Source organism: Triturus cristatus, chromosome 4_1 (genome assembly GCF_964204655.1).
Source record: "Triturus cristatus chromosome 4_1, aTriCri1.1, whole genome shotgun sequence".
Classification (NCBI taxonomy): domain Eukaryota; kingdom Metazoa; phylum Chordata; class Amphibia; order Caudata; family Salamandridae; genus Triturus; species Triturus cristatus.
Genome location: NC_140585.1, coordinates 863,163,123 through 863,307,301, shown reverse-complemented (window position 1 = coordinate 863,307,301; position 144,179 = coordinate 863,163,123). Strand labels below are relative to the sequence as shown.

The 144,179-nt window shown below is 45.2% G+C and overlaps 1 protein-coding gene across 1 annotated transcript; it reads right to left on the bottom strand.

Annotated features, from left to right (window-relative positions):
- Positions 1–47,886: 47,886 nt before the first annotated feature.
- LOC146855684 (tubulin alpha-1C chain-like) lies at positions 47,887–113,650 on the bottom strand. Its single transcript, XM_085653583.1, has 4 exons — positions 113,275–113,650; positions 73,874–74,096; positions 68,417–68,565; positions 47,887–49,105 (listed from the first exon to the last, which is right to left on the bottom strand). The coding sequence occupies exons 1-4, from the start codon at positions 113,461–113,463 to the stop codon at positions 48,128–48,130; spliced, it is 1,539 nt and encodes a 512-aa protein (XP_085509709.1). The 5' UTR covers positions 113,464–113,650; the 3' UTR covers positions 47,887–48,127.
- Between the last annotated feature and the right edge of the window lie 30,529 nt (positions 113,651–144,179).

Genomic DNA, 144,179 nt, shown 5'->3' with positions numbered 1-144,179 from the left:
GGAAGGGGGCCCGTTATGGGCCTCAATGTCCCTTTGCAACAGTCTTTTCATGGTGGGTTACCTGCCATGAAACGGCTGGTACAAAGGAGCATCGTAATCCCTACGGCGGTGCCTGATAGACATCGCCAGCATTGTAGGGACTACGAGCCCCTCTGCCCCACCGGCAGGCTGAAGGAGTCTGTCAGATGCGTGGCAGTCGGTCTTTATGACCGCCACACATCCACCCGCCATCATATTATGGCGGGCGGTAAAGTTGGTTACGAATGCGGGGAGCAAGGCACCGACAACCTGTCGGTGGCGGTCTCCCCACCATTGTAATTAGATTCTAAGATCTATTTACAAGGAACAGGAACTGTTCCAACTCCACTTGACGGACTCTCTGGCAAATGCAGCCATTGTGGATATTAGCTAAATAACTACTCTTTTGTAGTGCAGCTTACCTTGGTTTCTGTCTGGGCCGGACTGAAAACCCAAAGCAGTTCTGGCAAATGTTGTCAGACCAGCCCCCATATAGTGCATAGCGAGCAAGCCTGACCACTACAAGGGGGCTTCGGGGGGTTCTTCCCCCAAGAAAATGTGGGTAAAAATGGTGCATTTTACAACACATTTTTCATTACATATTCAATTGTTTTATTTTTTTAAAGCATAGTAAATGATGACCTGACAGGATAAGGCAATCAATGATCCCTTCACTATTACCCTCCAACAGTGACTCATCTCTCCATAGCTCCTCTCTCACAAGTTACAACTACGTGTTGATTGGGAAACTGTTGTGGGGCTGACGCAGTTCTGCTCCTGTGCATGTAGTGGATTGCACCCTTGACAAAAGGTGATCCAATTGGTGTGTGATGGTCTGCACATCAAGCAAAGATTTCATGCAGCAAATTATCCCCAGCAGGTTTAGTTGAGAAGTGGTGCTCTCAAGCTAGAACTGGCTAAGACTGGCTAAGACTAAGGAAAGTACTGGGTTGTAACGGCCAGATGCATTACCCCGTGCTCTATTGTCCACCAGAATGACAGCCCATTCTAGAACTGGATTATCACCATATGAGGTGGTCTTTGGCTGTACCGCAAATGTGTGGGGCGTTCCTAGACCGAAAAAGTTTTCTGAAATTGATTATCCTCTGTTAGTCGATTATTTACATGATCTTACTAAAGGTTTACGTTCTATTCATCAACAGATACATAAAGCTTTGCCTCCAGCACCAGAGGGACCTGGGCACACAATACAGCCTGGAGACTTCGTTCTCATTAAGAATTACCAGAGGCGAGACAGGTTAGAACCCAGATGGAAAGGACCATATTGGGTCCTCATCATGGCAAGGACAGCAGTGAGAGTGGACGGCTGGAAGCATTGGATCCATACCTCTCATTGTCGGCGAGTGCCGCTTCCCGTCCCGTATGATGGATGGGTTTGCGAGAGGATAGGGGACCACGAGACGGAGAAGGTTACACGTTTTGTTTCCTTTTCTGACACCCAACTGACTTGGGCGCAGACGGAGGAAGAGAGTGAGGCAGTTCTGAAAGCGGTAGTTCCCCCAGAAATTAGGGCTGCCCAGGCTTCTTCATCTGATCCGCAGGAGTCTGAGTCTCGGTCTCTGACACCCCCTTAATTTCAGATTCTTCTCCGTGATGAGACAGTGCCTGGAGTAGCAAGGTACAATTTGCAGCCTCGACAGAAGGATAGTGCACCAAAAGAGAAGTGAGTGTAGCAGCGATGGACTTCGTGGATAAGATTAGTAAAATGCCCCCTTGTTTCTACTTTTTCTTATTAGACTAGGGATCAGAAAGATTGGTGCACTGCTTGTGATGCAGGACAGGATAAGTTGAGGGTATTTTCCAAGGAGGGAGAGTGCCCTATCCTGAGAACAGTGCTGCTGATGGGCTGCAACAGTGTGGCTCCACTGTGAAGTGCTCAATAGCACCACCGAGGACTGAACAATAGAAGCCTGCCAGGGAGGCTTGTAATGCACCCTGATCTCAACGTTTTTATATTTTCCCTTTTTTTTGTGTGTCCTGTCCATCATTGGTTCCATTACATGACGTCTCTTTCTCTGGTGATTCTATTTGTAAGTCTATGGTGAAAATGTATCTGTTTGGTAGTCCCATTGTAGAGGAAGAACAGCCTTTTGTTGCCCTGCTACCAGGGCAGCTCTGTTTCCTTTGGTTGCTCAAAAAGGTGTTCTGTATTGTTTTCATATTACTGTTTTTATTGGTGGGAGGGGGCATGTTTTGGGTCCTGGAGTGTTCTGGTGATACCCCATCTTGTGCTTTATATCGGATTATCTCTTCAGAATGTAGTATAAGAGCTATGCAAAGTAATGTTTTCTTAGATAAGCTCAGGAAGTTTTTCGGAGAGAACACAGCTTGCTATCCCACTGACTCTGTTACAGGTTATGGACTGCTTACCCATTATCGTTGGTGAATTATACATATGTTCGTCCTCCCCATTTTGTGGTGGCAAAGGATGAATTTGGTATGGGATTTCCTGGCCCTTGTTTGTATTATAGAAAACTCAGAGGGACAGGGTACCCAGGTTGCATGCCTGAAATATATTGTGATAATATGTATATTGATAAATTAAATTTCACTCTGACAGGTTGGCATTATCAAGATCTGACAGTCACTCAAGAGGCAGGTTTTTATCCAGCGTGTTGCCCAATAATAAATAGTATGGATGCTTAATTGTATCTAACTTGTTCTGGATCAATAGTGTACAAAAATATATTGAGTTTAGGAAAAAAGGATAGCCCTAGTATGAAGGGCATGAATACTATATATGTTCCATTGGATTATCAGGGTCTGCTTTATTCACACACGCAGGTTTCTATTTTTTATCAAATGGTACCTATTCTAATATGTACAACAGCACAGAGGATGTGGCCTTGGGAATGGGTTTACCTTTTGGGGTACCTTGCAAGTATAGTAAACCAAATACAAGATGGGTAAAAGAACAAGAACAAGGAATGTTTTGAGGGAGTTACCGATTTAGAAGTCAACAATTACAGTAATGGCATCACTTTTGGATATATACTCTCCTCTATTATCACATTTGGTGGCACTGCCATGGCCAGGGGGGAACGAGCTAGAGAGTATTTTGAGTGCAAATTGCAAATTCTGTCCAATTCTACAGTGGCAGCTTAACGTGACATCACCACCCAGTTAGAAAGTATGCGCAAATACTCTGAGCAAACAAGATAAGCGGTCGATTTTATTTTAGCTAAGAGCGGTGGTGCATGCGCAATAATAGGGGACTAGTGTGTGGTCAGTATCACGAATATGGAAAGGAATATTACTCAACATATTTTAGACATGTTGGAAAATGTTTGAGGAATGGAGAGCGGAAACTGGAGCTGGCCTTTATTTGGTGATTGGGGTTCGATTCTAGAAAAGGCGATATATTTAATTGCCCTTTTAATTTGTTGCTGTGTTTTGATTCAGTGTCTTCCCTTATGCTACTCATACTGTGCTACTTATCTCTCTCCCAAAAGGATTTCAGTTCATGATACTAATGCAACCATAATGCTTCAAAAGGAGCTTGATACTATTATGCAGATTGATGAGGGTGTTTTTGGTTCAACTACTTCTCTTGCAGGTTCTGTTTACTAATGTTTAATGACATTTTCCTTCCATATGTTTTGTTATGCATATATATGTATATACATTCGGACCTGACATGTTATTACCTGTATTCCTATATTTTCTCTACTTTTAGAATTGTAAAGACCTTTACCTGATAGCAAGAATAAAGGTGTCTGTATTAGCTTATGAATGCTAAAAGGAGGGTCTGTTAGAATTGAAATGTATTATTGCCATATTACTCGTATTTTACCTGATGTTATGTTGTTCGCATTTATGTAGTTAATTCATTATATATTCTTGCTGTATGCATAGGCAACTAGAAAGTGCAGATGTTATGTTAGTTAGGTTGACATCTGTGCCACCATTTACTCTCTCGAAGATGCCATTTTGTATTATATTCGAAACTGTTACTTGATCATTTACGAGAAATGGTCCTTGGTAAGTTGTGTTTCTCCAATGTTGAATCTTGCTCATTAATGCATGCCTTTTCTATTACATAGAGGCCTTCACCCAACTGTCCAGTGGGGAGGATAAGCCAGACGACCTTGGGCAATAGATAGCTTGTGCCAGGCTGCAGAATTGAAACTTATGCTCTGTACCCCCATTGTATTACGACAGCTACCAGTGTTTTTCCATAGTAGGCGGGTCTTTGTGGGCTCCGTAACTTAAGTAATGTATCCTTATGTTTGTTAGAGTCAGTCCCTTGTCAGCCATCATAGGAGGCTGGTCAGATTGGACTCCACTGCAGTGTACTTTGTGAATAAACTAGTTTGCTTGTATTCTCTACTGCGTCATCGACTCTTCATTAAGTGGAAGGCTAGAAGAGGTTTAAAATTACCGGGGTGGCCCTAATTGGGTTAATTCCTTCAAAGCCTACATTAATATCGCTATACAGTAAAATATGCCAGCTACCATATCAATAACCTAGATCATCACTGCCATGAGCTATGATAGTGACATGCTGAAGTTGAAAGATACAATTACACATCAGTCACGGAACTGACGCGCTCGACATCTCATCGGTGAATACCAAAAGTACAAAAACGTTAAAGATGAACTGTCTATAACTCAGGAAAGAGTTATTCTTAGAGGGTCAAAATTCCTAATTTCGGAGAATTTGAGACAGAAAATTATTGATGTGGCTCACAAAGAAAAACATGGTATTGTTGCCACCAAGAGCCCTCTCTTAGATTGAGTTTGGTTTCCATATTTATATGAGAGGGTTGAAAAAGAACTCACGGCCTGTCATGTATGTAGCTGCCTTTCTACAAACCCTACTCAACATACTCTTACCATGTCAGAACTCCCTAAGCATGCATGGAAGAGAATAGCCATTGATTTATTTGGTCCAGTCGATAATGGACATCATCTGATGGTAATTGTGGATGAAGACTCCCGTTTTCCGTTAATAGAGGATCTCTCATCCACAACTCATGAGCAAGTCATTGAGAGACTCAACAGCATGTTTGAAACATGTGGCGATTAAATCATTTTGAAGTCTGATAATGGCCCGCCATTCAACAGTTGAGAATTCAAGGAATTCCTGTGGCATCTGAACATAAAGCATAGGAAGAGTACAACTTTGTGGCCATAGGCCAACGGACTCGTTGAGCGTTTTACGAGTACGCTAAAGAAATCAGTACAGCTTGCAACTCTCGAGAGTCTCAGTTTAAAAACTGTTTTGAATTCCACCCTACAAGCCTATCGTTCAACACATCACTCGACCACAGGAGAAAGTCCTGCAACTTTGATATTTGGGAGAGCAATGACAACCAAGTTACCTAAATGAACCAACAAAAGAGAAGGAAGCGAAAATACAACTCAGATGAAGGACTTGGCAAATAGGGAAAAGACAAATGCCTATGCCGACAAGAGGAAACATGAAAAGAACATTGAGTTTAGACAGGAGAGCTAGTGATTGCCCAACAACTGCGAAGGAGAAAATCTGATGCTGCACCTTTCTACATTGTGTCCACCAAGGGACATATGGTGACTGCCCAGCATCCTGGGAAGTCTGTTACCAAAGACACTTCGCATTTTTGACATTTGATTTATGGGCCTTCTGATCAAGATGGTGAAAGAAGACTGAACCTGACAAATCAGTGTTAGACCTGGCATACTTGGTGTGGTTTCCCCTGCCTTTTTGCCTCTACCTCCTGTATTTTTGACTGTGTATTGGATTTCATTTTTGCTGGTTTAGGTACTGTGGGCACTTTGCCACAGATGATCAGTGCCAAAGTGCAAGTGCTCCCTATGTAAATTGTGATTATGATTGGTTATCCATGATTGGCATATTTGATTTACTGGTAAGTCCCTAGTAAAGTGCACTGTGGGTGCCCAGGGTCTGCAAATTATATGCTACTTGTGGGCATGCAGCACTGATTGTGCTACCCACACAAGTAGCCTTTCAAATGTGTCTCAGACCATGGGGGTGCCTATTCCATTTCTGAGCCCCTGGAGGTTGTTCCTTCTACAGAAAGCTGTGAAGCACTAAAGAAATCTACAAATTCAACACTTTGCTCTTTTTGCAGCTGAATTTTCCGACACAGCACCGCTGTGCAGGAAAATTTCCCAATACAGAGCTCCGTGCGGCTGAAGAAATCGACGCAGCGCCTGCCTGTGGCCCGAGAAACCACCGCACACCGACTCCAACGCAGGCCCCTCTGTGCTAAAAGAACCAACACAAAACTGGTCAGCGGCTACAGAAATCCACGCAGCGCTTGTAACACCTGAATTGCACCTGTTGGGCATGTTTTTCTGACGTAACCCCCGCATACCAGTATCGGCTGAAAAATCGACGCATGACTTCACCCTACAGTCCGGATTTGATGCATCAGTTCTCCTGCTTGCAGCATGGACTCAGGAACGGATGCATTATTGTGTTTGACACTGTTTTGCCTTGTGGGTTTTGATGCATTTGATGTACTCTGTGTAATAATCACACATCCATAGATTTCTATTAGACAGAATTGCTTGAAACCTTTTAAAAGTCATATTTTGAGTTGTGTATGTTGGATCTGTGTCATTTTGGTCTTGTTTTGCTTAGATAAAGAAACTTTATTTTTTTTTAACTAGTGTGGTATCCATGTGTAGTGTTTTCACTGTGATATTGTGTGTGATACATATTGCCCCTGTGAGCAAGGGCTATCTTAGGTGTGTAATCCCCTCATCCTTACTTGGACAGGGTGCAAGCCACTGCCAACTAGCGACCCCCATTTCTAACAATCAGTGAATACTGTTGCTTCTTCAATATCTTCGAAAATCTCTGACAGTAAAGATGTCAGCTCCCAGAAACCATATCAGGTTGAATAATTAAAGTGCCAAAAAGTTTGATTGAAGAAATCTAATTGCAAATATGTGGGTTGGTAAAAAATGTTAACTTTTTATTTAACCGAGGGGAGATGTAGCATCTTGCGATATTTTGTGATGGAACCCTTTTGGCTCCTAACGGACTCCATAGAGCTATGACGTAGGTGTCAGAGTGCATTGCCAGGAAAGTTTGTTTTAAAATGATGGGTTTGCTGTTACATGCAGCAGAATAAAGACGTGTAATACTAAGCTCCGTGTGTGGCGTAGTCTTTGGAGGGTACTCAGGCTGGGGAAGATGCTACAGAGGTTATTTTAAGAGTGAAAGTGAAAAAATTGTTAATAAAGAACTGGGCAATGTTTTCCTTCCACTAAACATTGCAGAGTAGAAGAATACATTTATTGTGTCAATTAATAAAAATTGTTACAAAAGGCTGTGCATGGTGTGTGCTTCCACGCAGCTTCTTTAGTCATTAATAAAAACATCATATCATTTCATTTAGTACTTTTCGAACAGTTACACAAGGCGAAAATAGTAATCCGGAAAATGTAATACATGCTCGCATAATTGGGCCTGTTGTGTTGCTTTAGACCAAGGCTCGATCTTTGCTCATAAGTTCTTTAAGTTGACGTGCAAATTTTGCTAATCTGTTCAGCTCCATGGGAATCTTTAAGTTAAAAAGAAGTTTGATTACGTCTAGGCAGGTACGGGTGCCGTATTTTAAAAACAAAGGTTTTAATAAAGTGCAGAGTGCGTGGCCCATTTAGGGGCAAATACAAACTGGGTGGGCCAGAGACACCTCGTAGCAATGACACAGTCTGCAAGAGGTGACCGCCTCTAGGGATTTCCAGCAAGTGTTTATGCACTAAACATTAGAGTATTTTTTCCAAATAAGTTACCACTTTGGCTAAGAAAGGAAAATACATCTCAAACAGTATCTTGTTTGTCTGCCAGGCTCAGCAAATTCTTCACAGCGGTGTCAGGTGATCTCATGCAGCTCTGCATGACAGAACCTGCCAGTCAACCACTCTGTTCTCCTACCTTTGCAGAGTTCATGCTGCACAGGCATGCAACCACATTCCACTTGCCCACTGGCCCTAGCTATCCACATCCAACTAATTAGCGGCCTGTTGTCTCAGGTGAGATATGCCAATAGGCATTCATTGGCGCATTCAGCACCTGTCCAAGTAGGAACAGGATAGAGTTGGAGAGCAGGAAAACTTGGGAGACTTTTCCTGCGGAGCAGCTATGTTGGCACATCATTTATTTTCAAATTAGAATAGTACCATCTGCCATGGCACACCTGTTATTACATGATGCAGCACCTACTACACCATGTGAGACTCCCGGAAAACAGTCAGAACACTGCAGCCTCAGCCACATGTGTTCTGACTACGCAAGCCCTATCATGCTTGCCTTAACCACACATATGCGTGCTTAAGGCAGTGCGTGATCTAGCTGCTGGCTGGTGCAAGCAGGAAGGATCAGGAGAGGATGCAACGCAGTGAAGTAAGTGGGGCTGGGCCCATGGTTTTGGGGGTAGTTTGTATGGTTTTGGGGGGGGGGGTCTGGGTAGTTTCCAGGGCTGGGGGGTTTGGGGTAGTGTTCAGGGTTGGGAGGGGTCGGATAGTTTTCAGGGCTGGAGGGTAGGGTTGTTTTTCAGGGCTGGGGGGTGGTTTACAGGGCTGAGGGTCGTTTTCAGGGTTGGGTGGAGGGGGTGTTTTTTAGGAGGGAGGGGTAGTGTTAGGTGTCAGGGAAGGGGCTTTAGTCCGTTTTAGAGCTTAGGGCATGGGGGCAGGGATTGTAATACGTTTTAGTGCTTAGGGGGCAGGGTAGTGTTTAAGGCTCGAGGGATCAGGCTAGTTTTTAGGGATTAGAGGCGGGGGGTCGTTTTTAGGGTTGAGGGGGGGTCGGGTCGTTTTTAGGGCTTAGGGAAGGGTGGGGTAGTTTTTAGGACTGGGGGCAGGGAAGTTTTTAGGGTCTGGGGAGGGGGGTTGGTTTAGGACTCAGGGCGGGGGCAGGGGTTGGGGGTTAAGACTTACCTGTCAAGCAGTGGCTCTCAAACTTTTTCGACCCGTGGCTCCTTTGACCCATTGGCTATTGCCCGTGGCTCCACAAGGTTACTTTTTCTGGAGGGTGGGGGGGATGTAAGCCCGGCCTCTGAAGTACTTGCATTTTGCTTCCTGAAAATAATTGGGATGAAGCTGATGAAGGTATTATCATCATATACGCAGGGAGTTTCGTATTACTAAGGCAGCGCCTCTAATAAAATATTTCTAGTTCCACCTCTTTGCCCATGCCTTTTTTTTATTTTATTTTTTAGAGTACCCTCTCAAACTTTTTCATCCCACTTACAGTGCTAGATAGCACCCCTATGCATGTATGCCCCATTGCCAAAGTGTTTCTGCGCTTGAAGAATATTTGCATGCACTTTCATTTCTACCCATTTCATATGTGCCAACACCCCAGTCTCAGCAGGGCAACCCACGATTTTTTAAACCACATACAGCTTTATTTTTGCTGTCTCCTCCCTAAAATTGCCTCTAAATCAATGTAAGTAAAATAAATTCCTCCGATTTTTTTTTTTTTTAAACGTCCCTCTTTCTTGCTTCCAAATGTTGGCATTATGACGTATATGGTGTTTTACTTCCATGTGCTCAAAGAGAGAGTAGGACTGTCTGGGAATGTGTGTGTACTGGAAAAAATGTGTACTGGAAGTACCTATGATTCAAGTACAAATGTCAATACTTAATAATACTTAGTGTGTTTCATAGGCATGACAACTGTACTGGTGTAAAATGCATTTGGAAAACAACAAAACTATTAGAGTCTAACAAAATAAATCAGGCAATTTCCGCTTACTGTGGGAGTAATGGAATGAGCGGATCCAGTAAAATGGAGGTCATCTCCCTCAACATGCCATCAATTAAGCACTACGTTTACAGCTTTAGGCAGTTCACTTACAAATCATCAACATCATGCATTTAAGTCTAATTAGTTTAACTGAAGCCAACAACCCCTTCAACATTAAATGCATTAAAGTGTTTGGTGCGTGGCTCCCCAGGCTAGGTTTGATAGCTCCCCAGGAAGTCACAGTGCACACTTTGGGAACCACTGCTGTCCAGTCTTAACCACGGATATGTCTTTACCATACATACCTTAACAATGCACAATTTCATTGTAAAGGCATGCGCGGTAAAGGCATATTCGTGGTTAAGACTTGCGTTGTTGAGACTGCGTGGACCGGCATGAGTGGTAAACAAATGCACCACACATGTGTGGTTCCATCACACAGCCGAGACACCCATCCCGCAGTGCTCTGTGCACCAGTGCAAACTACTGCTGCCAGTTACTGCTTCCTAGTCATTAAATACAGATATTCACAACACAAGCCATACAGCCTTAAAACAGGCTCACTACAGCACAAAACCAGCCGATACACCGACCTGTCAGAATGGCCCATATGGCACTCCAAGATCGCTCTATAGGCCAGTCCAACCCTGCCACAGAGACATCTATCTTGCTCTTTGCATAGGTATTAAAATCAGAAGGATGGGTAAGCACACCTATTGTTAATCCCCCTAAATGGCTTTTAAAGATGTCCTCCTCCTAAAATATTACCTCAGAGTTTGCTTCAACTGAGAGAATATCAATTCCTACTGCTTTCCTAGGTTCACTTCTTTCTTTGCCTTGCTTAGTCACTGTTGTAACACAACGGGGAGAGAGAAAAGTCATGAAGGGAGGAGGACGCCTCATCCACAGGTTTAGAGTTAAGTTGCACATTGTGACTCTGGTGGGCTCCTCTATGGCTACATACTCAGAGTCCCTGAACTCCGGGCTTTGACTGTCGTCTATCTCACTCAATGCATCTCCTGCCAGAGTGAAACTAGCTCCAGCACGAGAAGCAGCTTAGTGGGCGTGGCACGCAAGGCATGCAAAGCCAAAATCGTAGGCAACCATTTTTTTCTACAGGTAAGGGCAGGATTTAGAAATATTTCAAGGTACCCAAAAGTGTTAAAGTTGTGCCATTCCAGGGCACCCGATCAGCTGACAACTCCACGTGGCCGCAGTCTAGGCTGTTTTCAGTTTCTGCATTTAAAATTAAAGTCCTGATGTACAAAAGCTTTTTACAGCTGCAAGGCCAGTGAGTCCTAAAATCAAAGATTTTTCCCCTTAGCAAACGTTGCGCACTGTCTTCAGTGGGGTAGATAGTGGCCCAAGGTGCCATTGCTTGCTCCACCCAATGTCTGCGCCTTATATCATTTTAAGCAGCTTCAGCTGTCTTTTAAGGGGACACAGCCTGCCTTTACGAAACTGTAGACATTCAAAGAATGGAAATGTAGGCACGTCGGTCTGCTATCCTTTGCTGGTTTCCATTCCTATGTTTGCACCCATTCCCATGGGTTTGCAAAATAGCGTCTGCATCTGTAATGTTAATGGGGCAGTAGGTTTTACCACCTCCTGAGAATGTACATTGTATGATGTGACTGATTTGTACATCAGTGACCTCACAAAATGCAGGGCAGCTCACAACCATTTGGGAAAAAACATTATAGTAGTTTCTGACCTGTCCTATGGTACATCAGGCCCTTCACACTTTTTTGCAGGGTTTGGAACAGGAAACTCAATAAACCACAGAAACAGTTTTTGCAGCACTATGCCAGGAAAACAAACAAGCATTTACAATGCAACGGTCTCTGCATTGTTAAAGTTAGAGCTATTGGCATTGCTCATGACATTATTTTTGTTTTTGTTTTTAAAACATTTAACCCCTTCAGTGCCCATGACGAGCTGGACTCGTCATGGGCCGCGGTGGCGCTGTGCCCATGACGAGTCCAGCTCGTCATAGACCCCGCCCGCTAATGCAACGGCCGGCACTGGGCGGGGAAAGGGGCGGGCACTGAAGGGGTTAAAGAAACGGCATTGTTATTTACAATGTCAATAGCTTAATCACTCTCAAATGCGAGACCTATTGCATTTGCACCCACACACACAAAGCCACCCACACACACAGAGCCACTCACATAGAGCAACCCACACACAAATAGAGCCACCTACACACACACACACACACACACACAGTTGCCCACTGACCAATTTACATTAGGTGCACTTTGTGATCTGCATGGTACATGTTCTTTGCTGCAGGCACATTAACCCTGTGTGCTACCTTTCCAGGAGTCAAAACTTTCACTAGACAAAACTCCGATCTCTCTCTCTAGGAAGAACATTAAACATCAATCATAAGTATACAGTTTTAGAAAAATACACTTAGTGATCCTCCTAGGTAATCAAGGCCACGCGAAAACAACTGAAACATTGTGCACAAGTCTGTTGTGAGAGACACTGCAATGTTTATTCTGCCAGAGGCAAAACATGCCTCTTGGATTTTACAAAAATATAGTAATATCGGAATGCGGACCACGAAGAATAAAGCCATACTCTCATCTCCTGAGACTACAGGGTTTGTAACTGGCAAGAGAGAGACATATCGATAACAAATTTCAGCAGCACTATTTATGAGATGACAGCTTAGCCGGCTCCAGCCTCAGCAGGGCGTGGACCAGTACACGTAAAATAGTTGGCTTTTAACCCAGCCGCTCACCCGTGTAATGGTATGCGGGTGACCCCAGGAGCTACGTTCCCTTTAAGCCGCGCGCGCGCACCTTCCCCGACGTCACCGCGCACTCCCGGATGTGGAGCGCGCACAACGATTCCAGGACGTCCTGGCGGAGGCGCCGGCCGCGCCGCCGCTTTAAGAAGCGAGCGGTGCGAAAACCAGGCACTTTTTTCTGCGGTGCCGGCGAGGAGACGTGGAGAGTGCAGGTAAGGGGGCTTGTGGGGGCTTGAGGGCTTGTGGACTTCTGGTGGCTGGGGGGGCTTGTGGCGGCTTGGGACGGCTAGTCACGGCTTTTGGGGGGGGGGGGGCGTGTGGCTGCGTGAGGCTGATTGTGGCCTTTTGTTTATGTATTGATGGTAATCACAGCCCGTGAAGGGGCTCTGATTACCATCAATACTTAAACAAAAGGCCACAATCGTCCCCGCGCTTTACTAACAAAACAGTAGTCGGTTTAAAATCAGTGTGTACCAAAGTACACGCTGTGTTTTTAAACTAGCTCTACTCTTCGGTTAGTAAAGCGCAGTGCGGGGACGATTGTGGCCTCTTGTTTAAGTATTGATGGTAATCGGAGCCCCTTCACGGGCTGTGATTACCATCAATACTTAAACAAGAGGCCACAATCGTACTTGGTTGTATTTCAGCTTTTAAGAACTGTATCTGATATCAATAGAGGAGTCTAAAAATAACAACCCCGATGCAGCAGGACAAAGATCTCTCTCACCTTCTCTTGTGCTAACTCTGCGAACTGCATACTCCCTGGCGGACAGAACTGTGCTAACATCAAACTTTGCCTGATAATGTTGTGCTTCCAGTCGTTCATCTTGCCACACGCGTGTACCCGAACAAGCCCCGTACAGAAACAAACTAGCTATTACACAGTGCTTGTAATCTGCGGATTTTATGTGTCTGGGCTATTAGCATGGTCGAGGTTCCCAAAATTATTTTAATTAGGATAGTGTGAATCGCTACTCAGTTGATAGTAAACAAATAGGAATTGTTGTTATTTGTGAAACTAAATGTCACTTCCCTCACTTGGAGACGTTTACTGCGATACATCAGGGAAGATGAATGTGCTTCATCGTGTGTTCTACTCGTTATCGTAGAGTATAAAATAGGAAACTGTTAATATTCTTAAGACAACATTTACTTTTCCCACTAAATGTAATTCTTCCTTCTCATCCATCCCACAGTTTGACTCTGTGTAGTTGTACTACTTCCGGTTTCAATGTAAAGCGACCTGGTTTGTTTATGATGCCAACAATGTGTTTTTCTTGCAAAAATGTTAGTTGTAAAAAGGGTCTTAACTAGCATGCACGATTCAATTAGCTGGGCCTCGTTGTTGCTCTCAAGGTCAGACAGATAATTTACTTTCAGAGCAGTGTAGCTTCAGACATTGCAGCAGGGCACAGTAACGAGGATTCTCTGGCTTCTAGGCTTGTAAGTTCTCTCTAGAGGAAAAGCATCATAAAAAACTGGTGAGATCTATCGCCTAACTGATGCTGTAGAGCTTCCCCTGAAGTACAGCTGAATATATTATATAAGCTGTAGAGGGTCAGTATTTGCGGCAAGCTCTATCGAACTGTTAGAAAATCTGGGCCAGTCATGGGGATGGGGGTAAGAGTAACAATTTTTTTCATTAAGAGAGAAACACATTGCTGCAAAAATCAAATGACACAATGAAGCATGCAAAGAAGAGTGCCAAAAACCAAAAAGTGCACATCAGAAATAACCCGTCAAATTAATGCAGTGATGTTAATTCTAGCTATTAATATCACAAAATATCAGCTAAAACAAAAATGATGTTCACTCAGTAAAAAAATACACTTTTTTTTCTGACGATACATTTTCCCACAGATTCCTTGCTTAACAAATTATCTCTCAAGGTGTCGAACTGATACTGAAATCTCCCCCCAAAAACCAATGGCTCCCCAGAGCCTTGAAGTGGCACGTTGCAGCTACAGCCCCAACTCAGGCTCTGGTCATGATGATCAGTATATTAAATGCCAACCGGTGCACTAGCATCAGTTCATGTTTTTCCACACCTTATTAACACACGCCGGGAGATCATTCTGTCATTGACGTGTCATATTTTACACATGGGAGTCAACGAAGGGACAGCAGTGATGCAGCAGGAAAAAAAAAAAGCAGTGGGACAGTAGTAAGTGGGGGCGGAGGGGTAGACGGACAAATGGGGAGGTATAGGGCAGGTTTCAATTATCTCATGTAGCACAGAGGGTTAATATACCTGCTGCAAAGAACGCATACCATGTATTTTATGTGCATAGGTCAGTTGGTTACTGCTTTTGTCACAGACTCTTTTGTTACTCTGCAGCTCATAAGAGACAATCATAATCTAGCACAGTTACCTATAAAGTGTCAAAGATCTGCTTACACATTGCATGGTACAAATTAGTAACTTATGTTTTTCCCTGTCTTTCATTATCCTGATGCTGCTAAAGGGGTTTATTTGGGTGGAAATAAATTGTTATTGTTAAAGTCAATGCTAACCACTGTGTTATGTTCCACATCCTGAATTTGTGCTTTTCCAGACAAGCACTCTTTAAAAATGCCTACCAGTATGAATGACATGCGACTCCTACACCTTGTAGTCCCCTTTGTATTTAGCATTTTTCTCTACACTGATTTACACACATGCTTCATTGTCTCTGTGTGTGTGATGTAAAGTGCTCTGACATCCTACAATAGTATGAGACACTGGTTCCCAAACTGGGGTCCACGGACCCCCAGGGGTCCGTGATACATTCTCAGGGGGGTCCGCAGGCAGCAGTTTTAAAAGCAATGCAAAGTTCCTTGTATAAACAGCAGTTTTTGGGCAGCAATAAAAGGGTCAAGATAACTCCAGTGATTAATATACCTGCTGCAGAGAGATAGGGGGTTTGTCCAGAGGCAGCTTTGGGTCATCTCAGGAAGCCCAGATGGTTAATATGCCTGCTGCAAAAAATGTCTACCACGCATTTAAAAAAAAAAAAAAAACAGTATTTTTTTTTGTGCATAGCTCAGTCAGTTCCTGCTTTTGCTACAGAGACTCTTTTCTTATTATGCAGTTCACAAGTTCCAATCGCATTTAGCACAGTGAGCTATGAACTGACATCAAAGAGCAGCAAGCAAATTGCATGGTACAAGTTAGTAAGTTATGCTTTTTCCCAGTCTTTCATTAACCCGATGCTGCTAAAAAGGTTTGTTTGGGTAGAAATAAATCCTTATCATTAAAGTCAATGCTAACCCCTGTGTTATGTTCTGAATCCTGAGTTTGTGCTCTCCAAACTAGTATGGATGACTTGTGAATCCTACACCTTGTAGTCCCCTTTGCCTTATGTAACATTTTCTAGGCACTGATTTACAGACGTATGATTCATTGTCTCTGTATGTGTGTGATGTAAAGTGCTCTGACACCCTACAGTGGTATGAAAGGTGCTATAAAACAAATTAAATACATGTGACAGTGGGGCTTTGGAGAGATGAGAGGCACTGTTGGAGGGTAGTAGTGAGGGAATCAATGAAGATTGACAAAAGATTGTTGTATGCTGGTGCATAGTAAGGTCATTATTTCAATTCAATATATAATGACAAATGTCTTGTAAAATGCACAATTTCCCCCCAAATTTTCTTGGGGGAGAGGCCTCCAATGCCCCCTTTGTATTGGTCAGACTCACTTGGTGCGCACTGTATAGGGACTAGTCGGCCAACATTTGCCAGAGCAGCTTTAAGTTTCCAGTCCAGCCTTGGCAGGAGCAGGAGCCCCAGGCTGTGAAATAAAACCAAAAATGGAAAGTTGCGCGATGCAGCACCAACCTTCCCATTAGGATTTTTCTAGTTTTGCAAATATTTTAATATAAAAATACTAAAATCTTTAGTAATTTAAGTCTAGTCTTTGTTTGATGCACACACGTGTGTGGTTTTTTTTTTCTTCTTCGAATTAGTTTTAAGGTTTGACATTTAAATCAAACAAATTGCCTGGGGGTCCCCGGCTGCCAGTAGTGACTCAATGGGGGTCCTCAGGAGTAAAAAGTTTGGGAACCTCTGGTATGGGAGATGCTATAAAACAAATGAAATACATATGACAGAGGAATGAGAGGCACCATTGAAGGGTGATATTAAGGGAATCCCCAATTTGGAAACTGCCCTTAAGACACTTATTGTGGCACTGTATGTGTGAAAATGCACCATCTTTTCACTTTTTAAAAGTAAACGTTCTGAGTGACATTTGGCGCGGTCTGGTTCCTGGCGCACATAGCCATTGTTGCAGCCCACAGAGACCCTCCACTGCCGCACACAGAGGAAAGAAATTAGAGGGAACATTGCCCAGGAGGTTGGGTGCATGTACAGGACCACAGGCACCCTCTCACCACCCCCCTGAAACCCGGCTCTGGCGCACACTGAACAAGCAAGCAATACCTTCCGCCATGATGGGTTCGGGCTGATCTCGCGAGAGCTGTGCAGGCAGCCTACAGCGCTCAGCGACAGGAAGAGCGGTTCTCGCGAGATTTGTGGACGGGTTGCAGTGCAAACTCGCATCCGGACCAGGGCTGCTATAGGTGGCACGAGTGCAACAACAGCTCCACGACACAAGCTAGTGAGTGCTCTTCGATTCAGGATTAAATATTTTGCAAACTGGAACATGAAATGTGCCAGACTCACAAATGTGTGTATTGCACCACCCGGCGGCCAAGCAGAAATTAGCATCTTATTTCCCACCTTATTAAGTAATGCTGACAGCATCTCATTCAGCCAATATGTTATTCGCGGGTGGACGTTTGCATGTTATTTGGCGAGCATCTTTTTCACATTCAACATTCTAGAACAGATTTCATGATCTAAATATTAATTAAATACAACTGCAGTTAACTGGACTTTGAATCGGGCAAGATGGCGCACTATTATAACGGTAAAAGGCCGCGTTAATAGAATAGGCATGGAAAAACCCAAAACATCACAAATTCCCCAAGCTAAGCCATGAACAAAGCCGCCTTTCTCAGAGGTCAAGCAGAAATGCCTCTGAGAAACAGCTGCGTTTTCGGATTCGGGGCATGTTTTTCTTTCTCTTCTCTTGCCATTGGCTGGAATGTTTACATTGCAGAGGACCGAAAGAATCGAAAAAACACCCCCCCGAATCCGAAAAAGACTGGTCTTGTTTGGAGAGACAAAGCTCTTCTCCAATGGCTGACCAGCATTTAAGAGGCCAGCCAATGGAGAAGAGGGGAAAAAAAGGGGCGGGTTAAAGCCCCACTCCCAAAACGTTAAATCTCGCGAGCGAGACTGCGCAAGTGCAGCCTTCGCTAGCCGAGACCTAAAAACTGAAAATTTGTGATTGTTTTGTGTGTTTTTACCACTTTTCTGTATCTACCCCTTTACCCATCATTTCTCTGATCGTTGCATAAGCACAACAGTTTCTGGGAGTCATTTGTAAGTCTGGCTTAGAGACGTTTCACCAGCCTGATGCAATAAAATGCTTTTTTTTAAATTAAAAAATCATGAAAGATACATACATATATAGCACTAAAACACCCACAAGAGATTCGGGTCAGCCATCTTCATCCATTTGTCTGTTCATTTATCATGCACATTTTAGTTCCGTCTTGCACACCATACATGTAGTGCTGGAGAGGGGTCCCCTGTATGGCTCTGGAAAGTGTATGCCCCCGCCTTGAGTTCATCATAAGCTTTAAATTTGTGACCTCCACTTTAGCAAACACAATCGTGTGTATGCAGGAGGCATGTCTGTGACATGGATTGAAACACAGAACAGGGCTCTGTGGCCAGGAGGAGCACATCATGTGCACCCTTTTTTCAAGCTTCATAGGCTATTGGGGAGTGGACTTGGAAGCGGCTATTAAGATTTTAGTGACAGTGCAGACCTTTTTACTTGTCCATGGCCTTTCCCACCTTCTTAAATTTACTTACCAGTCCCTGCAACCAGGCTCTTTGCCCATCCTTGTGGGGCACTGATGTTTTAGGTGGGCATCTTTCTGTGTGTACCATGGATGCTTGTGTGGAGAGTACATAATCCATGTGGCCAGAGTCACTAAGATACATTTTGTGTTTGAAAAATCCTCTGCATAGTAAAAATGTGTAGTGCTGCCCTGAGTGCCCAACTATACTGTTGTCTGGATCCCTAATGCTGATTTCTTGGTCACATTTGTGCCCGATTGCGGTCTTGTTGGACCGAGAACGGCAGCCAAAGTGCTACCCATCTAGTGGTGGGAGGGAACCACCTTCACCAGGAGTTAAGCAGCACGATGGTGGCAGCATACCATATAGAGATCAGTAGTAATGAACACAACCTTTTTATTTTGGCTGAGTCACTGAAGTGAGTTCTACAGCCTCACTCGCCTTTTTTTAAATTTCCATACTGTGTGCTTAACTCACCCTGTGCCTACATCAGGTAAGTTGTGATGTGCTGTGTAGCTCAGGAGTTGTGACTCTGCGTTAGCTGTATGTGAGACTGGGAAGAGTACAGTATAAGGATGGAGCAGTACTGTGCAGTATATGTGTAGTTAGTGTATATGTACTGGGTGTATGAATACAGCGGAATACATTACATGAGGGATGTAGTGTCGTGCAGTAAAGCATGTGCTGAGTGTGTGTGCTTATGTGAAGTACAATACATGAAGGGAGAATAGTTGGGCTTTGCATACATAGTGAGTGTGTGTGCGCTCAGTGACTCTTTTACAATTAACACACCCTGCTTGAATATAGGAAAGCTTCAGTACTGAACAGTGTGAGCAGACTGAGTTTGTTTACTGAATGCATGTGTACATGTGAGGGCATAGAGGTTTTAGTGCCAAACAGAAAGTCTGCTATGAATGTACATTGAGTGAGTGGGCCTGCAATGCTACAGTTTATGAAGGTCCCTAGGTTCCATTTTTGGAAGCCCAGGCCTGCCTGGTGAAGACATGAGAAGCTAGAGGAGTTGGGGAATGAAGCATTTACTATTATGGAATAGGGAATTTCTAGACCAAATCTTCTGGATGCCCATGATCTACCAGAATGTGGGGCCTGTGTACTCACTGGAATATTATAGTACAAAGAATGGCTAACAAGGTTTTCCCATACAAGTAGCCAAAGGTACCTCCCTTAATCTCTAAAGTGAACTAGTAGCGTTCAATTTAACTTGCTTGCTTCTGGAATCATTGAGTGCAGTTTTACGTTGTATGTGCTGTACATAAAGTACTTATTTTTCAAAGACTAAGCACTGATTAGAAATTGAGTTATTTGGTTGTGAAAGTTGATGTACTGAGCTCTGCGTGTGTGAACCCACATCACCTTCCTGAGTAAGTCTCGGCCTGCTAGAATTCTCTACCCTGAGGGTCAATGGTTAAAGTTGTGTACTTGGGGCTCAGTTTAAGGTCCAATTGTAAGGTTAAGCCCGAGTACTCCAATTGTAAGGAGCTCTGATTGACACAATTTTAAACCCTGGTTGCCAAAGATAGCACAAAAGCGCTTATATTGACAGGTCAGCCACTACTGTAAAATACAGCCTTTTGTCTGATCACATATTCATCCCAGTCTACAAAGAAGTGGATTTCAATGCCATGCTTAGTGGGCCAATACTTGACTTTGTCAATGCTTTTTTCCCTTCCTTTCTTTATGCGGTTTGCTTGTTTTTTTTTTTTTTTTTTTTTTAACTACTCGTGTGGTTAAGCTAGGTTTTCTGGTTACAATAACTAAAAGCCAAAAGTACATTTTTCTTTGAACCAATAAGAATGTGTATTAAAGTTAAAAAAGGTTTCTACCACTGTTCCATATACCCCTGCTTGCTGCTGCTTTTTAGGTCTCGCTTAGGCAGCGCTTGTGCTGTCTGTTCGAGACATGATGCATTCAGGTGTAGCCTTGAAACTTCGCCCATTTTCCACCCATCTTTTCAATTGGCTCCTCTTACTGTCTTTTCCAAATGGTTGCTTTTGATTTGTGAATAGTCTCAGTAGTCCCTCCTTAGTATCGCCTTTTCTACTTCTGTAACCGCTCATGAGGACTGGCACTTACACTTGCGTTGTTACTTGGTATGTTTTATTTACAGTCTGTGAGCACTATTTTATCTTAGATGATTTTGTCCTATTGCACGCACGACATGCCTACTTTTCCACTCTGCTCCTCATCGACACCCGGACATTTTCACAGACCTTGCTTTTATATTTCATTACCAATGGCAGCCATGCAAGATATTTTCAAAATGCGCAGCTAGCCAACTTTCACCTTTTCATCTACATTATTTGTTTATTTTGGCAGCGCGGCATACTTTAACTATAGCGGCCACGCACCTTCCTTTCTTTTTTGGCAGCGTGGCACACTAACTATAGAAGCCGCATTCCTTTCTTTTCATCGAAATCCAGCCAATGGCGGCTGTACACCTTTATTTACAAAATGGCACCTCGCCCCACTTCAGCACTTAATTTTTTCTACTATCCCCTTAATGCTTCATTGAGCGTTACAGCGATAGGCACTTTGTAACAGCTAGGAGGAGAGGCACAGAGTTTGTTCATGCAACATGAACTGAAGGCACATGTATTTTGTACATCCAGTAGCAAATTGACCGTGGGCTCTTTGGTAACCCCTAGTGGTTCTGGCAAAAGTAGTTGCTGCAGCTTCGCCTGTCACACCAGAGCTCCCGTAGCCGTCAGAATTTGCGTAAAAAGGAAGGCAACGTGCAGCGCCCTCTTTGAAATAAATCAGTGTCACTTTCTCTTGTACACAACTGCCTGCCTCACTGTCTGCACACCCTCCGTCGGGCATTAAAAACTCATTATTTATTTGAGTTTTACCTTTGTAATTGGTTACGGGCACAGTACACCCTGTAGGAAGAAGGTTTGTTTTATCGTAACATATGCTTAACCCTGTTAATCCCGGTCGCTTCAAAGCTTTGCCGCACATGGATTGCAGTTACCCTCGTAATTTGTAACCCCAATGTCTTTCTTGCTGCTCTCAGGAACGTAGGCGAGGCCGCGTTATACATATAAGCAGAAAAAGTGGCATAGTCACAAAGCAGAAAGACAGTGTGAAAACCACCCACAATTAGGCTTTGAAGGATGACAGAAGCCAATGTACCTTGCGAGTTCAAAGTGTGGCTTTAACGAGGGTCACACACAAATGTTCAATACACCTTCCTCTTCAATTCGTGTGAATGCTCCTTTCTGCAATCTTAAAATGAACCATGACGTTTGAGCTCCCAGTGATCTTGTTTTCAGTTTTGAAAATAATTGTTGCTAATGCTGTTTTGGCAGATTACGTTATTACACTTTATGCCGACAGTAAACACCTTAAATATTCACCTCTCGCCTTATTCCTCTGGTCCGATGTAGGAATGGCCAGTTACTTGAGCTCTTCCCAGATTTAAGAGACAGTTCAAGCCCCAGAGTCTCAACAGGCCCCAGTATCTCATTTACTTGGGACGAGTGGACCCTACCCTACCCATTTACTTGATGCAGCTTGTCAACACTCAAGAAATCAGTGTACAGCCGCTAAAGCAAGATTATGGAGCTAAGCTTGTTGAAGAGGAATGATTTCATCATTTTCAATTTGCAGAACATGAATTAAAAAGTTACCAAAAAAAAGTTTACTGTTTCTTTTCTGACACTCTACTTTGGCACATCTGTTTCAAATGTTGGCAAATGGAATTTAAATAGTTAACTGCATTTTATAATTCTGTTGTGATGGAAATCTAGATATAGTCCCTCTTTGCCCGTATTACAGAAAATCTGCATTGGTGGAAAAAACAGGATAAATCCATTTGCACCTGTTGCTGCTTGTGAAAGAGGAAATCAACTAAACCATGTGTAGTGTTCTTAATTAATGGTGCTGAGCATCCATGCCAAGATGATGATGTCACCGAATAGTGTAGATTCCCTCGACTATAGCCTCAATCTCTGACCGCAACAATTGGATCAATAAGTTCCCACATGTTTTTCATAAAAAACTTGGTTGTCTAAAAAAGTACCAACACCTTATTAAGTTAAAGGACAATTCTGTCCCTGTAGTGGCCAAAGTCAGAAATGTTCCCATGTTGGTCAGAGACAAAATGAAAGAAGAATTGAACAAGCTACTGGCTAATGGTGTCATCAAAGAGGTAGAAGCTACGGAGTGGGTCTCTCCGGTTGTGATGGCTCGAAAATCCAATGGTGAGGCCAGGCTCTGCATTGACTTGAGGGAATTGAACAAGGCAGTGGTAGTGGATCACTATCCTCTCCCAAACATAACAGAGATGTTATCCTCGTTAGGTAGTGCCACGCATTTCTCTACATTAGACTTGTCTTCTGCCTAACACCAGGTTAGACTACACCCCTCCTGCCAAGAATTGACCACTTTTATAACACCTTTTGGAACATACAAATTTCTAAGGATGCCGTTTGGTCTGATATCTGCTGCATCCGTATTCCAAAGGGTCATGGAAAACATATTAAACAGGATAGGTGGGGTCAAAGTCTACCAAGATGACGTTCTTGTGTACGGTTGTAGCTTGCAAGAACATGATGAGAGGATGGGTCTTATACTTTCTAGGTTGCAAGATCATGGCCTTACTCTTAGATTGGATAAGTGTAAATTTGATGTTAAGGAGATTGAGTATCTGGGCCATTCAATCTCTGGCTCTGGGATCAAACCCAAGCCTGCCTTGGTTGAAGCCATTTCCAACCTCAATTACCCGGCAAGCAAAGATGAACTTACTAAATTTTTGGGCATGGCAGAATTCTACAATAAGTTCGCTCCTGGTTTCGCTAGTAAAACTGAAAATGTAAGATCTTTATTAAAAAAAGGGAGTGAGTTTGTTTGGAATGAATCGTGTAGTAAGGAATTTGATTTAATTAAGGTCTGTCTAAATAAAGCACCCAATCTCTCTAGTTTTGATCCCAAGAAGAAATCCTTTGTCATGACAGATGCTAGTGGTAAAGGATTAGGTGCTGTATTGTTGCAACCAGGGGAACATGTAGACAACACGGTTTTGTTCATCTCAAGACCACTTAGGGGAGCTGAGTGCAACTACTCAGTAGTAGAAAAGGAAGCTTTGGCCGTCTATTGGGCAGTTCGCAAGCTCAAGAAATTCTTGTGGGGTAAAGCTTTCTCTGTGATTTCTGATCACAAACCCTTAAAGGAAGTATTTGGGAATAAAGGGATTGATCGAGTATCACATAGAATAAGGAGATGGGTGGTTGCTTTGCAAGATTTTGAATTCTCGGTCTCTTACTTGCCAGGGGCTAGCAACATTCTGGCAGACTGCTTGTCAAGACTTGTTAATTCTTCTGGCTCAGATGATGATGATGACTCTTTTCTTGGGGAAGACTTTGGGGAAGACATACAGGTGTGTTTAGTCACTCAAGGTGTGATCACTGAAGAGGAATGGAGTGTGGCCTTAGGCAATGATTCTGCTTTGCAACAGGTTGTTTCTTATATTCGTGACGGTTGGTGTGAAAAACGGTTGTGTGATGAGGAGGTTAAAGGGTTCTGGTCTATCAAGGAGGAGTTATCGATTTCCAGTGGTCTTCTTTTTAGAGGAAGCAGATTGATTGTTCCTTTGGTGTTGCGCAAAAAACTGGTTGATAGTGCACATGCTAGTCACATGGGCATTGCCAAAACCAAAGAGAGGCTTAGGGAAAACTATTGGTGGCCCGCGATGGATACTTTTGTAGAAAGATTGGTGCGTGATTGTCCTCTGTGTGCTAGTAGTGATAAAGTTTTAGGATGTAGAACTCAGCCGATGCTGGTGAGGAAGCAGGCTACTGGTCCATGGATTGACATTGCTGTTGATATTTTAGGTCCTGTAAAGGTAAAGTCACAAGATCGGTATGTCCTAGTTTGTTTGGACATGTTTTCCAGGTGGCCATCCATCAAAATAGTGATTAGTGTAGATTCCTCATCGGTTATCAATTTTTTGGATGAATTGTTTGCAAATGAAGGGTTGCCTAATTCGGTGTTGACTGATAATGGGGTACAATTTGTCTCCAGGGTGGTTGAAGAGTTTTTGAGTGAGAGAGGTATCATGCATAAGCGTGCGGCTCTTTATCATCCTGAATGCAATGGAGTTGTTGAGAGATTTGTGAGGGTTTTGAAGGAGGCTATGCAATTAGCCGTGACTTCTAGCTATAACTGGGAGGAAGCTATCAAGAAGAAGGTGTTTGAGTATAGGTTCACTCCACATTCTTCTACGGGTGTTACTCCTTTTACTTTATTTAAAGGAAGGGTTGCAAGCACTCAAGTAAGTCCTCTCTGGGTTTCCTCTAAAAGGTTGGAAGTGGGTGGTGTAACTGATAAAAAAGCGGATTGGAAAGACCAGGAGTTCAAGAAAATGTTGAGGAGAAAAGAGATTTTTGACAAGAGAAAAGCTGTCAAAAGAACTGTCATTCAAGTGGGTGACATGGTCAGGGTAAAACTTCCTGAAAGAAGGTGGGGTGAATCCAAGTTTAGTCAACCAATCAGAGTTAACAAGCTTCTGGGCAATGCAGTGAGGACACAGGATCACAGAGTCTGGAACCTCAATAGGATTGTGAAGTGTCCCTCTATGTGTGGTCAGAGTACTGTCTCTGAGAATTCTAATAACCTTTCACACTCTCTAGGTACGAGACCAATCAGAGTAAAGAGTGTTCCTCTTCGTTTGCAAGATTGATGTGATGGTGCATATACTTGTTTTTATTTGTTTTAGTTTGATTGATGAAAAGGGGAAGGTAATGTAGTGTTCTTAATTAATGGTGCTGAGCATCCATGCCAAGATGATGATGTCACCTGCTGTGGGTGTTCTGTTAAAGAATGTTTGGTGATAAGAATGTTATGGGTTGAAGCTATTGTCAGTTGTACTGGCTTGGCTGGAGGATGAGGTCTCAAGATTACTCTCTTCATTAAAGAGTTCTCAACCCACCTATTGCTTCCTGCCTATTCAATTCATCTTCCACACCTCACCATGTTTGCACAAGTACAAACCTGGTGCACATACATTTGTTCCACACAAATAGCAAAGACAGTTTGCTGTACTCTTTTTTTTAAAGAAATGGATATTCATTGACTATGCTCCGTGTACAAGACATTGACACACGCAGATTCATTTATATGCAAATGTGTATAGCCTATTTGTTTATAGGATAGACGCCACATTCTATTTTGTTTTTTTTGGACCACTGACAAAACTGGTTTGCAATATGGGCTTGGCAGAATTTGCACTCGATCTTTAGATAGAAGCAGCAGAATGACTTTGTACTGGTATTTATTTTTCTGCAGAGTTTGTGAAACGATCACTTTTTTTTTTTTTTTTTTAAGGATTCCATCTAATTGGTCCACTAGCTGCTTCTCATCTGTAATTCCTCTAGGCAGTGATGCAGCTGCATCTTTGGTCCTGTCAGTAATTCCTCATTCTAAGTCCTCTAGACGGTGCTTCAGCAGCTTCTCTGGTAATTCTTCATTCTTAGTCCTCTAGACCATGCTGCTGCTGTGCCTCTGTTCATACATCCACTAAACTCCAAACCAAAACACAGATAAAAGACCGTCATTTACAACTCCAATAGCTCTATCTTTGACAAATGCGAGACCTATTGCATTGAAAATGCTTTTTTATTATGTGTCCTGGTTAATTTATATTTAAACTTACATTTTATACAGCATAAGGCCAACAAGTGTATCTGGTGGAATGTTTTTTAGTGTATACTTGAAATAAAATAAAAAAATTACCTTTGCACCAGCGTGTCAATGCCAGCTATTTTGGCTTTACCAATGCTTCTTTTCCTGTGGCAGGTAGACATTTTAAACACTTTCTTTAAAAAAAAATTATAATAATAAATTACAAGCCTGGTTTTCCATCATTAGATTTTTCAACTCTTTCACATTTGTCAATGATCTTGCCCGCTCACTCTTCTTTTAGTGGCGTAGCAATGGTGCCATGGGCCCAGGTTCAAGAAAGGCAAAAGGGGCCCTCTTATTGCTGGACAGCTAGTGACATAAAATAATCAAACGGAATCAGGATGCCCAAGGCCTCCAGGTCCCTAAACTGAGCAGCATTTTATTGCTATGAAGTTCCCCTTGAGACTGGACATTGGGGTCTGACTGAACAAGACACGAGGCCTCAAATCCGTTCATGGCACGCGTTTAAGAAAATCATAATACAATGTGTCCCATCCCCAACATCCGTGTGACATTGCTCCACTGGAATGGGCCTATTCCGGTTGACAACCGTACACAGCTTCCGCCGTTGCCTGTGCTCACACACTCTCCAGCCATACTTTCTGCCTGTCCATGTTCATCCCCTGACAGCTGCTCAGACAACAGGAGGCAGAAGAATGTTTGTTCACCCAGCTGACCTCGCTGCCCTCCGTAAAACTTTAAAACCCCACAACTGCTGAGGGGATATGAGGGGGGGGAGGGGTGCCTGCGTTACAGGAGGGAGGCATGCGTAATCAAGGCCTACCCTCATCTTGCACATTCCGGCTCGACCACAGCTCCCCATCAGCAAAAATTCCAAACTGGTTCGAACTAGCAACATAAGAAAGCATCAAAAGTCCCTTGTACTCTGATAAAAGGGCATGCTTTGTCTGGGGACACACCGAGCCATTGGATGCTTCCGCGCTGGACATGAGCTCTGGCAAGCGGTGATTGGTTCGCCACTGTACTAGTCATAGCAGCAATAGAGGGAGATGGACGAAACAGCAAAATATGAGAACCGAGGAGGCCAAGGACGGCCCTGGCTCGAAGAGCCCTGCAAGAGCAGAGTCCTGAAAATATTCAGGATGCAAATCATGCAACATATGTTGATGTGGAAGCTGTCTCCAAATGCAAGAAAGTGTATTTCTTTAATATTCAGACGTTTTATCCAATTAAAACATGAGATTTGAAAAGTGTTTCTTAAAATTGGAAGTTTTTAAAACTAACATTCCTGCCCCCACCCGGAGGACAATGCGGTTAGTGACCTGAGGCGCAAAGCCCATTGTCCTGTGCACCCTATATGCTGCCGAGAATCTTATTATAGATAGAGTAACTTTACAGGCTATAAAATCAAACACGAGGTTTTTTTTTTGTACAGCTCACATCCAGAACTAAAGTATTTGAAGACCCCCTCATATGTAATAATTAACAAAAATAGTACTCGGTAATATAAAGTATTTTCCAAGGATCACAGAAGTTGATCAAGGAGGGAAACTGGGATTGACCCCAGATTTTCAATTTCCACATAGTGCAATTCAGCCACTAGATGGGTATCTTTCTGGAATCAAAGGTTTCAGGGTTTGTGCTCAATTCTTGGAGGATGAGATTCGAGTGTGGGAGATTGGCAGAAACCACAGTTCATTTTGGGCAGTTTTACATAGCACAAGCCTTGCCTCATGACAAAAGAGCGGCCTCAAAACAGATACACACTTCTTTACACATTATACTTTTTCGACACACAGATTTGTAAGGATTCATAAGATCCTGCATGCAGACAGGATTCAAACCGGGCTCCCGATAATACGTGGTGGGTAGCTGTAGCCACTAGGCCACAGCGCCTGCCAAGAAAGCTCTACTCGTTTCGGCTCAAGGTTCCCAGGCGACCGTGAGCTGACACAGAGCCAGGAGTTTGCCGCTGACCGCGGCCCCCGCAGGGGGCCACTCGGCGGTCGGCGCCTTAGTGGCCCCAGGGCCCCGGTCACCCCTCCCCACTCCCTCCTTCGGGGGGGGCTGGGACACAGACTGGTGCCCCCCTCCGTGTCAGGGCCGGAAGTGACGCGCAATGCGCGTCACTTCCGGGCCCAGGTGTGAGGGGGAGGCTATTTAGCCTTCCCCCACCCTCACTGGCGACCTCTTTTGTCGCCCACCTCGCCTTTGATCGGTCGCTGTCTCGGGATCGTTGCCGTCGTCATCGCCTCGCGGGCCCCATCGCCATCATGCGTTTGCACTACGGTGAGTCTTGCTTTACCCTTCCCGCCCCGGCCCCGTCTCTGGGCAGTACCAGGTTGACGGGGCCCTGTGGCCCGGATGGCCACGGGCGGGGAGGGCGCAAGTTGGGCCAAGAGGGCGCAGGGCCTCGTTAGGGATGCGGTGTGAGTGGCAAGTCCGGTTGCGTGCGCGTAACTCCCTCCCCGCCCCCCCCCCCCCCTCGCACGATGCGCTGTGGACGGGATGGCTGCACTGCCCATTGTGGGATCTGGGAGGCTGTCGGCTAACGCGCGGTTTCGCACGGACACCCTGCCTCACCTGGTGCTCACGGCTGGGGGGTGGGGGGGGGGGGGGATCTGCGCCCGTCCTTGGAGCTTCGGGAACCGGGTTCGAACCTCGGATACGGGTTGGCGTTCTGGGGGTACCCTGCCTCATAAAACAAGCTCCCCCCTCCCTCCACGGCCATAATTCGGCTGCTCGCCGGAGGTCCACGGGGGCTGAGCGTGCTGGGCGTGATTGTGGTGCACGACAGGACCGGGAGGCAGGCAGCGCTTACCGGGTATGCGTGCAGAGGTATGCTAGAGGGAGCCAGCCTAGTTCGGCCTGTTTGTCCAGGTCCTCTGATACCGGGCGGCCGCAGTGACAGGGGGCTTTACCTTGTGCTCTCCTGACGTTCATATTGCATATTGTAGGCAAAGAAGTACCATAATGAACACTGCTTTGTAGATCCTTTAAACCCTAATCTCTAAACGGTGTCTTTTTCACCAATATCAGCGTGAGAAAAGAGGTTGTGGCGTAACGGCCAGAGCTGCCGACATTGGAAATAGGAACCAGGTTCGAGCCTCGGCGTCGGCAAAACATCCCGTGATTCGGGGCAATTCACTTAATCCCCCCGTGCCCAACAAGAAACAGGCAACCTCGGAGCGGGGGACCAGGGTGTGAGAGTCGGTATTGTCTTTTATATTGAATGCGGAGACGATTCATAAAATATGCATAAAAGCGTAATCTAGACATGAACCACGTCTCATGGCCTATGTAATGTGTAATGTGACGCGCCTGGTTTGATCCCTGGTTCGGCAGACACCTTCATCCCCAGCGAACGGATATGGCCCAAGGGAGAGTGGGGAGCAGTGCCGGTTTCTGAGGCCGGGCGTATGGACGGGAGCGGTGGGAGCATCCCTGTCCCATGGTGTGTCCTCCTGTGCGGGACCTTGTCCGCCTGTCGTGGCATCTCCTCACCCCCGCCGCACTGACTCAGGGGGTGCGAGGTCTTAGAGCTTCGGAGCCGCGTCCGCATCGCGAGTCGATAGGCCACCCTGATTACACTCGTAGGGAGCAAATGCGTCTGTCGGCTTTTACATCGGTGCTCGGGTACAGCGCTTTCAGACCTTCGCGATGTACAACTATAGTTGGGTTGTGATTTGAATAGCGAATGGCCCTGACAACGATACAGGGTACTTAACCAGGGGCGAGCCGCGAGGTCGCGTCCACATTCTGTGATTCGGGGCAAATCACTTAATCACTCCGTGCCTCAATGTGTATGTAAATACGGTGCTACGGGATATATGCATAAAGAGCGAAACGTATACAAGGACCGAGGCTCAGGTCCTCAATCTCAATCTGGTTGGTGTTTCGAGTCTCGGGGCCGCATTCTGTGATTCGGGGCACATCACTTAATCTTAATCCCCCCGTGCCTAAATATGTATGTAAATGCGGTGCTACACGCTCCAATACCTTCGGGTCGAGTCGCGCTAGATAAAGAAGATATGCAGAGATTTCCAACTTAGGTGCAGGGAACCAAGGTTCGAGCCTCGGGGTCGACGCCACATCCTGTGATTCTGGGCGAATCACTTAATCTCCCCGTGCCTGAATGTAAGCGGTGCTCATGTAAAGCGCTCTAATACCTTCGCGCTATATAAATCTACATTATAAATAACACTTGAATGGTGCTTGGCCCTGACAATGATACAAGTGACCCCAAGATGCGGGGGCAAAGTACAAACTCTTCTCTCAAGTAGCCATTGTCGTACAAGGCGTATTAGGTCCCCGGGACATTACGTCACCTGCCTTCTGCCTCAGGACCCTGACGGCGCTACAATACGTGGGCAGGCTTGGGGGGGTACTGAGAGTACGTTTGCACGGCCATCGGGACATGCTTGACAGAACCAGGTCGAGCGCCTCCTATACCTTGTTTCAATAGCGCTCACCTCTCCATTCTCTCTCCTAGATCGTGCTTGGTGTCCGGTTGACCGACGGAACCCGCTCGTGACAGGACAAGGGTGTAAGTGGCGCAGGGGGCAAATTACCGATACCTTTGCGCTGTTGAAACATGCACAATTGGGACACTAGGTGGGCTCTCCCCACGTTGCCTGTGATATGTGTTTATCCCCGGTTTTGAATGAGGGAATGGGACTCTTGCTAGCCGGGGCCATCCCTTAAGTCCCATAGATTCTTGAAAGCTCCATTAAGGTCCTGGGGTGGATTGCTTGCTGGCGGTGGACCCTGTGCACGGTGGGAGCGGGCATGAGTGTGCGTGGGTCCTCTGCCTTGGGACGCTTGCTCGCAAAGTCACAGGTTTCAAGTTACATTGATTCTTTATCGGTTGGCGTACCTTTCGTTTGGTCCGGTAGAGCACACAGGTTAGTGATCGCCCGCGGGGCATACTTCACAATGGCGGTCGCCCTCGCGAGCGAAGTAAATTAACGGGGGTGCGGCCGGCTTGAAGCCGCATACCCTGTGCCGTGGGAGCCGGTAGGAGACTAGCGTGGGTTCACAGCCCCAATGCACCAGCACTGCAAGGCTGGGAGCTGCCTGGGTCCCCGCTGAGCGCGGAAAGTGCAACCCCTGTGGCGCTCCCTGGTTAAGGTTATCGCCCCCCCTCCCGTCGGCTACGCTGCCGTTGAGGGTGGGGGGGGGCATGCAGTGGGCTGCGTGCGGCAGGCGCAATGGACCTGGCACGGGGATCGTTTAGTACGACACGAATCTTGTAAGCTCCCCGTGCTTGAATGTGTAATGTAAATAAGGTGCTCAGGTAAAGCGCTCCAACACCTTCAGGTCGAGTTCGCGCTATATAATTCTGCAACATGTATTGCTGACTTCCTATAGGGCAGTTAAATGACACAAGTGCGTGCATTGTTCACATACGCGATTAGGGGCATTAATAAACCCCCCGCACCTCAATGAAAAATCTGGTGCGGTGCTCGCGTGATCCGGTTGGGGAGCGGGTAATATGGTACGAATTTCTTAAGCACCCCTTGCGTGAAGATGTACTGTAAATACGGTGCTCATGTAAAGTGCTCCAAATGCCTTCCGGTCGAGTTCGCACTATATAAATATGCACCATGTAATTGCAGGCTTCCGATAAGGCAGATACATGATACCAGTACATGCACTGTTCACATCATGCGACTACGGGTATTACTAATCCCCCCACGCACCGCAAGGGTTAATCGGGTGCGGTGCTCGCGTGACCTGGAATGGGGTTTCGTGTTCTGTGGTACGAATTTCTCACGCTCCCCGTGCCTGTACGTGTAACGTAAATACAGTGCTCATGTGAAGCGGTGCAATACCTTTGGCGGCGAGTTCACGCTATACAATATGCAACAGGTATGTGCTGGCTTGCTATAAGGCAGATACTTGATACAAGTGCAGGCATCGTTCACAAGTCTTTGCTCTGATACCTTCGGGTCGAGTTCACGCTAGATAAATATGCAGCATGTATTGCTGGTTTCCTATAATGCAGACACATGATACAAGTGCACGTATTATTCACAAGAATTGCTTGTGCCCACATTCGCGCGCATTAGATGATTACGGGCATTACGACACCCCCTGCACCCGAATGGGTTATTCGGTCGGTGCCTGTGTCCGGCGCTAGAATAACTTTGCGCACATTACGGTTTGAGCTAATCACTAATTGACCGTGCCCGAATAGGTAGGTAAATACCTATGGCTCATGTACCGCACTCCCAACACCTTCGGGCGGGTCACGCTGGGACTCTGGGCAGATAATTTAATATCCACGTGCCCGATGATGCATGTATATACAGTGCTCAGGAACGGCGCGCCATTACCTTCGGATCGAGTTCACGCTGGGTTGCGACGCTGGGTAAATCAATGAATATCGCTGTGCCCGAATATGTATGCGAGATGCTGGACCTGGTATGCCTGGGTTCCCGAGGGTCGCGGACCTGGCGGCTCATGATCTCACTCCCGTGCCCGAATACGCGTGCAAATATGTGGATCATGCACAGCGCTGCCATACCATTCGGGTTGCGTTCGCGCAATATGAGAGTGTTAATTATTGCGAGGTTCGCGCAGTACGATCCTGACCCACGTGACCACGGGTAGCTCGTCTCCAATCTTTTGCTGAAAGGGGGCTTGGGTCGTTTGTCATTGTTGTTGTTGTCTCGACACCCACCCCCATTGCCTACGGCCTCGCGCTCCCAAGTGCATCAGTCCTTGGGTAGGTTGGACCAGAGTCGGGATAGTCCTAACGTAGAACGGTCATTGCCATATTAGTAACAGTTAAACACGGGTCGCTGCCGACAGTCTATACGAGGTATGCTTATGTCCGCAACTCTGCCCCGCCAACATGCTTATGTGGGCCGCCTTCAACTGTCACTCATAGTGGCACTGACATGGGGGAACCACACATAACTAACTGTAACCTAGACACCCAGGTGGGAGCCTAGTCGGGCAGGGCAACGCAACCGAGATGGAATGGTAGTTATTATCTAATACTAAAGGAAGTCTGGTTTGAGCCTCTAGATGGGTGTAGATATGGGTGTAGCTCAGTGCCCCATTCGCATTGAATTCGGGGACGCACTGACTCAGCACCACATAGGTTACCGGCGTGATTGACCAAGTGGGTGCGGGTACGCCGCTCGCGAGCAGATTTTAACCCGTGGTTATTTCGGTGTCGTGGAGTGTACCTCTGTTTCAAATCCACCGATAGTTCATTGTTAAGCCGATTAGCCTGCAGCACTCTGAGCTGGGCACCATAACCAGGAGTTAGGCCTGCAGGAGAAGTAGCGGAAAGAACCATATAGGAATAGGTCCAGGTGTACTTTGGGGGGCATTCCACTGCTACCAAAGACAGGGAGCACCATGCCCTGGGAGCACGCGCGTGCACGCGGTGCTCATGTAAAGCGGTGCAATACCTTTGGCGGCGAGTTCGCGCCATACAAATATGCAACATGTATGTGCTGGCTTCCTATATGGCATATAAATGACACAAGTGCGTGCATTGTTCACATACGCGATTACGGGCATTAATAAACATCCCGCACCTCAATGGAAAATCTGGTGCGGTGCTCGCGTGATCCGGTTTGGGGAGCGGGTAATATGGTACGAATTTCTTAAGCACCCCCGTGTGAAGATGTAATGTAAATACGGTGCTGATGTAAAGTGCTCCAATGCCTTCCGGTCGAGTTCGCACTATATAAATATGCATCATGTAATTGCAGGCTTCCTATAGGCAGATACATGATACCAGTACATGCACTGTTCACATCATGCGATTACGGGTATTACTAATCCCCCCCCCCCCCCCCCCCCCCCCCGCACCTCAAGGGTTAATCTGGTGCGGTGCTCGCGCGACCTGGAACGGGGTTCGTGTTCTATGGTACGAATCTCACGCCCCCCGTGCCTGTATGTGTAACGTAAATACAGTGCTCATGTAAAGCGGTGCAATACCTTTGGCGTAGAGTTCGCGCTATACAATATGCAACATGTATGTGCCGGCTTGCTATAATGCAGACACATGATACAAGTGCACGTATTATTCACAAGAATTGCTTGTGCCCACATTCGCCCGCATTAGATGATTCCGGGCATAACGACACCCCCTGCACCCGAATGGGTTATTCGGTCGGTGCTTGTGTCCGGCGCTCGAATAATTTCACGCACATTACGGTTTGAGCTAATCACTAATCGACCGTGCCCGAATAGGTATGTGAATACGGGGCTCATGTACTGCACTCCAACACCTTCGGGCAGGTCACGCTGTGACTCTGGGCAGATAATTTAATATCCACGTGCCCGATGATGCATGTATATACGGTACTCATGAACGGCGCGCCATTACCTTCGGATCGAGTTCGCGCTGGGTTGCGACGCTGGGTAAATCAATGAATATCGCTGCGCCCGAATATGTATGCGAGCTGCTGGACCTGGTATGCCTGGGTTCCCGAGGGTCACGGACCTGGCGGCTCATGATCTCACTCCCGTGCCCGAATATGTGTGTAAATATGTTGCTCATGCACAGCGCTGCCATACCATTCGGGTCGAGTTCGCGCAATATGAGAGTGCTAATTACAGCAAGGGTCGCGCGGTACGATCCTGACCACACGGCGCGCAATGTTAAGCCAGACAGATTCCCTAAGCTGGTATACCTAGGGGGTTACATCACTGAGGGATCTGTAGGGGCATAATTCCCATAAGGAATAGGGGATGGTGAGCAGGGGCAGGAGTCACCCCTGGCCCACGGTCACGCGCTGGCAGCTAGGAGCACTCCTGTGCTCCAGGTTTAGCAATCAGAGGGGGCTGGCCAAAGGTTAAGTGAACCCCCTCTCGCCTTCATAGCCTAAGAGGGCAGGCCCAGAATTGTGAAGAGGGTAACCTGCCCGCATGGGGGGCGAATAGTTCTTGGCACATCTCCCCAGGCCCAACGGGTCCTTTATTTCAGCAGACCCTATTCCGCTTAGGATAGCGTCTCGGGCCTTGGGGGCTTAGATGGGGCCATCTACAACACCAGGAGCTATAGCTCAATGGTAAGTCTTGGGTTCGAGTCCCGCAAACGCTGTCAAAGTGTCATAAGTTGGCAAAATTTCAAACTCTTCTTTAACCAGGAGCCATAGCTCAATAAGTCTTGTGCCTACGGTTGTAATGGACTCACAGGACAAGGGTTCGAGTCCCGCGAGCACTGTCAAACTGTCATGAGGTGGCAGAATGTCAAACTCTTCTGTCTGCAGGGATGGTTCCCTTCCAGCTAGTTGCAGGAAGCCCTAGATAGGAGAGGTGCAGGTAATACTATAGCGGGTTGGTGGGGGGCCCTGGCTGCGACGGTTAGCCGCCTCCAGGGCTGTGGCGGAGTTACAGGGCGATCTGGAAGCAGGCCGGTACAAAGGGTACCTCTGCGCGGCACCACGTGGTGCCTGAGCCAAAACGAGGAGCCTCCAGAGAGGTCCCGGAAGCCGGTCGGCGCCCCGCTAGGCCTGCGGGCGGTTGTGGGCCTGAACAACCGGGGGCTTGCTATGCGACGCTCCGCCCCGAGAGGGGGGGTGTGAGTAGAATTTCAACGGCACGTGATCGTGAAAAAGAATCACTTGGGGGGCAGCACTTGCGGGTCGTTCCCGTGCTGCCCGGCTCATCAGGCGGGCAGGTGAAGTAGATGGCCACCTGCCCTTGGATCGCCCGTAAGATAACCCACCGATTACATATACTGGAATTATGTAATAAACCTGCAGCATTTGTTACCCACTTACAACTGTTTCTTGTGTTTTCATTGGGTAACCTAATTTGGGGGAGGGGGGAAAGCGGGGTGCCCCTGGGGGTACTATGCCGCTGACCGCGGCCCCCGCAGGGGGCCACTCGGCGGTCGGCGCCTTAGTGGCCCCGGGGCCCCGGTCACCCCTCCCCACTCCCTCCTTCGGGGGGGGCTGGGACACAGACTGGTGCCCCCCTCCGTGTCAGGGCCGGAAGTGACGCGCAATGCGCGCCACTTCCGGGCCCAGGTGTGAGGGGGAGGCTATTTAGCCTTCCCCCACCCTCACTGGCGACCTCTTTTGTCGCCCACCTCGCCTTTTCCCTCCCTACCGCTTACCCGGCGTAGGCGTGGTTGGGGGGGGTTTTTCTGAGCGTTGTAATGTTTTCCTTTTCGTTGCAGGCGGAGTTACAGGGCGATCTGGAAGCAGGCCGGTACAAAGGGTACCTCTGCGCGGCACCACGTGGTGCCTGAGCCAAAACGAGGAGCCTCCAGAGAGGTCCCGGAAGCCGGTCGGCGCCCCGCTAGGCCTGCGGGCGGTTGTGGGCCTGAACAACCGGGGGCTTGCTATGCGACGCTCCGCCCCGAGAGGGGGGGTGTGAGTAGAATTTCAACGGCACGTGATCGTGAAAAAGAATCACTTGGGGGGCAGCACTTGCGGGTCGTTCCCGTGCTGCCCGGCTCATCAGGCGGGCAGGTGAAGTAGATGGCCACCTGCCCTTGGATCGCCCGTAAGATAACCCACCGATTACATATACTGGAATTATGTAATAAACCTGCAGCATTTGTTACCCACTTACAACTGTTTCTTGTGTTTTCATTGGGTAACCTAATTTGGGGGAGGGGGGAAAGCGGGGTGCCCCTGGGGGTACTATGCCTCGAGCCTGGCTTGAGCTTTTAGTGGGTCGTCCACCTCAAAGTAGCAGGGCTTGGTAACTACATTACTGCATCTCACTAGGACGTTATCCCTACAGTGTTCAATAGTATACATGTAACCAGTGGTCGAAGTGGGAGAAAAAAAGTAGGGGCACTGTGGGCAGGGATTCAGAGGGCGGGAATAACCCATGGATTGGGTCAGTGGGCGGAGTCAGAGGTGTGCCAAAAATTGTTGGAGGCCAGGAAGGAGGCAGCAAGTGGTTTTAAAACCATATTATTTTTGCAAACACAACGCCCCCAACTGAAGTCAGCGCCAGCCGCGATCCACGCAGGTATTCACGTTGGGGCGGTGGGGCTGATTAAGGGGGGATTTTGAAGTATTTATTTAATTTTCCCTCTGCATCGTCCCTCGTAATCCTCCCTTACCCGGCCCCTCTGCCCACCGCTGTTACCTGCACGGAGCGCGGCTGGTCAGCTCCTGGTGCGGTCGCACTGCCCAAGAGCCACCCTGCTCAAGGGTCCTGTGACCTCAGTGACTCAGTAACTGTCACTCTATGGTGTGTTGCTTCATAGGCTTGCCTGCAAGACTGGAGGTGAACTTCAGTATGAATTGTGGCAGACAGGCCTTCAAGGTTAACCCACACTTGTCACTGCTAGGGTCCACGTGCTGGTGCTAAGACACCAGGGCTTTTAAGATCTTGCGGGGCCTTCTAAGGTCTAGCATGGGAATGTGCTCCCTCAGGGGGAGTGGTCTGGTGGACTGGTCATGAAGGCTGAACCTAGTTCCCCAGTTCCAAATTCAGCAGCTCTGACCATAGTGCCACAACCCCCCCCCCCACCACTGAACACCATACTGCCCCACTGAGAGAAACTTGCACTGCGCTGACCCGCTATAAACACCTGGATGTGACTCAATTCATATTACGCACTAGACAAGAGCAATATGCTGCCTAAAAAAAATTAACATCCTAGAAAAAGCAAACACTCATAGGGAATGCAAGATTAAGTAAAGCATGTGATATGAAAGCAGGAACAACATGGTTGCCTTTTTCTTTTTACACTCATTATTCAGAAATTAGTGAGTGCTTTTGCCTGAGAAGTTAAGGCCACGACTACAGAGCCCAGAAGGGACCCACTTCAATGCCCATTGCTTATATCCTTAAGCAGTATGGTTTAAAAAGACCACACTTGTGAATACAGAGTCGCAGTATGTATTTTGTTTTCCAATTCACCCATCAACCAGGTATTTCAGTACCTCCAGGAATAGTGCCCTTTCCCGCCCAGGGAAGACAATGTTGTTCAAAGAGCAACGAGAAAACAAAAGTAGCGCGTCACTGGCAAACCCTGTAAAGTGGCACTAATGAGTTTAGGTGTGAATAAATCAATCTGGCCACCTTGCAACCACTCGGTCTTGCTTTAGTTAGTTATTTTTCATATTTTTAATGTTTTATTTCTCTCCACCCCGAGGCTACACTTAGACATTGAATAATATCAGAAAAAGACAACGTTTCCAGCAAAAGTGTTTTTCGGTTTTTGGATCCATTTCACAGGGGAGCAAATAAACGAAAGGAGGAAAGAGAAGGTAATACCCGTTTCTTGAAGTCTCGGTTTTCACTAAATGAGGAGGAGCGAGACAGAAAGAGTGGGAAGAGGGGAAACAAAGGGGGGGGGGCAGCTGCCAGCAGTAGGAGAACTGGACACTGTCCTGGTGTTCTCTGCCCAAGGAAAAGACGGTCCTTTTCCTTCCCTACCTGTTCCGCCCGTCCCCAAAAGCCAAACTTTAACTATCCGCCGTGGCAACTTCTGCCCTCCGGGAGGCATGTTTAAAATAAGAAAGTAGGGGAACGGACTCTATGTAATTAAAAGAAGTAGGGGCACGCCGTGCCCGGTCAATCCCGCCCACTGCATGCAACTCTGTTCTAATAAAGTAGCAGTATGGGTGTTTCATGGGTAAGTTTCCTGGAGAGCTGGTTGGTTATTGGATGTAGAGGGTCTCAGACCGCATGGTTGCACATCACCTACTCTCCATTTAAATATGTGTTTCTACAAGGCAGCACCAACATGTACTTTATCATAACTGTAGTGTGTACCAATAATGAAGGGGGCGCCATCACACGCTGCAGACTGGTACATTTAATATGAAACCAGAGTTTTACTGGACTCGGGTTGTCTTGGACTTTATGAGTAATGGCACACCAGTGTCTGCAGGACTTGGGATATTAAAGGGATTTTTACGTCGAACCTACCAGATAGTGCGAGCTGTCCAGTTGCAAGAAACCAATTTAGAATTTACAGTCTGTTAACAGCCAATCCACTGCTTACAATTTTCCAGTTCTCACCCTTGCAAACTTTTCGTTCCCCTGCTAAACACCTTGCAGATCTCTCCCTCGGTTGGCTTTCTTACCTTGAAAAACAACCTCTCCTGCCCCCCGGCGTCTGTGCTCCATGTTGTGCACTCGGTCCTGTGCTTCCCCCCCCCTGCCAACCCTCAGCTGTGCGTTCCTCACTCCTTCATTGCTTAATTTGGGCTGGTGGTTTTTGGTGCTGGCCCCAGCACATAATTGTCAACACTGGCACTGTGACAGGCTGACACATGGTGGTGCCGTCTGTCTAATTTAGAGATGAGAAAAACAGATGTTTATTAAATCAAAATATATTAAAAATGACTAATGCCTGCCGCTCAAGCCATTGTCATAAGTTTGAGGGGCCTGGAATAGTCTGGATTGTTGCATGTGTAGGAGCGTGATGGTAAGTAGTTGTATTCGTGCGATCATTGGCAGGGCCGTGGTTCCTTTTTTTTTTTCGTTCTTACAAATTAAGCTCTGCGTTTCCTTCCCGTTTCCGCCGTCAAATATCTCCTTCCACGTGTTAGTACTCAAGCAAGCTGCCTCGGGTCCCCAGCTCTTGTGCTCTGCCATCACTCCTGCAAAAAACAGTGTGTTGCTTCTGCCATTACATGAAAGCTCACGTTTCGTGGGAATAACTGCGTAACATGTGCTCATGAGCAATGCTACTTTGTATTGCGCAAAAGACAAAACCATGCTGCGAACCTTAGTGAGGCAGACGACAGCAGTAAAAGATAAACATACCATGGCGACCACCGAGACGTTCTATAGAAGTGTAATTCTTTGAGCAATTGTTTCGCAAACTGAGAACAAATGCACTGGAATCATTTCACCAACATCAGCTCTCAATAGGCAAGCTTAAAGTTCACTTTTTCAATGCATTTTATTCCATTTTTATGAACCACGTTCAAAATGCGAAATAATTGCCATTTAATTTACATAGCACACGCTAAAAATTAAAGTGCGTCAAGGCGCCCACCAACAGTGGATGTTCCATTTCAACTGTTGAAGGAAGGAAGGAAGGTGCTTTGACTGCTGTTATGCAAACCATAGATTTGAGACACCTCCATGGGTGCTCAGCTCACAAAAGTTTTTCAGATTTTTATTACAGCTTGTGATTTTGGTCAGAAATTGAGGGGGTGCGAGGTTCAGATTTTCCAGCAATCACACTGGCATATCATATTGAAATGCATAATAGGACACAGGGTGCATGAGAGGGGCTAAAGAGGAAGTGGAAAGAGACGAATGGGGATTGATAGGTTATGAAGTGAGAACATATTTTCTAAAATAAGCAACATTTTTGAAGACTTTTATAGCAGAGAAGGAAAAAATATGTGCATTTGTATCTTTTGTGGGTAGGAAAAATTCCTGGTTAAATCCGAGACCTCACCATACCCCACTGAAAGCACCTGAACCCAATTATTTCCAAGAATATATATATATATTTTTTATAACACCCCAAATACACCCCCCCCCCCCGCAGCTACGCTCCTGAAAACATCCATATTATCGACTGCACCCCACCCTCCCCTCATATTAAAACATTGCAAATTACAGTTTAAAACCTGTCGCCCCACATAAGTGCCGGAGTATCTCCTACCCCTTGAAAAGTGAACAGTTTTTCAACACTGAACAGAAAAGCCAGAGTAGATGGGGGCTCAAACAAAACCCGACAAATTACTTTAACTGTGTAAGAAATTGGGTTATTGGTATCCATCACTTATAGAAGGCGGTTGACCAGTAGTTTTGCCAAGATCTTAGTTTCCAAGTTTAACAGTGATACTGGACAGTAGGAGGCACACTTCTCTTAGCTTTCCTGGCTTCTGGATTATAACAATTGTCGCCTGCCTGAGGTCCCTTGGCAGGGTGCCCTCCTTCCTTGCCCGACTGAACATTGCTCAGGGCAGGCCCACTATACTCAACCTCGCGCACTTAAAGGACTCCAGGAAAAAACATTTGGAACTAGGGATTTCACAATTTTCTTCTAGCCCAGTGCATTGGAGATCTCTCTCTAACAAATCTGCAGCTAGGGATCTGCTCCCCCTCTCCTGGAGTTTGGGGGCCAGGATCTCATTAATGAGGTCCTCGATTTTGCGCATGCACCTCTCCCTTTGCCTGATAAAATGCTCAACAAGGGCTTGAGTTATTGCAGCATGGGTGTTGAAGGGCTTGCCCACTCCTGTGGCAATGGCAGAAATCCAGCTTTGTTCTTCCTCCTTCCTGGCTAGCCGCACCAGTTTACTCGCTGTGTTGCCCACCTTTTTTTTTTTTACCTTGCCCTGTTTTGCCCTATGCAACAGCCTTGCCAGGTCTTCTCTCATTACTTCAATCTGGAGAGCCAGGTTGGGGGAAGGAAACATTCTGCCTCCATTTGTGATAACTTTGCTTCTAACTCCCCGGCCTCTGTCCCTCGAACACGTATGATAAGTTGTCCCTGAATTACCCTCTTATAGGCCTTCCAAAGATGGATCTCTGCATCCACTGTACCCATGCTCTCTTTTAATCAAAGATCCGTGGACTCTTTGATAATGTTTCTGGGATTGCAATCAGCTATCTCCTAGGGGGTCTATCTTCCATCCCCCCTTCTTGTCACTAGGGTGTCTGTAAGTGTGTCATCAGGGGCGAGTGATCAGAGAAGCCCCCTGGAAGGATGGTAGTATGTCTGAACTTGCCCTGTAGGGTTAGACTGAGGTCTCCTTCCATAAGTAGTAGGGATTCAGGCATCTCTGCTATCCATTTCATCCAGCCCTTCTGTCTGCGACCCAGGGGAGAGGACTAAGAGACAAATACCATGTTGTCCCCATGCAGCTCGGCAATCCCAGCTTGTTTGCCCATATTTGGTACAATCTCAACGAAAGGGAATTAAAGACCAATATCCCCCCCACTTCACTGGATCCCAATGAGAATCTGTGTGCACTAGCATACAGCATCTGCTGTGATTCCATGCCCCATATTTGTTGCCTGCAAGCTGCGTTTCTTGCCGGAGGATTAGATCAGGGTTGCGCTGTGTTAAATATTCCCACATAACCCCTTCCTTCAACTTGCTACCTAGGCCATTTATTTTCCAAGAGAAAACCTTTAGTGCTAGTCTGAGGGATTGGTGTGTGCTGCAGCCACCTCCATATAAGTGTGCCTGCATGCTGTCATCCTATGGGAGGACTCTGATGCCTCCAACTCTACCCCTAACCCGTTAGACCCGCTCCCCATCTCTTCCACCTGGTGGTCTACATCCTCCCACAACCCCAATGCCCAAGGGGACTGTCGTCCCCAAATCCATTAGCACCATCATTATAGTAAACAAACAGTGATAATTGCCTTTGACAAAAGTGGAGGGGCCCGGTGCGGCCCATATTGTAATTAGTGCAAATCATAGTCAGTGCCACCCTAGGCAGAACACCAGGTCCATGTTAGACGTGATTGCTGTGTCAGCTCCCTACACTAGTGTCAGCCATCATTGAGGTGACCACCATCAGGGTGGCTCATCCAATTCTACCCTGGAGTTCTCAGATCTGCTAACTGCTTCATCTGCATCCCTCACCAAGGTTGCCCATTTGTTTCTAATGTTCTAGGAGCGGTATTGTGGAATATCCACCACTACCTTGACTCTTGCAGTTTCTGCCAGGACTCTAGTTGTGGCGTTGGTTGGGCATCTGCACAGCCTGTCAGTCGCTGTGGTGCGATAGAACCACACATTCATTTACTACACCTGCTGGTTCAACGTGGTCTCAACCACGCAAGTCTTAACCATGCATATGCCTTTACCACGCATGCCTTTGCCAAGCATGCTCAACAATGCCTATTTCATTGTTAAGACATATCCATGGTTAAGACTTGACAGGCAAGTCTTACCCCCTGCCCTCGCCCTGAGTTCTAAAACTACCCCCTCCCTCCTAAAAACAAACCCCCTATCCCAGCCCCAAAATCTTCCCTGCCCCCAGCCCTAAAAACAACCCGACCTCCCCCAGCCCTAAAAACTAGCCAACCTCCCCCAGCCCTAAAAACTAGCCAACCTCCCCCAGCCCTAAAAACTAGCCAACCTCCCCCAGCCCTAAAAACTAGCCAACCTCCCCCAGCCCTAAAAACTAGCCAACCTCCCCCAGCCCTAAAAACTAGCCAACCTCCCCCAGCCCTAAAAACTAGCCAACCTCCCCCAGCCCTAAAAACTAGCCAACCTCCGCCAGCCCTAAAAACTAGCCAACCTCCCCCAGCCCTAAAAACTAGCCAACCTCCCCCAGCCCTAAAAACTAGCCAACCTCCCCCAGCCCTAAAAACTAGCCAACCTCCCCCAGCCCTAAAAACTAGCCAACCTCCCCCAGCCCTAAAAACTAGCCAACCTCCCCCAGCCCTAAAAACTAGCCAACCTCCCCCCAGCCCTAAAAACTAGCCAACCTCCCCCCAGCCCTAAAAACTAGCCAACCTCCCCCCAGCCCTAAAAACTAGCCAACCTCCCCCCAGCCCTAAAAACTAGCCAACCTCCCCCCAGCCCTAAAAACTAGCCAACCTCCCCCCAGCCCTAAAAACTACCCAGACCTCCCCCACCAGCCCTGAAAACGTCCCCAGACCTCCCCCACCAGCCCTGAAAACGTCCCAGCCCACCAGCCCTGAAAACGTCCCAGCCCACCAGCCCTGAAAACGTCCCCGCCCACCAGCCCTGAAAACGTCCCCGCCCACCAGCCCTGAAAACGACCTCCCCCACCAGCCCTGAAAACGTCCCCGACCTCCCCCACCAGCCCTGAAAACGTCCCTGACCTCCCCCACCAGCCCTGAAAACGTCCCCGACCTCCCCCACCAGCCCTGAAAACGTCCCCGACCTCCCCCACCAGCCCTGAAAACGTCCCCGACCTCCCCCACCAGCCCTGAAAACGTCCCCACCCACCAGCCCTGAAAACGTCCCCACCCACCAGCCCTGAAAACGTCCCCACCCACCAGCCCTGAAAACATCCCCACCCACCAGCCCTGAAAACGTCCCCACCCACCAGCCCTGAAAACGTCCCCACCCACCAGCCCTGAAAACGTCCCCAAACCTCGCCCACCAGCCCTGAAAACGTCCCCAAACCTCGCCCACCAGCCCTGAAAACGTCCCCAAACCTCGCCCACCAGCCCTGAAAACGTCCCCGACCTCGCCCACCAGCCCTGAAAACGTCCCCGCCCACCAGCCCTGAAAACATACTCGCCCACCAGCCCTGAAAACGTCCCCGCCCACCAGCCCTGAAAACGTCCCCGCCCACCAGCCCTGAAAACGTCCCCGCCCACCAGCCCTGAAAACGTCCCCGCCCACCAGCCCTGAAAATGTCCCCAAACCTCGCCCACCAGCCCTGAAAACTTCCCCGACCTCTCCCACCAGCCCTGAAAACGTCCCGACCTCTCCCACCAGCCCTGAAAACGTCCCCGACCTCGCCCACCAGCCCTGAAAAAGTCCCCGTCCTCCCCTACCAGCCCTGAAAACCTTCCCAGACCTCCCCCACCAGCCCTGAAAACCTTCCCAGACCTCCCCTGCCAGCCCTGAAAACCTTCCCAGATCTCCCCCACCAGCCCTGAAAGTGTACCCAGACCTCCCCCGCCAGCCCTGAAAATTCCCTCCGACCCCCACCCCTGAAAACATACCCCGATCCAGAAATCTATCCCCCAACCCATACAAACTATTCCCCCATCCCCTAAAACACTGCCTGAGCACCACTTACCTCACCACATCCTCTGGCTCTCCCAATTTTTCCTGCTTCCACCCAGCAGCAGCGCTCGGCCTTAATCACAATGTGTGGCTAAGACAAGCGTAGTAGCGCTTGCTTTGTCAGAACACACACAGCTGAGCCTGCGTTGGACCAACTATTTCACCTCAGCCACTGCCATTCCAGGCACCAGGTGGTTTCCTGCGAGTAGATCCTCACAGGTTTCATAGGCCATAGATGCATGCCACTTGCAAGAGGTGGTCCCCTCGCAAAAGTTGAGCAGCCGAACCACTATTGATGTGGGAGGCACAGGTAGCTTACCCAGCATCCTATATGCCCTCACAACTGCAAACAGTCAATGCCTTGCTCTCTAACACCTTCAAGAAGAGCCAGTCCTCCAAGAACAGCTCCATACTCAGGCCTCAAGTTTTCTACAGACACCCACCAGCTGCACATTATGCTTTGAGCATCCCTGTGTCTTTCACCCTATCTTGTAGCTGCTCAATGGTCTTCTGGTGGGCATGAATTGTCTTATTGCTTTCTCCAACTATAGCTTCCAGCTGGGCCAGCGAGCTTTAGGATCCCCTCACACTCTCCACCCATTTCTTATGGTCTGGATGCAGGAGTCCTAGATCCAGGGCTACGTCAATCTTTTGCTCTAAGGGGATTTGTGTGTCCTTGACGGCAGCTAGGATCGTTGCTGTATGTGCTTCCAGTCCTTGATCCAGTCCCGGTTGTCCCGGGCTGGATGTGTAGTCATTCTGCAGGGCCAGGGGTGGGGGTACGTAGTCACTCCCATCTTAGGTCACACTATTCTGCCATAGGTAGGACAACAGATCCACCACCCCATGGAACCCTCAACCATCTGCGAGGGTGTTGCTGGGGAGGTGGATGCTGTCGCCGGAGGGTGATCAAGCAGGCTTCGATCATCTACTGGTCACCCGGCTACCAAACATATGTGGGGGGGGGGGGGGGGCACTGGGCATTCCAATTCAAGCCAGCAACACCCTCCTCCGGGACCGGTCAGCTACCCAGCCCGCACCAGCCTGGGCAAGTGGTGTGGCCTGCCAGACCCATCCAAAGCAGTCAACCCAGCCGCCCCCACACACGAGCACTTTTCACCTACCTCTGGATCTCAGCATGGAGGAGCCCACTCTGTTGTGGTGCCCCCCCCCCCCAGGGCATCGCCTGGATGCAGATATCACTGGAGGAACCTCCTCCAACCAACCATCCGCTGTTTCAGCTCTGGAAGACTGTATCCTTCACCTCAGCATCTCTCTCCCCCTGTGGTGCAGTGGAGTTTCATGTGGACCACTATCTGTGGTCCACTTTGGGCCCAGACTAAGGCACCTTGCCCCTCTCAGCTCCAGGAGGGAGAGTGAGGTACCTCCAACAGCTTCACTGGATGTATGGCACTCCACAGAGAGCCTGCCACGCTTCCATCATATGCAGCAAGGCCTGATGCAACTTTTCTGTGGCCTGCTCCACCAAGCCTTTGTCCGGCTTTGCTCTCTGGGCCTTCGGGGTGGAAGCGGCCTTCTCAGGGCTGCAGCATCACCGTGGTCAGCCCTCAGGAGCCCAGCCTTCTTCAGTTTGAAGCTGTATCAACCCTCATCTTGCTGGCCCTGTGCAAACTTCTATGTTGCTTTGCCTACTCCTAGGCCATCCACAGCACTCATGACCAGCTCCTTTGTTTGCCCTAGGGAGGCCCAGTCTCTGGCTGGCGGACAATCCAAGGCCTAAAGGTTAACTAACACTGGCCTGATGCACCAGAGCTGTTGGCTCACACGGCCATCTTGGTTGTTGATAAGCCACGCCCCCCCCCCACCACCCCCGACCAGCAGTGTTAGTCTAGTTTAACACTGCTCTCTGCAAGAACCACTTTTTAGTTGGATAGGAGTGAAATAAGGAGCGAAAATTAGGCCAATGCCAAATATTTCAATATTAGATGGTTATCCCTGGTCATTGTTGGCTATCCCTGGTCATTGTTGGCTATCCCTCGTCATTGTTGGCGACCTAGTGAATAGTCAGCTGAGGTAAGTTGGTCATTGGCCGTTCTTGGATCACCTCCAAGTTAAATCATTACCTTGCTGGTGAGGTTTCAGTTATTTGCATCGAGTTCCTTATTTTCTTAAGTGCAAGTATAGCTGAAGACCTGGCAATGTAGCAGAAGAAAATACCATATGTAAGGGAGTGCTCTTCAAGACCTACATAAATCAGTGAAGCCCGAACTGCTACGTAAACTGCGTGTGGCACAGCCAACATACCACCACCACCACCCCCCCCCCCCCCCCACATGCCCCTGCCTCATTGGGTATCAGTGAGGTAAAACCCAAGTAAAAAGACATGGTGAGTAAGGGTATACATCTGGATCCTTCTGAGTCTTCATCGCTCCCAGGCAATTAACTGTGCGCCCCCCCCCCCCCCCAAAAAAAAAAACCTCAACATGGTGCTTTCTTAAACACCAGATAAATCCAATGTTGGTAGTGCCAGGTGGTATGGAAATAAAAAAAATTCCACTATTCCATTCATAAATTGGTAGTTCATGACCCACAGCATGGACCATTTAGTTTATGCAGCCCCGGATGTGTCATTCCATAGGGTCCAGGGCTGTAGACCTTCGTAAGAGGTCAAAAACTAGAAGATCTTGGTGCTAAAGCTCGGTCTAACCAAGCACACATCATGCTCCCTTTGAGAGGCTCTAGTCCAGATGTGCAAACTGTGGGCTACAACAGGGGTAACATTAGATTTTTAAAGGTAAAAAGCACCGATTAGGATCTAGTCAACTGAATCCTTCTGAAGAATCCAGCACTTGTAGAATTGGCTAGAAGGCAGGAGCTCCCATCTCTCCACTGCAGGGCTTCCGGGGTTCGGCTGCATCCCTGTTATTTACTACATATTCACACAAGTAGAACAACACTTAAAGCTGTGGAAACGCAGACCTCCTCCGACATGGACTCACAAATTCAGCCATTTTCTGCTTATAAGTTCCCAACATCTGGAATATTAAATCCAGTGTTACAGTCGAAAAAGAAAGTTAAAGTAAAACAGAACCTCAAACCAGAGTTTGACATTAATGCCTGATGCCCACACATCACTGAAACCGCATTTTATGCAAATAACCCCTGAAGGGAGTTAGTGCATTAAAAATTCAAAAAAAACAAAAATTGTAGTTAAAGTTTTATTTAACAAACCTTATAAATTCATATTTTAGCACTTTTTTATGCAGCATGTACAAAAGTTAAGTGATTTAGACTCGATGGGCATTCACCCTCTATTAAACAATTTAACACTGGATATTGACAGGACTGAAATAGTCTGTTTCTAAAACAACTATAGACATAAATAGCACAGAGAACATCCCAAACATACATTGGCAGATTGTTTCAGCTAGTCTCGGTGTTAAACTCAGTACTCATCCTCCTCACTATCCACATTAGCAGAAGAATCTGCTCCCACTTCTTCATAATCTCGCTCAAGGGCAGCCATGTCTTCCCGGGCTTCAGAAAACTCCCCCTCTTCCATTCCCTCACCAACGTACCAGTGCACAAAAGCCCTCTTTGCAAACATCAAGTCAAACTTGTGGTCAAGCCGGGCCCAGGCTTCAGCAATAGCTGTAGTGTTACTTAACATACAGACTGCCCGGTAAACTTTAGCCAAGTCTCCCCCTGGGACTACCGTTGGAGGTTGGTAATTAATTCCCACCTTGAACCCAGTGGGACACCAGTCTACAAACTGGATGGATCTCCTGGTCTTAATTGAAGCTATGGATGCATTGACATCTTTGGACACCACATCCCCACGGTACAGCAAGCAGCAGGCCATATACTTGCCACGGCGAGGATCACACTTTACCATTTGGTTTGAGCACTCAAAGCAAGAGTTGGTTATTTCTGGCACTGAGAGCTGCTCATGGTAAGCCCTTTCTGCTGATATAATGGGCGCATAGGTGACCAGTGGGAAATGGATTCTAGGGTATGGCACCAAGTTTGTTTGAAACTCAACAAGGTCAACATTCAGTACTCCATCAAATCGGAGGGACGCTGTAATGGAAGACACCACCTGCCCAATCAATCGGTTTAAGTTGCAGTAGGATGGATGCTCCACATTTAGGCTGTTCTTGCAGATTTCAAAGATGGCCTCATTGTCCATCATGAATGAGCAGTTGGAATGTTCCAGCGTGGTGTGGGTGGTTAGAATAGAGTTATAGGGTTCCACCACCGCAGTAGACACCCTTGGAGATGGGTAGATGGAAAATTCCAGAACAGCTTTCTTGCTGTAATCCACGGAAAGCCTCTCCATCAGCAAGGAAGTAAATCCAGAACCGGTCCCTCCTCCAAAGCTGTGGAAGACCAGAAATCCCAGAAGACCGCCACACTGGTCAGCCTGCAGAAGACACAAACCATCTGAATGAAACATCAACCAGCCTGCAGACAAAAAACAGTAGGAATAAGTCTAGCTCTTTACACATTACCCACTCAAAACCTTTGACAGGGGGTTTAAACTCGAAACAAATCTACTATTTCCATGTATGAATTTCTATTTTTTCCATTATGTCAAAGAACTCCCATGCACAGTACCCTCATTTGAGAGGAGAGATTAGATCGATTTTTCAACAGACCTACAAATATGGAAAAGCGATTAGCTTCAAATTATGTAGACGTGAATGTAGCGCACACAATATTTTTGAAGTGCACAAAAGCACTTTCTAGCAGAACCACACCTGAGACTGAGGGCTGACTTACAAGTCAATTAGTCTACCAATCCAGAATAAACACCAAGTTTTATATTAGTACCATGCACGAGAGGAAAAAGCTTAATTATTAAAGATCTACGAATCTTTGCAGTATTATAACACTCGACCTGTTGGACTTTCGTCAGCTCATTTCTTGCAATAGGACATTACAATGATACAGTAGGAACAGAGCAAGTCAGAAAAATGTACACCTTTATTTTGGTATTACCCTTTGAAGTTATGTGAGCGAAGTGTGAGAATTAGCCAAACGCCTTCCATCCAGTTCTCGAATTACTCCATTATTTTATAACTGCAAGATATAGTCACTTGGCTCCCTCCATGCTGTTGGTGCAACAAGACTTCGGCTTTTATAATTTGTGGTTTTATCTGCTGTACACATACTACATGGTTGAAGGATGAGGTCAGGTGCTCCTATTAATTTATTATGGCATGGTAGAATTTCGAGCTGCGGGTTGTAACAGAACCCAGATTCATTTCTCTGCCCGATGGAATGCCCAGCTAAGCGCAGGTTTGAGGGGCCCAGTTTCAAACACAGCTCAGTGCAATGTGCCCTGGAAAGTCAGAAGGCCCACAGCGGCTCATTGATATGAAAGAATTCAAAGCCGGTGATGGAGCCTTACAGAGGTGAGCATTGAAGAGCTTCCCGTAATAGGGAGACCACTGTTTGGGTACAGATGTGGCAAGAGGGAGAAAGTTCGTACAATTGGCCACCCCGCTCCTATATGGTCTTTGTTATGGAAGCTTTGCCACAAGAGTGAAGTGGGAGGTTTCCACTGGGCATTTTTGCTTTAAAAGATACCCCTCCATGTTAAAGTTTATTCCTGGTCCATGGAGGGAAACTTGGACAAGTACATGATGGTGCCTACTTCTCACTCCAGCACTCCAAAAATGTTACCAGTTTAAGTGGGATACCTTCAATGAACTTCAGATAAGCTGAAGTGCTCACCACCTAGCCAATAGTTCTGTGCCTGTAGGGGTAGCGCAGGTGCCACATTCATAGACTATGAGCAGGTCAATCCTGAAGGAAGTCCTTTTTCTTTCCTGAGTTGACAACCTGTCTGGAACATTTGCACACCATCTGAAATTTGGGATTTTATGCAGATTTCCAACTCCATCCAAAGAGGAAACGTCAGTGCACTTGGAAAGTGCACCACTACTTTCTTGGCCTCTATCGACAGATCCGAAGAGTTGACACCTTGCTCCCCATGCACGTTCAGTTTTCCTGGATGAGTGACCAACATAATACCCTGGAGGAAATAATCTTAACAGGTAGTGGTGTGCAAACACTCCTACACCATGACAAGTAGTAAGTGGAGAAAGAAATACTAGAAGTCCACAAAATACTGTTCATATAGTGCAACATTGGCACGAAAAACTGAGCCATTGCTCTTGCACAGGCAGGGATAAAGTGCAAACATAAATTTTTTAGAAGGATCAACACACTGCAGACTTGGCTGACATTGGAGCTTCCAAAACCAGTCACAAGGGACCATATACCTACTCCTTCACTGACCTGGGTGCATCAAGAATACATTCAAACATAGGATTCTTCATCTGGCTTCAAGCAAGATCTCTCGGTACCAGGTGCATCTGTGACAAGCCCAACTCTGACTGTTGCAAGGGACTGGTGACAACCATTAATCTTGCTGTACACAAATATTGAATTGCAAATACTCTTTTGGGGGAATCGTGTATTCGAGGGTAAGATATGTTAGGAGGTTTTGAATTATTCTGGTTAGGTTTAAACACCTTTGTGGGCAGAACTGGATTTGTGTTCTTTGCCAAATTGTTCTGCACCTTTCCTGGGACTGAACAGATTGGTGCACTCCACGGAGCAAAACTTTGCTCCGTGGGTACTACAATAGAAGAGCTACCAGCATTAGTGTGGACAAGGTGTTGTGGCAGAGAGTTTAGGACTGTCAGTTTAGGTGTGCCTGGACGTATGCCAAGCACAACATTAGCCATTGGTGAAAGTCCTAACATCACATGAGGCAATTACGCTGTAGCCCAAGATTAGCAAAATGAGCCCCAAACTCATCTCTTCCCCCTCCCAGGAGATTCCACTTTCACAGAAATACAGAGGACATCCAGATTCTCCTACAGTCAAGCATTGATCTGGAGTGTATTAGTGTTTAAATGCAAGCCACACGTGATGGAGGTACAGGATTGTCGAGGCAAAGACGGGCTCGATCTGTATTGATGAAACACCTTCAAGGATGGCAAATGGTGACACTGTAGACCTTTGGGGACATCTTTATGGCCTGTGGAGCAAGTCAAATACTCGAGCCACACAAGCATTAAGGAATAAGAGTTTGTTTTGAAACTGAACTTTTCTTTGGTCTTCATATTGCTGCAGTATGCTTACCTAATGGGTATGGTTAGTGCGATTGCTAGCATGGTGTACAAAAATAAAAAATAAATTAAAAACAAAAAGTAAACAAAGTGGTCTCTTATTAGATTGTCCGAAAAGGGCATTTTGGTTTTCCATGAACTTCTGGTTATGCGTCCCATTGGCAATTCAGCATCTTCACGTTGTACTAGGGATATTTTACTTTCTGCATCAAGGGCAGCACTAATAGCAAGCAACATGCAGTCCTAAAGGCATTAACAAAAGTCCAAAACTGCAGAGCAAGTGTAAACGGCCAAACTCATTACAAACTGTTCCATCACATAGCTCTTCGTGTCTGGAAGTCCAGTAATGCACACTATGCAGTTGCCCATTAAAGACTCTGCTGGCAGGGAGCCATACTACTGTCTTCAAAATAGTGAATTCATACTACACACATGGCAGTGTGGATAGACGGGTCACAGTAAAACCCTCACTGAATTGTGGGGAACACACCTCAGTTATTAGGTGGTGCTTTAGACTGAAGTCTGAGAGACCATTAATAAGCCCCCCCCCCCCCCCCCCAATCTTCATAGGTGGTATCTCAGGGGTACCTTCCCTTGGAGCGAGCAGCAGCGAGCCAGTGTTCTGGTCCACTGAATGGCTTGGCTTCCCTAGAGCCCCTCACTAGGACATCTGTGGGTAGGACTTTGAGGGCCAGCTGTGCAGGTGGTCTCGCATCTGTACAGAACAGGACTCATATGTACTCTTCCACACTCAAGGGTTGGCAGTCCCATTATTACTGCCACTATTACCCCAGGGGCCATAATTTGCTCACGCCAACCCAGTGGGCCAGAGGGGAAGTGGTGAGGATTTCTAGCCCCATCTATGGGCCCGGATGTGCAAATTAATAAAAAAGGACAGACAGGAAAGTGGAGAGAAAGAAGGGGGGTGGTGGGGGGGAAAGAAGAGGAAAGCGAAGAAAAACAAGGTGAGCCAGACACTGCCCCCGTTCACCCAGTCTCCAGTAGCCCTCCTCCCCTCCCCCCCCCCCCCCCCCCCCCCTATTACAGAACTTGCCACTATATTGTGTATCACCATCTCACAGCTGGTGGCGCTATGTTTTATTGATCTCACCAACATATAGGTCAAACATACTAGAATAAGCGATCTCTGCTCATTCTTTGATTTACATTATTACAGCCCATGTGCTGTGCTACGCCTATATGCTGTGTGTTCACTGTACCGCAACATGGCTGCTCATGCACAGACTGCTGCGCAAGTCTGCAAACCCCATCCCCCCACTTTCCTCCTTATACAAGATTATGTAACCGTGACTATTTTATACAACTGCTTATATTTAGCATGTCACTTGTATAACTAGCACTGACTATGGTATATTTCCTTGTATGCTGTTGCTATGCATTTGCTTCTACTTCATGCAATTGTAAATCACCCATCTGTAACTCGGGTAAATTACTGTTAAGCGCTCACATACCTTCGGGTCAAGTATACGCAATACAAAACTCCCTAAATTAATTAAATCAATAAATAATGCATTTGGGGAAGACTCAAACAACATGTGGCAACTTGACAAGTGTCTCAGTCTTACTCACTAACGCCATTTCTGGCCACCCAGAAAAATGATCAATTGCCCTTATGATATTTATAGCAACATTGTTAAAAATCGGCCCAATTAGTCCATGCCCAACTCTTCCCATGGCGCGTTAGGACCTTTGATGGGACAAAGTAGGAGTCTGAATCTAAAGTGTTGCACCTTATATGAAATGCCACACTCCACACACACTCGAAATATTCTTTCAAGGTCTATTTCTGGCCACCAATATCCATTTTGTTTGTTTTAATAATACTAAGAAGTCCTGCATGGCAAGTGTTAAGCAATTTATTCCCCAACACTTTCGGAGTAATGATCTCATCTTCGAACACGTGTCTTCTACAGATAATTTACTTCTCACTTCCCACTATTGTAGCAATCACGTATCAGTATTCTTCTTCGATACGTTTGGCAACCTTATTCAAAATCTCATCGTTTCCTTGGGCACCCATCAACTTCTCAACAGTGTATACCATCAACTTTTCTCCCATAATGTAGCCACACTCAATTCAATTTTATTTACTTGTGTAACAGGCAAATATAATAGGCTAAACCAATCTGCAACCTTATCCTTTACCCTGGTAGATATTGCACACTGCAATTATAATCTAAAGGTATAATAGACGTGTGCTATCCATTATGATGCTTTGTATAAAACTTTGTTGGTAAGAATTTTTTGCAAGGGGTTTCTGATCACAATGCAACACGACTCGAGAACCCCAAATGTACTGCTGGAAGTATTCTAAACCCCATACATAGGCTAAGGTCTCACTTGATCACTACATTTTCTTCAGGTGGTGTAAGTGAACAGGATTCAAATGCAATTAAGTCATGGCCATTCTCATCAATTTTGGATAATACAGGCCATAGTCCCCTACAACTGGCATCAGCAGTGACTGCACCATCATCCAACCGGTCGAAACCATGCAACAGTGAAGCTAGGCATATAGGTTCTTTGATAGCCATAAAACCTTTTACGCTCTGTGGCCCACTCAAACTTGTATTAGTTATTGAGGAGTAGTCAAATGGGAAAGGTTTTGCTTGAAAAGTGGCATACAAATTAAAAAAAAAGACCAGAGAAAGCCCCAATATGCTCTCTTATCAGGTTTACTCTTGGTTGTGCTTGCATTTTGTATGACATCTAAGAGTTCCTTGCTAGGTTTAATACCATCACAACTAACCGCTTGACGTAGATAGTTAGCACAGTTCTTGGTGAACTTGCATTTGCTGTACTGTGTAAGGAGTCTTTTTATCCAAGATATCCAAAACTATTTTCAAAGGGGTGATGTGTGTATAATGCGTTTTTGTACGTCTCTTATCACTGCACTTATCTTTAGAGTTTATTTGAATAGTCTCCGTCCTCCTGCCTGAGAATGGACTGTAGAATGTGGCCAGGAGACTGCTTGGACTTAGTGGCAGGCAGTACAGAGTGATTGTACAATAAATCTGAAGTTCAACTTATTTTATGCCTCTGGGACTTCCTTACTGCTGTACCCCAATTTTACATTGGAGGAGGATGGGATCCCCTATGAGTGCAGACATTTTTTGGAGAAGATTTCATGTTTGTGAAGGAAAGATCTTCAGAGAAGGAACTTCAACACTGAGCCTACTCTGCAGATTCATTTGTTATTTTCACCCGAGGCCTTTTCAGGGATTTGACTTCTGGAGAGTTTCAGCCATGAACTGTGGGTTTAGGTGCTCCTTCTCGACCCATCTAGACTTTTGGAATGTTTGATTACCAGCACAAGCTTTGTGGCGCCGCATGCACTGTTTCCACATATCTGCCGCTACCAGCACTGGGATGCCTCTGGGTAGCCATGTGCTATACAAATGTATTTTTCATTTCATGGAGAAAGTGGTTGGAATGTGCATCGTTCAAGAGCCTACCTGACCCAGCTGTCAGCACGTTACTGCTGCAGATCATGACGTGCGTTACCGACCGGTCATGAATTCTGCTGTGTGTGGCTCCCTGCAGGTACAGGATTTTGAAACTTTTGGCGTCAGCCAGGTGCTATTGACACTCACGTCGGAGGGTGTCCTACAGAGTTCACGATTCACAACATTGTGCTAGAGTTGCCTAGCAACGCAGGATTTATATGGAAAAGTCTTATGTTCCAATCTGATCTTTCCCTTCACAACGATGTCGACCTTTGGACCATGACTGCGGCAGATGCTAGCCAAACAGTACTCTAACAAATTGAAAACAACTGTATGGTGCAATGAACGCTCTGGGCATTTTGCTATCGGGATGCAAGCATACCTGGTGATAGGCAGCTGTAATATCTAGAGATGTAAACAAATTGATGCCTTCAAAAAACAAATGAGTTATCAGCAGAATACCATTAAAGTTTTTACCATCAAAGACGACATTTCTGGCTCCACCATTGCATAAAGAGGCAACAATATAGGCAGTTAGAATGGAGCTGGGTTCTCCATTAGTGCAGACGTCTGAGTAGTTCGTGAGCAACCACTAACTCTCCAGCTACCTGCGAGTAGCTCTCCTGTGTGCCTTTCCTGCTAATCTAGAAGCTTTTACTTGTTTGAAGTATTATTAATATACACCAACTTTAAAAAGTATGTATTTTAGATAAAAGTGTGGATAAGCTGATGTTTGGAGAAAAATAGTTGAATTTTCAAAATGTATCTAAAGCTATTATTTGAATTGGAGAGATGTATTACTTGATGCCACGGAGATTGCAGCTATTGCTGTTATGCATTACCCATGTAGAGACATTTCAAATAGAGAACGCTTTTACAACTTAATGCTGGCAACCCTGCCTAAGGTAAATCACTATTACATCAATAATAGGAGTAGCTCAGGATGATTTTTATTGAATAAAAGTATCTCATATTACAGAAGGAACCTGCATTGGAGTATTTAACTGAAAGCAGAATAAATAGGTCTTCAGTGCAAGATGTGTGATATGCTGGAATAACTAAGGGAAACTGGGATTGGTGTATCAAGGAAACTTCCAGCAGAAGTGTGGTTTAGAAAGCAGGAATTACAAATTAAAGCACATCAAGGAAAATAGAAAAAGTAAATACAAGTAACTATGTGCTGTTTTTGTCAAAGAAAATCATCTATAGCAAGAACTGACTGGACACCTTCAGTTACCTATGTTTTTGGAGTAAGTTCCAGATCTGAATGAAGTTTGAGCCTTTAAAATCCATAACATGATTTAGAAGTGGATAGGATGGCTTAAATCTAAAAGAGAGTTAAGGAAAATATTTCAGTGGTTATGTAGTAGTGTTAAAATATATAGTTTAACTTATGCTCACTCTGCTACGTCTTTGCTAAAATGACAATTACAGCCATTGTACATCAGTATTTTTGTTCTCACAATGAAAATATGTTTTTATGTAATGGTGTGGGCTTAAGAAATTGATTGGGCATTAGGAAAGTATTTTCAAATACCTTCTTGTGTACGGATGAATTTGGATTATAGTCTAAAAACCATTTTTTATTTTAAATGGAAATCTGTGCTTTAGATCTCAATTCTGGAGTTCTGATTTATGGTCCTTCAGTCATACTTTTGGATACATTCACTGAAAGAAAAAATAAAACCGGTTTCAGGGACGTTATAGTTAGTAATTAGCATTTTAAAATACCATAGAAATTCACAGAAAAGAAAAGACAAAGGTTAAAGGGACCTTATAGTTAGGTGGAAAATTCACTCGGACAAAACCAGAGAAATTCAGCTGTTACAGTTAGCTGAGCTAACTATAAGTTGCGCGCCGCAATGCACTGCTGATGATTGACTGGGGGTCAGTGTTTGATTTGCTCAAATGCTCCGTTCATCATTCCCTTTGGTACTGCGGATGACACATTTTACATTACTCAGGTCATCAGTGATGTCACTGACCATGTCATCAGCCAGGGAGTGCAAGTGTTTATAAACAAAAGTTTAAGAATCAGTATACAGATGCCAAGGTGTATTGACGAATGAGTGGGTGTAAGAAGGTCTATAAGGATTATTCAGTGGGTGCATGACTGACTGCGAGAGGTCATAAGTTTCTCGGTGAGTGACTAATCTGTGTGAATGTCCATCATAGTCAGTTGGTGTGATAAGTGGCTGCACGAGTTGGTGTGCAGCTACAGGACTGTCTATATGGGAAATTTATCGAGTATCTGTCTGAGTGGGGGTGTGTGTGACTCCCTGAATGGATGTGTGAGTGGGTGGGTGATTCACTAGCTGTATGGGTTCATGACTGCATCTGCGAGGGGCTGTATGGGAGAGTGAGTGTATGGCTCTCATTGAGTGAATGTCTCAGTGGTATATGGGCGAGTAACTGCATGTGTGAGCCAGTATGTGAGTGTTGGAGTATATAAGAGACTGTATGCGAGAGGGATTGAGAGGGGATGTATGGACGAGTGTGCTTTTTTACAGTCATTGTATAAGAGATTAAGTATGTTACCATCTGTATGACTAAGCAAGGTGGTGTGTGTATAACTGTATAGGTAAGTAAATGGCAGTGTGATTGACTCTTTGGGTGACTGACTAGGTGTGCGAGTAATTATGGGCGAATAGCGGTGTGCGAGTGTCTATGAGTGCATATATCAGTGTCTGTATGGGTGAGTGACTGCGCGTATTTGTGGCTGTATGGGTGTGTGTGTGTAGACCTATGATTCATTGAGTGAGTATGTACTAACTGGTATTGGTCTGTCTATGGGCGAGAATGGTATCTGAATTTTGGAGTGGTTGTATAAAAGGTTAAATTAGGGTGTGAGTAGGTGCATCAGAGACTGTGGCCGATGTCATGAGTGATGTCACTGACCAGGTCATGAGTGATACAATGCGACGTCATCAGCAGTGCATTGCGGTGGGTGCAAGTTCTAGTTAGCTCAGCTAACGAACGGCTGAATTTCTAAGGTTTTGTACAAGTGAAAAGCCAGCCTAACTATAACATCCCTAAAACCTGTGTGCTTTAGCGAATTTCTACGGTTTTTTTAAATGCAAATTTCCCAACTTAAACATCCCTTAAACGTGTTTTTTTCAGTGAATGTTAGTATTTTTTTTTTTTTAATTAGTAGTCGCATTTGCAGAGTGGTAGAGAAAGGGTGTTGGGTGTTCGACGAGCTCTCAGGAATTCAGTTACATAGGACTTACAGGAGGTACCAGGAGGGCTTCTTGGCCCCAGAGGTCCCTTAGAGGTAAAGTGGACTTCATCCCCCAACCAGTAGTATGCCAGTAGGCATGTTTGTAGAGTGGTGGAGAAAGGAGGGGGGAGCGCATGGCCTCAGAAGATCTTAGCACTCCCGCTGTGTGGGACCTAATGGAGGTAACAAGAGAAGCTGTTGGTGCACCCCCCTACCCCCCCCCCCCCCCCCCCAAGGATGTCCCACACAGCAGGATTGCTGAGTTCTGATGGCAGGCCACGCCTCCTTTCTCCACCAGCTTGCAAATGCGCTTCCTGGCACACTTTTGGTTGGGGGATGGAGTCCCCTTGCCTCTTGAGGGTCCCTGGGGGCCAACTAGCCCTACTGTTACCTTTAGTAAGCCCCACAGCTGGATTGCTGAGAAGTGGCCACAGGCCACACCCCCTTTCATCACCAGTCTATAAACACTCCTCCTGATGCACTGCTGCTTGGGGGATGTAGTCTTTATTCCCAAGGCCCTCAGGACGCAATTGGACCTCATCACCTGACCAGCAGTGAGCAGAAAGGCTCGTTTGTAGAGGTGGGAAAAGGGGTGTGGCCTCAGACCACCTCAGCAAGCCACTGTGTGGGGCTTATTGGAGGTAACCGGTGGGCTAGTTGGCTCCCAAGGACCCTCGGCAATGAAGGAGACTTCATCCCCCCCAACCAAGAGCATGCCAGGAGGCACCTTTGCAAAGTAGTGGAGAAGGGGGGCAGGCCTCCGCGAGTTCCAGGATTCATTTTTTTTTCTTTACTTCTTGAAGGAGGAGGGGGGGGGGGGGGGGGGGGTTGAACTGCGTGCCCCCCCCCCCCCTTTCCCTAGATGCTTTTGGGCACCGAGGACCCCATCTCTTGGGGCCGGATCAATTTTTTTGTAATAAAACAGGAGGGGGCAGATACTGCCCTAGGGACCAGATCCCTCGGGGCACGGCCACATTCTTTTATTTATAAAATAAAGGGAGTCTGAAATGGTCTAGTGTGGGCATACAGACGTTTCATAACTTTCAAGCCACCTCCTCTTCTCTGCCCAAGATAGGTAATGATCCTGTAGCAATGCCCAGAGATGTTTCTACGACTAATCTGGAAAGCAGATCAAAACACTAAAACACACCCTTTTTTTCCTTTCACCAAACCAACTTTGTTATAGTTGAACAACACTGTTTTTGCCACTCCAATCACTTTATTGCTGCACCTTTTGATGCCCGCGAGCCTGAAATAGAAGTGTGCAAACACATACAATGATGTTTTAAAGCAAGGCTTCCTGTTTTTAGTCTGCAGGCTTCCAGGCACGTGAGCAGATAACATTGCAAGTCATCCATTTAACCACAATTGCTTACTAAATCGACAAAGGACTGGTGTTATGCCAGGCCATTCACCCAACTCATCTGGTATGCAACAATTCCAGTTCTGAGCACCATTTGACCAGTGTAGGGCCTTGCCAAAGGCAGTGCACCTTTGGTAATGCACAGGGTGGGTTGAATGCAGTACGCGGCCTTTGGTGAAACACTGTTCAACTGAAAATGTCCTGCAGTTGTGTCAAACTGTGCCAAAGTTAAAAGGGAAGGAAGAGGTATTTTCAACTTAACCATAACTACGCCATCCCTATTTAAGGTTGTGCAATTACATTAATGCTAATTTTTAAAGTAATTTTACCGTCTACGTATATTTATTGTGCTATTGAATTAGAAATATATATTTAGTCTAAATTTTGTTTTACTTTTGTGCCGTTCGCTACAATGTGAAATTTGGTCAGAGGTTAGGTGGAAAGAAGGTTTTTGTTAAATGTTTTTGAAAAGAATCACGTTATGCAAAAAAGAAAAAAAAAAAACCACAAAAATCCCACAAAATTCATATCCAAATTGGGCAATCTTCCACATTGTTTCACATAACTGCACACCTGCAGGTGTCAAATCCAAGTCAGTCCAGACAAATCAGAGGACTCATTCCTCTCCTGAGAACAGGGAATAATGTTCCTCTCAACTTTCTAGACTAACCAATTGTAGCTGACCAAAAAGGTGCAAAGGTAAGACCTAGCCTTTAGTCTGATCGGGAAAGGGGACCTATTCCGACAGCTTGAGTCCGCCCATCAGGCTTTGAATATCGGGCCACTGGTGGGGACTAACAGTTTTGATCACTATAATACATTAATAGGACACAATGCAGGTATGACAAAGCCAGCCCTAACTTTAGAATTACACGAGGCACTGCAGCATCCCTGAAGGACTATACAAACAGCCCTTACTTCCAATACAGAAGACTTGCTCAACCACCCCGACCAAGTGCTGCTCAAGGACGGCTCCTTCCCTGGCTTTGCAGCGTTAATACACCACTGGGGCGGTCCTGCAACATGCTTGTACCCTGGACGACTGCAGACCAAAATGTCAGGAGCCATGCTGAAGCGCAGCCATAGATGGCAAAGACTCATACCCAAGGCTTCAGTCTGGGTATTCTGAAGATGGGAGCACTGCCGCCAGCTCCTAAAGCAATCTGGTCAAGGCCCTGCTGGGCACTCACTTCTTGGCGATTAAATTGAGATCTAGATGTCTACCCCCTGGTCCTATCCTATAAATTAACCACACTTAATACCAGCCGCCACTGGTTACAGTACAGATTAAGGGGCATAGGGGGTGTTGCCCAACCTACCAGCATTGGGGAAAAGGGAGATAATGAACACCATGGAGCAGTTTTAAAAGAAGTGCTCACTGCTTGGTGCTTCCCCCATGAAATTATGTAAAATCTTTGTGTGCTCAAAGTCTTCCTGCGCATGTGCAAAATACTCCTCGCCCTCGAGGCACAAGCGAGGAGGCGGGTGACATCAGCCTTGTGCGAGTGGCCGCATAAAGTGGCAGTGCATAGATTTCAAATGGGGCGCTAAGGAAATGGCCCAGGAGCACCATTCACGATAATGGGAAGGGGCAGGGCTGGCGCACAGTGCAGGGGGTGGTAACAATTGCAGCACTCCTTTGGCCTTCGTGAATTAGGCTTTCTAATTGGGTAGGGCGAACTTAGGGGAGTGGGCTATGCATGAGTTTGGCAGCTCCTATTTCCGGGAGACAGTTGCTGGAAAAAAAAGCATTTGCAATGCAATAGGTCTCGCATTTGTAAGAGTTTGAGCTATTGGCATTGTAAAATTACAATGCCTTTTATTTATGTTTTAAAACAAATAAAAAGGCACTCTCATTTACGTCAGTAGCATAAACTCGCATAAAAGCAGTGTGTGGAGTGCAGTGGTGTGCAGCATTGAGTAATGCAGTGGTGTGCAGCATTGAGTAATGCAGCGGCGTGCCGCAGTGTGCGGCGTGCAGCAGTGCGCGGCGTGGTTAGTAAACAAGAAAAGCAGAGATCAAAGGAAGGGTGGGAGGGAACGAGCATATGGGGTGTGAGTTATAACGAAAGTTATTTGTTGTAAGAGGGGATGTAGGAAGTGAGGCAGAGCGCGCGCGGGCGAAAGCAGTCTGCTGCTTTCAAGTCCGATGCCAGATGCCAGCTTCGCGCTTGAATGCCTCACATGCACTGGCCAGAAACCGCATTCCTAAGGTCTTGTGCCCCTTACTAAATCTCTCTGAATGCGTGAGGCGGCGCACGCGCAGGAAGTTGCTGGTGGCAAATGGAATGCACGTGGTTGTGCGCGTAACCGCCACCCGAGCCGCCTGGGAAGCCTTTGGGAGCATTTTCTGAAGCCCCTACATAAGTCTTGGTGGGCGATCGCTTACGCGATAGCCAGGCGAGACTTAATACAGGCGCATGCAGCCTCGGTGTCAAACGAGCGCCCAGCAGTTTTGTTTTATCAAGTTGCTGAATTGGGGCTCAGGGGTTGCCATTAAAGCAAATTTACGGAGTCTTCCTGCTTAATGATTTGTGATAACAGTGTTTGCCTGTAGTATTACATCTTGTCAGGCCTCTCTGCCATGGAAGTACGCCACTCCCTGCCTTGTTTATTGCTTACATGTGGTTTGGTATTCAGGTCAAAGGCCGGCTCTTCAAGAGTTTTCGGTCTGTTTAAGTACTTTCACTTGCTGTTAGGCTATTCTGCGTTCTTGAGGATCCGAGAGTATGGTCACTGACGCACACAGTACCGGCACATCTGTGGGGATGGAAGTACACGCTGCACCTGCTTTGGTGTGCACCGACTTGCACTTCTGATGTCAGTATACAAGATTCATTTCTAAGAGTTCCTGTCTCACCTCTGTCTATATTGATGCTTACATTTTAGAGCTGCAGAACATGCTCTATGGCAAGCAGTGCTGTAACGCAAAGACTGACTGTCCGTTTATGCATTTCTGTTTTTACAAACTTTGTCCCTACTGAGAAATTTAAACAGCAAAGCTGTTCTGGCTTGTTCACAGACAGATTGCTTTATAAAATATTTTATGGGGTAATGCACCAGCTGAAGAGAATATTTTACACCTTAGAAGTCCCAGGGTATAATGGCAGTGAATGGATGTTGGTTTGTGCACTTGCTAGGGTGATGTGTGTACCGTGCAGCATGATCACAGGTTTAACTCAGCAAGCACAGAGGGTCAATGCCCTTGATGCAAAGCATAGCACATAACATGCATGCAATAGACTTGTCCTCAAGCACGGATGTGTCAAACTATATTCTTGCTTACTGGTTTATAGACAGTCTGAAGTTGCCATATTCTCGGTGTACTTATAAACCAACCATGGCCCATTTAGGCGACAGAGCACTATGCAGGCACACAAAAAAAAAAAAAATTGAGCCTGTGATGCCTGGGGCAGGTTACGTTTGGGGCAAATCAAACATGACAGCAGCACGCAGGGTATTATTGCTGTCCCACCATGTTAATGCAGAGGTAGTTTGAATGCGGGTGTGTAACTTTACATTTACGCCTCACCACTTTCAAAAGTCACTGCCCGCCACGGTCTGTAACAAACTACAGACACTCTGCGATCCATGAACAAAACGGGAACATTTCAAACCTTTTTTTGCTTTGAAGCGGAGCAACAATCTGAGGGACATCATGGTCTACACAAGGCCACGAGTTGGACATGGACAAATAGCCCAACAATCACTTCTTAGTGGCCTTCATGTAATTGGGCATTTTTCTTGCAGATCTTGCTCCGCATGTGCTTTTACACAAACAGGTTGAAGTAGGGCTGAAGACACCTTGGCTCCTGACAAATCATACCAATTGTAATTCATTTGGTGTGATTTGCTTGATCAAACGACCCTGTGCCCTGATGTATGTGGGGAGGACTAACCGTAAAGTGAGAAATAGGATTGTTGAACATCGCAGCTCTATTAGGTGTAAAAAACACAAAATTGACTAGGCATTTCTTAGAGCGAGGCCACACAGAGAATGAGTTAATTTGGGTGGTTCTAGACAAACCTAACAATGATATACAAATGGGCCTCTTGAACAAGATTCTTTTTGAGAGAGAACTCGTTGGGTTTTTAGGAAAGGTAGCCATGACAAGGTACTCAATGATGAGATAAGATACCACGCACACCAAGTTTTAATTGAATACACCAAATTTAAAAAGGATAATGGCGTGCTGAAGAGGAGTCGTCCCCTAAACCAAGGCGGAAAGATAATGTCGATAGTTGCACTGCCCAGAAATGAGTAGTGTCCCTCTTGTAGCACAGCAATAGTTGGGCGACGATGTCGCAAAAGAGCCAAGAGATGTTCAACAGGGTAAATCTTGAATGTTTTATTGAACAAAAGTATCAATTTTTAACATGGATATCGCAAATAAACTGCTGGACAACTTCCAAAGCATTTTTAGAGGAAACCAAAAGGAAAGTTCCCGATGCATTTCGGGTAAATGACCCTTCGTCAGGAGGAATCCTTGGTTAGTCAGAAGCGAACGTCATGCGACGCATCGCATGACGTTCGCTTCTGGTACTCAATGATGACATCCCTTGGTGTTCCCTATAGGCTTGTGCACTATTATGTGATAATATGCACTATACTTTGACATCAGACTTACTTGCAGCCTTCTCCAGAAACCATTGTGACTTGTACAATTGTCCATAATGAACTATTTTGATTACACTTTTTACACAGTCTTCTGATGCCACATTATACATTCTAAATAAGTTTAGCCATTGGTCTTTGTGGCTGGATACAACTAGAATTATATGAATGTTGAGAGCGTTATATCAAACACTTAATTTTAATCAGAATTTGTTTTTAATGACTGAATTCAGATAAAATAGTATTTCCTTGCTCACAGTCGATCTTTCCGCTCTTTTTTACTTGGACTTGAGGCAGTGCTGGTTAAACTGTTAGTGTAAGATATGGTACTACAACTCCCATGATCCCCAGGTCATGACCGTGGACATTTGTACATCATTTCCTATCATGGACGCTAGAAGAGCAGCGTCTCCTGGAACCTCATCCCTGCCAGTCCTCCTGTATGCAGCGGTCAAGGACATTTCGGGTAAGACGTTGCAACAGGTGTTTGCTACTAGATCTATTGGACCGTGAAGGTGACATCCACGAAGTCTTGGTTGTTTAACTCTGATATTGTGAAACAATGCTTTGAGCGCATCCTGATCCGACACATTGAACCACATGAGTATAGAAAGAAGTTGTGGCACTTGAGGAACACAACTTGCGGATATTGAGTTCATATATTGGCCATGGTATTGCGGTACTTGGAATAATATTGTCATGTTCTGCTAGTCGGTTTTACATTAGGGTACACATACATTACATTTAACCTCCTCGGTTTCTTTTCGCAATATTTTAGTTTTATAGGAGCCTATTGTACTTCTCTTGGTTTTCTTTTTTTACGTTTCAAGCTTTTAAAAGGAGGTGAAATATCATATTGATCTATCTATTAGGCATAAAACATGTCTTGGGCTCTTTGAGATTATACATTATATCACAAAAAGGGACATTTAAGATCCTCATTATGTCCATATAACTAGAGACCCTTGTATTCACAGTGTGCAAGGGAGATAAGACATTTGAGATTATAATGGATACAACTTGAATCTAATCACAGTTGAATTAATCCAGATACCATGCTTATATATAATTTTCAGCTCTGACCCACCTTGGAGAGACGGATAAAGGTGGGCTTAGTATATAGGGCATAAATGGTAAGCACACAGTTGATTATGACAACCTATCACACTTGGGTTGCAATGTCGGTGATGGCCACTATTGGTTGATACAATGGAGACACTATTAGTTTTAATCTGCCTTTCTATCCTTTTTCTAGCACCTTGTGGACCCTTCTAGATTTCGGTACCACAGAATAGCCACCAGATGATTGAAAGTATAATTTTTCACTTTATCATAAGCATAGTGGCTCATCATTTTGGTCCTGACGAATGCCATGAACCGGTCGGTCAATTTAGGCAGAAACATGTTGACCATAATATGAAGTAGGAGAACATCCATTCCCCTATTTCACATTGCTTGTTTTTAATCCTATCTACTAGGGGTACCAGAATAAAAGTTCCCTTTACCCACCAAGAGATCCTTTTAAGTCACATTTTGTTTGCACTCTGCCCCTCCCTCCCCCATTAACTTGATAATAGGGATGACATACAAAAAAAAAAAAATCCCTCCGTTCCTCTTCTACGGGAGAGTTGTAGCCCGCACTGGGTAGCTTGTGGTACCAGTGTGAAGAGGGAACCCAATGATTAAGCAGGTCACACTAGGGCGAGTGAGTGTTCTTGCCTTTAAACAGCAGTGCTTCCAAGCTCCTTAGTGTCACTACTTCAGGTTGCCGTCACCTGCCCCAAACATTTTGAGAGCTAGTAAATTAGGAGTAGTAGTGTGGGTGGTGTTAAATACTCCAACTGGACGTTTCTTGTGAATTTCACCATTTCAGCAGTCCCAGTTGACTTTTCTACTTACCAACTTCCCCAACCCTCCCCGCTCCCCCACAAACAGTGACGCATCAAGTCCTAACAGTCAGAAAAGACCGTGAGAAGTGTTAAAGTGAGAGACAGTGTGCCAGGCCTTTTAATTATCCTGTGTGGTCATTGAAAGGTCACCCTGGTTGCACTCCTCTGGTTACCCCACCAAGAAAAGGTGTGCAAGTATCCGAACCCACGATTGGGTTGCAAATTAAGTATTTACTATTGCCTAACAGGCTGGAAACTAATTGCACACTTGATGCGAATAGCTGGGTTCAAGATCAGTAACAGAGTTTCGATGCCTCCAGAGTAGAGGGGAAGCCATCGCTCAGCGAAGAGAGCATACCATCTTCTGTGATCATTGACAATCATTTACTCTGTCTGCATGCAGTCATCTTGGACACCATTTGTGCCGGAAAGGACTAACAAAACGAGGATGAGGGAGAATCAGAAAAGGCGCTTCGAGCCAGCCAACTTCTGGTACAGAATCTGTTGCCTTCCTTTCTTGTTATGGCACTCCACATTCATTTAAGCCTTGTTCCATTATTTTCCACTCTGAACAGCACAAGCAGTTTCCATGGGCTATTCTTGATTGATCACAGAATAGCAGCATATTTATGTTTGGTATCCTTTTATTAGAACTACCTGTATTGAAGGGTTTCAGTTTTCGAACTAGCCGAGTGTAATCAGGAAACTGCAGGATATTAGCACTTCCTAACTTATGGGGTTCAGTCTCCTGCTGGTCTGCTAATGACATTACTATCCATTCACGTGAGAAGTTTGAAAATCACCACTCTTGGGGTAGCCCTCAAAAGGGGTGGACTAACATGAGTGCTATGTCTGCTCCTGGTTCACAGTAATACACCAATGCCACTGGTTGTAACATTTCAAATAGCCCACCAGAGGCTTCCTCTGGAGTTAAAAGAGCATGTATAAACTGCAGCAGTCTACAGTGCTGGTGTGTGTGTCTCACCCAAAGAGAATGGAGCGTGCATCGTTAGGTAGTGATCCTCCATACATCTCTGGGGAGTCACCGGTTTCTCTACATATGCGATGTGCCAGAAAGGACTCTTGCCAACTGGTGCCCTTGAATTATTTACAAGCAATTCACTAGCCAGTATCACAGTGCGCCCCTGCATAAGATCAGAGCTCTGGGTTCACCTCAGGCCATTTGCAATGCCTTGCAGTAGAGCCATACACCTACACATCCCTGCCACTTACAGGGCACTGAACCATGGTCCTGAATCCAGCCACATTGGTTCTCGCCGCCACAGATCACCCCAGTGGATGGCGCAGAGATCTCTGGCCCACTGGCAGCAGCTAGTCCCTGGGCAAATCATCAGGACCAAGTAGTCGCAGGGCAAATCAGGACCAAGCCCTCAACTTGGTAGCAACAGTAGACCTTCCTCAATTAGCAGTCCCAGTGTCCAGTAGGTAGAGGGTACCACGGTGACTTGCATCTTAGATAAGGCAATGGTCCTATTTCCTCCCCCAACCCCTGCATGTACCAGCCACAAAATGTCCTCTTCAAGGTACAAGTGTAACAGCAGCTTCCTAGATCATTCTTGGCATCGGGTAGCTCAGTCCAGGTTCTGCAATCCCCTGGGTTTGATGCAAATAAAGTAAGGAGGTCTTTTCACTGCGCTTAGGAGAAACTACTTGCTGCTGGAATTCAGAATTGAGCCGGTCCCAATTTGGTTTAAAACTAATGAAGGCTTGGGGTCCCCAGGCTTGTGTTAAGTAACCCAGTCCTTAGCTTACTTAAAACATCATCTCGTTCTTAACAGAAAAGTGCAATTCATGGTCTGCTGAAAAATATAAGAGTGGTAATTAAATGCATGCAAGAACAGGACAGTGTACAAAACAAACTTCATATATACAAGTGCCAAGCTAAATAATCAATGTTTGGCAAATGGCTGAGTGGACGGTGTCAACATATACACATACACCTTGCACCCACTGACGTACACTTTGGATGCAGCAACCTTGAGCCTGGTTACTTATAAGGAAGAAGCAGACTTGCCATTTTGCGGATTCGGTCAACCACGGAATCAATGAGCTCCTTCCCGATGGTGTAGTGGCCTCGCGCATAGTTATTGGCAGCGTCTTCCTTGCCACTTATGAGCTGCTCTGGATGAAACAGTGAGCGGTAAATCCCGGTTTTAATCTCATCTGTGGAGGAGCAAATGCAAGGAATGTTTTAACTTACCGAGTTTGGCTTAAACTACATAAATTAATGGTCTCTGCAAATCACACATACAAATAAGTCACCTACAGAAAGTAGGTAACGCAGAAAGCGAGCAAAACTACTTACTACCAGCAGCATTTGAAGGTTGTAGCCTTAGTTGGTGCAACATCCCACCATACAGTACACAAAGGTAAAGAAGTTTCCCTAATGGTTCAATTACTCAGTTTTGGTAACCAGAGTAACAAGGCAAGCTCCCGAGAAAATGTGTCAGTTATAATGAGTACCAGTACAACCAAATGATACGTTTAATAAAGAACCATCATCCGCGTAAGTTACAAGATAACTTCGAGAAAATGTCAGAATATAAAAAAAAAACATATAAAAATAAATATTAGATTATATGAATGAGATGGCCAGGAGAAGCTGCCAGTGCAGAGTATACCATCTGTGCCAATGACAGTTACCTTGATGACCAGCAGTTAGATTCCTGAAGCCAGCGCGGGGTGGGGTCAGGAAAGTAACAAGAAGCCTCTTCCAAAGGAACCCATATGGCATCAAGTAGTACTGAGTCGCATGTGCTAGTTTACCTGAGCATTAATAGATGCGCCATGTCTTCAGTGTGCTTACAACCATTGCATCCAGTGATTAGAACTACACCTTCTGCCCTAGAGTTGTTGTTACTATACCTCGGATCCACGAGCTAAAGCTAAAATGTATTGTCCTAGACTCCTTGGTAGGACAATGAGAGTCTCCTGAAGAATTCGGCCCTCAATTTTTCCATAGATCTAGACTAGCATATTTGATAGCATCAAGTTCTTCCTTTCCAAATCGTGTTGTCTAGAGCATAGAGTTACAAATGTTTGGTGCAGAATGATGCTACATGGAATGGATGTATTCCTCCATCACCATCTTTGGCTTGCCCTGGAACCAAAATATGTGGTTTTACTTTCCTAGTTTATGGGTGATTTTGAACTATTACAGATGTTGTATACACCCTCTGTCACTTAAGGGAGGTTTTGTGGCCATGGGATTTCCATATATCAGGTGTTGGGCTTCATGATCCATCACTATGGTCACAGAAGTGTTTGCTGCACAGTAATATGCAAGGTCTTCATAGGCCCACGTTACTGGCAAGCTTTCATTGGTGGTAAATAACTGCACTCCATTGCCCTTTCATACGTCTGTTGGCATAGGTCACAGCATGGCTGGTAAAGGGTCTAGTTGGACTTTGCTACAGAGCAATGGCTCATAGTTTCCCTGGATACAATCTACAGTGAGTTTGTGGTATAGGGTTTGGTTGAATTACAGCTGGTGCAATTTTCCTTGATTCTTTGAAATGCATGCCAAGGACCATTAGAACATGGGCAAACAGTGAGTGGAGGGTCATCATGGATCCACTTGTTAGAGTGGAGTGCAGTTGAAACCCTCTGGAGTCTAGCCTAAGAAGTGCAGCGCTTTGCCATGCACCTCAGTTGACTTGCCAAACACAAGGAACCGTCTATGTTGTGGAGATAGTGGTGTACTAGACAAGTTACTCTGAAGTATTTTCTGCAAAACTCTGGCGACTGGGATGACACGGCTCAGCTGCTTGTATTGAGATACAGCCACGCCTGCTATATAGTGGAGATATCTTGTGAACAAGGTGCAAGTTCTAATAATGGATTTATAAAACCCCGTTTGGAGAACATGCTTTATTCATATCCATGTGCAGCCTGGCACCTTCATATGGACTGGCTCTCTTGGGCAGACTAATCCCTACATAAAAGGACTCGCCCTCTTGCATGCGATGTAAATTCACGGGCACATTTCTACACATAAGGGACTGCACCCACATCCAAATGCTTTGTAGTTACGTGCAGCACAATTTATCAGCTAAAAGTGGAGGCCCCATAGTTCTAATACCCGAGATAGCTGGTCTTGGAAAATAGGAGGCGCTAACGGCGCCTAGATGCACTTGCTTCGTGATTAGACCCCAGCCCAATTAGTGTCCAAGACATTGCACGGTGATGGCAGGATGAGGCTGCCCCTCATACTACGACTTGATGAAGATGATGGATCATTACACTGTCCTGGAGAGGGATGTATACAGGGCCCAGGGTTGCTCAAAATAAATCTCAGATCTGGGGCTTCAAGGGTGCAGGCAAATGCTTTCAACCTGTTATTACCCAATTTTCATGTTTAACCACAAGAACCCTAGGTAAGACCCAGGGAAGGGAACCAGAGGCATGGGGCACCAGGGGCAGGTAGCATCCCAATTCTCAACCTGGTGTCAGCATTTCCCGTTTTATCCATTGGGGACAGGCCCAGGAGTAACACTTAACCACCATAAACTAGTTGCATGACCCCAGTACAACCGAGAGTGGGCGGGGGTACTTGCCATTGATAAGTCTGTTAATTTACATATGTATATAATTTTTTTAATAAACATGCTTTTATCCATCTCTTGACAATTTGATTGAGTGGCCCGGATGTTGATCACCGCCTTCTGCTCTGATGTGCAACAATATTCCATCTAAAAAAAAAAAGTTTTAAAAAACGTACAAGTAATAGGCAGATTATTTCCCATGGGAGGACCTCTCTGAAGTGCTGCATACACTGCTGGGCTATGTTGGTACCTTCCAGGAGGACACCAATACACAGGGGTTTGCTGAATGGGGAATTGCCAGCAGTGCTACCTCATCTTGCAAGGCCATTTTGGAAGGAATAGGTTTCAGCTTGGTGCACTAATTTAATGAGGTCAACTTAGTGAGCCACAACGGTGGCCTGACGGTGGACACCTGCACTTTAAACGTTTAGATACATCTCTCTGCCAACAGCAGCAAGCCACTCAGCCCTAGCTCGCTTCTAGGGCCTACGAAGGGACATGCCCTTGTGGCCATCCGCACCTTCGATCAATGCAGCAGGTGTGTATGCAAGGACAGAGACTGGTAAATATGTCAATGAAGGAGTTAATAAAAAAGAACACTAAACAATAAGTACGTGCAAAGATCCTACCTGCAGACCCAATATATAAAATTAACAAAAAACACGAAGATCTTACATAAGGAGTCTGAAGAGAAGGCCTAGTAGAACATTCCTCAGGATATGCCTTCCTAAACATGCAGTAATATGAAGGAGTGCAATGTGTGCAGTTTATTGCATAATGCCATGATATTTTAAAGTCAACATTTTAGCAATTTAAGACAATGTTTACATTTTTCCTAAACAAGTGAATAAGTTTTAAATGACGATCAGTCACATTTGGCAGGATTTGCATCGACTCCAGGTTCGGAGTTGACTTTAGGGCAATCAGGCAGTGCTGGGCGTTTGTGGGGTGTTTTATTAGCTGTTTTTCAGCGTTAGTTTGCCTGCAGCAAGCTCACATCCATGCAGGTTTCTATCACTTGCAAAGCACTTATACAGTAGGTCTATACAAGTTCAAAACTGCCGCAATTTGTAAACAAATTACTCTGAAGTATTTCCTGCCAAACATCGGTGACTGGGATGACAGAGTTCAGCTGCTTTTTATTGAGATACAGCTACACTGGATATATAGTTGTGATATATCGTGAACAAGGTGCAAACAAGTATTTAAAAAGGAGGCTCATCATGTGTACACTTAATAGAGGGCATCTACTTGAAAACATAGTTCACATTTTTTGCACACTGCCAAATGAGGTGCACCACTGATGTGCGTTGTAATCATAATATAAATGTAATTTATCTGTATATCCGAGGGCCTTGACCAGATTAAGGCTGCAGGTTTCCGATAGGGCTGAACACAAGCAACTTTACTCCAAAACTCCAACTTTACTCGGAGCTTCTTGCTGTAGGACTTATGTGGCCTTATGCATTGTGTGAGATCAGAGGCTACTACCAACAGCAATATCAAGGCAGCATAGCATGTTTCACGACCACTCTTGCAGGGGACTAGGCAAGACACAAGCCCTCCCTTCAATCCAGAGGGACACAGTTATATTAGTTCAGATCCGGGTATAAGAGCTTTGGATATTGGAGACCCCTCAACCACATGTTCACAGACTGCGGTGTACGTAATCTCCCCTTAGTGGGATTCGATTGATAGAGTCATCGGGTCTCGTCACTGGAGAGTCCTGTTCTACAAGTGACAACAAAACCTCCACCAGGAGGAAGTGTGTCTGGATGTTGACAGTGGTAAGTAGATTAAATTATCTCCGATCTTTTGGGTGAATCATTATTGGGGTAAATGATTAAGATAGTGACAAGTCTAAAAACAAAGCGGTGTTTAGTTGATGAGTCACTGGTCCATGACACCTAGTGACCGGGTTGACATGTTTCGGCCTGAACAGCCCCTGTGGGTGGATGGCCTTTGTCAGGACCAAAGGAATATATATGGAGGCTTAATACTTCAGGGCTGCTCGGGTAGTGTTCTAAGCAAGTGGAAGCACTCGCCCATCATAGGGAGCCAACCGAATGTTGGGGAGAGATGCATGCAGAAGCACTGTGCAGTGACAAGACCCGATGACGCTATCCAGCAAACCACAGTAAGCACAGATCATGTACACCGCAGTCTGAACGAGTGGTTGAGTGTCTACAAGATAAAAAGCTCTGAGACTCTGGTACTGAGACTTGTGGTTCATCCACCCCCCTTCTGATAGATAACCAGTACCTCTTGGAAGCTGAATGAACCTCTGCTTCTTCCTCCCTCCACTTTTTTGATCTGTACTATTAGTTCAGACCCAACAGTGCTTCTCTTTACAGACTAGCAGGTGTACAACCTCTCCAACTCGCATCAGTCAGAGAGCAACCAGCCAATGGCAACCCCCCTTCTTGCTGGGCTGAACGACCATCCAACTCACAAGGCATTCATACAGCAGGCATGCACTCACCAGTTTGGCATTGTGTGCACCAGAAGCACACTTAAGGCTCTGCACCATATAGAAACAGCTGCACAGATCAGTGTGGGAGGAGGACCACTGAAGGCCAACACGCAGGAGGTGGGTGGTAGGAAGGATGTTGGAGACATTACACCGATAAGAGTGAAAGATAAGATCTTATTTCTAACTAGGTATGCTGCTGGTGAGAACTACACACTGATGCCCACCAGTAGAGCAACTCACTGGCTCCCATCTAGTTCGCTTTGGAAATAGCATTTATTCTAAAGATCAGCAAGACCTTTTGTACAGCTCACTCACACAGAAAGGACAACTTCAAAACAGCATCAAAACTCTGAAATTCAAAATGGGTTGGATAATTGGAATCTGGTATTTATTACATGCAAGAGAACACCATAAATGCGAATAGACAACATGTGAGGGTTCAAACATACATTACCAATGACTGTTGGTTCGAGGTCTATGAAGAGTGCTCTTGGCACATGCTTCCCTGTGCCGGTGTCACTGAAAAAGGTCTGAAACGAGCTATCGCCTTGGTCCGTCCCTTTGTCAGAATCAATAACTCCAGAAGGACTGATTCCGTGCTCCAAACAGTACAGCTCCCAGCAGGCATTTCCCATCTGCACTCCAGCTTGGCCAACATGGATAGATATGCATTCTCTCTGGAACACAAAACAATAGAAAAAGTGAAAAGTATTGCAAATTTTGATCATCCGTTCAGTTCAATGAGCAGATCAAAATACTGTAAAGATTGTTCAGAACAGTAACCAAGTCAATACAGAGTTGATGTGGTTTGATGTTCAAGTTAGTGACTTGAACTAGAAGACCAGAGAATCTCTAAACATCTTCACATACTTGACCACACTTCATGATCGAGCAAATATTTACTATTTTCTATCATCCTGTGGACAGATTGCTTAACTGACGCAATTGTGAGAGCTGGGATGTTATACGAGTCAACACATTACTAGCATAACAGGAGGGGAAAAACTAACATGGTCACTTTTTCCAACCTTGAAATTGTTAGGTTTGTTGGCAATTGAAAATTATCCAGTGTAAAGGAGCAATTATGCACAGTCACCCTAGAGAAAAGTTAGGCATGGAGGTACAGCAGTGGTCAAGGGCGGTGGAGAACTTCTTCAAAAGAAACAGTAGTTAAGCGGTGAAGTATTGTTTGAATATACACTTCTAACATTAGTCTATCAATTTCGAAATAATTCAAAATACCTCATCACTTGACCCAAGTCCAGCCAAATGCCCATTTCCAAAATAATAAACAAATTAGAATATGAGCACTTACCATTCAAAGGGAAGGCTAAGGAAATTCAATCTTTGGACGTTATAATCAAACATATGGAAAACGTTACCTCTTTACAACTATCTAGACTCCGTGCCTCAGTAAAAGTGGGGCAGAGCGAGATTTCTGGGGCTGTGGGCAAAAATGAGAACACACCCAGTACTACCAAATGTATTACTAGCAAGAGGAAAATAACCCTGGAAAAAAGCCCAGAATCAGAAACTTCAGACAAAGGCACCTGGTATTTCTGTGAGTGACTAATTTCCCCATTCTGCGGCCAACACGTGTGATGCCGTGTAACTATGGAAGGAGGGAAGAGATAGTGGCCCAAATTGCTAACTGGTACCCGAATCTTCAAAGTGTCTCCCCCTCTCGGCATGAGGACTCACGCGCCAAGCTGCATTTACACCACAAGAAACCCAAGTCATGGACTACTTCTATGTGACATTATTTCTAAGATTGGAGAAAATTTTGCCATAGTCTACAATACTGCCAACAACATATGTCCAATTATAAACTGCACCAGAATGAGGCTCTTTACTTGTGCAACTCTCATCGTCACATTTCTCAAAATATACAGACCACCATAAAGCCTGCCATTTTCTGAACCATTCCTAGATTTTGTTTTGGAGATTAACTCAGTCTCTACTTATTGGGAGACATCAATTCCAGGTTTGACAAGCAAACAATACCAATCAAAATTCCCACTTGCTATAGAGTTGATCAACTTTCTTCAGCTGAGCTATGGGCCTACTGTAACTTCCGGTAAAAATGTGCCCCTTATATTATCTGGGTGAGAGCCACCCTGTCACTTGGACTGGTCATGTGATTGAACTCTCCATTCCGTCCTCTAAGAGCACAGTGACATCTAAAGATAGCCATCCTTGACAGACAATATTCTTCTAGTCACTTTTTCCATCGATGCCCCAAAAGGAAAGCCAACACCTGAACTAAAAGCTCTTAAAATATATTAATTAATAAATATTTATCATAGAAGATTCAAATTAAACCATACAATAATATATAGTAGTCCAGGCACATCTGACGTAACCTTCCAAAAAGAGAACTAAACTTTAATGAACTGCAGAATCCTGAATGAAGGGACACAAAAGTGATTTCCTTTCAGGAGCTAAGTGACTAATTGCACAGCACTTAGGCCTGTTAAAATAATTTGCGATAAAACTCCGAAGAGGGAAAACCAAACCTTCGAAGAACAAAAAAAAAAAAAAAAAAAAAAAAAAAAAATTAAAAAAAAAAAAAAAAAACCTGGATAACTGCTAGGCTACACTTGGTGAGTGTTAGAGGTTAGTGGATTCACAAACACTACAAAAGGTTGTGGCTCAGCAAGATCACATGCAAACCTTAAAGGCTGTGTAGCTTCTCTTGCCAGAGCAATCATTAACCACTCCAAAGTAACAAACTTTCACAAATAAACTCAATCTTTTCAAAGGGGACAAAAATTGTCACCCACACCGTACCCATGAGCATATGGACCAACTTTCGGTGATTAGCCAACAGCTTTTTCTTGGTCAACATATTGAAAAATATTATTTATAGCAGATAAGAAATTCGCCTAATGCAGTACCACTAAACTGTATTCCGTCCTGGCCACTGCACTGAAGCACCACACCTTGAGAAGTATATTAAAACTGCGATTGACTTCAATAGTAGAACGCCATTTGCTTTCCTCAACTTCACCTCTGGTATCAATCAATACTCACCCTAGGTTGCTCGAGCCTTCACAACATGGAAATTAAGGAACTGTCTTGATCTGTATTGCCTCTTTCCTCCCTGGCTGATCCATAATTTCACTCTCGCCTCTGTATATTTAAACTCCATAGTCTTTTCCAATCAAAGCTCAACCATTGTCAAATTCCTGTTCAGTGTTAGCTATGCCCTCCTTTTCTTCAAATTGTATAAAAATGTTACTATGTTGGTTACTTGCACATCAAACTGGAGTTCAGTTTAAATAACATTTACAATGCCAATATCTCAAACCTCGCGTACCTGCGAGACCTATTGCATTGCAAATGCAAGGCATCACAGACAACGTGCCGGGGGGGGGGGGGGGGGGGGGGGGGGGGGGGTAGGGGGGTAAAAAGGTACCAAAGCACATGGTGCCTGTAGTAAAATAAAGTGAATAAAGAAAATAGTGCTCACAGCCGTGTAACAACCCAAGTAAAGGGGCCATAGCCATAAAGAGAAGGCTGTATTAAGGAGGGACTAACAAGCCTATTTTCGAATCAGAAGCCAGCATTTAGGACTGACAAGGACACAAGCCAATGGCAAAAATAGGCAGAGTGGGTGGGGCTTCTACTTGCTACTCCACCACAACTCTCGCAGAGCAGCGCATGTGCGCTGGATCTAGGCTCCACCTAGAAAGGCACACATGTATAAAATATTTTGACTGAAATTTGTACATTCCACGCCAAGACTCCTCATTTCAAGTTTTCTAACATTACGCAGAAGAAATGAGGTGCAACAGAAAATGTGCGTTTTTTTATTTAAAATTAGGACTTGCTTTGTGGATTATGTAAATACGAGGTCTGAAGGCTCCCAACGAAAAGTAAACAGGCTAGCACAGAATGACTTGCCTGATGAAAGTGGCTGTGCAGTGTGCAAACAATTTAACAATTTTAGGACAGCTAATTATTTTAAGAGAAATAAAGTACAGTGAACAAGGTCACACGAGTACATTGCACGAATAGGTCTGCAACTTTTTCAGCATTTCTTTCCCCGAATGTACCTGGTTCCACTAGGAGAAGCTTCATACAGACAAACTCTAGCAATAAATGGAAAAGTAATGGTGCATGACGTGACCGAATGGCAGCAGCTGACAAAGTGGTAACAAAGTAATGCAATGAATACAGTAATGGGTTTGTGGGACCAGTGTGCACAAGCTAGAAGAGCGTTAATATTGATACTCTGCATCGCCTCCCTTGGTTACAGGGAAATTCATAGTAACTCGCTTATTGTAGGCAATTTCACAATTCCCTTACTTGGTTAACACTGGCATTTTTGCGGGCAGAAACAACTCTGGAATCTCAGTGCTGTGATGCAGTCTTGGTTAAGGGTGGGTTGTTAGAAATGGGATTTCTGGTTGGCTAGGGCATGCACCTAAGCCAGGCAGAAACCACCACTCTAGTCAGGGCAAGGGAGTTCTACACTGAAGATAACCCCTGCTCACCCCCTTGGTAGCTTGGCACGAGCAGCCAGGCTTATCCCAGAGGTAATGTGTAAAGCGTTTGCGCAACACACTAGACACACCACAAAAGAAACTCCACCCAAGGTTATATCAAAAATAGCCTTTGTATCATCATAAACACATTAGAATCATAATCACAAAAATATACACTGTGCAACTGGCACCAGGTAGAAATTCACAGGGGATTATATACACATGACAGGGCCAATCGGGCCACTGTCAGAACCATCACAAAGCACAAGTAGCACATAAAAAAAAACACAACCAGTCACCACTGGTACAATACTGTACTTAGTCTTATCACCTGCAACATAAAAACGCATTATGTTTGCATTGCTTTGGCATAGAACACATTATGAATAAATCAGCACTATAGTATAACATTAGGCATCAACACATGGTGCATAAATCACCAGCATAAACACATTATGCCATTGGCATCACATTAGGGCCTTGTGCCCTACCAACACTGACCCCTGACCAACTGGCCTCCCTGGGGCTAAAACTGTCCTCTGTCCAAAATGTCAAGGCTCGCAATTGTAGGGCCTCCAAATCAGCCCTCTGGCTGCCAAAAGAAGCAAAAACACTGTGCGCAATGCGCTGGGGGTGTGGTGTGCTTCTCACCCCTTCCTTAGAACAAAAACACACATGCCCCAGTCGTTGCAGCTGTTGGCTCTCTCGCAGTGCAGCTGATGCAAAATGAGTACTGGCACCAACAGCCTTTGAAGCCCCACTCGGGGACTTGGGGATCCCAAAACTGGCCCAAGAAATCTGCACTGGCACTCTTTGTGCATGGGGAAACCCACTCTGGGGCTACTGAACAAACATTGCCCCCAACAATATAGCTGCCCACTCTCCTGTGGGGCAGCTAAAGGAAATCTGCACCCAATGGCACTGGCACCAGCTATGCAAATCAGAGCCCCACTCACTTCTTGACTTCTACCATCTCCCTTTCTCATCGGAAGAAAGGCACAGACAATGTGCCTCGGCTGGCCCCTCACCTGGGGCCTCTCAGGAACCGCCTCTCTTCCACAAAATGGAGGGGGCAGAGATGGAGCCTGCAAGGCTTCAGACTCTTCTGGGTACACAAGGGGGCTCCCACCGGCACACGGGGGCCCGCCTTCCTTCAGGCAGCTTTCCTGACTTCCCCTCAGGGCGCGCCTGTGATTAGCTGCCTAGTCAGCTTGCTCTTCCCGTCCCGCGTCTATTGGGCCGCTAAATAGCCCTGCCCACAACCGGGCACAGGCTTCTGTCGGTCTTCCAGGCTGACTATCTTGGCGGCGGCTTTGCTTCTCAGCTACCAAGTGCAGGGTAGGCTCTCGCTGGTAAATATACAAATGCGTGGTAGGCTCCAGCCAACGGGAGCACAAACGTGGGGTGGGCTCCCGCTCAGCAGGCCTAAACGCCAGGTGGGCTCCTGCTATCTCTGGTAATGCAGGGGGGGGGGGGGGGGGGGGAGAATCCCACTTTGGGATTACCTTGAAATAAGATGCAGCACGATCGTCAGGCACACAACCACGGGGTGGACTCCTGCTTCTCCTGCAGGCACAGGGGAATTCTCCCCACGCAGCCTCACGCTGCAGGCCACCAGCACTCCTCCTGGAGTAAAAATAGAGCTCTCAAGGCACCAAGCCCAAAGTCTGAGGGGCACAAGGCTAGGCCTAGGCAGGCAAGCTCACAGGGTCCTCCAGCAGGGAGGCAGTCTTTCGTGGCGGGTTCCTCCTGGGGCCCAGCAGCAGCAAATCCACCCCCCCTCCCCCCCAAGTCACAAGCACACTGAAAAGAAGAGACCATCAACTTCTAAAGTAAACAAAAGCGCACAGACAAAGGAAACCTTTATTTTGAACATTTCTAATCCCATCCTCGTCGCCATGAAAAGAAGAGCCTTCACAGGTTTCTTTAAGGTTTTCTTGTAGATTTATTAATGGTACAGCATCCCAGCAGAGAGCAACTTTTCATACATCCAATGGCTCTCTTCAACTGTCCCCACTTAGAATCTTCCCCATGTCATTCTACAAGTAACTAGGTAACAGTCCATGACATCTCCTGGCTGGAGATCTCTACATACACTTTCATGGGGTCACAGCCCCAGTATATATACACCACAATTCTTTGTCTGCCCTGGCACAGGGCTTGGGGGAACCAGTCCCAACTGGTTCTGGGGGGGTATTGGAACACTTTGTTTACCAGGCTCCTCTTACCCTTGTCAGGTGGGGGCTTGGTCATCAGACACACAGGGGGTGGAGCCCGCATTCACCTAGGCAGGCACAGACCTATTCAGGGGTCAGGCGACTAATCCTCCCACTACTCCCACTACTCCAAATGCAGATCCCTATTCAGCCTGGCGCTGACTCACCATACCCTCCCTGTAGCCACACACACCTCCGTCACTCCAGAGCCGGACATGCAATCCACATCAGGCTGGCAGAGACATAGCACACAGAAATGCCAACTTCTAAAAGTGGCATTTCTAAAAAAATAGTGATAATAACTCTGCGCACACCATTGCGTAGCATTTATTATTACTATTCCAAACATACCAAACTTGACCACGCTGCTCCTCTTATATCAGGAATTACCACTGAAACATTTATCAGGGATTCCTCAATGCATTCCTATGGGAGGGCAGCTTCACAGCAGTGAGTTTGTCACTACCAGGACATGTCACGCACTTAAGGTACATGTCCTACCTTTTACCTACAATGCACCCTGCCTACAGGGCTAGCTAGGGCCTACCTTAGGGGTGACTGACATGCAGTAAAAGGGGGGGGGGGGGGGAAATCACAGACGTGGCACATACTTTAAGTGCCACGTCACGGAGGCAGTAACAGTGCGCGTACAGGTCCTGCAATGGCAGAGGCCTGAGACGGGTTTGACAGGCTACTTCGGTGGGTGGCGCAGTGAGCGCTGCAAGCCCATCAGTAGCATTTAACTTACCGGCCCAGGTATCTGGGATACAAGGGACTGACAGAGTAATTAAATTGGCCAAACAGGTGTAGACTTACCATGTTTACCACAGAGACCATACTCACTTTACACTGGACAGCAGGGCTAAAGTGCCCAGAGTCCTAGAACCAGCAACACCATGTCAGAACAATCATTTGCAATGCAATAGGTCTTGCAGTTGTGAGAGTCTGAGCTATTTGCATTGTAAATGGCAATGCCTTTCATTTACGTGTTGGTTTTCAAAACATAAATAAAAAGGAATTGTCATTTACAATGCCAATAGCTTAAACTCACGCAAATGCGAGACCCATTGCATTTCAAATGCTTGTTCTGTTACAATTATGGACTTACAATTCCCAGCATGCTTAGTTCCGTTTACTTAAACAATGAAAATACAACAAAACAGGACTGGACGGAAATTTACCCCGTGGCTTTGAGAGCCACTGGGCAATTGTATAAGCACATACATCAGAACACCGCCCTTCAGGAGGACGATCCCCTCCCGCATCGACAAATTGCACCAATGCCAACCGTTTACACACCAACGCCGGTTGCACCCAGACTAGTGGGCAGAGCGCTCCTTTTAGCTTGGATGAAAATTGGTTTAATTGAAGAAAACAAACTACAATTCCCACAATGCATTAAATTGTTAAAGGGAAGCCAGATACTGTCACAGCATCCTGTTGACACGGAGCGATCTGCAACCAGAATGCCAAGTACCAAGCTCGCACTCAACAGCGACGGTCAAGAACACACTCAAATGCTATTTGAAAACCACCAGCTGCTGCACTGCAACAGACCGCAGACACAGCCTTGTGTGTACTTGAGCACAGCACGCCCAGCATTTCTGCACTCTGCAAAGGGCGTCCAGCCGATAGTGATGCACAGGGCTTTGATGTACACTCGTTTCAAGGCCCCTCCAGCACCTACCACTGGACCCCACCTTCGGCAGGCCTGGGCAGGCAGGGAGGCTGGGAGCTCAGGCATGCTAGAGCCCGGGCCAGCAGCTGCCACTCTGGAGGAGCGTGAGAGGAGCCTCCCCAGGACAGGCATCTGTGCGAGGAGCCTGGGCTCCGCAGACCTCAGCCCCCGGAGCCCTCAGTCACCCTGACCCAGGCCCCCCGCGGCCCCCTGGCGCTCGCTGCTGCTTCCGGGAAGTGTCCGCGGCACTGCGCCGCCCAGGGAAGGTGGAAATAACTTCAACAATCGGGTCTGAGCGAACTCGGGACGCAAGAGACTTCTGGGAGGAGACCAGGGAGGAAGAAGAAAGGGCAGAGAGTTGTGTATGGAAAGGCTGGTGGAAGGAGGAGGAAAGGGGAGTAGCATGGGAGAGGGAGGGAGGCAGTGCAGGGCTCACGAAGCGGAGTACCCTGTCAGTCCTCGCAGACACACTGCAGCCCTCCCCGGTACAGCTGCCCCCGGGCCAGATACCGAAAAAGTGAGGACAGGAAACACCGCGGACTTAAAGACTGATCGAAACACACTTCAATGGTGAATATACGTGTTTCTGGTGCTTTGCTGTGTGGAAGGGGGTCTGGCTGTGTGATGTTAGCGTAGGATTGATTGGTCTTGTGTGTGGCTTAGCTGCTAAGCTTCCACACACCACGGCTTCAGACAGCCAAAGCTTTTTAAACTAACAGCATCATGCATTCTGGGGATTGTAGTTAAACTTATGTCAAAATACGTCTGAGCATCAATTACGGCCTGTCAAGTGTTGTTGCATGAACAGCTGCAGGTGTCACGAGCGAGACCGACCATGTAACTTCGGTCTTCCAGGCTGATCTTGGTGGCGAAATTCCTTGAAAACCGTTTCCACTGACACGTTATCCCTGTCCAGAAGACCGTCTCTCAGAGAGTTAGCTCAGTCTAAAAATTGGGTGGTCTACAGTTTAGAAGGTGCATGCTGCAGTGAGGATATCAGACCACTTGGATTTGTTCATGAAAGGTGTTGGCAACATAAGCCACCGACCACTCTCCACACCTGCCATTGCACGCCTGTGGCTGCCCCCAAATCATGTTACGAGGTTTAAACTATTTTTAAATGACACAACTGACTTCTTATGCATGAGTGTTCGTATGCACGGTACTCGTTCCCACCCGATAGGTTTTTTTTTCCTGTGCATATCTTAAATCTAAAAAGACAAAGCTTTGAAGCTGAATCATGGGAGTTTCTCACCCCACTGAGATACCTTAAGGGGCTAAATGCTGTGCCTTCTACTACTTCAAAATTGGAAGGAATCCTCTGTTAGCCATACGGCTGTTTATATGTTGAGTTGCACTCCCACAATGTGTCATGTTATCAAGGCTGGCAATTAATTTGTTATTTTAGCAGTGATTATTCATTTTTTGCCTTCTAGTACTTCCAGGCTGCCTTGGAGTATTTTTAAATCAGAATAGCTCAGATGCACCCTGGCAGGAGCAGCTAATGAAAGCATAAAATATACAATCGGCGAAAATACTGAAGTGTTGGTTTCATTTTCTACCAGGCTCGGTATTTTATCGTTCTTTCCTCGCCAATGTAGGTATATGCTTGAATGATGGTACTTTCAGATACTGGTCTAAATCTTTTTTTTCACTAAAGTGCTTAGTTAATTTAGTTAGAGGTTCATGGTCGGGAACTAGTAATGTACTGCTTGCCTTCAATTCTGTGACACTGCTGCACCAGGGACAGAGCAGAGGGGCTGCTTTTAAAAGGGCAGGAAGGGCAGCACTAGATCTTGGGCATGCATTACTCACAGGACTGGAACACTTGCTCGTATCACGCTTTCTGTGCCCGGTCCCTCTGCTTCAGTTCCATGGTGATGTGCTCCTTCCAGCAGGGCAGCAATCGGGTTGTGAGGGGTGACAAGCCAGCAAGAAAGTGTACTAGCGCCGGCTTCCTTCAACTCTGGGTCCGTCGCGCACGTGCACGGTTTAAAGTGAAAGCACACCGGAGCCAGAGTTGAAGGAGGCCGGCGTGAACAAGATGGAGGCGGACTGTCAACTGTCCCACAGACATGCGCATGCTGTCTGCTTTGGACAGATGGCGAGAGCAGCCATCTTTGTCCATGCAGGCATGAGGCCACGGGGAGAATAGATTCCAAAAGGTCCTCTCCGACGAGAGCAGCACATGCGTTGCTTTCGCAAGGCAAGACCTAAAAAGTAACCCAGTGTGCTGCTACCACGAAAGTATGCGACCATTATTTAAAATCAGTCGTATCCCAGCCTTTACCTAATAATCTCACCGTGCTGCCAAGTTTACGTCACAAGCAGTAGGTAGTTATACTAGAAGTATTCACCCATGTTAAAGCTACAGCAGGGCTCACAGTATGAGCAACAGCAAGAGGAGGGGTTGGTGACGGAGAGGGGAAAAACATGCAACAGACAAGTAGGCTTGCATTAAATAAAAAAAAATAAAAAAAACAAAAAAGTTCCACACAAAAGTGGATGCCCACAGTACTTTAACGACAGGAAGTGGCAAGTGCCCTTTTTACGATATATTAAACAGTGGATTTCACAAGCACAGCACAAGTGGTGTGCAGGCGAAATCCTAAAAACAGACCAATAAACTCTAGGTGGACCCATCTTTTGGCCATCCATGCCGCTATTTTTTGCCGAACTGTCAGATGCTCATGCTCTATTCAGGTGACTAATCTCTGGGACTGGACATCTGCAAGAAGAATTGATAAAATCCTGGAGAACACTACTATCTATTCTTACACTCACTGCAACACCCAATTCTCAAATTCATCTATATATTCACCACAGCATGCTTGAAGCATATTTTTGGAACTCAAGCACCTCACCCAAAGCCTCCCAAGTAAGCCAAACTTTAACCCATAACTTACTAATCATACGTTTGGAAAAAAAAAAAGTGTTCAATTCAAGGCTTATTAATGAGCACATAGCTACCAGAGACGGGCTTCCCAGCACTAACAGTCCATGCTTGAGTAGTGAGCTATTGATGTGTTTGGAGTTGCTTTCTGAAAGATTGTCGTTTTGTTATGTGCCCGGGTTAGGGCCATGCAGCGAAGCTGCACATTTTCTTGCATTATCCTCTATTGCACAATAACATTTCTGCTGTGACCTTTTGCACACATTTGCATGCGTGACAACGTTAGATAAATTTCTCTGAAAGGAGTTTGGTTTACACATCTTGCTTCGCACATTATCAAAATGCTTTGAACACCAAGTACTATGCCTTTACGCACAAATGTACAATGGTTTCATCCACAGGGCTATTTACATATATATAACATTGCTAATCTATACGTAAATTGCAAGTATGCCTTTTATGATAAATCATCAGCTCATAGGATTAGCAGAGGAGGCACTCAGAGCTAGCTGGACTCTAGGCCAACATACTCTGTGGGGGTGCCCAGGATCAGTCTAGGCATCTCGCTCTGTTCAGTTATTTATCTCCAATATGCATTTTATGCAGAAAGAAATCCTCATCTTGTTTGCTACCCTTTCCAGTGTTGCCAAAGTCCGATGGGCACAGCGCAACCATGACCAAAGTTTCCTCTATGGTGTGTGCCAAATCTAAGAGTCTCTTGAATTTTGTTTCTACATTCTTTAAGATAACCACTCTTGAACATCGGAACAAGTTTCTCTCCACTGGGTTTGTAAGGGTGGCCATATACTGCTATCAGGCGCCTTTTCATCGTAGTAATTGTTTTCATGTGGGAAAGGCTTGTGGTTCAGGCTGCTTCCTTGAATCAAGGCTTGGTCCCCTAAGAAGACTCCCGCTGATGTGCAAAATAATCAAGTTCGTTTATCTCAAGGGACTGAAGAAAGCAGGTACGAGCACACCGGTGTAATGGTCTTAAAACTAAACTGCGTTGAGGAAAAAAATATATACATTATATAATAGGAGCTGGTAGTCTTCGAGGCACTGCAGCTTCTCCTTGTGCTCTCGTGGGTTTGCAGATGCCGTTCTGTTGGTGGAGTTCCCGTTCCCCTCCCCCCCCCCCCCCGCCCGAGTTACTGGAGATATCTTTGGCTTGGTTATACACTCATTACCACACAATGCACAGGACATTCTGATAAGTTTGAAGCAGGTCGAGTTCTAGCTGCCCCGACAGGATTCCAAAGCAGCATGCAAGTGGTGCACTCTCGCGTGCCACAGCGACACATCTGTTTTGCATTATCGCGCCTGCATCTGTGCATGATAATGGAAAACAGATGTGGCCCATGCGGGTAACCGCGAGCAATAGGCCGTGGGCGGAGCAAAGGCGGGACATGCACCCACCCAATTGTGTGCTGTCTTTCTTAGAAAGACGTACGCAAAACCCAATAGCCTATGAAAAACAAAAACACACGCACAAGCATGTGGTGAGCTTTCTAAAGCCCCTTACAAGAAGTCTCGCCAGAGCAGCGCATGTGCGCTGCTACAGGCTCTACCTAAAAAGCACACACACACACACACACACACAGAATACGGACTATTTGCTTGCCCTTGGGATTGGCTCCTCCGTTGGAAAATGATGCCTCTTGGGGTACAGTCTTTGCTGCCATTTACAACATGTTAGAAAGCCTGACGGGTATCAGGCTACTGATACTGTTCCTCTCCTTCCTTTCAGGATTCATCAGATACACATTTGGAGAAAGGTGGACAATCAGAGCTTATATCAGAAGAGTGCGTGAAACCAAAGGAGGAATGGATATAGATATATAGAGTATATATCTCCCCAACACCGCCTCCAAAGTAGGAATAAGCACAGTACACTCAGGGGTTGAAGGTATGGGCTTTATTAAAATTCAATGCGCTTAGCGTTTCGAGGGACTGCAAGCACTAAGGCAGACGCATTTCAAGCCTCCCAATGGCTTTCATCATTGCCTGTTCCAGGGGCTCTGCGCGCTCGGTTGATGGTGAAACAAGGTGCAGGTGAATGGAAACCGCTCCCTTTATGACATTGTTGCGCTCCTCCTCCAATGGATGTTAAACTGGCCACTCGCTCTTCCCCCCCCCCCCCCTTGCTAGGCAGATGCATGCTGGTAATTACAGTCCCTAGGGGTGTCTGTACAGTGACAAGGCACTCCTCACACCTAGTGAGGTCCCAACTTGCTGGAAATGGGCCGCACTCCAGCTTGAGTGCCCAGCAGGACAACCAAATTATATATATACACACACACACACACACACACACACACACACACACACGCGTATAAATAAAAAATAAAAAACCCACGACTCCTAAACCTCACATGTAAAAAAGAAGGTAGCTGGGATTAAAATGAGGCATGCCCAGGCTGCTGAGGTCTCAGCTTCTGAACGGGCAGTGATGATGCTGGACAGCGTGGAAGAATTCAATAGCTCACTGTTGGATAATCTGGTGGCAGTAGTGCTAAATGAGCATATCACGGTGGAAACACCTGATAATAGGGTAAGTGTTCCCCATCTTTTATACAGAGTGGGACATACCCAGGAACATCAAGGCTCTTTTGGGAGAACTTGACAAATCGTTATGGTGTTCTTTGTTGCTGAAAAAGAATGGCCACCTTAGTTCGTAATGGAATTCCCAAACAGAAACTGTAATTTTACCCGCTTTCTCTGACCTCATTCCAGAATCAGTTAAACATTCCTACGCCAAGGAGTGGACGTTAACGCGAGCTCCTGCATTCTATCACAATCATGTTGGGTGGGATGATGTCACATCATGAGATCCAATTAAAATCAGTTCCTCAACCCCAGAGACAATACCCAACAAAACATGAAGCTTAAAAACAAGATAGGGAAATCCTTGCATACCAGGGTGTAATAGAAAATTGCCCCTCAATAAATAATCCCTTGTTTCTTGTAATAAAAGAAAATTCATAGGTCTAATTTTAGACTATCAGCATTTAAACACATCTACTCGCACATTCACAGTACAAAATGCTCACAGTGCCGCACTAATGAACAACACTGGGCAGAAGAAATACAAAAACACCACTAGCTCTCAAATGGATTCTTCTGCCAAAATATAGCACCTGAAAGCAGATATTTGACAGCATTTTCAGCGCTAAGCCCACAGAAACAAATTTGCCGTTTACATTAAAAAGTTATAAGAATAGCCTTGGCTGTTTTCAGCCAGTGACAGTTACGTCAAAATTTTGATGAGGTGGGGTTGTCCTATGTAGATAATATCTATCCAACGGACTATGAATTAATGGAACACCTAGACAGAGTAGAACATTATTCTAGGGTTTGCTCACCTGGCCTACAAATAAAAAAAATGCCATCTCAATGTCCTGTTTCTCAGACAAGTTGTCAAGTGAAGGCAAAAGCCTGGCAAGCTTTTTTATTTTAGAAAAAACGCGTGTTGCTCCAACGACTGAAATACTACAATCCATTTTAGGATTTTTAAAATTGGCAGAGCGTACATTTTGCATTATGCAGACAGGTAAAACCGTTCTACGATTTAATTAGACCCGATTTTTCAGTCAATGGACACAGGAACATACAAACATTTTACGTTCTGTACAAGCCGATATGAAAGCTTCCAAACATTTACACACCTGGTGATCCGCGTAATTGGTGGACCAACTGGTACACCCATTTCATTTTCTACGAAGGCGATACAGTACCTATAGCATACAAATCACATTTGTACACAAATGCTGGAATGTGTTTTGCACCCACTGAGAAGATTTTCACAGCGGTACAGACTAATTACGAGAGAGCGCACTAGGGAAACGCATAAATGGAGTTACCCTGGTAGCTACTACCTTCGAGGCAATTACAAAACAGCGTTCCAAATGCCAAAGCATTATATCCACGATGGATTCAGTGGGCTAACTCACTGCAACAGATGTAGATTACGGATTTGATTCTAGATTACAGACTAGCATTTTTGCAATGTGAACATGAATATCCTCTGCCAAATGAAATAAGGCCTCTAGATCGATATGACTATCATCTATACTGATGGGTCTGCTCAGCCTGCTGTAAGGACAACACACAAATATTCCGTGGCATACGCAATCGTAAAGGGACACATGCACGACGGAAAGTTCAGTCCTGGCAGAACACAAATTCCAGATGCTGGCACTACAAAATACAGATCATGGATTCCCCAAACTTAAAGTGTGATTCGTATTACTGTGTCCAGTCCTATAACGAATCCCTTCAGTCTTGGGGGCAGAATGGATTGCGAAATTCCAAGGGTTACACAATCAAGCACAAGCTGCTTCAGGAACAGGTGGCGAGGCTGAAAGAATGCTTGACATGAGCTCATGCTATCTACCCATTGAGTTATCAACGTGTTGGCATCAACGTTGCAGGGAATTCCAGCACTGATGAAGCCGCTACGGCAACAGTTCACACTGCTGCAATCACTTGTTCTAGGACAAGATTAGATCGAGACATCATGGTGGCGCTCAATGCTGCTCGCAATGACACTTGCCGAAAGGCTGTCCACTTAAGTACCACTACAAGTTAGATGCACAAAACATTCTGTATAGTCTGTAATGGGGGATAGAGTTATACCAAATACTGATCACAGACTGGGTTCAATACTAGCTGCACAAGGGTCTGGATTCAGCTCACACAGGGGTACTGCTCAAATTTTATTATTGAATCAGTGCTATTGGTGGGCTGGTCTCACTAAACATACCAAAGACTACGTCCTCAACTGTGACATCTGCCAACAAATGAAGGGTTCCACCATAGCACTTCCTCACCAGACACTTCTTTTGCTTTCAAACAAGCCTCTGGCAGTTTATTTAGATCACTGTGGCCCTTTACACTCAGGCGGGGCTTACAAGTACATCTTGGTGGCAGTAGATTCATGCTCTAGATTCCTGTGGGTTTGGCCACAGGGGTCGGCTGACGCCCGAACTGTTATAGAGGATTTGCAAGTCTTCATCAGGAGATAACACAATTGGCAAACTACATTCCAACCAGGGTGAGGCATTTCGCTCTCGGGCTTACAAAGAAACCATGGGAAGTTTGGGTGCGGCCTTGCGGCACCCCTATCATCCCAAGGGAAATTCGATAGTGGAGAATAAAAACCATGACTTAAAGCAGTCCTTAACAGCAAGGGTATTCGGCTCCAATTGCAGTTGTCAATCACCTATATGGGGTCCAGAGGGCACTCAATAACATGCCCAAAAAATCCCTGGGTGGTCATTCATCATATGAAATCCTGTTTGTAGTAAGAATGTGGGTCCCACACCTCGATAATGTCAACACAGTGGCAGCGGAAACACCATTGGATATCAATTGTCTGGCTGTTCTACAGGATTGCAATGATTTCCAGGGCGCACAAAGCAACATCCAAGTAGAACAAATAACCACTGGAGAAGTGAATGTTGCTCTGCCAAGACCTGGCTGGGTTCTTAAGATTGAGGGATCTGGTCAGGGAAGAGAAGGAGGGGGGGAAGCAGACCATTAAAAATAAAAAAAAGATTTTGGGCCCCCTTACAGAGGCCTGTACCAGTCTGTCGAAGGTACCAGGGCTGTACTTCTCCCACCTCTTGCCAGCAAAAGTTTGGCCTCAATTGATCTGATTAAACCACAATATGTGGCCGATTCGCACAGTAGGATTCATAGACTCCTGGGTACCTGCTGCACTCCTCTCGCTACCGTTCAGGAAGTTCAGATGGAATCTTTAATAACTAAAGGAGATTCCCCTCTTCAAAAAGAAAAAAGTAAACTATGAAGTGTTTCTTCTTCCTGTTGAAACTAAAACTGTCAGTCTAGTACAGAAACAAATTTTTTTTTTAAAATGACATCTGTGAACATGCCACAGATTGAATTATCTCCCAGTTCTACAAAATCTGCCAAAAGCAGACCAGTGTCTGGCTATGATGACTTCTCATCAGATTTAACTGAAAGTGACATACCATCGCCACTGCCTCTTCCTTTCAAGCTACAAATGCATGTTCTCTATCTTTGGCTGAAACAGACATACGTTGTTACTCCTTGGTTACATATCTGGATTACAACTGGATTACTATCCCTGGTCCGTTGGATTGGTTTGGACACTTTTTCCTGCTTCTGAATAGACACCATCTCCCAGAACGCTCTGCAGGGCAACTTGTGAACTTGGTTCTAAAATCAAGTGCATCATGGCACCGTGAACAAAGGGACCTGTCCCTGGTGACCATTACAGCAGTTCCAATTCCAGAAGGAACAGTGTGGACAGGGTATCGTATGATGTGCATGGTCCTACTGAACCTTTACAAATACTAGGTTTAAGATTTCCTTAAAAATATCACCTCTCGGACTTTGATTGGGACATTGAAATCGTACATAATTTGCTTGCAGATTTAGGACAGTGAAATTGTACATAATTTGCTTGCAGATTTAGAACAATCAGCTGCATTTTCGTCTAATGAATTGGGCGATGGTACATCCAATTTTGGTGATTATGTTCTGTTAACTTTGTGTTTACACGGAGCTAGTATCCCATTTACTGTTTATAATTTCACCCAATGGCAACACCGACCAACACCACAGAAAGGTAGTTCAAAGACACTTGCACAAACATCTACTTATTTTTCTGGTTTTGTCACATCAGACTAAGCCTCTTACTACTATAGGTTTGTACCTACACCTGCAAAGAAAAATATGCTAACGAACACCAAGCGGATATACTCTGCTTCCTGTCTTTCCCAGCTGTCTGTACAGGGTTTCGACTTTTGGAAAGACACAAAATCTGTCTGTGGGACAAAAGACTGTCAGGTTCAGGGAACTAAGGCCTTGTTTAGTGCATGCCTCATAGCACATCAAATTAATTTCCTGAATAAAACAGTGCAACAAACTTCCTATCTTGTAATGGCCAAGATGAAAGATTTTGAACACGCCGCGTATTACCACATTCTCACATTTTAAGAACTGGCAGCATTTTACACAATACAGCGAGGATACACTAGATGTCATGATACACAATGGGTCTTTCAATTCATCAGACCCCCAGTTGGAATGGATGGTTGGTTGGTTTAGTCTGTGGACACAAATGGGCACCAAACTAGATTCCTGGGCAATGCCAAGGGGTTTAAAATAAATAGGCCTGACCAGCGATATGTACAATCAGAACACTCGGGGTGGTGACATCATATAGTGTTGGGAAGTTGTGCCTGGTTTGGCTAAAAACCTCACTGTCTCAGGTGAATCACTTGTCTCTTTCTGGTGAAATGGATCTCAGGGAGTTAGTTAGGTCCCCGAAACCCACATCAAAAGCACTTCTTGTATGCAATATACAACGAGCTATGGAAAGTTCCTCAACAGGAAGCTGCTGAGAGACTGAGCGAGATAATTTAGAAAAAGCTTTGCCTGCCAATGGTATGACCATTCAAAATATATTCACTGGGCAAAATAGTATCTTCTGCAATTGACATAATACAATAGGATATGTCTATCATACAGCACGGTCCATTATATTAAGCTGGACACTGCAAACATTACATTCTGGTCACGTGCCGTGGCATATCAACACCACAGGTCTATTTTCTGCATTCGAGCCGACTGAAAGACAGACATTAATGCCGCGAAGAGATGCAAACTAGACCATGTTGCACATTGAAAAATTAGACCAATTACCTTTCACCTTGGCTAAGACATCATCCACATATAGGATAATTCATGGTTACGTTATCCTACCAGTCACGACTTAACAGTTCCAAATTTTATCTACAATATCACCAAGGAGGCAGATATGAAGCGCTAGGGGAATGTTATGTGCAATGTTATGTGCAAGAATATTCGGAATTACCATTCCGGTTTAGATGCAGGAATGGGGAGAGAAGTTTTCCTTAGTGGTTCCGAATGAGAGTAAGCAAGGACATTTCACTTCATGGGGCATGCAATGCTTCAGGTGTGAACTTGTCCTGTTATTTGAAGGGTTCTCCGGCTACTTCAATTCATCCAGTTTTCAAGCTGCTCTCTACAGGGAGCCATTTGATGCTGAATGATCAAGGTGGCTGCGTAATGGAACCAGGCATCGCTTATCTGGTAATAGTTAATTCCATAGTCACTTGTGGCACACAAGTACTGTTTCCACCTGCCTGCATAGTTAGGGAGGAAACGCTATGGCCTTCAATAAATATTTCCAACATAGGCTTTGATTCTCTAAGCAATCTGAAATCCATGCCTTTTCAAAAAGATGTGGCCTTAACATCAGATGTTTGATATCCAGGTTGCAAGGCCCTCATCCAAGATAGAGACACTACTCCATACTAACTTCCCGCTGCATTTTGGGGGGCTGGTCCAGTGCATCTTGAATAGGTCCAATACAAACGGAATAATTCCCTTTTTAAAAAATATTGGCTCTGAACTGGTTAGCACAAGTCAGTCGATTTTTTCAGAGTTCTACATCTTTCACATACTCAGTGTTGGGTAGCATTTTTTTGAAGTCTCCCACTTATCCTGCAACTTGTGGTGCGAATTCAGATTTCAATTTTTCTGCTCCGCAATGGATGTCCCAGTTCAACCCGGAATGGAGAAAGCACTGGCTGTTCTGTGATGTCATGAGTGCATGATGCACTGCTTCAGCACACCTCTACTTCGAGAACTGAATGAGCACTGGTTCTTGTATTTCAGGCCTGTTTGGCTTCACTGTGTATAACCTGTATTCCGCTGCCTGCTTTGCAGCCATGAAGGCGTATTGGACTTAAGCCGCGGATCACAATTGTTAGCGCCACTGGAGATTAAAGTACTGATGTACCCCTTAAAAGCCCATGGGTATTGTTGTACCCAGCATATTCCATTGCTGATTAATGCATTCTTCGAGCCACCCTGGGATGCCTTGGCCCCTAGTGAAACGGATAACAGCTCAACGGTACACTTACAGGCTGTAGTCCCTCCCTCAGCAGCTGCTGTGCAAACTGGATGGAATAACCTTTGCTCCATAAACCTGCTTCAAGGTGTGTTTCTTGGAACTCAGTTGCAACATTACTGTCGCAGGCAACCACAGACTATGACTCAGAACACAAACAATTGGCTTTTCTGTGTGGTGGGAATGAATTGGTCTGTTTTATATAAAAAATTAAAATCACACCTCACACCCCAAAACAGTTTCTGCTTTCTTTTTCTAGGCCCCATGGCTTTGAGTGCTTAGGATTTCATACTTTTATTAATATTTTAAAGGGAGGCTTGTTTTTAGAAGTGGCTTCAGACCTTTTCAGTTTATTTCATTATGGCATGCTGACTTTTTAGATAGCTTTTATATATATATCGACCCTTAGTACGAGGAGTGGGTGTTATGTGCCTGAGTTAGGCTCATGCAGTGAAGCTGTACATTTTCTTACATTGTCCTTTTTTGCACAACAACATTTTTGCTGTGTCCTTTTGCACATCTTCGCGTGTGTGGAAGTGTTGGATTAGTTGCTCTGAAATTACTTCCGTTTACACATCTGGCTTAACATAACATTATCATGATGCCTCAAACACCAGGTACAAGGCCTTTATGCACAAATGTCATTCTATCTTCATCCACAGGGCAACAGATATAAAAACTGCCTAGACTAAGTGCCCCCCATGAGCATATTGGGCATATCGCATTGCATATTTCGATGTTTCAATCTGTATGCGCTACCGTGTCCCGCTTAATACACCGCCTCCATCAATACCCGATTCGTTTAATCAATCCTTGCCCGCTCACCCAGGTAAACGATGGATTAAACGAATCGGGCATTGATGGAGGCGGTGTATTAAGCGGGACACGGTAGCGCATACAGATTGAAACATCGAAATATGCAATGCGATATGCCCAATATGCTCATGGGGGCACTTAGTCTAGGCAGTTTTTATATCTCAAGAAGCAGCAAGCTTTAATACGGTTGCATTTTAAGAAAGAGATAACCATACATTCACCATTGCTCGATTAACCCTGCACAAGGCTTTCCATGGACTAATGTATCATAAAGAATTATGTTGGAGGGCATAGTTGAATGCACTTATACAAACATGATGCTGGTTTCCATTTTATTTTCTCCATAGACTGACGTACATGCAGTTTAAGTGGCAGCCATTGAAAGAGTGGATTGGTAAACTCACACACAAATCGAACCCAAAAATCAGGGGGGGTATAGGCATGCCAACGGAGGGAGACAATTTGGTAAATATACCCAGTTGTTTCAGGTGACTTTCACAAGCATGATGTAATACAAGATTTTACTTGGTGCAGATTGATGAATGGTTGTTTTTTGTTTATTCTCGTCTCCCCCAGGTGCAGATAAAATAAAAAATGGATAAATTATGGTGCAGTGTGGCTAGTTGACCCTGGCCCTGACGAAATTGCCGCAAGTTCTGAGGCAATGAAACATGTTGGCTTATATATTTTTTTTAAGTGAGCAAACACACAGCATGGAATAAAAAGTGAGATAGCTAGTGGCGTTTAGCTCTTTTAACTAGGATTGGCGCGGGTTCTGACGAGACCCCGTCACTCCTTTTAGGGTTGACATTATTGCTGGCCCGGATTAGTTAACCGGTGTCAAGTGTTCACACGTAGCATTTTTCTTATTCTTTTCACGTTATACACTATTTTTGTTAAAGGGTGGCAGTTGCTAATGATGAGAACCTGAGGAAGCAGGCGAGTACCAGTCTGCTAAACTCCCATGGTTTTACTCCCGTGAGGATCTGCCATCCTTTTTCACTTTTGCATGTTCTTCTTTCTCTTACACTGTTGGAAGGGAGAAAGTCATGGAGACAATATATACAGACACAATCTAATTTTATAAAGATTTAGGTGATCCAGGACCCCTTATCCAGACGGTATAAAGATAGCCGCTATTTGGTCATGACATTCAGGATGACTTTGTAAGTTTGAAGGGGCCACTGTTGAAAGTTAGTCACTGGTCATTTAGAGCAGATCCTTTGATGTTATTGCCTACATTCTCTCCCGCCAGGTAATGGGGTAGGATTATCCCATGGTGGTGCCCTTGGGGAAATTCTTGGCTTCACACTGAGTAAGTTTGCATAGTAGAAGTACACCTGATACTACCTTGTTTATATGCCCGCATATATACACTGTTTCAGCACCAAGTTAGAACTAGATCTACTATTTACTCTTTTGGTGCATGCAACCACTTTCTGCTTCCACTTATCGCAGCACGTGTATTTTATACGAGAATAACGTTGGTTCAATAAATATATTATAAACTTCCCACTGTGTATTCTCTGTATATTCCTCCAAGAGCAAAAGTGGACAAGTGACCGAGTGAGAGGCTCGGTTATCACGATCAGAGGGGACAGGGTCATGTTCAGTTGTTGCCAGAAACCATTCCCTCCCTGGGTAGGGTTGGGGGGCTTATGGTGGCACTGTGAGCTAGTTGGTCTCAAGGCTAACATAATCTGATGGGGGCTTCATGGATACTAATTTGCACCGAACATGGCCAGGAAGACAACCTTCCCAGAAGAAAACCTCTGAGCTGAGGAAATATGAATTTTATGATCAGTTATGTCCCCTATCTTAGACCCCAACGGCTCCATGTGCATGCTACAAGTACATGTATGTTCCCTCCAGTTCCAGTTATGAAGACGCAAATACATGTGCGTCCACCGTCAACATGTCCTCTTTCAGATCCGCCATGAATGAGTCGGATATTCCGTTCCTAAGTATGAAAGGCCACCGACTTTATGTGGTTCACTTTCCACGTTTTACAGTTCAGGCGAGTAGGCCCTGAATTCTGCCATCAAGCCTTTTCCTGCCTTCTGCCTCTGAAAGCTCCAGTCCGAGCCCGCATCTGTATCCATGAACTTAGTCCTACTCCCTGCGCGGCTAACGGTGCCTGATCCGGCCTGTTGCCTGCCAAAAACTGTATTTCACCTTCAAGATTATCTGCTCCGCTCCTCATCCGATGCATTCCTGTCTAGTAGTTTAGGTAAACATTCTTCCAGCTACCGAGCAAAGGGCCAGGCCTCACTGTCCTCATGCAAGTAATTCATAGCCCCTGTTACCATGGAGGATTCCTGCCCCCTCGCATCTCATGTAGACACTTAGACGCTTGTACACGCTCTAACAGTCAGTATAGAATAGATTCCGTCCGAGAGACCTTTCCTTTTGGATAATACAGTTCTTTAAACATAAGATATTAGATATGATTTGGGATTAGGTTGACATGACCCCTCAGACTTCTGTCTCCACATGTAGAGCTAAATGTAAAGTCCCCTTCACCCTCTAGTTGCACGTCAATCACACGTCATGCGGCTGCGCACGCATCTCTGCCAAGTATTTCTGCTGACATTGCAGGATTCTCTTATGGATCCACCCACTTGTGACATCATGTTTAATGACGTTTTTAGTTTACGCCTATGTTTACGCCTTTTTTCATTACGTATGTGTATTATTATCTGTATTATCAGCTGTTACGCCTCCTGCATCTGTCTTAATGTAATGCTTTTCATATAAATACCTTTACTTGTCAATAATGTATTGCCTTCCCTTCCTGAACCCTCGTGGTGATGGAATTTGATGCCTATGGTTCGAACCATAATTCCTTTGTAGAGGAATAAAGCCTTTCAGAACCTCTAATACCACAGATTCTGCCTCTTATTTTTACTGAGTTATTCTTACTAGACTTTACCGCATAAAAAAATAGTACAGGTAATTAAATATTTACCACAGAGCACTGACACAATTGTGAAAAAAGACCCCCCTGGGCAGCGTTAAGTAAATGTTTTTCTTTCCATTTAATCAGATTTCGTGAAAACTTGCAAATGGTGCAATGCAGCTTAAAATATATGCAAAAGCGTTCATAATATAAGTAGAGGAATCCTATGTAAATTGAAAGGTTTCATAAACTCATCATAATATACATATTCCACAGGACACTAATTTAAACCTCTCCAAGTGGTCAGGGTACATGATCAGTGTACTGGGCATGAACAGCAAGGTGCTGCGGCTCGTTTTCAGTTAGAGCTCACTTAGGAGGCCCTTTCCAATACACAGCAGACACTGATGAATGGGTCTGGCCATCACCCAGACTTCTTGCTCACTCCACTTTCTCCATCACAGCATTAGATGGGTCACAGACTACATCATGCTTGATGTCATTAACAGTGCATAATAGGAGTTGAAGTGAAGTTTGCGCAAGTACCATAATGGATACATTTTAACTATTCCTTGGTGCATGTTACAATGCCTGTTCGTTGGAGTACATCACCCAACAGCTTTCAATAGAGACATAACCTAATACGAAATAAGTTTTTCCCAGTAAATATAAAGACAAGACGGAATGCGCATACTAGGAACACCATAACTCAAAAGACCTACAGTTCTGGATGCATGTTTGAAAAGTGAAGCAAATCCTGGTGGTGGTGTAACTGGTTCTGCTCAATCTCATGACCAAGTATCTGAGCCGATCTATTATTGGAAGTGAAAAACACTGGCCATCAAGGGAGGCTCACCACAAATAACCCACAAGGGTTTATCTAAACCACCGTAAGAACTTTTGAAGGAAATTAAAGTGTGAATGCAATGGTTTCTTCGAAATAGCTAGAGCTATTGACTTTGTCGAAGCTGGTTATCCGGAGCATCTATTGAAGGCATTTCATCTGTTGCTATCAAGGGCCATTCTTTCAAGTAGGAAGCAGAAGTCCACCATTCTTCCAGGTAGGAAATCAGACTCCGCACCGTATATATGATAATATTTGCTGTAGGATCCTTCATTTCATTTGCAGTGGTAACTAGAATTTATTACCGGTCATATTGACCAAACCCATCTTTTCTATTAGAGCAGAAACTTGTACAAACCATACATTTTCCTTTCCACACTATCTTGCATCTTCTTCAATAATCCTTGACCCTTTGTATCCTTCGGTCTTTAATCTCCAACTCATCCGAGACAGTGTCAATTATCTATTGCCGTTCCTGGAACCATGCCTCCTCCAGGTCCATGCATAGACAGCAGCTCCCATTATACACCGAGCCCTATATTAGGGTAAGAGTTTGCCATGGTCATTACATTATGCCACCTTTCATCCGTCGTAGACTACTCAGACCAGCATTTTGGGAAGGGGAGGAGAAAGTAGTCAAATAAGGGACCAGTATGCCACAAGTATTCTGGAACACTTCCAAAACTCCGCCAATGCTGGTGCTCAGTAGCTTCCATACGCAAGGGAGTCCCAAACAACCCGATTTTATGTCTTGCCAGATATTTAATGAGCCTCACCTCTTGAAGAGATCACTGCATCATTTCTCGTGTCCTCTTTTTCTGCATTTGAATGTTTTCTGCAGAAGGTCTGAAGCCGACCCCAAGCACATACAGCCAGCACACTCTGGCCTACTGCCAAGGAGGGGGCGGGGGAATATGACCAATGACATCATTGATTGGCCATACAGTATGAGACGTTAATATATTTGCAGCTATAGGGGTGGAGCACTGCAGGTGACCAGTAACCCTTCTTTTGTCTCCATGGTCTCAGAGGTACCGTTCGACTCAATCCGATACACCAATGCTCTATTTTGATGGACTAAAGGGGTTTTTAAACAGAATAACAGTTTGAGCTGCAAGGGCCCCCCCTTCTGCTAATAAGCTGTGGCAGATACACCCAGCAAGGAGGAAGATTTGGCTATACAGGGCCTCGATAACAGAACTCTCCCCAGAATCACAGGCACTATTTGCCCTGGCACTGCAAGGTCTGGCCTTGCCGTTTTAGGTAGAGAGAGAAACTGGCAAATTTCCTCAATATTAGCAGGTGATGTGCGCCAGTGACACCCTCATGCCTCTGGAGGGCAGCCCAGTGAAATCCTCATATCTGAATACGGCAGGGGGGCTTGGAGGACCAAGAAACGGCTTCACCCCAGGAAACAGCAGTGGTAAGAACGAAGGCTATATGCTCATGCGCCTTGAATTCCATTCCATAAGGAAAGTTGATCCGGAATATAGGCGGACAGACAAAAAAAAAAAAAAAAGTGGTTTTCCTCTGTATAATTTGTCTTAAGTGATTACGTGTATAGACTCGTGGGGAAACAAAACGACCTGCAATGTGCAGTGGAACACACATTCCCTGGATCTTTTCAGAAGCTACGCGTGCCCTCTGCGCGTATGCCAGGGCAAAGAAAGCGAGAAAGATTAGCGTTTACTGGAAAGGCCTCCCTCCCCTTCAGAGCTGCTCACTGTGGACGCGGGGGGCAAGCCTGGCCCCCTTCACGCGGCGCGAGCCCTGGCCGTCCATCACGCTGCGCCCTGTGATCTCGCCTCCCCAACACCCCCAAATATGGTGCGCCGTTTCTAACAAACTTTTTGGAACAAGCCCAGGTCTTTTCACGTGGACAGCCCTGGCCTGCACAGAACCACGCGACACCTAATGCGTCCCACGCAGCTAACTTTTGGGAGGGAGTAAATCATTGTTTGCAACAAAGTATTGTGAGCTTTCATCAGAAACAACAAAAATAATCGAAAATTTCCTGCAATACAGGTTTACAGTTTCTCCCATATTTACATCTAAATGGCAGTCCTGTAGGAGTTCGACCAGGGGCAACGTAATATTGCTGTAGACTTAATACGGTTAATAAGTTAATGAACAGCTAAATAACTTTGTTTTCTTTTAAACAAAAAAGGTAAAACACAATTCTCCTCACAGCTGCCAGAAACCAACAGTCCCCTGCAAGTTCCGAGTAGCAGTAAAGGCAAAAGTCTGTGAGCGGTGCAGACAGCTGTGTGGTCCAGCTCTATCATCAATCTTTCTGCCTCTGCATCTCTTGCACACCCCTCCATCGGAGGTGCGCCGGGCTTCACCAGCGGAGCACAAGGATGTCCTGAATTGGTGCTTTTCTCCCCCATATTCAAGAACTGCCATTGCCCCTTCAGCAGGTGACGAGAGGCTGGGGGTTGGCATTCAAGAGAAGATCACAGGTCCAGACCCGCAACTCACATGGAGCTACAACGAGTAACAGTAATGGACCCTCTTCACATGGTCATCCGGTGAAGAACCAATATCACATGGCGGCGGGCCGGCTACCTTGAAACCACTACACCAAGCAAGATTCCTGCCCACCTTTGGTCAGGAGTAGCCGAAGCCCATGACGAGGTTTAGAAAAAGCACCCCAGTCACAGTCAGCAAACTTTGCCTTTAAGTGGGGGGGGGGGGGGGGAGGGAGGCAGAAGTGCCTCTTCTGTTAATCTAGGCATGGAGCCCACCACCGCACATAGCAAAATGAAGAGAAAAATAAAAAAATATATATTTTTAGATATATACACACTTATATGCAGAGGCCCAACTAGAGCTACATTTTTGGGGGGGGGGGGGGGGGGGGGGGGGGGTACAAAAAATTTCAGGTGGGGGTGATTCTTCCAGCAATAGGCAGAGTGGAGATGCAGGGTCACTAGAAGAGGTGAAAAACAACAAAGCCTCATTATTAACAAGTAAATGGTCTATAAAAGACCTGTGAAGTACTCTGTGTGCGTGCCCGGGAAGCTGTCTCAGCCCAGGCTGACACACACAACCGGGGGGGGGGCCTGAATCCCTTAGCGCCCAATGGGCTTTGTGTGCCTGCTTATGTGCATGTACTTTGTGGGTTCTAGAGATCAGCCCTAGGACTTGTCTGCTTCCGCTTAGGGATTTTTTTTTTCTGTTCAACTGCCTCTATTCTGGTATTTTACTGACCTCTGCCGGTCATTTTCTATTAACTGTTAGTTAATAGAAAATGACCGGCAGAGGTCAGTAAAATACCAGAATCACTTTAGCATTCTCTAGATTCTAGTCCATAGAAATTGTCTTCCATGAGCACCCATAGACAATATTTTTTTTAAATCTTGTATTTTGTGATATTACCACAGAAGGCCCTGCTTTTATATTGAAAACAGAGCTTTGGACTACACCATCTCCTGCTGAAGGGCAATATTTCTCCCCATGTGTTTCCATACCTAGCGTGTCACGCAGTTTGGTGCTTACTTTCCCTCCATGTTAAAGAACAGTAGAGGTTTCAGAACCCAGGCTAATGTGCTGTATAGCTAAATACATATAAGGCCCCAAAGGCGAGACCAATTGCATTGCAAATGCTTGTTTTTAGTTGGCAGGTATGTAGATCTTTTACCAGTACACTTGGAATGGAACGTATCCTCCTCTTTCCTATGAATGTGTGCTGGGAGTTTGAGCTTGCTCATGGAAACCATGTGCGATATGAAGCGTGTCCTCTACGAGGAAGTCTTGCGTTCAGCATTGTGATCCACTAAGGACTGTCTGTGAAAGACAGACTCGATTCCACAAGCCCCTATTGTCACCCTGGGAATGTACATTTGTTTAACCAGTTGGTACCGGCCCTTCCCCATGAAAGCCCCCCAAAGATGCTTCCCACTTAACCTGGCTGAGCTAAGGAGCATTGATTGTCCCCCTTGCCTTGACACTGCCCTTTGAAACAGTCGGGTGAATTCACATAGGGGCTGACCTCAAGGAATAGGAAACCATAGCGTTCGATGCTTTATGAGGAGCAATCCATTAACCGAAGGGCAAGCATGGAAATAGTCATCTCAGAGAAGCAACCAACCAAGACGCACAGAATAACACTTAAAATAAGCTTCGCAAGAGGACCTACTGGACAAATGTGCCGAGCCTGCATCATCCTGCCTCAGCACACCCATGCAATGAATTTATGGATGCCACATTTTTCTTCTCTAAACTGGAGGGGGAAGGGGGGGGGGGGACACAAAACAAACAAGAAAAAAAAACACCTCGATTTCAAGTTATTTTCCTCTTTGGCCCAAGGCACGTGTCCATAGCTGGTCACCCTGAAACATACCATTTGAACTATCTAGCCATAACTGCCCCAGAGATATCACTGTTTGAAGGTGTAAATTGGCCAGTGGACACTACGCCCCACCAGATCCTTTTATCCCTCTACTAAAGTTTCATTCCAAATGGTTATCCTATGGATGTTAAGAGGCAAAAAGGCTACTATGAGTGTGGGGACTTGTCCAGCACTAGTAAAGTCCATCTATGGCAATTACATTAGGAACTAGTGACCTTTGTCGAGTGCCCTTTTGTCATGGAACACCGGAGCCCGACAGCCATATTGTGGAAATACTGGAATTTAGACTTTGAGCATGTTTTTTTAAGACCCTAAAAATAATCACTCTTTAGGTGGGAATTCCCAATCACTAAGGTGTGCTGGTTTCTGCTCATCTTAATTTTGTGAAATTGTGTGCTAGATTTTCAGCTGCCTCTGCTCAAACACGAGGAATTGCCCTTCCCACTGCTCCCCCCGCCCCCCACTTGCACCAGGGACACTGAGGGGCTTTTATACAAGCCCCTTGCGCCGCACATGGGTAAAAGGGACACACTGGCAGCGCAAGGGGCTTGTAAATAAGCCCCTAAAAATCTAGGACAAAAGGCAGACCTTTCTAGTATACTTGCTGTGCTGCAGAACTAATCTCCTGTACTTTTAATTTCAGAGACAAAATACAATCCCATTTAAAACGATGGGGACTCAAAAAATTACTTCGGCTAGGCAAGAACAGGTCACCATAGCAGAACTGTATGTAGAAGACCATTTGCTGCCTCACAATGCAAGAGGGGGAAAAAAAAAAATTGCAAAAAAACACACACCTCTTTTGGTGTTTGTACCTCAGCCTAAGAAGATGCCAGAAGCTTCTGGATGGTTTGGTTTGTAATTTTAACTGCAACATGGTACTATAATTCGCTTCTTTAAAGTGGATCCCGAGGTTGTGGGTTTTTACAGAATCCAAGTTCAAACCCAATACCACCTACTGAAGTAAGCAATTTATGCTCAACCTCCCAACACTTGCAGAGGCAAGTGTAACACGCATTGGTAAGGTCAATAGGGGTCAGTTTAATGTAATATGTCATACAAACTCGGGCAATCAGTAATTATGTTTACAAGGTATTGTACAGTTAACTCTGATCTATTGGATTTGATGGTAGTGGGGCTGGTGGTAGGTTTAATGGCGGTAGTGTTTGGGTTATAGTTGGCTGTACTGATAGCTGCATTGTTTCTATTGTATTTGTGGTTGTAACATTAATGGTCTTTCATGGTTGTGAGAGAATGGGCAATGGTAGAGCGTAACTAGTGCAAGTATCAGTGATGGTGGGTAATACAAGCAGTATTGGTGGTGTTACACAATTGCATTCCTTTCCACTAAACCAGTTACCATGCACTCTGCACTTGCCTTGTTTATGAAGAGCAATAGTACGTCAGGCCCCAAATGTGACAGTGGGGTGGACGAGCGTACTTTTCCAGTTTAAAATAGTCCTTCAAGCATTACAAAGCAAGCATAAATAATGCAAAGCAAGAAGGCTGAATGATGCACCAAACAGCCAGTAGGATGATGCTGACAGATACTCCTCATGGATGAACCAAGATTCCACAGACCATGACTGAAGCAAGCAGGTGGCCGAAAGATGCGGATCGGAATAAGCCAATGGATGAAAGAGGCTAACCTAAAGATCAAATATTTTAAGCAACAAGTCTCGGGAAAACTTGCAAAGTAAACCCAGATGGTAAAGAGTGCAACTTGGCCATCAAATTGAAGTGTTAAAGTCACCTAAAGTGATTGGGCCTCTGTGGTAAAAGTCAGTATCCAGAAAAAAAAAGCCCCAGTAGACCTTTCACTTCTGGTTATCATTTGCATTTTAATACACCTGTAAAAACATAGGTAAAAATAAATAACTCAAAAATAACATACTGGAAGATAAAGGAAGAATACCAGGCCTTCTACACAAATGAAACCATTCTAAATTAAGCAAAAGCCATATGTCGAAACCAGTCCAGAATGGCTTGTGGTCCCTCTGGAAGGGGCCTTATCTGTCAGTCCAGGATAGACTGTGCCCTTGAGGAGCAGGGTCAGTACTGATTTGCCTAAGGCGTGCCTCTGTCCAGAGTGGTAAACAAAAGCTTTAGTTTCCGCCCCCCCCATCCCGGTACATGGAGTACCCCACCTGCCTTTTTCAGGGCTTGGAAAGGAGCTCTCAGGTCAGGGTACTGTTCTGGCCCCTAGAGCTTGCCCCCCCCCCCGCACCATGGTGGGCCTATGTTACGCCACTGGTGGTAAAGGGAGTGAAAAATGATGGGTTGGAACGCTACCCAGAGTGATGCCATTGGTTAGACCATTTGCAAGCAATACGCCCATGATCACCTCTGGAAGCCATAAGCAGACAAATTTCACACTCCGAATGGGTCCGCCATGTGCTGCTCAAAACTGTTTGCCTTGTAAAATACTCCAGATGTTAAGGAATATTGCGAACAGGTAGCCAAAAAAAACTAAACAAAAACACACACACAAAATCTAACTGCCATGAAAATAACAGTTTACCAAGGCCTACTAAGTGAGTAACTTAAATGAAGTTACCTTCCTCCACAGGCTCTCCCTCCATCTTATACCCTTAAATCCAGTGATCGATAACGAAAGAAGGCAAGACGTGTGAAAATTAAAGCTCTGTGGTAAAAATAACAGTTTTGGGTTGAAATACAAATTAAGGCAGAGCTCTCAAGTCCATATTTGTTATTTGCAGCCTGTTAATTCTAGTCCTCATTTAATAAAAGTGTAAACAATACTCCTGTGTCTGGACCGCCACCCTCCAGTCACAGGAACGCAGGCATTCAACTTCCACTGTCCGGAAAGCAGTCCTCCTCCTGCAGCGTGTGCAATGGCAAGCCAAGGGCATCCAATGGCTCCCACTGGTTTCAGTATCAGAGACAGAGCCCTACTACACAAATATGCACTCCACAACCACACAGAACGTCAGTGCAAGGCCCTGGATTTTCACATCACAGGAGCTATACACGATGGAAGCCAGTACGGAACACTAACCTACTCCGATACAAAATGTCTGGTAAATTATGCGAGATTAGGAAACATTATATACTTCCACCAGCACTTTATTAGTGAAACCGGACAGTAGTTCTCTGGCCACTGGAAGGGTATGCTTGGTGCGCCTCTCCAAGTCACAGGACAGGTCCGAAACCTCGCTGTCAGAGGACAAAGTCTCTGCACACACGCTAGATTAGCCATGGTCCAAATATAAATCAGGATACCAGAAACTCATGCAGTCGGGTACTCAGGGTAGTGGTCTCTGACCACATACCATGTAGGTTGACCATTCCTAATAAAATCAATCTTACTGATAGAAAGCCCAATTCAAGCTTCGATCAAAATCCTTAAATTAGCAGTTTTTCATGTGCAAATAATGTTTATGTTCTACAACCCCCGATTGAGTGCGCTCTAAAAAAAAAAAAAAAACTCCCGTTATGTCCTAAAACACGGCATAACAATCAGGCCTGGACTTAAAACTTCCAATTGTCCACTCTTTCGAATGACCCCACTCATTGCCTCCATCCTGTGCATGCCTGGGCTGAGTGTAGCGTAGACAGCGCTGCACGGCTTTGTTTTTATTCTGTTTCTGCAAATTGCCCAACCATATTTCATAGCTCACAACCACCCCTTCTTTAAAGCCATAACCAATCTAATATGGAAGCGCCACTCACCCACCTTTTCGGCGTCCTCATAAAGCCCCTACTAAAGTGTTACACAAAGAAACAGGAGAGGCATTGAATGGTTTCCTTTGGAGCACAAGATTAATCTTAATGGCCAACAATAACCACTGGATTAATCACTAACCTTGGGTTCCGAGTAACGCTTTAACTTGCCATAAAACGCTTCAATACCTCCTTCAGGGATAGTAAGCGCTATAGAAATATGACAAGGGGGCTCTGTGTTCAGCTGTTGGGGGCATTAGCTGGCAATCTGCATTCTACCCCCGTGTCCCGCTGGTGATTTCGTTGGTCCTCCTGCCGCTGCAGCACCTTCCATCAGTGCAGCGCGGCCGAAGGGGGGACTGCAGCTACCAGGAGCCTTTGCAGGGAAAGCTGCCACCGCCCACACCGCGCCCGGAGGCGCTTAAGTTTGGAGAGAGCCCTCGCGTCGCGGGACCGTGCACGGGCTAAGCCAGGGCAAAGGGCGGGCCCTCTGTGGCCAGAGGAGGCTGCGCTGGGCCAGCCCCCTTGGATTTTCAATCAGGTACTTTTGTATAACTTTGTTCCTATCACTAAGCCACAACTCTTCAGCCTAGGACTTTAGACATTGCACAATTTCTGTGTTCAGCGGACTACGGACTCCTCTTGTAAGGGGCTTAAAACGAATTAAATTGTCAATAAAAGTAGGGTTGTCCAGCATCACCCAATCATCCCGCTGTGAGCTTACTGGGAGGCAGGGAATAGCGTAGATTATTGTACTATGGCTACCAAACCCAAAACGCGCTCTACCAAGGGGAAACCACGCACACCACTCATTCCTACATAAATGGGGCTTGACCCCAACACTCCAGTAGGACACACAGCGCCACCAACTGCAATAGATTTAATGCTAAGGAAGGTCATTGGGGTGGTTAACGGGGAGATTGAGCGCACACAGAGGCGCTTATCGATGACACCTACAAATATTCCCCTCGCACCTATACAAACCACACCTATACAAAAACACAGATTTAAACTCTTGTGAAACCTCACATAATGGCAGTCTGGACGTCTCACCAGAAGCTGTCCCCTGTGGCCAACTGGTAACAGACGCTGGGCCATTCCCCGATAGGGTTGAAAATACAACATTCAGAACTAAAAAACAGGGCACCAAGAATATACATATCAGAAAACAGAAACCAACCAGTGGGGGCGGTAAGGCACATAAAACAGATGATGAGGTCGTGGAAATAGAAGCTCCATGTCCCTTAATTCCTCCGGGGTGGCTGAACCCTGTAATTGCTGACCTCCAAAAATATCTTGAGGCTTTCATTGTTAGCCGAATAAAACCACTAGTTAGTAAGTTAGACAAAATTGCCAATGAACTGCAAAAACAGGGCAAGACGAAGGAGACCACAAATTCCAATCTCATTGGAAATGCCACACCAGCAGTGACCACCTTAACACGGCAAATTCCAGCTAACAATAACTGTGTAAGTAATGAGCAATGCACTATTGTACAAGTCCATGCATTGCCCAAAGCCTCAGCTCACCTTGAGGAAAGAAGTATTCAAAAAGGTGGGAATTATGACACCCATAAACCCCAGATGCAGCCCAATCCAACTCAGACACAGACAGGGAACCTCGCAACTCATAGCCTGAAAGATAATTACCAGGCAGGACGGGGGCGAATGGATAGAAAGCACTCCCCCCTTCCATGGGTAAATTTACCTCCTGAAGCAAGTCCCTATGTTGTGTTTGCCGGGGTACTAGAACTAAGGATGGGTCAGAAAGAGTCACACATGGAACTTAAAAACAAGATTATTAACTGGTTGAACATACATAGGCCATTACAAGGGAGGAACCTGGAGAAATCCTACATGTTAGGAGAGCAAATTGGATTGGCAGCAGAAGGAAAGATATTGAAGGGAACTGCATTATTGCAAACTTTAGGAACCCGAACCTAGTGGAGTACATACTGGGCAATCATAATAGGAATGCGACCAGCACTATACGATCCATGCCACTAGGGTACTTCTATCCCAGAAATTGTGTCACTTATCCCTTAACTCACACACAGGGAAGAAGGGGCAGAGGAGCAGATGGGTACCGGGCAAGGAAATAAGAACAATGCCAATATTAAATCAGGGTGGCCCACAGTGGACAAATAGATTGAGCCCCCTACAGTCCCTGGACGAGAACGATTGACTACCCCAATTAGAGATGCATCAGGAGGGGATGGAAAGAAGGATGTCCACCGATATCAGTGAACTAGTATCCCGGGGAAGTCACCAGCTGAAGGGGCTGGCAGTAACCCCTTTAAAGCAGGACGGGGAGAAACAGGAGCTCACGCCAGCAAGGAGGGATGTAGTCAGACCAAACGCCCAGGGTTCAAATGTTGTGAGGGTGTTAGGGGGAAGGGTGAACATAATGTCCTGGAATATAGCAGGCCTAGCCGGAAAATTTGAAAATGTAGATTGGAGAAACCATCTACGTGGTTTTCATATATTAGCTCTACAGGAGACCTGGGCGGTTAAGTTCGATCTCTATCACTTAGAGGGCTATAAGTGTTTCTTTGTCCCAGCCCAGGAAAGCAGAGCAGGAAGGGCGAGGGGAGGGCTAGCATTGTACGTGGATATTAATCTTAAGGGAAGTTGGACATTACCATCTTGGACATCACACACCCTTCAAGCAGCAACATTCCAAGGGCAAGGGTACAGCTATTCAATATCTACAATTCAGGTCCTATAAATGGTAGGAACGCTGTCCTGCAGGAACTAGACGCTAGACCACCCAAGAAGCTGATCAAAGGGGGGGGGGGGGGGGGGGAAGAGAACCAATTGTGTTACTTATGGGAGACTTAAATTGCCACCTCTGCCCAAACCTGCTACCGGTAACTGTAGACTGGGCCGTTTGCCCGGTCACGAAGGGGCCACACTTTGAGCATAGCACTGAGGGAACAACACTAACTAAATTAATTGGCACCCACACGCTAGTACACACTATTGATTTGATAGTCCCGGGTCCAGAGGGCACCCTTGTGCCAACTTTTAAAGGAAGAGGATGCTCCTCCTTTATAGATTTCATGTTGATATCCCCCTTTGCAAAACATTGGATTATAGAGGCCAGTACTAAATGGAGTACCTTTAGTGACCATAATCCCTTAGTTTTAGAATTACTTTACAATAAACAAGTGGATATCAGTCTAAGGCCAATAGACCAGGGGAGGTGTTTAAGGTGGGCGAAAATGAATGCCCAGGAATTTTACACACTACTTGTAAAAGGCAAAAAGTATGTCTAAGACTGCCTAGACCCTAAGATAGGGGGAATTGATCTAGTTGCGTCCTTCGGGGAACTGACAACACTGGCCGATAAATTATTAGAAGTAAAAGGTCCTCGAAAGATAGGCACACAGCCAAGATGGTTCGATACTAATTGCTCTCGAGCATTAAGAAATCTAAAATCAAGCCTCAAAGCTAACCCTAGGGACAAGGTTGAAGTGGCCAAGTGTAGACAATTTTATAAAATTAAGATAAAAAAAAAATAAAAAAAAAGAAAGGCTACCCTACAAGCAGAAGTCTGGGCTGATTTAAGAGGCAGGAGAAAACAGGGACTTCACAGAATTCTGGAGGATCATTAACAGGCCCTGCTTTCAGGATAGTAGTGCCCCGGTCATTAGCACAAATATCCTCCCTCAACAATGGGTGACTCATTTTGAGGGTCTCTACAACCACTCTAAAGACACAAAACAAGAAGGGGGTTGGGATGGCACACGGAGTCTGGAAATAGATCTCTCACTAACAGATCATTAAGGCAATTCAAGGGTTGACACCGAACAAAACTCCAGGGCCCGATGGTACACCTCCAGATCTATACCGAAGTAACATCGACCTGTGGGCGCCAATTTTGACGAGGGTGTTAAACGCGGCCATTAAATCAGGACTCCCGCGATCTTGGTCTACTGCACTAATCGTGCCTATCTTCAAGAACGAGAATAGGGACAATCCCCAATGCTATAGACCGATATCGCTAATTGACGTCTCAGCCAAAATACTTGGGCGGGTGGTTTTGAACCGTCTTATGACCTGGACAGAAGAGCACCACACAATAGCTGACACACAGTATGGATTCAGAACGGGAGAATCGACTAGTGATCAGTGTTTAAATCTATACTTACTAGTTGCTAAGTACACCAAAGCAAGCAATGGCACCATTAACATGGATCTGGCTGCGGCCTTTGATAATGTGAATAGGAACAAATTGTGGGCAATGATAAATAATTTGGGAAAAGACCCGGGTCTTATAAATATTCTGAGAGAGTTGCATTGGAATACCACTGCTAGGGTCCGCTTTAGTGCGGAGGGGGGGCGAACTGACCCTTTCCATGCACAAGCGGAGTAAGGCAAGGGTGTATTCTCGCTCCCTTTTTGTTCTCACTGTATATCAATGATCTAGAGACAAGCCTTATCGCCCAGACTGTAGACTGTCCCAAAGTAGGGAAACGTCAAATTCCGGTACTCCTGTACGCGGATGACGCGGTCCTGCTTGCACGAACACCACGGAGTCTACAATCACTCAGATGGATTTGTAAAGTTCATGGACAATTTAGATCTGTCAGTGAATCTGAGCAAATCATTTGTGATGGTTGCAGGCAAAAGGCCCACTAAGAAATATGTGTTTAAAATAGGGACCCACATAATGTACAGTAAGTACTTTTCCCTATTTAGGCCTTTTATTTGATGGCGAGATCCAGTTTAATTCTCTGATTGAGGAACGCTGTACAAAACTGGTCTCCTCAAATGGTGCAATATTAAATTTTGCTCGCAGGTTGGGACGCTGGTCCCCAGAACAAGTAATGAGCCTATATAGCTCAATAAGTACTGCAAAGGCACTGTATGGAGCCGAGTTGTGGGGCTTTAGGGATGCTAAACACTTACAGCAAGAGGAAGATAAATTTCTCAGTAGAATCCTAAAGATCCCACAGTCTACCCCAGCGGAAATTGCACACTCGGAACTTGGGATTCCCTACATCACAGACCAGGTGAAGATTAGGCCGGTTATGGCATGGCTCAGAATTTGGGCCAATCCGGAGGCGGAACTAAGTAGGGAAATTGTTACAGACTGTTTGCAAAGGGATAAGGGGTTGCAAATCCCCTGGCTGAAATATGTTAAAACAACACTAGAGACCATAGACCAGCATACCCTCTTTAGCAATCCTTGTACAATTTCTACGACCCGGAAACCACAAATTAAAAAACTGCTGTTGGAAAAATTGGAAACTGTCAGAGCAGCTCCCGCATTATCAAAGCGCTCAGTAGCTGCTTATTGCCTGGTCAAGAATGGGGAGTGCATAGAACCCTATTTATTTCGGACGTATAATCAGCAGGACAGGTTTTTAATGTGGTGTTTTAGGCTCAATTTGTTACCTAATATTTTAGCTTATCCATCTGGTTTTACTGTAACTATTGAGCAGAAGGGTGCCTGCGACAATAGATCTCCGCAGGACACCCTTCATTTTGTATTATTGTGTCCATTTTATCGTACCCCTCGGTGCACGTTCTTGGTTGATATTTTAAGAGAGGGAAAATTCCATCATGCTAAATCCGCACTACTGTTTCTTCAAAGAGCAAATGACACGCGCACTTTATGCTCTGTAATAAACTTTTTAAAAGTAGCAGTAAGGTTAAGGAACAAGAGATTAAGCAATGATGTACATAATATTCTACCTCTTTTGCATGAATTTTATCAGCTTTGTTTGGCGTTTGCTTTTTATCCTAATGAAGTTCAGAAATGTAAATTACATGATTTTATAAAATGTATTTTTATGATGATTTTTAACCATCGAAATAAAGATTCACAGACAAGCACTACAAGTCCCAGAATGCAAAGTTATACACTAGATTAGCTAAACTACTCATAAATGAAGTCTAAATGGGAGAGGACGTGCAGTTTCAAGCTCCCCTTTAAAATGCACGGATCAGAATAACTTTAAAAATTAATGCCACCCATTTCCTGAAAGATTAAGACGGTGGGACACTAAGGGCCCTTTCGCCCACGTAAGTAAGGCAGATGTGTTTAAATTAAAAGGCAACGAAATAGAGACAGGGAAACTTGAGGGACGAATACCAGACGTTGGCCAAGTAGTAGTGAATTCGCTCTTCTAAGCCGACACGAGTTGCCCCTCCCAACCCCCGGTGCCAGTTATGAAGATCGTTCAAATTCCGTAAGTGTAGAGTTTCGACAACACACCAGGGGCGCGGCAAGCCTCAAACAGTTGTACCAACACCCAGACACCTGTGAGGAGGCCTCAAACAATCGACAGGATCTGCCCCTCAAAAGCACCCTCCCACCAAAAAAGTCGACGCCTCTTAATGCGTTTACCTGCTAAAATAAAATTATGGAGATCAGATTTAAATGAATTTCAAATAGCGGAAACCGCCGCCAGAGAGACGAAAAGGGCGCGTTTTACGGGTAAAAAGATTCATATTTAATTTCATCGAGAGAAGAGCGGCTAGCGGTCTAGTTTTCGAGGCCGGACCGGTCATTTTGCAGCCTCACGCGCAGCAGTTCAGTAGCATCACAGTGAGATCGGACCTCAATCTATCGACATCCACGTCGGGGCTCACCATGTCCCCCCCAAAAACAATATAAGATCTCTATTCACCCCAAAATGGCCACTTTTAACTGTCGAAATATCAGTTGAAAGCTTCTCACCTCGTGTAGTTCAATGACATTTTCTTCCGTTCATTAAAATAAGACACACACACACTCAACAGATGCACTTTTGACCGTAAATGTGTCCTATACAGACGCCCACGCAATGCAATCCCCATTAGCGTTGATAACAGCTCCACGTTCCAACCCCTAGAGTAGCTCATACGCCAAAATGACCCCCGAAAAACGAGTCTAATCAGCACCTACGCAACACAGATCTCTGAAAATTGCGAAAATAAGGTAATTTTAACATGAAATTGCTACATATTGGCACAGAGCGCACGGCTATATCGTACTTACTCCTTCAATAAAATTGTAATCGCCCAGCCCCGGTTTACCGAACAAACTTCCCCTTGAACTCTTACCATGTTGGGAAAGAGCTTGAAGCTGGCCTCGAAAACGAAGGACCTTCCCTGGGTTTTCAGAGCCGCGGACTGAGAGCTCGCATACGCAGCTGTTCCCGGTAGAGGCAGCCGCTGTGTTTTAAAGGCGACGTTCTCTGCCGGCTTGCTGTTAAAGCAACAGTACTCCCAAACACGCTTCCCCCAAAGCATGTGTTAGCGAGAAAGAAGACTCCGAGATCTCAGAGTAGGTAAGTAAGCAGGTGGATTTAGATCAAAGTTATCTTTTTAAAAAGAAAACATATTTTCCACTGTGTGTTGCTCGATTAGACTTGCTGTGCCCCATGATGCAGGCCTGAAGGTAAGGCTGTGCTCTATCTAGCTTGTCACGCTCATACGCAAAGAGTGAAAGTACAGGTGTGTGTATTAAGTACACAAGGAAAATAAATAGTGGCTAAGCCGGATACTTTTCAAAACCAGTATTTCCACCGTCTCTTCTGGAAAAGCGACCACATTATCTGTTTGTAGGGAAATTCTGGCTCCTCGGTGCTCACCGGAATTCCCAGTTTCATGCCAGTAGTTCGTCTAGTCAAAGAATGTCCTTTCAATTTTGTGACTTGTAGTCATGATTCTAGAGTGGGTTAAACAGGACTACAGATCCCAGCATGCACTGGAAAAAAACTAGACTGGATGAGTTACACACGAATCATCTGGCTGAGAGCCCCGAGAACTGCAGTGCTGTAGAATCGCGCCTGTCTGGAAAATGTACCAGACCCTTATTGCACTAAGCTATCAAGCGACTGTCCTACTGAGGAAGGCTTGGAGACCACGGATTGATGGCGCGAGGGGAGAGCAGGTGACAAGAATGTCCCTGTGGCCGACCCAATTATTTTAGAAGGGCCAAAGAAATTCATTTTACAGCACAATTTCCACATATATTGGCTAACCACCCACAGATTTTACAGGGAATTTTGAAGGGAAACTCATGAAATATTGGAATACTTTGGGCGCTGACAAAGTACCAACGAGGATTATTTCTCTGCAGCCACAAGCCATGCATGTGTCTATTTCTGCAAGACAGGCCCTTTCAGATGGCGTTTGTGAAGAAGGGACAGGGCCCATTCCCCTTACACCATCCAGGCCCATCGAAAGTCTCTGCATATCATAAACATCGCAAGAGACATCCGCGGGGACCCGGGACGCTTCCGAATTAAAATGTGCACACATTTTACTTTCAGTGACAAAAGAGAGAATCGGCCCTTCTGTTTCTCCAAAGCTGACGAACTCCTCCCTTTCCACGAGGTCACTTTCAGCCAGTCGTAGATTTTTAGATATCAGCACACAGCATGATATTCCATACTCAACAATCAAAAACATGAAAAACAAGCAAGCACCAATCGCGGGGTGCTTAGTGCAGTTGGCTGTACTGCCAGCTACAATTCACCCTCGGGACAAGGAGCAGGGATGACTGCTAAGCAAATTATAGAGTAACAGGTTTCAACAGGGAATCCATTCCAGAATGTAATTAGCGCCTCTATGTATTATTTCATGATATATAATTGACATTTTCATGCCATTTAACTACCACTAATATATAATAAGAACGCCGTTCAGAGGCCCTCGGGACAAGCAAGAACTGTTGGGCCCAACCGTGGGGGTAGAGGCCTGTTACTCCTGATGTCCTGAGGCCCGACCTACTACGGAACCCGAACAGCTGTGCCAAGTGCCCCCTCAGTATTTGACTGTTTGTGGTACCATGGGTCAGGCAGTTCAAGGCTTCTTGGTGGGGGGGTGGGGGGTAGACATGGGCTGGGGGGCAAAGAATACAGGCTTACAACTCAAAGTACATTCAACAGCAGCAAAAAAATGATTGTTCAGTCAAATACTTGCCTCTATGAAAGAAATTGTTTTTGTATACCAGCACAAAGTAAATACACTATGGCATTCACAAACAATATGCACAGTCACATGAGGTCAGGGCTCTAGGTTTCTTGAGTCCCACTCGCCTCTTGCTAGCGGTGGTGGTTATTCCCCATTCACTAGAGGCGGCATTTAGGTTATGCCCTCACTAGTAGTCTGAGTCTCAGGAGTCCCACTCCCACTCTTATTAAAATCAAAAGTGTTCCAGCACAGAAGCGCTACATGGCATGCAAGTTTCCCCGGGGCCGTCTGGCCTGTAAGTCAGTTTTACCCCCAACAATGGGACCTGCATGACCGGAATCTCTGATTGCACCCATACGCGGTGTTGAAGCTGCACTTTGAACACGGGCTATAGCCTGATTGGCATAGCAGTAATCATCACGGAGCCCCACCTGGCATATAGAGTTGCTGACACATACCTGCACATGGGCAATGACCCGATTGGTGCAGCAAAGTTCAAAGGTCACTACACAGCAGCCCTTCTCTGACATAAGGGGGTCTCTGACTTTAATCTGCACATGGGCAGCAACCGATCGGTGCAGCAGCCATCTCCTCGCACCCCGTTACAGGGATACAATTGCCAGGATCTCCCACTGGACCTTTCTCCCTTTAACCTCTCCTCTTCGTCACTGGGCACGCTGGTCTTGGCATGCAGACAGGCACTGGGGCTCCAGGCTCTAGGGGCAGGTGATCTTCGATATCCTGGGTGATGTTCCTTCACCCAGCTGGGAGACTGTCAGGCCTTGGCCCATAATGCCGATCACAGGCAGAAGTCTTGCAGCGCTTCTTCTCACAGAGCCCGACTGGCTGTTTGACTGTTGACATTTTTGGGGGCCTCAAGCTCCCCTTCTTATAGTCGTTTTCCGGACAACAAATGTGCTTTAGAGTTTGAGTTTCTGTTGGGGGTTTAATTCCTTTTGAAATGTGCTCCCTCTGACATTCCTCCAGAAAGCAGTCGGTCACAAATCTGATAGCCCCACAACACAGGTCATGGGAGTGACTAGATTTTCACACATGGATGTCAGCCACAGTGATATGTATATCAAAATGTTACCTCAGTGCCTCAGACCCATTCCTTTAACCTTACTATTTATGATTCACTGATCAGCCTCATCTTCCTGAAATATACTTAAGCCCCTTCCTAGTGACCTCTCCCTGAATCAAAGAGAATCATTTGAAGTATATTGAAGAGCATGGCTCTCACTTCCTCCAGTATGTGCAACCTAGCTCAAAGGTATGCATCAATCCAGAAATCTGTCTGGGAGGATTCCTTTACCTTCTCATGCTCCTCCAGTTATCCTTTGGTCTATGAAAATGGAAGCCAGATTCTTCTACGTATTGTACTATTTACAGGCACACATACACCCAAGCACCTTTATACAACACATACACACACTGCATAGCACTGCATCATCCCTGTATTTTACCTTTCACAGGCACACATACACCCAGCACATGGATAACACACTCATACTGCTTAGCAGTACACACCAAACCGATGTAGGCCAAGGGTGAGTTAAGCACACAGCAGTGGAATTTTAAATAAGTGAGCCTGTAGACCTCTTTCACACCTTGGACATCATGCATGGTCACATGGATAAGAGACACACAAGTGTAGAGTAGTCTCTTTTTTTTCTCCCTGTTTCTTTTTCTGTACCCTTGATCATCGAATACATTTTCTCTTTGTTTCAGCCAAGACCTTACCGTAAACTCCAGTGTGATTCCCGGTGCTTGATTACGAGTCCAGTAATGGCAGTATAAAAGCAGCACCTCAGCCATGAAACAGTGCTTGGCTTCAACGTTCCCATTGGGATATGAACCAATCCTCCATGTTGTCTAACCTGTTCCCCATCTCCGCTTCCGGCTATTCTCCGAGAGGTCTAGTTGCAGCATTGTGTTTTCACTTCTGCTTCCTTGTTCCGGAGTGTAGCGTTCGAGTCGGTTGACTCTGCTACACTCGACAAAGACTTTTCTTGCGAGATGAGTTGGTCATGCTGGTCTCGCTGCTTGCCTTTAAAGGAAACAAAGTTGCAGTAATAAGTTTCCTTTTTTCCCTTCACATGGAATTCTCCTCCCTTCTGGTAACCGATTCCATACGGACCCTAACGCCGCATTCACATAGCAAAGCTCAGTGCACTGATGAAGACGTGCCTCTATTACTATTGACTTTCACAAACTCAAATTGTTTTTGGCAGTTGCCTCAAGGAATCCATTTCCCTTTCTCATTTGAGCTTTGTATGAATAACAAATTGTGGACTTCTTGGAATGAAGAAGACGCCTGTTTGCATTTATGAGTGCCTTTAACTCATTGTTGCAACTAGTCTTGTTTTGGGAGATTTTATGGTGAGTGGGTATGCGGCTTATACATTGAGAAACATTGGGAAAGGGGAAGAAGGAGTACTAGCGAACAATGCTGGTAGATTGTTAATAGGTATTCTTGTCTTTTTATTTCTTTTTCTCTATTTAGTATTCTTTCCTGATGTTGGTTGGTTGAAACGCCTTGTTGCCATGTTTGACTCATACATTCCTTTGAGATTCCATTGGTGTGGTCCTCCAGAGATTCCTCCCCCTTTCTCCCAGAGAGTAGTTGCCTGTTATTGAGTATTCTTTTTCTGTTCTCATGCGGGCGCTGCCCTTTGGGATATTGTGGCCACATCTTTGCTCCTGTGGATTGAGTGTTCCAGGTTAGTGGTATTTCCTTGGCGTGACAAGAAGCCAAGCCCACTAAATACTTTCCACCTGAGCGACGATGGAGAGGGGAGGAGCTTATGTCCAAATGGCATTAGATACCACCATATCCCCAGCAGCACAAACTCTTACTGTAGAGGAGTTAGCTACTGCTTTATTAGAGATACAAGTAGAGGTACGAACACTTAGAGCAGAAAACCAACAATTGAAAGTAGAGTTAGCGCAGGCTACAACACACCGAAATCCAGAGTCCAGGGCTTTAGGAACCATACCCAAAAGTCGATAACGCTATATATATCCAGCACACTTCACAATGCCAGTATCAGACACTACAGCCTCAGCTACCGGGGTGAGTGGTACGCAACCTGTTAATCTCACTGTGGTTACACATTAGTCCCATTCCCTTAGCAGTACCTGAAAGATTTAGCGGAGACAGTACAAAGTATAGTGTGTTTATGAACCAGTGTCATCTCCAATTTCTCTGTCGGTCAGCCTCCTTTCCAGATAACGCAGCCAAGGTGGCCTTCATGATCTCCTACTTAGTAGGTAATGCTAATACCTGGGCAGTTCCCCAGGTTGAGAATGACGATCCCATATTGTATGGTTTCGGTCAGTTTGAGGAGAAAATGCACAGTCTGTTTGCAAAACACACATTTATGCAAGCCAGCGATAATGAACCATTGGGCTTGAAAGAAGGGTCAAGAGATTTACTTACTTATATTACTAGTTTTAATCGGCTGGTCGCAGAAACTCATTGGCCAGAGGATAAAAGGAAATCACTCTTCTATCAAGGGCTTCAGGATGAGCTGAAAGACATATTATCAAAGATTGTAGACCCTCCAGAAGATTGTCCCTCCTTTACTGACCTAGTGGTGAAGTTGGACCACAGGTTGGGTGAGAGAAAAGGAGAGAAATCACGTAGTGATTTCCCAAGAGTCATAATATTACGTGGTGAGAAGAAGGAGTCCAGAGATATAAGAGAAAGCAGCGAACCTATGCAAATAGGAAGTATTTGTGGCCCTCTTTCTCTGGAAGAGAAAGAGAAAAAAAGGAGATTAAGTCTGTGTTTATATTGTGGAAAAGGGGGACATTATGCCTGTGAATGTCCAGTAAAATCCAGGATCATCCAAAAAATAACTGCTGTATTTGACACTTATGCTAGGAAATCAGAATACTAAAAGCTCAAAGGAAATGGAGATCGGTCATTCGAGTAAGAACAAATACGAGATCTCTCAAACTTTTGCCAATATTGTGGTGTGCGTTCCTAAACATTTCATCATAACTGTTACCTTGATAATTACTACACAACTCAGAAAAAACATGCCGATACTGTTAGATTCAGGAGCAACCGGGAATTTTTGGGATATTACTCTTGCTAAGTCCTTGGCGGTAGAATTTATTTGTAAACAACATCCAGAACCTGTCGTGGCTGTAGATTGGTCAGAATTATCCTCCGGGTTGATTGCTTATCATATCAATGATATAGTGATGTTGTATGATAATGGTCATTCCGAAAGGTTTCTGTTTGACGTGATTGACACTCCTAATTTCAGAGCTATACTCGGTGTTCCTTGGTTGCAACTACACAATCCACATATCAATTGGGTATCGCAGATGGTTAACTTGAGGTCACATTTCTGTTTATTGCACTCTTATCCGGAAGCAACAGAATGGAGAACACCTTTGTGCTGTGCTCTATCCGATTCTAAAGATTCAATGGGCATCCCTCCTGTGTATGCAGAGTATTTGGATGTGTTTGGTGGAGCAAAGGCTACCGTATTGCCTCCACATAGAAATTTCGATTGTAGAATAGATCTGATACCCGGGCGAAGTTGCCGGTGAGTCGCATATATGCCTTGACAGACCCAGAAACGGAGTATCTCAGACGTTACATTCAAGACATGTTAGCTCGTGGTTGCATTAGACATTCCAACTCTCCTGTATCATCTCCTTTGTATTTTATACCTAAGCGAGAATGATGTTTGCGTGCTTGTCAGGATTATCGAGCACTCAACAAGGTAACGGTTAAGAATAGGTATCCTCTTCCACTTGTTCAGTGCTATTTGATCAAGTGAAACAGGCCACAGTATATACTAAACTGGAACTTAGAGGTGCTTATCACCTGATCAGGGTCAGAGACAGAGATGAGCGGAAGACTGATCTTTGTAAAAATTTGGACTTTTTGAGTATTGTGTGATGCTCTTTGGGCTATGTAATGCCCCTGCGGCGTTTCAGTTTTTTGTGAATGAGATCTTGTGGAAATACTTGGATATATTTGTTATCGTCTATAGAGACAATATTTTGATCTATTCCTAATCTGACGAAGAACAGATTGACTATGTAAGAAAGGTTTTACGGTGTCTTTTGGAAAGCCATCTGTTCGCAAAACAATATAAATGCAAGTCCATACCACTCAGGAGGACTTTTGGGGTTTTATCTTATCTCCTGTTTGAATCCACATGGAACCTTAGAAAATTGAAGCCATTGTAAAATGGCTTATTCCTAGTTCTGTTTGTGAAGTACAATCCTTTATTGGATTTGCAAAGTTCTATAGGAGGTTCATTGACCATTTTTCGGACATCATTTCCCCTATTACTAAATTGTTGCACAAAGGTAAAGTCTTCCTGTGGTCTAAAGAGGCTGAACAAGCCTTTATAGAATTAAAGGAAAAGTTTACATCAGCTCCTGTGATAAGACATGCAAACAATACACAAACTTATTTTTTGTAAGTAGACGCTTCCCAATATGCAATTGGGTGAGTGTTTTCACAAAGAGGAGAAAAGACAGGGTATTTGCATCCTATAGCCTATTTCTCTAAAACCCTCCTACCAGCTGAACAAAATTACACAATAGGAGAACGAGAACTGGTTATCAAACTTGTGTTTCAAGAATGGAGACACTACTTGTTAGTGTCACCACATACCATCACAATCTACTCTGATCATGGTAACCTGCAGTCTTTCAGGTTGGCTAGAGCACTCACACCTCGTCAGATGAGATGGGTTTTATTTTTTAGTGAATAGGATTTTGTCATTACATACCGCCCTGGTTCACAGCAAGGCAAAGCAGATGCATTGTCAAGGTTGGGCAAGGAGGAGAAAACATCCAATAAAAGTCTTGTTCCTATAATACCAACACAAAGAGTTATAGGTCTTGGTGATAAAAGTAATGATGAGTCCACTGCCTTTTTACATGAATTGGCAAAGGTTTGTCAATCTATTGTGACTCAAGAGTGGTTGGCTAATCCTGCTAATCGAATAGAGAAAGGACTACTATATTATGGAGATAGGTTGTTTAATCCTATACCAGAGCTACAGTACCGGGTTTTACAATGGTGTCATAAGTCCCCTTTGGCAGGGCACCCTGGAAATGCAAAAACCATACAAACTTGCCATTGGTGGTTTTGATGGGAGGGGATAACAAAAGATGTACAAAGGTTTGTTAGAACTTGCCCTGCGTGTGCTCGACAAAAAGCTTCTCATTGTGCTCCTGCAGGATTATTACAGCCCTTGCCCATTCCACAGATACCTTGGCACTCCATAAGTATGGATTTCATCACTGACCTCTCAGTGTCTCAGGGTTGAGAGTGTAAGAACATTAAAACATGCATCAACTTAAACAACAAAAAACTAAACTCCTTTGGCATTTTTTGTTATATAATAAAATAAGGAGTCAGGTTGTTTTATGGTCGATGGCATTTCGATCTCATGTAATCGTGATTATCATCAGGACAGGTGTGTGAGCACCTAATATTTAATACGCAGCTGGACCTGTTGTGCGGCAAAGTTTCCAATGAAGTGAAACACATGAAAACTAGTTCATTTAGGGTTCCTCCAGGGGCTGGCAATCCTGGATTTAGGTACGTGGTAGATGGCGCAGTGAGTCTTAGTTGGGAACCGGTAAGGCAGATTCCTTTTCAATTATTATAGTTTTGGATCCCAGCATGTATCAGGCTTTAGAGAACGATCATTCAACGAGGAGTAAATCCAGACATCGAGCAAGAGCTTCAGTGTCCGAGGAAGCTGCACAATTACAGTTGGGGCACTCAGAGAAGGGATGCACTTCCATCACTATGTGAGGGACTTTTCCATCCCAACAGGTACATTCTCAATATGAGCACCATTGTGTGAACATCTTGTTGTGTGAGGATAGTATGGAGTTTAATGTTTAGTTTAGAAGTGGTTTGTGTAATTTACTGTGAAAGTAAAATGTGTTTCTAATTGGAATATCTTCATAGTGTGTTATGCGTATGTTTGGATGTTCTTTGGATTGGGTGATCAATTAATCATTGCTGGAGTAAAGCAATATCTACATATGCATGACACTCCATGTAGATTGTTATTATGCAATGTTGTTTGACTGAACTACAGGTACATTTATGCAGATTCTATCTGTAACATTTTAGGATGTATTTGGTGTGGTGACATTGCTCTTAGTTTGGCAGCACTATAATATGGCTTTGATGCACTGTTGTGGCCATGACAGAGGTAGGGTTCCATCTAGTGTATACTATGTGAGGAAGCTCATCAATAGGCGTGACTGGAATGATGGTGTGTGATGATATTGTTGGTTGAGAGGAGAGTGTATCTGGATATCAGTATAGATATTTAGTTTAATGGATAAAATGGTGCTCGTGATCCTGTAAAGAAAAGTAACACTGCAAGAATTCTATGACATGACATTGAGGTTAAAACTAGCACAATACACAAATACTGTGATAAAAATAAACATATTGAATTTACATGCTAACTGTTTAAAATACAATAATAGATATAAGAACATCATGGGCAAAAATATAGCAAATGTGTAGGAGGGTCTTTATGTTAAAATTATTTCACATTAAAATAACTTGAAAAAATATGTTATATTTAATAAATACGTTTGAATATATATATATAAAACGTGGGGCGCTAGAGTGCCGGCTGCAAGATGGCCGCCACATAGTGAGGCTCTGCAGGCTGGATGGATGATCCGGCAATTATCGTACAGTTCGGGTGGACGCTTTCGGCCCAAAACGTGGGAAAAGTCTCCTGGCACCTCCGGCAACGAACGGGAGGGACGGCCACTCGGCCTCTGAGATGGAAGCGCCGAAGTGAGGCAACAGGAGCCATCTGAGGAAGTAAGATGGCGGCCCCACGCTGAACAGACTTGGGGAGGCCCAATGGGCCCCACGGTGCTGGGAGCTGCGCCAGGTAAGAGCGAGCCGATTGGGTGGCTGGGTGCGGATGCCTCTCCCTGACGGTGAGGAAACGTGACGGACCTGTGAGGGCAACCACAAGGAGATGATGGACACAGCACTGAAACGTTTTAGACACTTACCCTCAGTCATAGATCTGGGTTGAATCCATCATTGTCTTTAGCTCACTTCGCCACCTCAGTTCAGAGTCAGCTATATGCAAATCAATCTTGAGCGAGTGCCTCATGGGAACAGTCCAGCCCGAACTGCAAAGCCAGGTCTTCCCTGAACCGATAAAAACAAGCATCCTGGGGCCGGTTTCGGGGTAACACCCCTCATCAGCCAGACTAGCTTGAATCCAGTGGTAAAGTGAGCACAGGAGCCATGTCTGGGCATACCCTGCCAACTTAGGGCAAACAAAGCAAACACAAGGAGATGATGGGCAGGGCGCTGAAACTTTTCAGACACTCACCCCCAGTCACAGATCTTGGTTGAATCCATCATCGTTCTTCAGCTCACTTCACCACCTCAGTTCAGACTCAGCTATATGCAAATCAGTCTTGACCCTGTGTCTCATAGGAACAGTCCAGCCCAAACTGCAGCTCGGCTGGGAGATCGCCCAGCTCCGGGTGAGTGCATACCTGTAGAGCAGAGCAGCCGTAGAGGTGAGGCGGAATGTGGTAAACGTGCAACTCCCTCAGGCCTGACCCTGCTGAACCCCCCATCCTGACCGAGGGGCCTACGCCCCCAGGATAGGTGGCGGAGACTCTGTGCAAGACTCAGCGTGCAGCTGATACACAGTGGGATTGGTAGCGGGGGGAGAGGCGATCATTACGCTGCATGCCCCCCCTGTGCTACAAAAACACAGTTGAAGAAGAGAACCACCCTGCGCCCACGCCTGCGGTGTGGCCTACTACCCCATGGAGTGTTGCTGGTGCGACACGGGCCCTACGTGCTGGGAAGTGCTGTTGGTGTGGGCCTCTACGCGAACCCGGTGGAGCAGAAGGGCTGGTGCGGCTGGGCTGACCGCTGCGGGGGGTGTCTGCAATACTGCTGATTCACGTGGAAAGGTCCATCGCATACAGAGTGGGTGATCAGAGGTGTATGCGCACGAAGACCTTACCTGACATCCGGTCTGTGCCACCTCTGCTCCTGAGCCCTTGGTGTCTTCCCGAACAGCACTGGAGTGGCAACCCCTCTCAGATCCAGCAGCGCCAGGATTGGCTTAGCAGGGTTACTCGCTGCCCGCCTGCCCATTAGGAGACCGAGGGTTGCGCATTTGATCATCCCTCGCTCTCCTAATGCGCAGCCGCCAGCCAGAGCAGACACTAGTGCGCATGATTGGGCTGGTCGGAAAAATTCTCCAACCTTCAACAGTCATGCGCACTTGTGCTGCTGCCTGCCCCTGGTCTTCACTCTGACAATGCTTGTCAGTCAACATGATGCCGGACCTCCCACCCCCTTCAGACTCTGAAGGGGGTGGGCGGTCCGACGTCATGCTGACTGACATGATTGTCAGTTCTCCCTCGGCGTCTCTGAACTTAAGTAAACTGAGTCAGTTTACTTAAGTTCAGAGACGCAGAGGGTGCTGCGGGCACGGGCGGCTTCAGTGTGGCAACGCCCCAGCGCCCCAATGGACATACCGCCACTGGCTTGCTTAGAGGCAACCTCAGGCGCCTGGAGGGGAAGAAACGAGTGCTCGAATCAGAATACTTTGAGTCCAACCAAATAGCAACCCTGGGCGAATTAAAGGGAAAGTAGCGGAATTTGAGGAGGCCGCCCACAGAGAGACACACTATTTGGGAAAAGAGGTGTGCTCTTACCGCTTTGGGGAGGGAGACTGAGCCGGGAAGACGCTGGCGAGCCTCCTAAAAAAGCAATGGGCAAGCGAATACATCAGCGAACTGTGTACTAGTGATGATGAAGTGGTAGCTGGCCAGGAGGCTGTACAAGCAGAAATGATTGCATTTTATACCTCGCTGTACTCTGCGTATAAATCGGAAGTGCATACGGACTTGCTCCCCCTCCTTGAATCGATTGAACTAGCCTGGTTAAGTGATGGCCAGCGTAGTTATCTTGATGAGCTGTTCTCAGAGGAGGAAGTGATTGGGGTGAGCCGGGCCGTGCCTGGTGACAAGGCTTTCAGCTCACAGCCGCGTTTTATAAAGAATATGCACCGCTTCTTGTACCCCACCTCCTCAATATGTACGGGGAATCACTTGAGCGAGGCACTTTGCCCCCCTCCCTCCAGGAGGCGTTAATTCTCATCATTCCCAAACCCGAAACGGGCCCGCAGCTTTGCAACTCCTACAGGCCGCTGTCGATGATTAATCTCAATAATAAAATCCTCACAAAACTCCTGGCAACCTGACTGCTCCCCCTTCTACCCGTGGTGCTGAGGCCTGACCAGGGCGGTTTAGTTCCTGGACGGAGCACTTCTCATAACCTCCGCACCTTCTTCGCGGCTATGCAAGAGATAGACTGCTCCCTCCCAGCCGCTGCCATCTTTTCAGTCGCGACCAAGGCCTTTGATACCTTGGAATGGCCGTTTCTATTTACACTCCTCTCTCGTATCGGTATCGGCCCCTTTTTTCTTAAAAAAATCACCTCACTGTAATCTCCCCCTGATGGTGAGATTGCGGATTAATGGTTCCGTGTCACCCCCATCTCGGTGGCCCAGGGTAAAAGACAAGGGTGCCTGCTCTCCCCCTTTTTTTCACGGTGGCAATGGAGTCGCTTGCGGCCAGGTTCATGCCGCCCCACGCTCAGAGTGGCCTTGCTTTCTCTCCCCGGGTAATCCTAGTGTCAATGTACGCTGACGATATGACTTTATACGTCAAACACCCAGTGGTAAACCTGGATCCTCTAATTTGTGAAATCATCCGGTTTGGAGGCCTATCGGGCATCACCATAAACTGGGGGAAATCCACTATCTTTCTTCTCACTTCCTCCAATGTTCAGTTTCCATTGGAGTTTCCACTTAAATGGGTGGACTCCCCGGTGAAATATTTGGGAATCTGGCTTAGTCGGAACAGTGATGAACTATGGAGTTACAATTATAGCAAGCTCATGGACTGGCTGGAGAGCGGGCTGAACAGATGGAGTATTCTCCCTTTTTCTCTGGTGGGCCGGCTGGCCATTGCCAAGATGGTGGTACTTCCTAAGTCCTTATACGTCTTTGTCAACATACCACTTCCTTTCACTGTTGAATTTAAATGGAGATTACGCTCAAACTTGATATCTCTGACATGGGCGGGAAGGCAACCTCGTGTTGCGTGGGAGATCCTTACGCTACAGTTCGAACAGGAAGGTATAGGTGCCCCCGATATGGAACTATACTACAACTGTGCTCAGGCTCAATTTGGATACCATTGGATATATCCGACCCTATTTATGGCGCACACCGCCCCTGAGAGCGATCAGGCAGACCCGATACCACTACATATGGCCCTTTATGGACCACAAAACAGACCTTGAGCTGAGGTAAACACACTAGGCTGCACGGTGTGGGTGTGGCGAGAACGTAGGCGCAGATCGCGTTTAGAGACATTATGTGCCCCCTCGATACCACTCGCCAGTTACTCTTTACTGCGGAGACGGGGTGTGCCAAAGACTGCGGAAACTCTAACTCCAGACAGTATCTTTATCACCATGGATGATGCGCTTGGGGATGACCTCACTGGGATGTTGAACAGACTAACATATTATCAGCTCAGGGCAGCATTGCGCACACTTTTTGTCTCATTCCAAATAGCGCCACCAACGTTCCAGGTGCTGGAAGAATACCTTGTGAACCTTTTGTGAGACGGTGGCTTGGTATATGCTGTCTACTAGTTAAAGTGGGCACCTTGTACCAATCCACATGACCCTTATGATGTATGAGGGTAACTAGACATAATATCGAAAAAAAAATATCGAGTAGCCAGAATATCGAGTTTTTAATATCGAATGGACAGAATATCGACTTGCAAAAATATAGTGGTGAAGAATATCGAAAAACAGGTAAGAAATATCGATTGCAATAATATAGAAGTAAGTAATATCGACAGTCATAATATAGTTGTTAAAAATATCGAATTTTTTATAGTGTTTTAAGTGTTAGTATATGTGTTAAAAGTATGTATTAATATTGGAATGTATGTTAGAATATTTTTAAATTAATGAATTTTATGTTTTTTTATTTTTTTGTAATTTAATTCCGTAGCGGGTTGTGGGTTTATAGGGGAGTAGGGTGGGAAGTAATTTAATTATAGTACATTAAATAATAATTTATAGGAATTATTAATTATTTTTAATTTAATTTTGCGTTTTACTTCTGTAGCGGGTTGTGGGTTTATAGGGGAATAGGGTGGGAAGTAATTTAATTATAAATTATTAAATAATAATTTATAGGAATTATTAATTATTTTTAATTTAATTTTGCGTTTTACTTCTGTAGCGGGTTGTGGGTTTATAGGGGAATAGGGTGGGAAGTAATTTAATTGTTATTAGTTAATTATTATTTGGTATTGAAAATTAATTGGTTGTTGATGAATTATGAATTGGTAAATAATTAGTATTAATTGGTAATTAATTTGTATTAATTGTTTAATTGATAATTATGTTAATTGTATTCATTTAATATTTGTAGCGGGCAGTGTGTTTATAGGGGAATATGGTGGCAAGTAATATAATTGTAAATAAATAATTATGTAATTTATTTGTGTATATTGTTAATTAATATATCTTTAATTTAATTTTGCGTTTTACTTCTGTAGCGGGTTGTGGGTTTATAGGGGAATAGGGTGGGAAGTAATTTAATTGTTATTAGTTAATTATTAATTGGTATTGCAAATTAATTGGTTGTTGATTAATTATTAATTGGTAAATAATTAGTATTAATTGGTAATTAATTAGTATTAATAGTTTAATTGATAATTATGTTAATTGTATTCAATTAATATTTGTAGCGGGTATTGTGTTTATAGGGGAATATGGTGGGAAGTAATATAATTGGAAAAAAATAATTATTTAAATAATTTGTGTATATCCTTAATTAATATATTATAAATTAATTATTAATTGGTATTATTTGCATTTATTAATGTTTGTTATTGAAAAACAATTGTTTGTTAATTAATTATTAATAGTTAATTAATTAAACAAAAATGTATTGGTATGTATAAATAATCAATTCTTGTGTGATTGGTAATTAATTGTAATACTTGTTTTTGTATTAATAATTAATTAATTAAAAAAAAATACATTTATTATTTTCTCTACTATTGCACTTACTTGAGTGGGAATAGTAATTTTTACCCCTACGCTATCCAATACTTTCCCTATTATTGCACTCTCTGGAGTGGTAATATTAATTTTTACCCTCCCGCTATCCAACACTTTCCCTACTGTTGCATTCTCTGGAGTGGGAATATTAATTTTTACCCTATTGCTATCCAACGCTTTCTCTAGTGTTGCACTCACTGGAGTGGGAATAGTAAATTTGACCCTCCCGCTATCCAACCCTTTCCCTACTGTTGCACTCTCTGGAGTGGGAATAGTAATTTTTACCCCTACGCTATCCAACGCTTTCCCTACTGTTGCACTCTCTGGAGTGGGAATAGTAATTTTTACCCTACCGCTATCCAACGCTTTCCCTACTGTTGCAGTCACTGGAGTGGGAATAGTAAATTTGACCCTCCCCCTATCCAACGCTTTCCCTACTGTTGCACTCTCTGGAGTGGGAATAGTAATTTTTACCCCTACGCTATCCAATGCTTTCCCTACTGTTGCACTCTCTGGAGTGGGAATAGTAATTTTTACCCTACCGCTATCCAACGCTTTCCCTACTGTTGCAGTCACTGGAGTGGGAATAGTAAATTTGACACTCCCGCTATCCAACGCTTTCCCTACTGTTGCACTCTCTGGAGTGGGAATAGTAATTTTTACCCCTACGCTATCCAACGCTTTCCCTACTGTTGCACTCACTGGAGTGGGAATAGTAAATGTTACCCTCCCGCTATCCAACGCTTTCCCTACTGTTGCACTCTCTGGAGTGGGAATAGTAATTTTTACCCCTATGCTATCCAACGCTTTCCCTACTGTTGCACTCACTGGAGTGGGAATAGTAAATGTTACCCTCCCGCTATCCAACGCTTTCCCTACTGTTGCACTCTCTGGAGTGGGAATAGTAATTTTTACCCTCCCGCTATCCAACGCTTTCCCTACTGTTGCACTCTCTGGAGTGGGAATAGTAATTTTTACCCCTACGCTATCCAACGCTTTCCCTACTGTTGCACTCACTGGAGTGGGAATAGTAAATGTTACCCTCCCGCTATCCAACGCTTTCCCTACTGTTGCACTCTCTGGAGTGGAAATAGTAATTTTTACCCCTACGCTATCCAACGCTTTCCCTACTGTTGCACTCACTGGAGTGGGAATAGTAAATGTTACCCTCTCGCTATCCAACGCTTTCCCTACTGTTGCACTCTCTGGAGTAGGAATAGTAATTATTACCCCTACGCTATCCAATGTTTTCCCTATTATTGCACTCTCTGGAGTGGGAATAGTAATTTTTACCCTCCCGCTATCCAACGCTTTCCCTACTATTGCACTTACTGGAGTGGTAATAGTAAATTTTACGCGCCCGCTATCCTACACAGAAAATATTGAATATTTTTAATTAATATCACGTTAAGATATATGTATTATTTTTTTTTTTTTACTTACTTTAATTATTCATTAAGTTTACTGTTATTTAAGTATTTTTAAGTATGTGTCAGTTAATTATATGTATTATTTCATTAATTTAACATTACTTTTAAAACATTTAAAAAATTCGATATTTTGACTAACTATATTATTTACAACGATATTTTGGATTCGATATTTTTGTAATTTCCTGTTTGGAGATAGGACTTCGATATTTTGGTATTCTATATTTTTGCATCGATATTTTTGTAAGTCTATATTTTTGTAGTCGATATTATGTCAGTGATCCATGTATGAGGTCAAAGATAACCTTTTTGAAAGCTATCCTAGTGGTAGCTATGGAGAGCAGCCTTTAGGCTTAATCTTGAAGGAATGTATGAATATCACCTCCTGAATGACTAAATGAAGAAGAACCACACAGTAGTTATATAAAAATATGTATTTATTAATATAACACTCTCTACTAGAACATACTAGAACATAAAGCACACAATACTGGATCAATAGAACAGTTGTAAGTAGCACAATACACAGCGGGCTCCAGGGGGAGACCGAACCATATACTAAAATAGTGGTATAACAATAACGACTTGACTAGACACAGTGCCTAGTGCACGTAGAATCGCTGGGACCCCAAGGAACCACCCAAGGTGATGACACAGGCAGCTCACGGAGGACGGGTGCAGTGAGGAAACACTACCGCGTGTGGGAAAGTCGCGATTGAAAAGTTAAAGTTGAAGGACCCTTCTAGGAGGACTTCGAGCAAACCCTTTGAAACTTAACAGTTTAAAGAGCCACCCTATCTGTGGATACCATAGTACCAGAGTTACCTAACACAGGGAAGCCGAGTGCATAGGTTTGAAGTGGCGTCGAAAACTCTCGTTGTTCGCTATAGAAGAAAGTGAAGAAGCACCGCTGCTACGAAGGTGAAAAGGGTCCGGTGGAATCCAAGCCTGGATTCTAGATGGAAGGAACCTGAAAGCAGAGGGGACAGAGTCTGGGTCACTTCAGAGTGACCAGGCGCTCAGGAGACGAATGCCCACCGATGTCTGGTGCTTCAGATGCGAAGAAGGGATGCTTGACTCTGCAGCCACGAGGACCAGGAGATGTCGAGGACTACCAGGAGCTGGAGATGAGCTGTTCCACGAAGGATGTCGAGTTCTGAGGGGTCAGTGTCTAGGGGGAGCACCAACAAGCCTTGGCAAAAGCAACCCACGCAGGAAGGTCAAACAGGTTACGGTGTGGACCAGCAAGGTCCAGGGGACTCACCAAGCAATGGGGAGTCAGGGCACATCTGGAACAACCAGGAAAGCCCAAGAACAATCAAGATGACACTCAGGAGGACCCCCAGGCCGAAGGACCAGGAGTCGCGAGGGGACCTCAAGCAATATTGCAAAGCACCAGCCCACGGAGCACACGGTGCAAGGAGGCCAGAGTTCGTTGGTGCAAATACTGCTCAGAGTCAGGACTACATGAAGTCCAATGCACAAGCTCGGGAATTGGCCAACAAGCATATGCACTTGAAAATGGACGCGGTGCACAGGGGTTTGGGTTACAAAGCCTCCACGAGGGATACTGACCTCAAACTCGGTGAGAGAGCATATCAACCTCAGGGACCCTCAGTAAGCCACCATCTGTGTTGCTGAAATCTTTGGAGTCTGCAGGACCTCAGGAGCAGCAGACCGGTCAGTTGCGCTTTAGGTGCCTGCAAAGCAAGGAAGTGACTTCTTCCCTCCAATGGAGATTCTTTGGTTGTCTTAAGTACTTCACAGGTCCTGCACAGAGTCTGTATGGAGCAAGGGCACAGACTAAGCTTCGGACGGAAAGGGGGACGAAGTCGAGTCCAGTCGAGGTCTAGCGAAGTCCAAGTGTCCAGCCGGTCGAAGGTCAGTAGTTTCTTCTTTGTAGAATTTTGTCCACGTTAAATCCAATGTCCTGTAGCCAGGTAACCCATTTTATACCCACGGGAGAGGGTTGGACAGATTCAGAGGACCCTCCTAGGGGAGGGGCAGGACAGAGGGGTGGCTACACCCATATCCTTTGTCCAGTTTTGCGCCAGAGCAGGAGCCAATGGCTCCAAGAACTGGTTTGAGCTAGAATATGCATAGGGACACCAAATGTGCCCCAAGTGCAGACTTTGAGGCACTCTCACCCAGCCCCAATCCACTAAATCCTGTCTGGGAGGTGGTTACACCTCCCTGTGACAGGATGCCTTCCTCTGCTCGAGCTTGGCTCAGCAGCAGGAGGGCAGAAAAGTGTCTCTGGTCGGCAGCATCCATTTTGTGCTGTCTGGGTCGAGAAGGCTGGCACCGGTAAGACCAGTGACCCCACGAAGCTCGCTTCAGAAGGGTGGAATCATACCTCCCACACCAGCTACTGGTGTGGAGGTATGATTCCAAGGTGGTTGACACCACAAACTCGATATGTTTCTATGCAGCCGTTTTCGAGATAGCAGTTAAAATGCACCTCTACCTATATGTCCGGCTGAGTCACAGACAACCCGGGAGAATGGTCTCTGAAGGCCGCAGAGAGGCTGTGCTCATGCAGGGGCATCCTGTCACATAAAACCACGCACCCTGCCTTCAGGATTGTTAAGGCCTGCTATTGGGGTGACTTATAATTTTTAAGTGTAGTGACTATTAGATATAGTGAACCTATATCTAATGTAAGTGGTGCAAGCATCATCTTACACAGGCTGCAGTAGCAGACCTAGAGTCCTATTTTGTAGGGCCTCTAATGGGTGGCTTAATACATGCTTCAGCCCAAGGGAGGACTCTGGGGTACCTATGCCCTGGGTACATGGTGTACCATATACTAGGGATTGATGAGAGTACCCTAGTATCCAATCAGGAGTGTACCAAAGTATGCGTGCCAATTTTTCTTTTTTTTTTAAAAAGTCCTTTATTACATTATTTCACAATACACAGCTTCCAGCCTACAACCCCTCGGGCCGGCTGCGCAGTAGTAACACACGCATTGCTTCGTATAGCACACAGCCCAATGCCGTCAACCCGGGGGTACGGCAGCGCGATAAAGTGCAGATGTCTCACAGTTTCAGTGAGGATAGTGAAGAACTCATTTTCAATTTTGACTAGAAACCAGAACATGTTGCGAGTATAGCGCCAGTGAGCCCCGCAACCGAACACCCCCCCACCCCCCCACCCCCAGTCTACCCAATCAAAGGTCACATTGTTGAGCACAGTGAGTCCTCCCCTATACCAGGGGATGCCGCTATAGCGCCCCCCCTGCAGCCCCGGGGGCCACAAGGACGCCGGGTTCGTCACACCTCTCCTGAGCTGTATTGCGTAGTGGACGGAGGCTCGCAAATGCCTCCCCTAAAATCATTCCAACGGGACCACACTTCCACCCACTTCCGGGGGCACCCCCTCGCTACATACACAGTTTTTTCCTGTATCATACACCAGTCCATGTCGCTGTGCCAGTCTGTCAGTTTTGGTGGACCAGGAACGTGTGCCAATTTAAGGGAGAAAGCAGATAGGCTGGGGTCCTGATTAGCAGGATCCCAGCCAGACTACTCAAAAACAGCGAGACATTAAGCAAAAAGTGGGGATAACCATAAGAAGCAGATCCTACTTTCCTACACCCTTCACCACAGAAACGTATCACCCGCTTGTACTCTGGAATACAGCACGTGTCACCGATATGTGCCCCCCTGGTGCAGCGTGAATGGGTGAAGATCCTGGGAGGTCCCTTTGAGGAGGGCACGTGGGCTTATTGCTGTGCACAGATTAAGGAGATGTCACCCAACTACAGACTGAGGCGAATTCATTTCAAGTTTATTCATAGACTGTACAGGACCCCTGTGTGGCTGAATAGAGCTGGGTTAAGTGAGGATGCGCGATGCGTGCGCTGTCGGGCACCAGAGGCCTCTTTTCTGCACATTGCCTGGGAGTGGCCGGAAGTAGCGAGGTACTGGGAATGCATTTTTGATGTGCTTGAACTGATGATTGATTGCAGGCTACCGCGCTACCCTCTGACGGCCCTGCTGGGGTATGTGCGCAGAGTGCCTGCGGAGAATAGGAAACTGGTGACTATGCTACTATTATTGGCAAAGCAGAAGGTGGCGATCTGTTGGGGTCATAGATGCAGCCCGCAAATGATCAAATGGCTTAGGGATGCAGTGTTCTGCGACAACCAGCTTTCTGATTACTGTGAACTAATGCCCGCACAGTCGCGCCCGCAGAATATATATGGACATCGCTGCATAGTTCTCACCCCCTCGACCAGAACACGACTCCCGCACTGGAGGAGTAAGCCCTGTGAGTGGACTGTGTGAACCACCTGCTGGGGCGCCGGACGTGCTGCAGCGGCAAGCAAAAGTGACCCTATGATGGCCAGAGAGTAGTCCCCTGAGTCATCCCCTCCTCCTTTTCTCTTTCCTTCTTCTGTGTCATTCGTTTTGCACCCTGGAACTCTTCTAGGGCAGACAGCTACTATACAAGATAGCAGGACACTGAATGATAATTGGACTTCCGCCAATTTATAATGTGTGAGGTCGACGACCATAGCTTGCTATACCTGTTTAATTTTGCCTGTGAACATCGGAATGTTGGCAACGTGTCTTGTTCTTTGTTCCTTGTGGAAAAATAATAAAAAAACATAAATAAATAAATATGTATATAAAACAAAAAAGTAAATTAAATTTAAGAACTTAAAGATATATGTAACATATGTAAGTAAAATGTAAATAAAAAAGATGGATTCACAAAATATATATTTAATAAAATATAAATGAAATGATAACATATAACTAAATCATAAATGTAACATTCCTAAAAAATAAAACACAAAAAAGAAAGAAAATATAAAATAAAAATAAAAATATAAAAATACATTAAATATATACTTTAAAAATTAATAACTAAACATATCTACAATTTTAAGTAAATGCATTAAAAAATCGAATAAAAACTACTGAAACAAAAATCAAAAATATGACTCTAAATGAAATCCTAAAAACATAAATAAAAGTCATACAACTTAAAAAAAAAGACATAACATTTACAGCTCTAACTCCAATTTAATATAGAATTAAAAAACAAACACGCCATTATAACTTCATACAAACAAAAGGTATAAAAACACATAAATCAAGGAAAATAAGACTTACTACTCAAATTTACCACTGCAACCTAAGCAACAGCAAGGAAAATATTGCTCTTTGGAAGGCTCAGAACTATTCCAACTCTAACCGACGCAGCAATAATGAAAGTGTTTGACTTTGGACGGGGAAGATTTACTATTGCCCACTCCAACGTATACAACATTATGGAAAGTATTGTACCTTGCAGGTGTAAGATTTACTATTCCTAATTCAGCTGGAGCAAACGTAGAGAACGTGGTGGACTTTGTAGGAGCCAGATTTACTGTTCACACTCCAATGTAATCAACAGTAGGGAAAGTGTTGGACTTTGTAGTGGTCAGATTTACTATTCCTACACTAGTGCAAATATTAGTATGGAACATGTTGGACTTTGGAGGAGGTCAGATTTATTATTCATAACTCAACCTGAACAAAAGTAGAGAATGTGGTGGGCTATGGAGGAGTAAGATTTTCTATGCTCCTCCAATATAAGTAACAGTAGGGAAAGTGTTGGACTTTGGAGGGGTTAGATCTACTATTCCCAATCCAAACTGAACAGGAGTAAAGAAAGTGTTTGACTTTTGAGGGGTCAGTTGTTATGTTCCCAATCCAAACAGAGCAACAGTGGGAAAAAGGTTCAACTTTGGAGGGGTCAGATTTACTATTCCCACTCCAAACTGTCTCCAGACAGGCGCAAGGCTGCTGGGCTCCTGTTCATGTTATCTGTCCCCTCCCTGGTTTCTCTGACCTCTTACCCGCATCATAGTCATGCCCCTTGGAAGGCGGGCTACTTAGTAATGGCCGGGGCAAGCCTAAGGCAAGCCTGTCTGCAACCATCCACACTTGGATGGCGCCAGGGGCCAGTACCCCTGCCCGCACAGGACCCCACACCAGATGGTACGCGGCCAGTAAACTTCTTCAGCTTGCCTCCACCTTGGCTGAAGAGTGCCACTATGTTATTGATGTATCCCAGAAAATTTCAGGGTGTGGTAAGTGTGATTACACTTTAAGGGGTTTGCTTTCAGTAACTTCTACGAACGAAACCACTGCGCATTCGCCCCAGATGGCTCGTTGTTACTCATTAAATTGTCGATTCTTACCCAAGCATAAGAATGAGATATTCGATTTCCTCACAGAACAACAACCAAATGCACTATTTCTACCTGAAACTTGGCTTACCGAAAACTCTGCCCTTGATGTTCTTAGCGCCATTCCACCGGGTTACGTGATAGTCAGACGGGATCGGGAAATTGCGATTATTTTCAAACAATCTGTCTGCTGTACCTTTTCAGATGCTGGTATTGTAGGCTGTGAGGCAGCACTTTTCACCCTGACCATGTCTAGTAATTGTACGCTGGCAGGATTCTAAATTTATCACTCACCTGGACCTGCCTCTAATTTCACCCCTTGATTAGCAGATATCTTGCCCTCTTATTCATTGTGGTATACCAATTTGTTATAGTGACCTTGATCCACAATTCGATGACGAAACATGTCACTTGACCTCCACTCTTACTGAGGACTTCAATCTCTGTCAGATTTTGCAACAAGGTTTTGCCCCCACCCATATCCTAGGCCATATGTTAGACCCAGTCTTTTCCAACTCTACAGTGCGTATAGTTGAGGATTCCATCCCGGTCATTTGGTCTGACCAATATATCATCCTTGTTGCAGTTCCCACTGACTTAACCCATTTCCACCCATAAGGAAGGTGTGAAATGCAAAACTTGGAAATGGGCGAAGGTCACCCCAAAGACTTTCACCAATCTGCCTATGGTTGGTGGATCTGCACCAAGTAAGGGTATTGATTCGGCCAACCAGCATCTTGAAGACTAGATCACTGGAGCCCTTGATAGGATTGCACCGCTGACAGATCATCTAGTAACCCGCTCCAAACCATCTGCTGAATCGTTCAATGAGGGACTATTGCTATGCAAGAAATTCTGTAAACTCCTGGAGCGCTTACGGCATAAATATTTTAGTAACAATAGTAAAGCCAATTACTATTCATCATTGAGGGAATACCATAAGCAAATTCGCACTACACGCAGTCAATTCTATGCGCAGAAGATTGAGTTTTTGCATAACTTCTCGCGAGAACTATTCTCAGTTGTCAAATACGTGTATTCTTTGGAACGCGTATTAGTGCATATAATTCCATCTTTTGAGAGCTGTAATTCAATTGCCCGTTTCTTTTTCAATAAGGTTGCTAAACTCTATGACACCATCGCAGAGACAGCTAGGGAATTTCAGTGGCAAAAGGCCTGGTTTGATGTTCAAGCTTCCAAGGATGGCCACTCCAGTTTTACTACTTCCTAATTGGTTGAGCTCCGGGTGCTTTTCTCCAAGGTAAAATCAGGGTCCCCATTCAACCTAACCCCACCCAGGATTTTGGTTCATGGGATGGAGATTATTTTGCCCAGTCTTGGCAACTTGCTTAACATCACGTTTTCCATGGGCGTAGTGCCTTCGAAATGGAAGCATGCCACTGTCAACGTCATTGGATCTGGCTCTACCGGAAGATTTCAGGCCAATTTCGTGGCTCCCTTTCTTCCTGAAAGTTGCAGAGAAGCATGACAATGCCCAATGTATAAGTTTCATAGAGACAAATAACTTTCTCAATGAGACTCAATCAGGCTTTCGGGCCCAGTACAGTACAGATTCAGCCCTATTGCTGACCTACACTCTGTGCTGACCAGGGTCAAACAGCTGCACTAATAATGCTGGACCTTAGCGTAGCATTTCATACCATATCCCTTGGCCTTCTGTTAGAACGGCTATGGAATTGCTGTGTCTGGAGCATAGCGTTGAGGTGGCTGGTCTCTTTCCTCCAGAACTGCACCTTTCAGGTGGTTTAAAGCCCTTTTTTCATCTGAAGTGCTGCCTCTGTCACAGAGTGTGCCTCGGGGCTTCATGTTGAACCCTACTTTGTTTAAGCTCTGCATGCGCCCCCCTGGCAGATGTGATCAAGTGACCCAATGTTACCACAGTCTTATACAGAAAACACGCTGCTTTCTGTCGCACTGTTCCAGGATGAGGGTGGTGCTGCAACTCAATTTAGAACCTGCCTGGTGGAACTTGCGGAGTGGATGACAGGAGCTGCTTCAAGCTCAATGGCAATAAAACAGACATACTCATTGTTGGTAAACAACCCTCTTTTTGGTCATCAGCCTGGTGGCCTGATGCACTTGGTCCTACCCCAGCCCCAAAAGTGACAAATGTAGGAATTTGGATTGAGACCAATCTAACATTTGATAGCCAAATATCCTACTTGGACAGAAAATGTTTTGGCACTCTCAAAATCTGGCGAAAATGATTGGCCTCCTTCCCATAGCTGCCAGGAAAACAATAGTTCGACCTCTCATTATGTCAAGACTGGACTTTTGTAATATACTCTATATCGGAGCCACACAGGGAAGACTACAAAAACTGAAGAGTTAAAAATGCAGTAGCACGTCTATTGCTGAATCTACCGAGATGTGCGCCCTCTGACCCGGCCCTTGACAAATTACACTGGCTGCCGCTGAGCAAAAGAATATCCTTTAAAGCCATGTGCCTCGGCCATAAATTCTTTAATTGCAAAGGTCCCTGGTAGCTCTTCCCTTTAGTGAAACCCTACCAACCCAGTCGAAGGCTTAGGTTGATGGGCACCACGTTGGCGGCAGTCCCCGTTACAAAAATAACTCGTATGGGTGGATTGTCTTTTGGTTTCTGAGCCTCAAAGCTGTGGAACACTCTGCCCCTTTAACTAAGACAAGAAAGTTTAGAAACAACTCTCTGGAAGACTCTTAAAACCTGGTTGTTCAGGTTGACATAATTTGGTACTGCTAGAGACTGCTGCTTTACCTTTTTCTTGCTCCCGGCTCACTCTTAGTTTCCTTCTCGTTTGGGAGGTTTTTCTTTTTTGATTTCCTGTTGATGTTCTTGCAGGGCAAACCTAGCGTGGGGCACTTCTTCTGGAGTAACCATTGCACTTTAAAAATGTATAACATAACAAACTGAGCACATTGATGAACGTGTTTGATTTTGGAAAAGTCAGATTTAGTATTCAAACTCCAATGTAATTAAGAGCAGGCACAGCGTTTGACTTTGTGGGGGGTCAGATTTACTATTCCCACTCAAACCTGTGCAGCAGTAAGGAAGGGGATGGACTTTGGAGGGGTCAGAATTACTATTCTCACTACAATGTAGGGGAAATGTTGGCCTTTGAAGGCATCAGGTTTACTATTCCCACTCGACACTGAGCGCCAGTAAGGAAAGTGTGTGACATTAGAGGGTCAGCTTTACTATTGTCACTCCAATGTAAGCAACAGTAGGGAAATTGCTGAACTTTGGAGAGTTCAGATTTAATATTCCAGTTCCAACTTTCAGCAAAAGTAGGGGAAGTGTTGGACTTTGGTGGCAACAAATTTACTATTCACACTGCAAACTGAGCAACAGTAATGAAAGTGTAGGACTTTAGATGGATCAGGTTTAGTTTTCCCACTTCAACCCAAACAACAGTAGAGAAAGTGTTGGACTTTGAAGATGTCAAACTTACTATTCCAATCCCACTTGATCAGCAGTAGAAAAAGTTTAGACAATTGCATTTACTATTCCCAAACTAAATTATTGAAACAATTTACATAGTCTCAAAGTAAAAAGAAATTAAAATATAAATGTATATATTAAAAAAAGCAAACTTGTCTTACCAGTAAAAGCGCAATAAGCACAATACATTCAGGGGCCGATTACGTTACGGGAGGAGCCTTTAGGGCCGCATCGTAATGGGCCGGTCAGATTCCATTCCGCCCGCCTCATTTTGATGGAGCCAGTCGGAAAGGAATCCGATCGGTCATTCTGTCTGACTTCCGACGGGCTCAGCGAGCCAGTCTGCCAGTCAGAATGCAGCCTGTAATCTCAAGTTCAGCTCTTTCAGCCCTTGAAATTACAGTGCACAGTTTCCGACATGGTAGCCATGCTGGTCTGTCCGACATGGAAACCATGTTGGAAAGCCTGTTAGGGGGCCCTCAGCAGGTTGTAGGCCAAGGGGGCACCGATGGTGCTCCCCTGTTGATCCCTGCACATTGTGGCCACGGGTTGCACCTCCAATTTCACTATTGGACCATGCATTACGGTCGGTTTACGGCCGTAATGCATGCTTCCATAGTGAAATATAGGAATGCGACCGAATAGTGTTCGGTCGCATCCGAATGGGAGGGTCGGGACCAACGACCGGGTGTCGGTTGATCCCATGACCAAGTTGGTGTCGGGGGTAAGTGATTCTGCCCGACATCGTAATGAACCCTAAAGTAATTAAAGTAAATGTAAATGAATGTAAAATCAATGAAAATAAAATAGAAATTTAATATCACCGTTTAAATTTAAAATGAAATAATACAATAAATAGAAAAAACATACATTAGGCATGACAATTAAAAAATGCAAATTATTTATAAAAAATGAACATATATAAATTAAAAATTAAAGAGTTTAAACAAAAATGTATAAGGTCAATATAAAATATTTAAATACTTAATTTACATATTTACTAAACAATTTTTCAAAATAATAAGAAATAAATATGATTAACATATTTACCAACCACATATTACTACTACTACTACTACTACTGCTACTACTAATACTACTACTACAAATACAACCAGTACTAGTACTACTACTACCATTACAACTAATAATAATATAAATATATTTAACTGTCTTACAAATAAACCAAATACTCAAAACAGTTTTCCAAAAATCTTCTAAACAATTTGCGTATTCAATAAACAAATTAAAGAATTAATTAATGGATGTTAAACATTACAAATATATGTACATATTTAAAATGTTTCCCACCCTACTTCCCTACAACCCCAACAACTTGATATGGCCCCTTAAACTTCCGGACAGTGCAATCCCCGCTGAGCTCCAGGGGCGATCTGCACCTGACTGCGCTTGCCGAAGCCTGAGAATTCCTCGTGGCTATGGTCCTGGCTGCTTCGGATACACCCCGAGCGGCATCGAAACGGACACGTCGAAACCAGACATCGAAACCGGACACATTTTGCTGTCAGGGAGATTGCACAGTGTTTTGTGGTCACCCTGGGCCCCCGCAGGAGCCTCAGACATGGTGATTGCCTTGCGGGGATTACCGCCACAGTGATAGACTCAGCCCCAGCGCTGCCGGCAGGATCGTGAGCGTGGCTCCGGAGCTCTTCTGTTCTGAGCAGTGGAGGCATTACAGGGAATCCCCCCTGACTTAGTGAGCTGGCCCGGGGACTTTGTTTGAGGCCGAATTTTTCATCGAGGAGCCTTCTCAGGGCAGTGCCTGACCTCAAGATGGCGGCTGGGGCCAGTCTTGATTACCACCGTGGGGGACTCCTGAGGCTTCGGGGCACTCCCAAATTTAGCGGTAGGGGCTTTCCAGCTGATCCCCCCTCTTTCGATGGCGCTCTATTTTGGGGGCATTTCGAGACTGGAGTGTCCACTGTAAGGACGGGCCTGGACAACACCTGACCTTAAGATGGTGCCCACATCTTTGACTCGTACTGCCCGCAGTCTTCTCCGGTTCTCCGGCGGCTACCACTCCAGGACGTCGAACCTCCTGCTGACTGCGCCTTGATAACATCAAAACATTGCCCTCCACTCACACCTGGGCTTAGATCCGACTGCGGTTCTCATCTCTCCTACTCCCTTGTATGAACTCGACTTTTTCAGATTAACCCTGATCACTGTCCTGACAGTGGAGTCTGAGCAACTTGGCTGATGCCCGGTGGAGCTGCCTAGGCGATCAGCCCTGGTTCATCCCCTCGGCCATCACTTACCCAGCCGGACATTGGTCACAGTTTCTCCCCATCTCTCTGCTTTGTCTCCTTCCCCCCTCCCTCCCTCCAACGAATTACCATACCACTGCTTTTGTTTTTGTCTTATGTTTAACCCTGATCATTATCCTGATAGTGGAGCCCTTCCAATATGGTTGATGCCCGGTGGAGCTGCATAGACAGCTATAGAGGAGATCAGCCCTGGTTCACCCCCTCGACCGTCACCTACCCAGCTGTACATTGGGCACAATTTCTCCCCTTCTCCCTGTGATGTCTCCTTCCTCCCCCTCCCACCGACGAAGTACCGTAACATTGCTTTTTTTGTCCTATGTTGAACTATGCTCTTGTAACAGATGTAACTTGGAACTCACTGATCCTCATGTTAAGCGCTCAGATACCTCCGGGTCTAGCCAACGCTATATAAAACTCTTCAAATAAAAAAAATAATAAACCCACAAAAATTTAGATATAATACCAAAACACCTAAACATTTCTGCTACATAAAAACGCACAAACATTTCACTAAAATAACATTTATAAAAAAATATTAAGTTTAGTACATCAAAAAAGTACATATAAATATTATTTGCTCTTGACCCCTTAGCTCTCCTCACTAGCGTGGCGCTCCTTTCAGCTGTGCACTGCCTCGCGGTTGAGCAAAACCGCTTTACATTATCCAACACTTTCCCGTAGGAAAGAAAACAGGTCGCACTCCGGAACACATTTAAAAAATCTCCGTGTATTTATTTCACAACTCTCCCCAGTTTGGAAAGCAAAACCGACGCGTTTCGATCTCCTCTGAGATCTTGTTCACGGTAACGCCCCCTTCATTGTGTTACACATTTAAAGCGCAAAGATGCTTACATCATTTCCTGTGTAGAATGCTGTGGGGCATTATGGGATTCGTAGTCATCATGTTCACATTAGTACATTTGCATGTGAATAAAACAATTTATCTATGAAAATCAAATTGAACAAATTTCTGCTTAAATTTAGAATTATCTTCCAAAATAATTATCTATAAGAAACAACACAATTAATAACCATATGTTATATTAAAGCCTCCAGTGGCCATTATTAATTGGTATTCATTGACATACTTTCATTGTTCTTATATTTTCTAGCTGCAATTTGCCAAATAAAATGCCTTAATAATAAAACATTTTTTTTTTTTTTTTACGGGTGAAAAAAGTATGTTTGGGGTGAAACAAAGTGCAACTGAACAAAATAAATATACTATAATTACAGGGCCCTATATACACAACAGGCTAGAGGATTGTTTTTCTCTAATTGATAAATTCTCATGTATCATACTCATTAGATTTCTTATAAGAACTACTGCTGTACCGGTTTTCCTACATCATATTATTTACAAATGTGTATAAAGTTCCTCGCTTTGGTTCAATCCACATGGTGTTAAAGAGCGTAAGTTCAAAATATATCTTGACTCTTTTTGTCCAGTTTCCTTTCTCTGTCCCCACCTCGCACTTGCTTTTTGACTATATCAATACCATACAAAATTAGAGTCTTCCAATTACTGTCTTGGTTTGTTTCCATATGCTTAGCGACTGCATTGCTCCTGTCCTTATGAATAGTTGCCCTCATATGTTCAAGAATGCGCTTTTTCAATTCACATATGGTACTGCGCACATATTTAAGTTGGCATGGGCATTCTATTACATACACAACATACTGACTCTTGCATGTAATCAATTCTTGTATATTCCAAGTTTTTCCATCTGCCATCTTGATCTCTTGAGTGTTTCTCGCAATCTGGCATACTTTACAGTTATAACATTTCTTAAAACCTTTGCTTTGTAGCCATGACTTGTTCTTTTCCTTTTGAAAATGACTATGTGTTATCCGATCTTTCAGATTTGCTGCTCTTCGATATGTTATATTGGATGCATTGCCCATGATTGGTCCAACAGTCGTGTCCAATTTCAAAATTTTCCAATTTCTTTTGAAGATTTGTCTGATCTGTGTTGACTCTTTTGAGAAGGTAGTTATAAATCTTATTGGCTCATTTTCACTTTTTTGGATTTCACTTTCCGGAATTATTTTTAATAATTCCTTTCTGTCTTTTTCATTGGCTCTTTCCCATCCGTTTTTGATTTGTGATTTTGGATATCCTCTCTTTTCAAATCTTTTAAAAGTTGATGCACTCTGTTTTAACCATTCTGTTTGCTTCGAGCATATCCTGCGAACTTTTAAAAATTCGCCATATGTTATATTTTGGAATAAACATTGCTGATGAAAACTGCTTGCATGCAGGGTTGCGTTAGTAGCTGTCGTTTTTCTATGCAGCGTTGTTTGAATTTCATTGGCCTCGATATAGATTTCTGTATCGAGGAAGATGACTCTCGTTTCACTTAATTCATAAGTAAATTTGAAATTTGCAGGTGTTTTATTTAAAATCTCAAAATATTCCTTGAATTCAAGCTCAGACCCATCCCAAATGATAAGAATGGTCATCAATGAAGCGTAACCATAAAATTATTTTATTAAAAAGAATGTCATTATCAGATTGCCATGCCCATTTCTG

Excerpts from the sequence above, each read along its gene's own strand:
- LOC146855684 (XM_085653583.1), bottom strand. The coding sequence starts at position 113,463 with ATGCTTTGGGGGAAGCGTGTTTGGGAGTACTGTTGCTTTAACAGCAAG. Across the intron at positions 74,097-113,274 it reads TCAAGCTCTTTCCCAACATG|AGAGAATGCATATCTATCCA; the intron begins GTAAGAGTTCAA and ends TTTGTGTTCCAG. Across the intron at positions 49,106-68,416 it reads TTGACCGAATCCGCAAAATG|GCTGACCAGTGTGGCGGTCT; the intron begins GCAAGTCTGCTT and ends TGTCTTCTGCAG.